The following is a 144179-nucleotide window of genomic DNA, read 5'->3' on the forward strand; positions in this document are numbered from 1 at the left end:
ATGATGAAATGTACACCAGACTCAAGCTTAGTTCATCACGACTAAAAGGCGAGCTTCGGTGGAACCAAGACACAAACTGTGATCAATGCCGAACACCGGAGACATTCGAACATGTAATCTTTCGGTGCCCCAGATTCATTACTCAGCGGTCTGACCTTGAATGTGAACTATTAAGACTAGGTCAAACTAATATTATCATAACCTCTTAACCACACTACTAGAACCCCCTACAGAAAAGGCATGTCAGATTAGGGCAGCTTTATTTGAATATGTGAAAAAAATGGGTATTTAGGCAAAATATAAACTAAATAATTAAGATTAGGCTAAAAATATACCGGCTGTGGGGGGGGGGGGGGGGGGCGGGTCGTCGGGGTGGTACTAAGACGATATCAAATGGAGGAAAAGCTAATCATGGCTATTCCGGACCCTTAAGGACCGGGGTGAATCATACCGGTTGTATGGAGATATCAAAACTATATTGACAATTTCTTTCTTGAATATTAAAAAGAAACAGTGTTTTATCCGATAGGTCTAGACCCTACAGATTCGTAACATGATTAGTTCTTCACGGTTCGGCGGTAGGAGTAAAATTTAATTCAACATTTTGAACGTAACTTGAAAAATTGAAATATGTTTTAAGTAATAATGTCACTGTATTTGTCATGCGTCGCTTTCAGATCAACATTAATTAGAAAATATATGCCGATGTTCACGAACATGTTTATGCACAGGTTTTCATGCATTTAATACCAACTTTGATAAAACATATATTCAAGAAGCTTTATAAACACTGCTTAAATTTACAAACTTTTAAGAAGTCATCGAAGCAATCAACTTTTCGTTCTATTTATCATTGATTTCAATGAATCTTTCAACAAAATACAGATTTACGTAATTTTGATAAATGCCCATTTGAGTGAATTATCTGAAAGGAAAATGTCGACAGTCTTAATATTTAAATTTTACTGATGTTGGTGAAATACATAGAGGATCTTACATAAGTGTATTTTCATACTGAATTTATTCAACGTGTTAATTAACATAATAACACGAGCATTTTATAATTAATTTTTAATAAATTTAAGGCAAGTGTTTCTTTCTCGTTCTGATAAGTAAATATGTGTTATAGAATTTCCAGCATGTCATTTTTGTATTTAATAAAATTTTCTAAACGACTCTTTGGAAAAATAGAATACAACCAAGGAAATAACGGCAGACTTGTTTTGATTGAGTCAATGTTCATGATTTCTGATTTTTTTAAAGTTTTGTCATTTCAACGGGTGGTGATTATTTTTTAGCAATTTGCACGAAAGGACATTTTTCAATGTAAACCTACTAAGCCCTTTTATCTACTCTTGGCATTACTCTTTTTATTTTGAATATTTGCTTTGTTGTGTGTAAAGTCATATGTTTTACTAAAAGTCTTATTGATGGACATGTTCATTACAGTAGCCTAGTACGGTTTGAATAAAGAAATATGAAAATAGATTACTAATGTTACCGCTAAAATTAGTATCACACATATTCTAAAAGATATCAAATATAAAATGTTATGTTTTTGTGATAATTATTCCCCGTTAGAATTAGAGGGAAATTGTTTTGACATTGTCTGTGTCCATTTCTCTGTCGTTCTACAGCTGTATAATTATACAAACGATAACAAAGTTTATAACTCAAACACAGCTATGGCTTTTGAACGACAGACAAACTGACATGGACAATGACAAAAATACTTCTTCGATTTTAATAGGTGAATAAAATATCTCCAAAACATACCATTTCTAATGCGTTTGTAACCTTTCGAATATGTGGGATAACAACTTTTAGCTGTAAAATTTAGTGATATTATTTCATATTTCCTTATTAAAACAATCCTTTCTACAAGTCCATCAGTAAAACTTTCAGTATAACTTTTAACAGTTTGAAAGCGTGACTAAACACACAACAAAACAAATATTGAAAATAAAGGTGTAATTTCGAGAATAAACAAAATTTGTAATCATATCGATTGCCAAAACGTTTTCACTACTCAATTAAATTCTAAAGTTCGTTGGTCATGAAAACCGTCGTCGTATCGGAAAGTCCCATAATAAAGCAAATATCAAATCTATACAACTAATGACTCTATGTTCGAACGCCAATACACATGTTACATTAGAGACAAGAGCATATAAATCTCAATACTGTTTAAGGAAAACAGATCGTTTGCTAATAACTTGAAAGCGTTAAACGCCCTAATATTAAATGCATTCGCTCCAGTTCTGATTCTAAGCGCCTCCTCTGCGGCACTTGTTCCTTCTCTTTGCCAAAAATACACCCAGATGGGTGTAACCCGTTAACAAATCACCTAGGTTATATAGTAATAAGACATTCTTTTCAACAACATCCGTACGATGACTTTGAAATAATCTCTGACTTTTGTAAATAAGGGCGGAATATATAGACAATATCCGCTTTCGGTTTAAACCGACCCAATTTAACAACTTTTAGAAGTTATAACGTCAAGAAATGCCATCGCTCTGCAGATCCGATCTGCATACATAAAATGTATAACCATTTGTGAGTGGAACTACATTGCTACTTTTTGAAATAAGGTCTTAAATTTGTTACAGAAAGTAAAAAATAAACTCACCCTCTTTCTTTATTTACTATTCTCGTATTCTAGTAGTTCCGGTCATTAGAGTTGCCTCGAAAGTATCACTGGCTCCTTTTTTCAACTCACCTCCATAAAGAGAGGGAGTCATTGTTTACAGGCCGTCTTGATCCCGATACCACTGTAAACTTCTTTTCTGAATTTCTCACCTCAAAAGGTAACAAATCTTTTGAAATACGTCGTAAAACGAAACCCTTACGTATTTTCAGGGCGCCGGAAGGTGTTTGATATTGGGGCCGCGAAGGGGGGTAGGTACGGGAGAACATTGGTAACATTGTCACAGCTATTTTCAGCATGCACTTTCAAAGATTCTCATTTTTAGTGAGAGTCTATCTTGTAGAAGTCTACCACAAAGTCAAAGTCTTCCAGGTATGATGAGTCATTTGTGACACATTTGAGTACCATATCTTCAAAGTGACGATAGGACTTGTAACCGGGTTGGTCAAATCGATCCTGTTTTACAGCTAAATCCAGTGCCTCATAATATTTCTGGCGGTACAGGTCTTTCTCTGTGGCGTGGAATTCGTGTGGTGCGTCCACAGTCTCGAAACGTTTTGTCATTTTACGATGCCGAGGCATTACGGGCTCACTGACATCGAAAGTGTCCAAGTTTTCATTTACACTTTCCCAGAACTAATCGTAGGCGTCATCCTTTCTCATATCACTGAGGGTTCCGAGCGTAATTTTGGATAAATGCTGACCTTCAGCTGCTGACATGTCTTTGTGCTGTAAACGTTTGTTCAAATTGTCCGTATGTCTCAGAATTTCGTACCCCATGCTAACACCAAACAGGAAGTCAAAATTAGACATATGAGACTGAACATCTAGAACACGTGCACGTGTTTTAGAGTCCCTGGCGCTCTCGTATGAGCTTTCCCATAAAGTTTGTGGCACATTGTAATTTTCAAGAACGCTTCCGAGACTAGCTGCTCTCACAGTCCAACGCATAGGACACAACACGCGAAATCCCGTCGTCTCTGGGCTTATCTCCTGTTTAATTTTCTCCAGTTTGCTGTCTCTCTTTGGCAAATATTTAATTATAATAGTATTTGACGCTTCATTTACAGTATCTAATGCGTCTCTCGTGACTTTTGAACGTTTCACTGTATTTCCAACTGCCAGGTTCAGAGCATGTCCATAGCAATGTGTATACACCGCAAACGGTTCATGGCTTGACAACTGTTGCAACTCACTTTTTGGCACCAGACATGTTACTTGCTCCTTGTAGCATTGCCCGCGACAGTTACTCAAGAAAATGTTTATATAGAGTAGCACGTCTTCAATTACATTGGTAATTTTTTGCGCGTCGATTGACTGAACCAGGTAAAGTCCAATAAAATCCTCATGCACATTCAGATCATTGTCCACATGTCTTAATTCAAGCTCAACTTATTCACGGGTTGACTGATCGGTTGCCTCATCCACAATTATAGAATAGAAACGGTTAGTCCCAATGGCATTATTTGCAGTATCTCATTTAGAATGCCACCACTAGTGAATGTGTCCGTTTCCTTTTCAAGCCATGCAAGAATAGAGTCATCCGCCTGACCGTGTAGTTTCAACAGTTGAATGAAGGTAATTTTAATGATAATCAAAATTCATTGAGACAAAGTAAATGATTTAATGACGAATGTAGAGAGCACAAAAGAAAAATATAAAGAAGCACTTTTACAATGTAATTTAGATAGAATTAAGTCTTGAAAATTAACACATTTATATGATAGAAAATTTGATTTTAAGTACTGCTGCAGAGAGTATGTCTTTACAAATGGAGGAAATGAAAAAAAGGAAACCGAAAGATTTCTGGAAAATGTTTAAAAGGAAGAATTCACCAGATGAAGGTGAAAATATAACTATTGAAGATTTTTATGCTCATTTTCTGTTGTAAGTAAGAAGCGTTACGACATTTGCACACTCTTAAGCTTGCGGTGTTTTTCTTTTGTGTTTTTCTTTTTTATTTTTTTATTTTTGTTTGCTTGTTTGTCTTTTTTCTGCGGTATGCTATTTATGCATTGCCAGATCCGTTTGTTGTCTAGTATTTTTCTACTAGTAAAGGCAAAAATTAATGGCAGTGACTAGGATTACGGTACCGATTCTAGGATAGGCTAGTATAACTGAAGTATTTAAGAGACATCAAATTATGTTAGGACATGCATAAAGGATGTTGTAAACTTACTTATTTTTTCACTTAATATAGCGATATTTCATGCCTGTCGTATTATCCTCATATTCTCATAGGGTTGTCCTCATAGGGAACATTCTTAGTCCTAGTCACTGCCAAAATTAATCAAAAAGAAAAAGTGGAAACTCCACAGGTCGCTCAACACAACAAAAATGAAAATGTTGCAGGCTCGATTTGATTGAGCCTGTTCATGGACAGTAGTAGTGGAAGTGCATGCTACCGTCCACGCCCTCTAGCCCCGGGTTAAGCAGAACTCAACTTTTACACATGTTAAAAGTTCAAAAAATTTTTTTAGAGACATCCGCAGATGTGTTCATACGGCGGTAAGTTTCGTTTGCATCTTGCCAAAGCTCATAGTGTGTATGATTAATACTTCTCCAGTCTTGAAATTTTAATGTTTAATAATTCTGCCCTGAAGTGCTTATCTGTAAACAGTCCTGCTGACAAGGCATATATAAACCGTTGAGCTATTTTTGTTTATCAAAATCATGATATACAGATTTTGTGTTTCCACGAGTGACAACTGAATTGCGGTTACATTGTCAAATTGTAACTACATTTGTATCTCTTCTTTTGAGCCTCGTATGGTATGATTAACATCTTACACGTAGTCAAAAATCCACCTGAAGAATGAACTCAACCAGTTACACAAATAAATTTCAACTGACATTAAAAGGCAAGGGGGTCCTATGGTACAGGAGGGTAATTGCCATGCCAACGCGGCCAGTGACACTTGTCTAGAACAATCTAGACTGAATAAAAGGTGACTGCAGTGCTTCTCTGGCAGGCTTAGGAGTTTCAGTGTTGTTATATTTTCTGGTCATGGAGTCCATCCAATTTATGTGTAATAGAGTTCCGCTTAAGCCAGTGCTAGGGGGCGTGAGAGATGTTGCACATTTCATTACCTCTCATGAACAGACTCATTCAAACCGAGTCTGCTATTATTCTTCTTGGCTGCATTCTTGCTTCCAAAGGATCTTTTTACAGATTTTATTAAGTATGCCTTTAAGTATGCCTTTAAGAAAAGGCAAACAGTTTGTGATTACTTAAATTTTATCTTCTTGATTTAACACATTGAAATCACTGTTTGTAATACAACACCACTGATGCTCAACATCCGGTAACACAGCTCTTCTAACACTATCAAGCGAAGAGCATTCAAGTATAAAATGAGCGACTGTTTCTGGTCCTTGTTTACATAACTGACAGGTTGGATCAATGTCATACCGGTTAAAAAAATTACGTGTTGGTTGTAGAAGATATGTACCCGTCAATAAACGCAGTTTCACTTTTATACGATCGGATTCTCTGGATGTAAATTCAAACGATAATATGGGTAACACTTTCCCTTGCTTGTATTCATCCTGGTTCAGGAATTTCAGAGTTGAGTATAACTTCAAGGAACCATCAGTTCGTTCTGACCAGTACTTATTGACAACTGCATACACCTTAGCTTTCCATGCGTACTTAGATGGAACACTGGTGACAGTTTCTTCGAGTGATCCCAGCTCGTACGTCCACAGAATACTACGTATCTCCGTAACCCAACAACTACTGTCTATAGTTTCTGCCTGTATTTGTCTTTCAAGAATTTGCTTTTCAATACTATCTTCACACTGAGTACAAATGTTATGAAGAAATGATAATGCGCGAAGATGAATTTGAGCTTGTATAGTCCTGTTGCAGCGTAAATTGCTGGGTTTGCCGTGTTATCTGGCAGCTGCAGAATTTCTTTTACAAATTCTTTGGAATATTTCAAGTTTATTCACAAGAGTTTTTGTTGGTAACAACAGTTCAAGACCATATAACAAGATTGGGGAGACATATGTAGAGTACAAATGGACCACTGTAGAAATATTCAATCCGTTATGTCCGCGATAACCACTACCGAACAGACTATATGCAGCTCTCCTAGCCTTTTTCAAGTTATCATTCTCTTTTTGGTTACCAGAAAGTGATTCAGTCCTAATTACACCCAGATGTGCTGCCCTTGACACCGTGAGAACTTCCTTCACTGTCGTTCATTACAAAGATGTCTTGTATTGGTTTTGAGCTCTTATGACTGACATTAAAATGGACAGATTTTGTTGGTTGCAATAGGTACTTCTCCATGTTTGCAAATTATGAATATATGTTCAATACGGTTTGATTCTGCGGATGAAGTTGCACACAAACAAATATCACTTGCACATGCGCTAGCCGCACATCTGATTTCGCCAATAGAAGAACCAATGTTAGCCTCCTGTATCCTGTTCAAAAGAGGATTAAAGTACAAATCGGTACTCAGTACACCACCCTGACGTACCCCTTGGTCTACACGAAACGGATTGGAAATGTTACCTCGCCACTTAATGGAGTTTACAGACACTTTGTAGAAACTGTGAATGAGTGACCAGTGACACTGAACAAAGCCAATCTGATACAAACGTCTCGCTGTTTGATGAATGGCGCGATCCGCTCCCTCAGAATTTACTCAATAACCTTTCCTATGGCAGGAAGTACAGTAATACCACGGTATTTTGATAAAATAGAAAAAGTGGAAACTCCACAGGTCACTCAACACGACAAAAACGAACCCTTATTTTTGTATATTGGCGACACAAGCCCTTGCTTCCAAATAGATGGAAACTGTCCACTCTTAAAAATGCGATTAACAGTTCTAAAAAGAAAAGCCCTGGCATCTGTACCACAGTTCATGAATAATATTTTCAGCACTTAAATCAAAAATGTCGGGAGCTTTGCCCGTGTTGAGACTATGGACTGCTTTGTCAAGCTCTTCGTGTGTTACTGGATTGATTTCACTTTCACTAGCTATGGTTGCCAGAAGTTCACATTCAGCTTGTACCTGACGGTGATATACCTCGTCGAACAGGTCGTTTTTGCTCTCCCTACCCAACATTTCAAAATGTTTTTGAAAACCATGTATAACATCTTCCTTTTTGAACCATTTGTTGTTAAGCGATAAATCAGTGATAAAAGTGATACCTTTTTTCTTTGACTTTTTACAAGATAATGAAAGGTTTTCGAGTCGTACGTTCTACACTCATTGATTTTTTGCTTAATTTCAAAGGTTTTTTTTTTGTGCAACTTCTTTCCAGTATGTTCTTCTAAACTCTCTCTTTGTTGCAATCCTTGCAATGTTAAAACCATTTCCGGGCATCACCGGGTGACCAGATTGTTTCCAATCAACATATGCTTTTTCATAATGGACACTTTGGCCTTAATTTCCGGATTCCATAGATTCAACTTGGGTTAAGTTTTCATGTTTCTCTTTTGTATACATGACGCTTTCGCATACTCACCTAGAATTTCACAGAAATTGGCAATCTCAGAATTAATATTTAATAGTACTCTCAGATTCACTTTCAGTATTTTGCAGTAATTGAATTTTCTGGCTAACTAGTTGCAAATACTCCGTCGTGTTGACTTTCTCCCAGTTAATACGTGTAGACAAAGGCAGGTCAGTCAATACTTTTTTGACGGTCTGTGATAAAAGTTCAATTTTAATCGGATGGTGATCAGAAGTATTCATTGACATATTGTTCAGGATCACTTTTGAGGAGACTCAGCATTCCACATTCACTGAAGAAAAATTAATTTCTTTCAACTCCACTGCACACATCTTCATGGTCTAGTTGGGGTCCCTGCTGTGCTAATTGCCCTCTAATCAGTTACTGTTACATAATCACTGATAAGCAGCAGATAAGATGGGACTTGTATATTGGATTTGGGGGGTACACTTATATAGTAGTGAATCTAGGCCTTTAAGAATATCATCCAGATAGCGTGATGTATTATTAAATGCAGTTATAATATCTGCTTGCGTATCTGGAGAAAGGCTCAACATTAAGTCTCTTTCATAACAATATAAAAACAAATCTGCGACAAGGGGTGCACAATTTGTTCCCATGGGAATACCAGCAACTTGTCTAAAAACTGCATTCCCAAACCTGATGTAAATGTTGTTCAATAAAAAGGAAAGGGCTTTACAAACTTCGTCACAGTTGAATACACTGAATTCGGCTCAAGTAACCTAATTTTGGAGTCAAGTTTACGCTTCCACAAAACGCCAACGCGGTATTTGTGTTGGAAGGATTGGGTCTAGGAAGTCCGTACCTTTTCCAGCAGATTTAACATTTTCGCACATCTCATCGAGTATTTGCGTTTTTACACCTGTTTCTTATCTCATCTCTTGCTAAATGCATTCAGGTTTGTGTATAAAACACTGTAATTAGGCCTGTAATTACGACACTAGTCCGTGTGTCAGCTCATATTTTGTAGCCAGCATAATTAAATATTGAACTTGTCACAACCTGATGTCCGGAAAGCAGCAGATGTTAATGGTATTTCAAGTGAACATTACAAACTAGCAAAATATGAAATAGTGCCTTCATTAACTGAAATAATTAATATGATTTTTGAAGAACTTGATCTTCCTTCTTCCTTGAAATGTGGAATATTAACACCAATACATAAAAAAGGAAAAGATAAATTTTTAACAAATAACTATAGAGGAATTGTAGTCTCTGATATCCTTGCTAAAATATTGGAATCTATTCTGAAGAAAAGATTAGGTGCTATCTTTGATAGTCTGCAAAATCCATTACAACGTGGTTTTACTGAACAGAGTTCTTCTATGAATGCAGCTTTTCTCGTTACTGAAGCATTTGAGTATCACAGGGAAGTGAACAAACCACTACTCTTTGTAACACTTGATGCTCAAAAGGCATTTGACAGAGTCAATCATGAGATTTTATTCAATAAACTTTTTCATATCGGTGTTCAAGGATCTTTCTGGTTACTCTTAAGAAATTTGTACAGACAATCAACAGTGAAAATTAAATGGGAAAGCCAGCTGTCTGAAGACTTTGAATTGAAACAAGGTACAAAACAAGGGGCCCAACTGTCCACAACACTATACAAAATATATCATAATCATTTACTCAACACGATACAAGACAGTGGATTAGGTGCATTCATTGGGAGTGTAAAAGTAGCAGCCTCTACATGTGCAGATGACACAGCATTACTGTCAAATATCAGTGCAGATTTACAGTCCATGCTCGATATTGTAGATTTTAATACAAAAAGAGAATTAGTCAAGATAAATCCTGAGAAATCAGAAATACTCGCTGTTCGTGGAAATCAGTCACCAAATGTCACACTTAACGATCAATCAGTATCTTGTGTATCAAATATTAAACATTTAGGACTAAACAGAAACAACAAGAACTTAGTAGATACAGACAAGGTGATAAATACAGCACAGGAGACAGTATATTCGCTTCTGGGCCCGGGTCTACATGCACGTCAAGGAATGTCGCCAAAAGCAACTTACAAAATATGGAGGACATAATTTATGTTACACCTAGATTTTTATATGGTATTGAAGTACAAACTTTAACAAAAAACAAATCTTCAGAAATTAGAAGCTTATCAAAGAAAAATTTATCGTCAACTACAGGGGTTACCAGATAGAACATCAAATGCTGCTGTGTACACACTGCTTGGGGGTGAACCGGTTGAACTGACTATAGGCAGGAACACATTAGCACTTTTTCTACATATAGCGAGATTACCTGAGTCTGTTGAATATAAAGTTTTGAAAAGACAACTTGCAATGTCAGATAGTAACAGATATTCATTTTCCTCAAATGTCAGAAACATTTTAGTAAAATACGGTCTACTTTCACCAGAAGAATTACTTCGTGATGTTCCAACTAAGGATAACTGGAAATCTACATTCAGAACAGCAATAAATACATACTGGGGAAGTATATGGAAAGAGGAACTTGCACTTAAGTCATCTACAAAATATCTTCAGATACAAAAGGATCCCGTCAGTAGTTGATGTAAACAATGGATTCCACCTTTTTTATGAAACTGTGTTTAATCCTCGCTCTCTGTAGCGAGTATCAGCAACCAATGGAGCTAGCCTGTTCTACCACGAATGATAAAACAGACAATTCAATTCAGCCAAATGAGAGCTTTTGGCAGTTTCAACAAAGTTTCAGTATCTTACCTGGTGACTCCTTTTTCCTATGTGAAAATGATATGACATGTGATTCCATGACCATAGTGTTTTATCATGTCAAATACACAAGAAGGCTAAAACACCAACCATTTATTTTAAGTAAACAATTCAGAATGATATTGACTGTTCTTTGTGGAGATGTGGCGTTAAACCCTGTGCCAACCAAATTCCCATGTGGTGAATGTTATAAACCAGTGGCTAAGGACCACCGAGCTGTACTTTGTGAAATATGCAATTTATGGTGACATATAAAATGTGCTAACATTACCCCGGCTAATTATATCCAGCTTGGAAAGAGCGACGAACCGTGGATATGTCGAACCTGCTCACCTTTCCAGTTTACAAATTCCTTTTTTGATTTATCAAGTTGCAACACAGCCAATGATGAACAGATATCTCTAAATTCTTCCTTTAATGCATTTGAAGAAATTCGTTCTGTGAGATACAAACATCCTAATAAATTTATAACAGCTCATTTGAATATAAACAGTTTAAGAAATAAATTCTGTGACATTCATGAATTGCTATCTGACAAACTTGTTGACTTACTTTTTATTTCAGAAACAAAACTAGATTGTACATTCCTTGATAGTTTATATCACATTGATGGTTACAGCGTCAAGATCGAGATATGCATGGTGGAGGAATAGCTGCTTTCATTAGGTCTGAGATTCCTGCCCGCCGAAGAAAAGACTCTGAAATTGATCATATTATAAACATTTGCTATGAGGTAATTTTAAATAAAACTAAATGGATTATAGCTTGTGTTTATAGACCACCAAACTTTAAAGACAATATGTTCTTTGATATCCTAGTGCCTAAAGTAGACTATATTTTATCCAAATTTGAGAATTTTATGTTAATTGGAGATTTAAACTTTGATCTTTTACAAAGTAATAAAGCAAAACCATTAATAGATTTTATGGAACTTTTTGATTTTAGCAATCTGATTACTTCTGCTACATGTTATATGAAAAATTGTACTCCATCGCTACTTGATGTTATTATCACTAACAACAAAAAACTTTGTATGAATACGTTAAATTTTGCAACTGGAATTAGTGATTGTCATAATATTGTCTGTACAGTCATCAATAACTCTACTCCTAAAAATGAAAAACAGAAAATACAATACAGAAGCTTTAGAAATTTTGATATTGACTCTTTCAACAATGACCTTTCAAGTATTATTGTATATGAGCCATCACATATACTGGAATCAAATGTTGATATAAATACCATATATAATGATTTTGAATCTAGAGTTTCTGAAGTTATTGATAAGCATGTCCCCACCAAACAGATGTATCGTAAATCAAATCAGTTACCACATATGAATAGAGAACTCAGGAAAGCTATTTATGATAAAAAATGTATTAGATCTATAATAAGTATTTGAAGTATAGAACCTCTAGAAATTGGGAAAAGTATAGGAAATGTAGGAATTTTGTAAATAAACTTAAAAGACAATCTGTTAATAAATATTTTCAAGAGAGATGTTTAGGTGGTAGCAAATCTGCTGACTTTTGGAGCACAATTAAACCATATATGTCTAAAAAATGTTTGTCTGAAAAGCCTAAAATAATCTTGAATGAAAATGAAAAAATGGTCTCAGATAATTTGGAAGTTTCAGAAATTTTTAATAATTATTTTACTACTGTGGCTGAAGATATTGGTAAGGATTATATTTTTGACCCAAAAAATCATCCAAGTCTAAACAAAATCAAAGAAAGAAAATTTAAACCGGATAGCTTTACTTTTGAGCATACCAATCATACCAAAGTTGCCAAGATTATAGACAAATTTAATAGTAAAAAAGCTACTGGTGCTGATAAAATCTCTGTGAAGCTGTTAAAATTTGGCAAAGAAGCTCTTGTTGAGCCTATCACAAACTTGGTAAATTTTTCTATTTCCACTAGTTCCTTCCCAGACAAATTAAAACAGGCCCAGGTCACTCCTTTATTTAAGAAAAATGATGCTTTACTCAAAACTAACTATAGACCAGTAAGTATTTTACCCATTCCATCAAAGATACTTGAAAAAGTTTTATCTGAACAGCTCACTGTTTATTTTGATCATATTTTTGATAATTTCCTTTGTGCTTTCAGAAAAGGATATGGTTGCCAAACAACTCTTTTAAGACTATTGGAGAATTGGAGACAGGCTCTTGATAATAACGAATACGTTGCAGCAATTTTAATGGATCTTTCAAAAGCTTTCGACTGTTTGCCCCATGATATTTTATTGTCAAAATTAACTGAATATGGATTATAAGAGCCGGCTTTAAACCTTCTTCAGTCTTACCTGTCAAATCGTAAATAGCAAATTAAAATTGGTAATAGTGTTAGTTCTTGGGCAAGTATAAGCAAAGGGGTACCGCAAGGCTCCATCCTTGGTCCCCTTCTATTTAATGTTTTTATAAATGACATCTTTTATTTTATCCATAACAGCACTCTTTATAATTATGCTGATGACAATACTCTGTCGTTCCATTCTCCAAATTTCAGTGAAGTTATTCAGGTCCTTCAAAATGAACTTACGGTAAGCACTCCTACAGATATGCTGCTCCTGTGTTGTGGAACTCTCTCCCAGATGATTTTAAATCTTGTTCTAATTTTAACCCTATCCCTAACCCTTATTCAGTCTTGGAATGGCACAGTATGTAAATGTACCTCCTGCTCTAGTGGGGTTTCATAACACAGACTCAGCATAAAGTTAAGTGCATGCTTGGCTAAATGTATTCTCAAGCTTAAGATTGCTTTTGTTCCTTTTATTTTTGCCTTTTAGATTTGCCGCTTTATATATATTTTTGTTCAAGCTTTGAGTTTCATTTTTGCCTTTGTAGTCTGCTTACTGCTATTGTGTCTACTGTAGATGTGTGCAGTGTGATTTTTGTCTTCCTGAATTGTGCTGTAGCTAAATGTTTGTTTTGTATGTAATTGAGACCTGCTTGTGTTTGTTTCTCAAATGTTGTATTTCTCCTTTAGTTCATGTTATATTCATTTTGTGTTTATTGTAATTACATCCCTTTGATAGAACTAAAATAACATGTCTGTGTACCTATTAACTGTAAAGTACCTTGTTGCTTGCAACCCTGCCTGTCTATTGAAAAACCTAATGATAGAGTTTATATGTCATGTCTGTATGCAAATTCTTAATTAAACAAAGTAATTTTTTTAACCATAATACAATCTATATTCCTATGTTATTTAATCATGTTCATTTTAATGATTATTGATTTACCCTATGAAAAAGATGCTAATCAGGTCACTTTCAAATCTGATTTGAGTGATATTCTGACTTTTTATGATATTTCTTTACTATGGCACCTTTGCCCCATATTTTTGGTCAACTTGTAACTAATTTCATCTTTTTAAGCATTTTTAAACCAAATTTGGTAAGATTAGCATGTTTCTCATAGATTTTATGTTGTAAATTATCCTTCTTACTTGTAGCTTATTTACTTTTGTTAACATACACTTGTTATATAGTCAGTTAAAAATGCTCTTCAGAGCTTACGTTATTTGTAAATGTCTTGCCGACTCAAAATAGATCTTATCTTATCTTATCTTATCTTATCTTAGTAGTCTGCACAACCCATGGAAAGTCACAAAATATAGACCACATGAAATTAGACGAGCAGAGATCAAAGCTAGACTACTTACTGGAACATACATACTACAGAGTAACACTGCTAGATTTAACCAGAATGCTGTCCCTGCAACTTGCAAATTATGCAATGAGGAGGATGAAACTAGAGAACACCTTTTGGCTCGTTGTAATTATTTTCAAAGCATTAGGAAGAATTATCTTGGAAAAATGAAAGACATTCTAAATGATGAAACCTGGTTTAAGGAAATCAGAAACAATGAAAACATCCTTATTCAGACTATTTTAGTCTGTACACATGTTTCTCTAACAGATCATTTTCACTTGCAGACGAAGCAGATATGTGACATAGAACGCTGGTCCACCGCCTCGGTAGCCTAGTGGTAGAGCGTCCGCTTCGAGTGCGGGAGGTCGTGGGTTCGATCCCCGGCCGCGTCATACCAAAGACGTAAAAAATGGTACTAGTAGCTTCCTCGCTTGGCGCTCAGCATTAAGAGGGTAGTGCTAGGACTGGTCAGCCCGGTGTCAGTATAATGTGACTGGGTGGGGTATCATATCACGTGTCTACGGCGTGATATTCCAGTGAGGCAGCACTATAAAGATGGGCATTGTGCTCACTGCTACAAGTAGACACCGTCGTTTATATGACTGAAAAACTGTTGAAAAAGACGTTAAACCCGGACACACACACACATAGAACGCTGGTCCCAGGCTTATATCCAGCATCTGATCCAGTTGAGAGGCCAGACCACCTGTAGTAGTAGAGGGCATCTAGCATATACACGCCCAAATAGTAAAATAAATGGTCCTCCAACTTAATTAATGGGCATTTATGTATCTGACCTAGTTCAAAATTGATGGCCGACATAAGGGTATAAGTGTGTATATATATTAATAATGATATTAGTTGTATAAGTTAAATAGTCAGAGATAGAGACTGTGAAATTGTATCAAATAAAAACTTATTCATTCTCGGAAAGGGAAGTGCACCGAAGAAGAACGGCGGAACCTACAAGACAACAACAACGACCTGGAAACAATGGTATAAGGGAGATAACTGTTGAGCCAAGACTATACGTTTCAGTTTCTGCAGTTATTTCACCTTCTATTTATAAAGCATGTTCTTTGTTTACATTTTCTCGCAACTGATCACGTGGTTTTGTTATGGTTGCGGCTGAGACCGCCCTCCTAAACCACGTGGTATAATTACGTCACGGACACTGTGTATCAACATTGTTTTTGTTCGCGCTGTTTGTTCACATGTTTTTGCCGTGTATTTTGTGAGCAAAGAAATATTGTCATTCGAAGGAGATTTGTCAAAGACAACCTTCACAGGTAGGATATAATTAAATGCTGCTTATTCGTACAGATCTTACATTACTAACCTTCATTGCTTTTGTTTTGTTTTCCTCCATTTTTAATCATAAATTTATCATAAATCATTAATTTAATGTATCCTTGACCTTGCAGATAAAACTGTTCAGGAAGAAATTAGTTTCCTCTGCAGTCCATCCATTGTTAGTGTGTGTGTTGAGCGCAAATAACCAATCTGCGCTATTTACCAAACGCGCAGCGCATATAACAAATTTTTGTACGTTGGTTATATGCGCAGGATAAATTTAATCTGCGCGATTTACCAAATGCGCAGCGCAAATAACAAATGTAACTTTATATATCAGAAATTTGCATTTCGTGTTTGATAAATCATGCAGTTGGTCAATTTATTAATAAGTATAGATGTCAAATGCTGAATATCTTGGTACTTAAATTATGTGTCATAAATTTGTTTCTACATCAGTAAATTCACGGCAGTCGGTCACCAGGTTTCAATACCTCCGATCTTATACAAGATGCAATAAAACCCAAACATGCGTGAAGGTGTGATTTCCTCCAGCTTGCACACGTCGTCCTCTGGTATGTTTTAGGCTATTTTTATAATTTTCTACTTCACCCGAGCACACACTTAGCAAAATATCGTTTTTATTCTATTGAAATATCTAGAAATTTCACAATAATATTCTTTTTACCAATGGGAGCATATCTCTCAACATGTCTAAGATAAAAGATGAAATAAAAAAGTCACAGAATTAAAAGAAAATTTTTACAGATCTTATCTATATTATTATTATTATTTTATAGCACAAAATCGATTGAATAAAGAGTAGGCCTAATTTTCATCAAAACGTAAACGAAATTTTATATTGTGTAGCTGCACAAGATATGTGTTCGGTGCCCTGCGCTAAATGAAAATCTGGAAATTACTCTGATAATTTTAATATCTTTTATAAATCATATTAACTTTTACTTAGATTTACAGACTAAAACTATAGTTTTTTTACAAATCTAAATGGATCTATAATGTTAAACGTACCTGTAACTTGCGTGGGAGGTCGGTCCTGCGCTAATAGCAAAGTTTGAAATTACACTGTATTTCAAATATATTTCATTCATAAAACATACTATTTATGTAACTTTTAAATGAATACTGTAAAAGAATGATTAGAAAAAGAGTGATTTCTGTCATAACGAGAACGAAATATTACATTTTTTATCCGCGCAAGATGTGTGTCTGCGCTAATAATAAATCTGGAAATTACTCTGATAACTTGAATATCTTTTATAAATCATATTAACTTTTACATTGATTTACGATTACAGACTAAAACTATAGTTTTTTTACAATTCTTAATGGATCTATAATGTTACACCTGTAACTTGCGTGGGAGGTCGGTCTTGCGCTAATAGCAAAGTTTGAAATTACACTGTATTTCAAATATATTTCATTCATAAAACATACTATTTATGTAACTTTTAAATGAATACTGTAAAAGAATGATTAGAAAAAGAGTGATTTCTGTCATAACGAGAACGAAATATTACATTTTTTATCCGCGCAAGATGTGTGTCTGCGATAATAATAAATCTGGAAATTACTCTGATAACCTGAATATCTTTTATAAATCATATTAACTTTTACTTTGATTTACGATTACAGACGAAAACTATAGTTTTTTTACAATTCTTAATGGATCTATAATGTTACACCTGTAACTTGCGTGGGAGGTCGGTTCTGCGCTAATAGCAAAGTTTGAAATTACACTGTATTTCAAATATATTTCATTCATAAAACATACTATTTATGTAACTTTCAAATGAATACTGTAAAAAAATGATTAGAAAAAGAGTGATTTCTGTCATAACGAGAACGAAATATTACATTTTTATCTGCGCAAGATGTGTGTCTGCGCTAATAATAAATCTGGAAATTACTCTGATAACTTGAATATCTTTTATAAATCATATAAACTTTTACTTTGATTTACGATTACAGACTAAAACTATAGTTTTTTACAAATCTAAATGGATTTATAATGTTACACCTTAAACTTGCGTGGGAGGTCGGTCCTGCGCTAATAGCAAAGTTTGAAATTACACTGTATTTCAAATATATTTCATTCATAAAACAACTATTTATGTAACTTTCAAATGAATACTGTAAAAAATGAATAGAAAAAGAGTGATTTCTGTCATAACGAGAACGAAATATTACATTTTTATCTGCGCAAGATGTGTGTCTGCGCTAATAATAAATCTGGAAATTACTCTGATAACTTGAATATCTTTTTATAAATCATATTAACTTTACTTTGATTTACGATTACAAACTTAAACTATAATTTTTTCTAAATGGATCTATAATATTACACCTGTAACTTGCGTGGGAGGTCGGTCCTACGCTAATAGCAAAGTTTGAAATTACACTGTATTTCAAATATATTTTATTCATAAAACATACTATTTATGTAACTTTCAAATGAATACTGTAAAAAAATGAATAGAAAAGAGTGATTTCTGTCATAACCGCGCGTGTTACAGAATTAAAATTACATTTGTCTTTGCAAAAGCTACAACTTTAGTCTGTAACCATAAAACAAAATTAAATTTAGCATGGTTTATGAAAGATATCCAAGTTATCAGGATTATTTCCAGATTTTTTATTAGCGCAGGGCCGATATCCCGCGCAGGATACAGATGTAACAAAATATTCATTTGGCATAAGCTACAATTTCAGCCTGTAATCACAAAACAATGATAAAGTTAGCATGGTTTATGAAATATATCCAAGTTATCAGGATTATTTCCAGATTTTTTATTAGCGCAGGGCAAACACATCTTGTGCAGATAACAAATGTAATATTTCGTTCTCGTTATGACGGAAATCACGCTTCTTTCTATTTTTTTTCTACTCCCAAAACATTTTTATGAAGTTACATAAATAGTATCTTTTAGAATTGAAATATGTTTGAAGTATCGGCGTCAGTTCATAATTTGCTATTAGCGCAGGAACAACATCCCGCGCAGGCTACGGATGAAACATTATATTCAGATTTTCAAAAGCTACATTTTTAGATTGTAATCGAAAAACGAAGTAAAAGTTAAAATGGTTTATAAAAGATATTCAAGTTATTGGAGTAATTTTCAGAGTTCTATTAACGCAGGACACACATCTTGCGCACCTACAAAATGTAAAATTTCTTTCACATTTTGACGAAACTTATTAGTTATTCTACCTGTCTCACTATAAAACATTAAAAAATGATATAAGTATAAAAGATCTGTAAGAATCGTCTTTTAATTCTACTTATTTTTGTTTTGTTTTTAATCTTGGCCATGTCAAGAGATACGCTCACGTTGGTAAAAAGAATTGCGCTTTTTCAATATAATGAAAAAAGCGATATGGTGAATTGTGGTAAGTGTGTGGCAATTCAGTCTTTTATGTAAGTCTGCTTTATGTTCTATATCCCGGTATAAAATGACTGCGTGTGATCGAATGAAATAAAATTACTTTAGTTATAAAAAGAATAGAGAGGACGATGTGGCTATCTGAAGGAAATCACACCTTCACGCATGTTTGAGCTTTATTGCATATTGTATCATACTGCAGATATTGAAACCTGGTGACCGACTCCCTTGAATTTACTGATGTTGAAATAAATTTATGACACATTTTTAAAACCTAGATTTGCAATATCAGTCTGTAATTGTTAAACAATGTAAAAGTTAGCATGGTTTATGGCAGTTATTCATATTATCAGAGTAATTTCCAGATTTTCTATTAGCGCAGGACACATCTTGCGCAGCAACAAACTTTCGTTCACGTTCTGGCGAAAATTACTCTTTTGTACTACAAAACATTAAAAAATATCAATACGATCTGTAAGAAATGATCAATGTATATTTGAAATATCGGTGTCATTTCAGGATTTGATATTAGCGCTGGATCGACATCCCGCACAGGCTACGGCGTTTAAAAGTTAAAAAAAAAATAAATGAAAAAACTTGTGTTATTAAATATACTTGGGATATTTTGTATCATTTTAAAGTTTTTTAACACCTATGACAAATTACTCTTAATACCGTCGTCAACAGAAATTTTTAGTCCATAAACTACCAGGGACGTGAGCATCTCATTGAAATTACCGCATAAATACGCTCATTTACTTAAAGCTGGTTTATATCAACACAATTTTTGTCACGTGACTTGCTATTGTTATGTAATTGTAATTCATGTATATGTTCACATAGGCCTATGGCCTATTGAATCTGAAATAAAATCTTCTTCTTCTTCTTCTTCTTAAAAAAAATGTTTTTCTTGTTCTTTACAAATTATGCACAGTCAATTCACACCTTTACGCGTGCCTGATCGCCGTCAGTTTTAAAATTAAACTGTTTTATCTTGGCCTACAAGTTTAACCCTCTAATGATATTCAATTTTATCGGGAGATATCATCCATATGTTAAAAGCGCAGACTCATTTACCAAACGCGCAAGACAGTTACCTTGCGCATATAAGAAATATATAAGGTTGTCCGATTTACAAATCGTTGCGCAGATAACAAATTGGTTATTTGCGCTGCGCGATTTACCAAATGCGCAGATTGGCTATATGCGCGTAACATGTGCATACATGTCATGTATGTTCTTTAGTTATAAAACAGCCCATCAAAGCATTCCTTATTTTCAGTCATCTTTACAAAATGTAGCAATTTAAACAATTTGAAAAGATTAGGACTAATTTTCTTAAACCTTGTGAAATCAACAAAATTTATGAAATGAGGAGCTGTTTGATCATTGACATCTTCTCAACTGAAGAGGGACATATTGGTACTTGTTTACAGGAAAGCATCATTACTGTTCTTTTCAAAATGACAGGCTGCACAACGGGTCAAAGACAGCCCCTATATGGGTGGACGGATTAGCTAAGCGGTTTGTGCACTGGCTTTCCAATCCAGAGGTTCGGGGTTCTATCCCCGACAGATGCCTCATGATTTTTCAGAAATGCTTTTCAGTGTTTCCCATCCAACTAGAGGCCGGTGTACTGGTCAGAAACCCAAGCAATCCTTACAAGTGTGTATTGCCGCTATACACCAAGCACGTTAAAGAACCAAGGGGTCTATTCAAAAAGAGCTAGGGTCTGGTACCTGGATTCCCTTGTATCTGAATATCTGTCTCTTCGACTAGTCTGCACCTGTCAAACACTTGTATATATACATGTAGTGTGCACTTGTATTAATAATGTAACTAAAAGCACATAATGAACACTGTTCATAAAAAAAGAGAAAGATACCTTTCAGAAGGGTGTGCCTTATAATACGTACTGTAGTACAATACAATATGGTCTGTTAGAAAGTTATTTTAACATATACATTATTAACATAGAAGATCTGTCCACCCAGGTGTATTCCCATCAGTTTGAATAACTCCAAATCTGAATTCCCTGTGGTCCGATTGATAGCCAATAGTCCACATAATTATATTGAATTCAAGCAAGACATTCTGTATTTCTAAGAAATTAAATCCAATATGGTGTAAAGAAATGTAATTACATGGGAAAAATGTTAAATCAGTAAATGATAGAATTGGATGTTAAGACACATGAAGGCATATTATATTAGAAACTAATAGAATAATTCTTCATACAATTTACAAAGTGTAGAATTTAGCAGTGATTTTTCTCCATATGAGAAAATGAAAATGGTTTGCAGAAGGTATGTTGCATTAGTTTAAATCTATGCCAAGGAACATGGTGACACAACACTTTTTCCAGTATCTTAAAATAATGCTAATTATGTTAAGAGTTTAGCAAAATCAAAATATGCTGTGTGTAATATTATATTCCTGTTTTGTAAAAATGTACATATCTCGGAATGGCTTTATCTGCCTGTTGTGTAAAATTGGACATTAGATCTTGGAATTGCTTTATCTGTTTGTCGGTCAACATTTTTGTTTCCAGGCTCAAAGTGAAAAAAGTATACTGGTTGGGAACCATTTTCCGGACACATTTTCATATTTCGGCTCCATTATTCCCTAAAAAAATATTTGATATAAATGAAGCCCACATTGCACAAACTTCAGTCCTTCCACATACGATGTAATCAGCATCGCGTTGTGACGTAAAATATGGGTTCCAGGGGCCTCAAATGGGGTCACTAAAATAAGCTATTTTTCCCGTCAGGTAAACCAGTATCCGGACAAATGTTTTGACGGTGTGTTGTTGTTAATTTGATATCAAAATAAGTAATTAAACTATTTCTACACATTTCTCTATCATTCATCTCTTCAAAATTAAACATGAAACACAACCCGACGTTCAATAGCAGCTAAGAAAGCAAACCGAGGTTGACTATAAAAAACTCGAATTTCGTCTTATACGAATTCTTGATAATTCCAATAGATAATAGAATAAAATTAGTGCAAAAATCGACAGCCTTGCATCTTACGTAACTTTTAGCGTGAAATTAAAAGTAGAACATGTTATCAGCAGACAATCATTATGTAGTTTGATTACTTCTTCCCCACTTGATACCTCGGCATGTGTGAACTACCGTATTTTGGTGTGTATAGGTCGCGGTAATGTATAGTCCGCATCTAATTTTTGCTCTGGAAATGGTCGGAAAATTTAAGTTCTAGCTTATTAGTCGCAGTTAAATTTCGGATTTTTTCCCCAGCAATATTTAATATTTACCTGCAAAAAAGTTATGGCGGTGGCCATATTGATGCCGCGGACTGAATTATTATCAGAACCTGATTGGTGGAAATCGGACAGTGTTTTTTTCGATCCCAACCGTTTCGTACCAACAGTAGTATCGGTAACAGACTACATCAAAGAAAAGCGGCTTTTTGACACTAATTGGCAGCAGACGGTTTGCGTTTACATTCTGTAATTATGCAAGTTTAAATGTGAATTGTTTGCACAGCAATTATAACACCTTTCCGCGTCATGTAATTAACCGCGTTCTTTTGATTCTAAGATTAACAAAATATCTCTTTTTTTGATTTTTATGCCCCCGAAGGGAGGCATATAGTTTTTGAACCGTCTGTCTGTCTGTCGGTCTGTCAGTCTGTCCGCATTTTTCGTGTCCGGTCCATATCTTTGTCATGGATGGATGGATTTTCAAATAACTTGGCATGAATGTGTACCACAGTAAGACGATGTGTCGTGCGCAAGACCCAGGTCCGTAGCTCAAAGGTCAAGGTCACACTTAGACATTAAAGGATAGTGCATTGATGGGCGTGTCCGGTCCATATCTTTGTCATCGATGGATGGATTTTCAAATAACTTGGCATGAATGTGTACCACAGTAAGACGACGTGTCGCACGCAAGACCCAGGTCCGTAGCTCAAAGGTCAAGGTCACACTTAGACATTTAAGGTTATTGCATTGATGGGCGTGTCCGGTCCATATCTTTGTCATCGATGGATGGATTTTCAAATAACTTGGCATGAATGTGTACCACAGTAAGACGATGTGTCGCGCGCAAGACCCAGGTCCGTACCTCAAAGGTCAAGGTCACACTTAGACATTAAGGGATAGTGCATTGATGGGCGTGTCCGGTCCATATCTTTGTCATCGATGGATGGATTTTCAAATAACTTGGCATGAATGTGTACCACAGTAAGACGACGTGTCGTGCGCAAGACCCAGGTCCGTATCTCAAAGGTCAAGGTCACACTTAGACATTAAGGGATAGTTCATTGATGGGCGTGTCCGGTCCATATCTTTACCATCGATGGATGGATTTTCAAATAACTTGCATGAATGTGTACCACAGTAAGACGACGTGTCATGCGCAAGACCCAGATCCGTAGCTCAAAGGTCAAGGTCACACTTAGATGTTAAAGGTCTTTTTTCATGATAGTGCATTGATGGGCGTGTCCGGTCCATATCTTTGTCATTCATGCATGCATTTTAAAATAACTACGCATAAATGTGTGACACAGTAAGACGACGTGTCACGCGCAAGACCCAGCTCTATAGGTCAAAGGTCCTAAACTCAAACATCGGCCATAACTATTCATTTAAAGTGCCATCGGGGGCATGTGTCATCCTATGGAGACAGCTCTTGTTTTTTCTTTTATTTAAAAATCAAAAGTAAAAAATTATCTTTTAAGTTTTTTAACACGCTAAGAATTAGTATAAACAATGTTTGGCATGGATGACGGATCTGTCCGGATTTTATCCAACCTGGAGTACATGTCAATGGCGTCCAGTAAAACGAAAGTAGAAACAAACGTAATTGAAATTGCAAAAACATCTTTTAATTAAAGTAATTCGTAATTTTAATAGTCTGTATGGGTTATTTACGATATATTTTATTGAAAGTAACCGCTATTGGTTGAAAGGCTGCCGATATTGATATTTTTTGTCCATTTTGTTCGTTCGTAACAGATGCACGTAATTTTGCGAGAGCTACGGTGAGAAAATTGGCCCGAAAAAAAATCTGCTGGCAATGTTCTGTCGTATAGGTCGCAGGAACTTTTTCAGGCAGCAAAATGGGTAGAAAAAATGCGACCTATACACACCAAAATACGGTACTGCGCATGCGCAGTGCTATCTTCATGCCCCGTTAAGACAGGAAGTTGTTTTGTAAACGCAGGTGATTGATCATCAAAAACCAAAACATTATACAGCCTTTTAAAATAGTTGTTTGTTGTAGACATGAAGAACAAACATCTAAATAATTTAGATGAAACAATTACATGAATAACAACGAAATAAAGCGGATATTACATTTGTCCGGAAACTGGTCCTGTCCGGAAAATAGTCCCAACCAGTGATACAAATGTAGCTACAACTTTCAAACATTACAGGATGACTAATCACCACAGGATCCCTATTATTTCATGGTCAGTAGGTCAAAGGTCAAGGTCATAGTAATCTTGAGACTGAAAATCTCAGTCATAAATATTACAGCTACAGCTTTCAAATTTATACAATGACTAACCCTTAGCTTGCTAAATTTCTAAAATAGACTGGCCCATCATTCAGTTTGGGCAATACCATTTATTATTTGAAGGGGTGTTCACTGAAAATTTACTGACTGAATGGCAAACAGTGCAGACCATGATCAGACTGCACGGATGTGCAGGCTGATCTTGGTCTGCACTGGTCGCAAAGGCAGAATCACTTGCCGCCAGCAGGTTAAAGGTTAAATATTGCTTGAAGAAGATCCCTGTAGATTTTGGGTCAATTCCTAAAAGGTCGAGGTATACGGACATGACTTAATTTGTGGGGTTTTTTTTTCGTTTGCAGACTCTACAATGTTTTGTGAGTCACAAAGTATATTCACTACAGCTTTCAAACTTTACATGATGACTAATAAAGCTTGAGGAAGATCTCGTTATTTTGGTGGGTCAAAGGTTAAGGTCACACTGATCTGGAGTTTTAAACTGGTTTCTGTATTGCAAGTGATAAAATACAACAGCTTTCAAAGTCACAAAGCACACTAACTACAGCTTGAAACTTTACAGAATGACAAACTACCTTTTAAGGAGGATCCAAAATGTTTTTGGGGTCAGTAGGTGAGAAGCATTGAGGGTAAAGGCCTGGAGACTGAAACTGGTGCAACCTGATTTTCTTTGTGATCTGAACATTTGGGCAGGTTGATTGATAACTCTACAAAACATTAAGTACAATTGCAGCTGTCGCCTGAATTTATTACTTATCAATTATTTGAATTGCTGACTTATCAGTTATTTGAATTGCTGTTGATAATTTTAACTTGGTAAAATAAATGTCGTTACAATTAGCTAGCCATTACGATGACTGATTATGATTACACCATTCCTGATTGCCAAGTTGCCTTTGGTAGATTGGGTAGGGTGGGAAACTTGGTAATCTAGCTTTTTACCCCACCGGCAACAACCCTTCCACCATGGCCATAGTAGCTAAACTGACAATTTGCCATTTAATTTAGTAGATGAAGGAGCAAGTACAATATAGTGATTTAAAGTCATATGATGGTCTTTGCTGTGTCCTATATTCTATATTGTGTTGCCTTGTTTTGTTGTCCCAAACCTGTGATATTAAAAGTGCTATGGGACATTAGTGTCATTGGCCTTGGGAGTTCATTCACCAGGTCAATTCTTATCAATGACTTTTAATACTTGATCAGTGGCATTGTAGTGATAAATTCCACTTTGTCATTGCCTTTGTTCTGAATGGAATGTCCCAGGAGGAAGTAAATGCCAGTGTATTGTAATCGATTTTGACCAGAACTATCTGCTTCAGATGACAACAGTTACTCTTATATAGTTGGAATAATCTTTAATAATATTTCCCATCTTCATGAAAAACATAGCCATAGACAAGAATTCAGCAGGAATGATAGTACTGAATTTTATTTGAAACTAATTATAGTGATCTAGACAATTGACATATGTTTATATTATAGTCAGGGATAGAGCTTAGGACTCCCTATCTACAGGTAGCGCGGTTTGTATTTTGTTGAGAGGAGAATTTGACAGGGCAGTCTCTGTAGTTCCTTACCAAGGCAAGAGTACTGACAGTAAGGAAGCTGCTGCTGTTGTCACAGGGTACCAGTAGTTAAGGTTTTGAGAACCATCTTTGCAGTTAGGTTAATATTTGAGTTTAAATGTTGCTAGATACATGCAAAGAGCTATAAAAATAAAAATCTACTTTAGAGAGAGAGAGTGATGACTTTTATTGCTATGGGAATGAATGAAGTTTATTATACATTTGAACATTTTGCCTAGAGGTAGATGAACTTCAGTGAACAAGTATTGACAATTTGAGGCTATAAAATGGTGAATCCAATTTGTAAACAAGAGAAACTAGGTAACTAGGTCATGTTTGGTGAGTTGTATATACTAATAAACTTTGATAATGTGGCAGTTGACCTGAATACAATCGACACTGTTTATTGTCCAATACAGGTAAATCCAATAATTGCTTTGCAATAGATCTATGGCGGATTATCTTTGAACATCCCTGGACTTACTGGACTCAACTGCCACATTATCAAAGTTTATTAGTAGCACATCAACATAACAACAGCTGTTGTACATTGTAGGTCAGGAAAGATAGAAGAGCATGGAGCTGTAATTCAGATAATTTTGAATAACTGCCATTGTTTTCCACTGATTTAATTTGATGTAGGTTGAAATATTGCCTTTGTTTCATTGATTTATTTTCTATTTTAATCAAAGTGATGTAGTAGAAGTAATGCTGATCAAGACACTCAGGCAGATCCACTGAAGAAAATATTGGGGGGTGAATGTGAAGTTTCAGATTTTGAAAAATTTTTTTTTAAATCCACTGCGTTTTATTATGCTTGTGATTGTGATGTATTATGGGATCAGTTGTGGCAGTGAGGTCATCCAGAAGAGTTGTCCACTCTCTAAACTTGAGCTGTTCTTATCCATTGTTCACCAAATTAGACGAGTCCAGAATGTTTATGGGCATATTATCATTACAAAGTTCTTTAACCTCTGCCCTGCTATATTTCTATAATGAACTTGTCCATCTTTCAATTTAGGCAGTACCACTTATTATTCAAAGGTGTGTTACTGAAAACTTACTGACTGAATAGCAAACAGTGCAGACCATGTTCAGACTGCACAGATGTGCAGGCTGATCTTGGTCTGCACTGGTCGCAAAGGCAAATTACTTGCTGCCAGTAGGCTAAAGTTTAAGCGGCCCGAGATAGTTTTAATGTTGATATTGAGAAAATTGACAGTTTTCTCAATAAGTATGTGGAGTATATTAAAAGTCAAAAAAAGTAATTTGCTGTGATGGGCATATATATAATATTGTGACTTTTTGGCACTCTTGTTGTTTCTGGCTACATCCTAGCATCATTAGTGACTGTCAGATATTTTAAGGCAGAAGTTTTTTTTTGCATATTTCTTGTACCTTTCTTGTTTCTTTGAAGTGGACTTTATGTTGAATTTAGCCAGCAGCAATAATGTTGGCATAATTACAGAAATTTTAGAAAAATTTGTTAATTGAATATACCTGTGCCTGAGAACAATGTAAAATGTTTCTGACTGGTAGCTAAACTAGGTTTGAAGTATGTCTGCCACATTCAGTGATATATGATCTGTTTTTATCATTCCTGTTCATCCATTAATTAATTGCTTCAGATTGCACCTGTCAACTGAACATGTCAGTGTCAGTAAGTTTATTAGAAGCACCTGCTTGTGTAGTTTAAACAATTGATTATGTGTACAATGTGCATAATACCTCTCCCCATAATTTGAGCGGAAACTTGCTTTGAAGGATTTTCACTTATTAAACTTGGCAAAATGTTTCCAGTAATCACAGTAATGAAATGCAGAAGGCATATTTCACAAATCGACGGTGTCGATCGAAAATCTCGAAAAATAAAAGGGTGGTTTTCAGGAGAGGCAAAAAAATAATTTTTAGTGTTTTTCCCGCCTTTTCTAAATCAAAAATAAAATACCGAATACTGAATTTTTCAGATCAATTTCTGAAAAAAGTAAACAACACAGAACATCCATATTTGCAAATGCTGATTGGTATTTGGATGCGCTACATGCATGAGTATTGAAACGTACTGATAAGACACTTGTAACTTAAGAAAATGTTGAAACTCACTATTTGGCTTTTTTTCCAATCAGCGAAATCAATCGGCACTTTCTATTGTGCTCATTATTCGGTATTTTATTTCTTCATGTTTCACCCCTTTCCAACTAGCAAACTGACCCCAGATTTGGAGAGAATGTGCGCGGGGAAAATGCTGAACATTATTTGGCAAAGAAAAAATAGGCATTTTCTTTATTTGGGATTTTCGATCAACACCGTCAATTTAATGTTGGTTCAAGGACAATCGTCAATGTCAAACTGTGAGACCAAAGGCCAGATAACTTGATGACATATCTTATTAACTCCTTAAAATTAACATTCCACAACTATAAAGTTTGCCATATTAAATGAGATTACTTGCAGAATGAAACTTCCAGTCTGGTTTGTGGCCAAGGTTGTGTGATAAAATTAAAGGTCAAACACCTGATTATGCAGGATTTCATGTCTGCATGTTCTGTATTTTTTTACCCCTTTGATTAATTTGAGCTGAACCTGTTTTGTTTTCTATAATACAGCCGTCTATATTCTGTTTGTTTTTTTGCCAGATTTTACATTTCATTTCATTACCTCTCAGCCTCTTCCATTTAAATAAAGTGCTGTTTGGAGACATTTAGGCAGTTTTTATCTCAGCTGAGTCTCACATTGTGATCTTTCAGTGTAAGTGGATGATTTGGCATCCATTTTACACAGATTTACTTAACCTTTAGCATGCTAGATAAATTGTCGTCTGCTGGAAATGTCGTCTGCTAAAATTGTAAGTTCATTCAATTTGCTCCAAAATTGGAAGAAATATTGTCAGAGTAGCAAACAGCTTGGAACCTGATCAGACGCCGATTTAATCGGCGTCTGATCTGGTTCCAAGCTGTTTGCAAAGGCTGTTAAATTCGCCTGCAGCAGGCTAAGGGTTAATCATTAATTGTATTGTTATTATTCGTAGATGGACTTTTCTCAGATTTGATCAAACAGTCGCCAGCATAATTGCATGCATAGGACGTTCATGAACTTCTTGATGTATTATACAAAACTTAGTCTGTAGCATCTTTGGATAGACCTTTTTCAAATTGTCAATTTATGGCTGCCTTAGCTTATAATAATACAAAGGAACTTTAATGACTTTACTTAACAATATATTAGACAGACATTTTGAGAAAAAAGGTTCAAACAACACCCAATCATATATAGAAAGGTTTGGTTTACATGAAAGTTAAACAGCTCATAAAACATGCAAATTACACTACATGCAGCAAACACAAAAAATTGTCAATTTACTAATAATTATATACATTGAATTCCAGAAATTCAACCACACTTTTTTTACATTTCAGAGTGCCTTTAAAATCTCAGACACCATTTTCAAAGAACTGTTACATATCTTTACTTTGATGAATTTGCAATAATGTACGTCCCTGAGTGCTGAAATTTCACATAACGAGGCAAGAACATAGTTTTCAGCAATTGTTTGCAAATGACATTCATATTTAAAGGGGGACAACTTTTTGAGAATATTTTTAAGTATCCTGTTTTACAGGACAGTACTGCAGAACATGAAATGGATAGGTAGATTGTTGGTAAAGATACATTGTTTGTTTATCAAATTTTATTGTGTTAAATGTTAGATGTGTGACTAGGGACATCATGGTGCTTTTAATGGTCTATTCTTTACTGAGGTTGAATGCTATTGTTTAATTCTGAGAAAGTTTTCTATTTGGTGCTGAGGCTGTATTTTTGTATTTCCGCTGTCTTAACATAATGAAGATTTATCTATTCTTGTCTTCCAGTAATGATATAAGCACACAAGGTTGCCTGAGGTTTGATTAACTAATCTATAATCTAAACAGAACATATGTGGGGGTTTATTGACATAATATGGAAACTAAGGTAGTGGTCTGTGATCTGGATAAATGTTGGGTTAATTTTCAGATATATGTACAAGTGCCAAAAAAGATTACAAGTTTCATGACTTCACACCATATTTTTATGGCCCCTAATTCCACCCCTCCCCTTTGCCCCACTGTAGTCAAAGATCTTTGAGGCATATAATGTTTGAACTGTCAGTCCATCTGTCTGTCAGTCTCTGATAAGACTGTCTGTCGCACATTCCTGTGTACTCAACACCTACAGTTTCCATCTAATTGAAATGTTATACTTCATCAACATGAAGTGCAGGACATTCGTTACAATATTATTAGGATCTTCATGTCTGATTACCGTATTATTTTTGGATTTACTGCCCTTGTTTTTTTACTTAAAAATTGAAAGATTACAGACATGTCAGCTAGAACATTAGGTACCCAACACCTCTTAGTTTCCATCCAACTGAAATGAAATTTGGTAAACTTCATCAGCATGAAGTGAACAGTGCATTGGGATTTCATGTCCAAGTATTATTTTTTGAGTTATGGCCTTTTTTGGACTCCTTTTTAGCTCGACTACTCGAAGAATTTTGACTGAATTATGCCCCCTTTTCGACTTAGAATATGCTTATTTTTGTATACCACCCCAAATATTTTCGAAGTCCATTGAGGTACTGCTTTCATATTTTGCATACTTGTTTACCATCATGACCCCAGTCTGTAAAAAGGAGGAGGCAACTCTATCAAATATTTCGACTGAATTATGACCCCTTTTCGACTTAGAATGTTAAAGTTTGCGTACCACCCCAAATATTTTCAAAGTCCATTGAGATGTTGCTTTCATATTTTGCATACTTGTTAACCATCATGACACCAGTCTGTAAAAAGGAGGAGGCAACTTTATCAAGCATTTTGACTGAATTATGGCCCCTTTTCAACTTAGAATATGCTTATTGTAATGTTAAAGTTTTACTCACAGCTTATATGATACTTTCAAGCACTGAGAACTTTAGTCGAGTGCACTGTCAACTGACAGCTCTTGTTTTTAAATATGGAGTGTAGTGTTATTGTAAGATCCTCTCCCAAATGTGTGCAAAATGGCAGCCCATGGCCCCATTTAGGGGAGCTGCTAGAGCTAAAAATAGAAATTCCTTGAAACAACTTATTGTTTACCGCTTCATGGATCTTCATGAACCTTCAATTCAATTCAATTCAATTTTATTCAGGTTATAAGATCATAAGAATATAATATCATATTAAAATATCATACATCACATAAACATATACGTATTCAAGATAAAAGACAATTATTCTAAGAATATGATATTAATAATTAATCATATGCAAATTTGATCTTATAGCCTGGGATGGCCCATTAAAGTAAACTTAATCACTTATTTCCAATGGGGTCCCTAAAATTATATATCCTGTAAAAACCTTGGTTTGTAGCATCATTGTAAGATCCTCTCCCGAATTTGTCCAAATGGTGGCATTTGGCTCCTTTTAGGGGCCAGTAGTTTATACTAAACACAGTAACTGTTGTTACTATTCATGATTCAGCGCATTATACATTGTATATTAAAGGTCAAGGTCATGTGGCCCGCTTGTCATTATACTTGTCATTAATATTATTTAATGTCAAGGTCTCACACGATGATAGTGGTTAACTTTGTCCAAGAAATGGACTGGTCACAGTCCTTCCCCAGTGAAAATGATCAGTGAAATTTCACTGATATTTCAATGAAATTTCAATAAAATATCAGTAAAATAGCAGTGAAAGATTTTGGCAAATTATCAGTAAAATTTTGTTAAAATTTCATTAAAATTTCGCCAAAATAACAGTAAAATTTCTGTGAAATTTCACCAAATTTCATAAATATTTTGCCAAATTCTTTCGGTGAATTTTGATGAAATTTCATTGATATTTCTGTGAAATTTCCCAAATTTCATAAATATTTTGCCAATTCTTTTGGTGAAATTTCATTGATATTTCTGTGAAATTCCACCAAATTTCATCATTATTTTGCCAAATTCTTTCGGTGAATTTTGGTAAAATTTTATTGATATTTCTGTGAAATTTCACCAAATTTCATCAGTATTTTGCCAAATTCTTTCAGGGAAATTTCAAAGACATTTTGTCAAAATTTTGCCAAAATTTGACAGAAATATCAATGAAATTTCATGTAAAGAATTTGGCGAAATTTCAAAGCAAAAAAGTTAGTAAGGTCAAGGTCAAAGTCAGGTAACCCCAAATTACTTGGGGTCATCAGTTAATTGTATTTGAATAATCTAGGAAAAAAGATCAGAAAATTATATATATATATAATTATATTATATATTAAAAGTATTTTTTTTCTATGTAAGTCATATAACAAGTGAATCTCAGGCTTGGGCCTTTTCATTCCAGAGGCATAATTTGACCAAATTAATTAGGGAACCACTAGGCAATGTTACATACCAAGAATCAAAGGCATAGGCCTTGAACTTACAGACATGAACATTTTTAAAAACAAATGCCTAGATGTAAGTCTGTGTAAAACTTGGGACCCCTGTGGTGGGTCCTCTTTTCACCCCTGGGTAATTATTTGAACAATCAAGGTAGAGGACGATATGGCAATATTACATACCAAATATCAAAGGCCTAAGTCTTGTGGTTTCAGGAAAGAAGATCTTTAAAGTCCAGGGGTTTTTCTTGCTGTTTTGGGAAGATAGGCATTAGCCTATCAGGGCTTTTTCACCCTATCTCACGGGGCCGATATTCGGCCCCATTCCCAATGCCAGATATGCTCTATTTTTCCCAATCTGGAGCAAAAAATTCCCAATCCAATGAAACATTTCCCAACTGAAATTAGTTACTTTCTGTTCTTCAATAATAATTCTTGCACAGTTACACGGTGGGGAAACCAAGAATGCAACGTCATCAAAAAGCAGCTCAAATGAGCTGGCCACACACAAATTTACGTCGATTCAGGTAAGAAAAGTCTTGTAACTTTTTTATTACTGCAGCTTTCGACTCGAGATAAAGAGCACCGTACCCGGCCTGGAGTATATTATTCTGCGGTAGTGTTCCATGTTGTACGTATAGCTTGGTTTTTGCTCGAAAACGCGAACAGTTGGCAAAGAGGGTATGAGCTGTACCACACTTTTGTTTAAGAAAGTGAGTTTTGATCGTATTTTCGTGAAATGAGGACAGATTTGACGCTCATTTAATATCAGTGACGAGCATAATAGTCAACCACCGTTTTATTTTGCTATTTACAAGGATATCTGACGATATTTTATTCAAAACAAACAACATTATTAAAATGAGAACATTCACACTCTTAATTACCATTATTGCAGTTATGCTTCTTAAAAGCTATGTCTTAGGCAGTCAAGCTATGTTGTTCAACAACCAGTGTCGTCTATACATACAATCAGCAGTTCTAACCATTTACCTCGAGTCTAGACCAGTTAAAATAGATCTGCCTAATCATATGGCAATGGCTGAGCACATGTTAGGCTAACATTAATCTCTGTGTATAGTGTGGCATAAGGACACGGTGTTCAGATTGGTTGCATCTTAGGAAAAAAAATATTTTAAGATAACAAGACAAATTTGCATAAAAGTCCTGTAAACAAAGTTTCAAAGCAAATTGTATTGTTATTTTGTTTATAACTATATCCACCCCAAAGTGCATAAAACACGGATAGTTAGTTAGTACTTTAAGTAAATATTATAACTAAGATATTTTAAATCTTATTTCAGCAAATGGAAGTCTCTTTCAAATATCAAATACAATCCAACCTTATACATAAAAGGGCATTATCACTTAAGGTGATTATGCACATTTGATAAACCAGCAGAAAGGCATACAATGTATTATCATTGCGTAGACTAAAGCCTGGATTCTGCATACGGAACCGAAATTCATTCATTGAATGGCAATCCCATGACAACAGTATTATATTTCTAAAGATAAAACGTGATATTAAAATTGTTCGAACATTAAATAGTTCTAAATAGTGTCTTTAAATCAGCTTGAAATGCGCTGATCTCTTAAAATAAAGGCAACGTCTATAGCCTAGTGGTAGAGCGTCCGCTTCGAGCGCGCGAGGTTGTGGGTTCGATCCCCGACCGCGTCATACCAAAGACGTGAAAAATGGTATCAGTAGCTTCCTTACTTGGCGCTCAGCATTAAAAGGGAAACTGACCTCTTCTCTCATACCCTCCTGGAGATTGATCCTATCAGGAATGAGGGATCGAGAGTGAATAATATAATTGTAGAACTTCCTTCACAATCGACCTAAACTGAATTCAGTATAAACTAAAATAAAGGCACACGTAAGACCGTAGCTTATATTTTCGACTGAGAAGATTCATTAAAAGCTTCATTGGGGACAATTTACTTTTGAAAAGATGATTTCCTATAGGCACATATTACAAAAAGTTACTTAAGGTCAAAACATTTTGTTAAGCAGAAAAAATCACATGACACTATCAATTTCCATTTGCCAAAAGTTGCAAGTTTATTCTATAATTTGGAAAAAATCGGAGTTTAATCGAATTTTAAATCAGTGAAGAAAAACAAATGGATCAGAACTTGTAGAACTACCTTAGGCAACATACGGGAAAGATTTTCATGTGACGCGTTCAACTTTCGTCAGTATTTATACACCTTTCAACACTCCTCACATCCTTGGTTTTCTCTCTCCGCTGTGACTGTCTTAAGTGATCCCGCAGAGCAGGTTTTCTGGCTGAAGCTTAGCCCCTAATATCGCACTTCAATCAAATGCTGATTTATTAAAATAAATTTCCCATAATTTGAAATGTACTGCAATGCTATTGGACAAAAAATAATTTCAAACATTAAATATTGTTACAACTGTATTAATAAATTTACGAGTTGCGGACACCTTTTGATAGTAGCAGATCTTAATAATTTCAAACTATTTTATCGAGCTTGAGCCATATTGTTCTTAATAGTAGTTCAGCCAGGAAAATTGTAAGGGTGTTTTTAAAAGTATAGGTTTGTGGTTTGGCAAAAGAAATTTACATATACTTTGTTATCTCGCATATGTAATTGGTGCCAAAATTATTTAAATGAAATGAGAAGATTTATTTTTCTAATTATTGGCTACCTGTTTAGTATTTACAATCATTTTGTGAACAAATTTAAGCTCCGCATACAGTATGTGACTTACCGGGTTAATAAACGACTGGAAGTAAATGTTGATTTACCAAAATTAATTTCCCAACGACATTTGTTGTTGAACAACGTAGCTTGACTGCCTAAGACATAGCTTTTAGGAAGCACAACTGCAATAATTGTAATCAAGAGTGTGGATGTTCTCCAACAAAGTCGTCAGTGTGGATGTTCTCATTAGCTCGACTATTCGAAGAATAGTCTAGCTATTCTACTCACCCTGGCGTCGGCGTCGGCGTCGGCGTCGGCGTCACACCTTGGTTAAGTTTTTGCATGCAAGTACATACAGCTATCATTTAAAGGCATATAGCTTTGAAACTTATTTATTCTTTTTCTAGGACAATTATCAACCTCACTGGGTCAAGTTCCATAACTCTAACATGTATTTTGAGCAAATTATGCCCCCTTTTGGACTTAGAAAATTTTGGTTAAAGTTTTACATGCAAGTTACTATCTCCAAAACTAATGCAGATATTGAATTGAAACTTCACATGTGTCTTTGGGGTTATAAAACTATTTGATAGCACCAAGTCCCATAACTCTGACCTTCATTTTGGCCAAATTATGCCCCCTTTTGGACTTAGAAAATTCTGGTTAAAGTTTTGCGTGCAAGTACATACAGCTATTACTAAAAGGCATATAGATTTGAAACTTATTTTTTCTTTTTCTAGATCAATTACCTACCTCACTGGGTCAAGTCCCATAACTCTGACATGTATTTTGAGCAAATTATGCCCCCTTTTGGACTTAGAAAATCCTTGTTAAAGTTTTACATGCAAGTTACTATCTCCAAAACTAATGCAGATATTGAATTGAAACTTTACATGTGTCTTCGGGGTTATAAAACTAGTTGATAGCACCAAGTCCCATAACTCTGACCTTCATTTTGGCCAAATTATGCCCCCTTTTGGACTTAGAAAATTCTGGTTAAAGTTTTGCGTGCAAGTACATACAGCTATTACTAAAAGGCATATAGATTTGAAACTTATTTTTTCTTTTTCTAGATCAATTACTTACCTCACTGGGACAAGTCCCATAACTCTGACATGTATTTTGGGCAAATTATGCCCCCTTTTGGACTTATAAAATCCTGGTTAAAGTTTTACATGCAAGTTACTATCTCCAAAACTAATATAGATATTAAATTGAAACTTCACATGTGTCTTCGGGGTTATAAAACTAGTTGATAGAATCAAGTCCCATAACTCTGACATGTATTTTGGGCAAATTATGCCCCCTTTTGGACTTAGAAAATTCTGGTTAAAGTTTTGCGTGCAAGTACATACAGCTATTACCAAAAGGCATATAGCTTTGAATCTTATTTATTCCTTTTCTAGGTCAATTACCAGCCTCACTAGGTCAAGTTCCATAACTCTTAACATGTATTTTGAACAAATTATGCCCCCTTTTGGACTTAGAAAATTCTGGTTAAAGTTTACATGCAAGTTACTATCTCCAAAACTAATGCAGATATTGAATTTAAACCTAACATGTTTCTTCGGGGTTATAAAACTAGTTGATAGCATCAAGTCCCATAACTTTGATATGTATTTTGGTCAAATTATGTCCCCTTTCGAACTTAAACTCTTTTGATATTTAACATTTTGGGTAATAATTTCCTGCTTCTGTGACAATATTTCGAATAGTCGAGCTTGGCTGTCTTACGGACAGCTCTTGTTTTAATAATGTTGTTTGTTTTGAATAAAATATCGTCAGATTTCCTTGAAAATAGCAGAATAAAACAATGATTGACTATTATGCTCGTCACTGACATTAAATGAGCGTCAAATCTGTCCTCAATTTACGAAAATACGATCAAAACTCACTTTTTTAGACAAAAGTGTGGTACAGCTCATACCCTCTTTGCCAACTGTTCGCGTTTTCGAGCAATAACCAAGCTAAACGTACAACATGGAACACTACCGCAGAATAGTATACTCCAGGCCGGGTACGGTGCTCTTTATCTCGAGTCGAAAACTGTGGTAATAAAAAAGTTACAAGACTTTTCTGACCTGAATCGACGTAAATTTGTGTGTGGTCAGCTCATTTGCGGTGGGTTTTGATGACGTTGCATTCTTGGTTTCCCCACCGTGGTTAGTTTTGTTTGCCAAGTAAATCAAACAAAATGTTGGAAAAACCTATTTGTTTCTATTTTTAGGTCTGCAACCTCGGCAAAAAATAATTACAAGATTTTGCTGAAGAAATGGATGATTTGTATGCAAAAACCTTTCAAAATGCATAAAAACACAAATATTAACTGAATAAAGTACCAAAAACATGTTGACAGGTAGTTCTTATACCATTTAAATCAATTGTCACATATTTTCGCGACCAAGCTTTTACACTCGAAAATACACGCACTTTGCCATTCTACTTTTTGCATAATTTCAGTTATAACTTTGGTGAAAACAAACTGTAAACAAAAATTTTAGCATGACAAATAAAAAGTTACTGTATTTTTAGGCAATATTGGAACACAATCCTGAAACAAAATCTCAAAATTTCACAAGGGGATACTGTCTACCAGTAAATTTTGAAACTGAAGATTTAAATTAATATAATATTAATTAAAAACTCACTTAATTTGTCAGTATATTTTCCCAAATCTGACAATTTACCGCGTTAAAAATTCCCAATATGACCAGGGGCCTTTTTCCCAAAACCCCCTGAAAAAGCCCTGCCTATACCCCCAAAATTGGGAATTTTGATGCATAAATATTCCAGATTGGGAAATATTTAGTCCCATAGGATATAGTAAGGATGTGTTTAAGCACTTTCTCATACACTTGTTTCACATTGTACAACCTCTTGAACATGCTGCCATTACAAAATTGTCCATAATTTAGTCAATGTTTGTGCAATTTTGATGATTTTTTTTTTTCAGAATGTAGATTGGGAATTTTTGCACTCATTTTGGGAAAAAACGTACTTTTTGGCTTTGGGAATATAGCCCAATATCGGCTATAAAAACGGCCGAAAAAAACACTTAAGTCTTTTTATGCCCCCGAAGGGAGGCATATAGTTTTTGAACTGTCTGTCTGTCGGTCTGTCAGTCTGTCGGTCTGTCGGTCTGTCCGCAATTTTCGTGTCCGGTCCATATCTTTGTCATCGATGGATGGATTTTCAAATAACTTGGCATGAATGTGTACCACAGTAAGACGACGTGCAGTGCGCAAGACCCAGGTCCGTAGCTCAAAGGTCAAGGTCACACTTAGACGTTAAAGGATAGTGCATTGATGGGCGTGTCCGGTCCATATCTTTGTCATCGATGGATGGATTTTCAAATAACTTGGCATGAATGTGTACCACAGTAAGACGACGTGCAGTGCGCAAGACCCAGGTCCGTAGCTCAAAGGTCAAGGTCACACTTAGACGTTAAAGGATAGTGCATTGATGGGCGTGTCCGTCCATATCTTTGTCATCGATGGATGGATTTTCAAATAACTTGGCATGAATGTGTACCACAGTAAGACGACGTGCAGTGCGCAAGACCCAGGTCCGTAGCTCAAAGGTCAAGGTCACACTTAGACGTTAAAGATCATTTTTCAAGATAGTGCATTGATGGGCATGTCCGGTCCATATCTTTGTCATTCATGCATGGATTTTAAAATAACTATGCATGAATGTGTGACACAGTAAGACGATGTGTCGCGCGCAAGACCCAGGTCCGTAGGTCAAAGGTCCTAAACTCTAACATCGGCCATAACTATTCATTCAAAGTGCCATCGGGGGCATGTGTCATCCTACGGAGACAGCTCTTGTTCTTTATAAGTCTATGTAAAACTTGGGACCCCGGGGATGGGCCTCTTCTCACTCCAGCGACATAATTTGAAAAGTCTTGGTAGTAGACCTCAAGATAATGTTGCACATGGTACCAAATATCAAAGCCCTTAGGCCCTATGGTTTTTGACAAGAAGATTTTCAAAGTTTTTCCCTATATAAGTCTCTATAAACCAAGTGACCCCAGGGCGGGGCCATATTGGACCCTAGGGGAATAATTTGAACTATCGTGGTAGAGGACCACTACATGATATGCAACATGCCAAATATAGAAGCCCTATGAACTGAGGTTTTGGACAAGAAGATTTTAAAAGTTTTTCCTTTTGGTTGCCATGACAACCAGAGTTCTCCTTGAATTTCAGTTCTTTGAATAATTTTGAAGGGGGCTACCTAAGGATCATTCCAGTGATGTTTATGTTAGTCTCACACTTGTCTTATTTTTTTCTACATTTCCCCACCCATTTGTTTACATCAATGTTTTCTAAATTTTCAGCATTGTTTTAAAAGCTTTAAACACTTATTTACTGTAGAACTATCAATTTTCAATTATTGTGCAATTTTTCTTCCACTATAACCATGTTCATGTAATGAAAATATGGTATTTTTCACAGATGGAATCAAATCTTCTATCAGTGTGACTTTGCAGACGAATATGTAATCACCAGTTATTTCCCTTGGTGCTAATATAGATTGTAACCCTGAAAAATTATCCTACCCTTATTGCATTTCAATTGGAAGAAAATATGCTTTGAATTTGCTGTCCCCTATTAATTAATAACTTGGTGGCCATTTTAGGACATTAATTTGGCACATGAGTGTACATAGTAAGGCTTTACTTCTAAATAATGATGTATATTACTTCATCAGATTTTCTCACCAAAATTTTGCTCACAAAAATTTGACAATCAAAATTTCACTGAAAAATAAATTTGGTGAGAAATGAATTGCACCAAATTTAGATGAAATTTTAGTGAAATTCCACTAAATTTTTATTATTTTGTTAAATTTCACCCGTTTCAATGAAATTTGGTGAAATTTCACTGAGATTTTGGTGACATTTTCACTGGGGTTACATGAATGCCAGTCATTGTCTCTTTTCATATTTTATGTAAATAATCCCTTCATAGTTATAACATGGTTACCTTTTCCTGCTGCCAAGTGATAATACAGTGGAGCAATCTATAAATGAAAGATCTCTGACTAGGAAATAAGAGTATATGAAAATAAATTTATTATCAGACTAGTAGCTAGTCTATCCAAGAACCATCTATATGAATTATAAGGTATTGGACCCATTAACGAGTCAACAAATTTTGTTTGATTACATGATTTTTTTCTGTTGTGATTTCTGCATTCTTGACAATTCCTATGGCAAACCACATGCTTGTAAAAGTGACATTAATGGCCAAAGAGGAGGAAATGTAATTCTTATTATGGGTTCACTACCTTATGTTGACATTTTACACAGTTATAGAGGACATTTTACACAGTTATAGAGGACATTTTACACAGTGATAGAGGACATTTTACACAGTGATAGAGGACATTGAGAGGAAACACAATGTGCAGGAACCTCTTTCCTGTTTTGGTTCAACATGGCTCTTGTTTATTTAAGTGCTCATGTACTGGCCATATTTTTTACACAAATCTTCAACGGCATGTAGACAACATTTATAAATTCAAAAATGTTTTGATTCATGGAAGGCCTAAAATTGGAGCAAATCTCAAGTTGGAAGCGTTATATATTATTTAAGAGTGTTATACAAACTTCAAACTTGTCCAGAAAACATGTGACAACATACTGTTATCTATGTCATAAACGTGACACATATGACTTGTGATATCTCTCAAAATAACAATAGCGAAAGTTTGATTACCACATGCTCCAAATCAAGGTTTAATGGAAATTTTACTTTTGATTTCCATTGTTTAACATCCTTATTCTTTTGTCCTCTTGAATGTAATCGATTTCATTGCAATAATTTTTATAAACAATGTATTGTGTGATAATGGTAATTCTATTTTATACCATTGCAAAACAGTGACGAAGTCAACACATTATGAAGTCAGAAAAGTTCAGTATTAACTATAATATATAATGTGTTGATGTTTTCATTGTAAGAGACTGCTGCATGAAATGTAGGGTTTAATCTGCTGGTCACAACTAGGAAGTTTGGGGGACCTGAGATGAAGTATTCTTGAGTTATCAGCTGGAATTTACAGCTCCTAGACTATGATATATCTTTTACATTTTTATGCTTGAATGTATTGTGAACTGAGCCAGTCTATATCCATGTCCAATAGAATTTCTCTGTGAAAATCTCTAAAATAGACTGGCTTTTTATCTCTATGAAAATTATGGATTTAGACAAAAAAGGGGGAAAATGTAGAAATATATCTATTATCAGTCTAGGGGCTAGTCTAATCATTAACCTTTGGGAAACCAGTCTCAAAGTCTAATCGTTAACCTTTGGGAAACCAGTCTCAAAATTGATAGGTTCGTCTGCCAGTCAGTGGCGTCCACCAGCATGCATACCAATTTTTTTTTTTATTAAAAAGGGCAATGTCTGCCTGAAATTGTCATGCTAATAATGTCAAAATTTATTTCACCTTAAGTCATCAAACCTCATAGGTTTGTTAGACTATCATGTGAATTTGTGCACCTGGAGTTTCACTCTGACAGAGTTATTGCCCTTGACTGAGTCAAAAATATGCATTAAAAGGCCTGAAAGTTTGTGTTGCAGGTGTCTCAAAAAGTATTTGATATATTGTCAAGAAACATTGTAAGAATGTTATTCAGCATGAGTAATAGTTTTGCTTTTTTACTTTACAAGACCTGAAACTTAGTAAAAAATATACTAAAAAGACCTAGTAAAACTTCATGTTGAAATTATCTCAAAAAGTATATGACCTGGAGTAAGTCATTAAACCTTGTGCACCTGGGATTTCACTCAAGCAGCCAAGAGTTATAAAAATTATCCTGTAATCCAAAATTTAAAAAAAACTCTGATCTAACAATCAAACAGTTCATTATGTTTATTTGAAGATGTGCCATTGTTTTGTAATTCAGACTTTAAATATTAACAATAGTTATTCTTCATTGTATTTGATTGATAACAGCAATTATAGCTGCTAATATCTCCCTTGAGGACATGACAATAATAAGTATTATATCATAGTGTTAGGTCAAACAGTGTTTGCTTTCCTTTGTTGTTATACATTAACCTACTTTCCAGTAATCTTTGTTGATGTTCACATGTGATCTATAACTTGTTGTTGACTGATGGATAAAACTGATTGATAAACCTGGTCACTCATATTTAAACAACATTTTTCAGTTGAGAGATTTATTTAAGAAAGAAAAAGACCCATTATACATAGTACTAGATCCCTATGGGAAAATGCATGTTGTTATTTTTTCTGAAATTTCGTAGTAATTTACCACCATTTTATATGACAGTTATATAGAAAGTGGTCCATTTCTTTGAATTCAATATAGTTTTTAGATTTACATTTGCATTTGATAGATTTGAGGTTTAAAACAGCGGATCACCAAGATAGGCACAGGGAGGTAATAATTTTATGGCAAAGGGAGGTAATAATTTACAAATTTTTGCATGAATTTTTTCTAAATATAGTATTCAGTGAAAATCTGAGACAGATAAAATAGAACTTAAAGTCAAATAATTCAGTAGGTAAAGTATGGGCATGCTTATGTAATTTGTACTTATGCTAAATTTATTATAACTCTATGTTTTAATCAAGTAATTGAGGTCTCTTGATCTATCACACTTTTCAGATGTGCAGGCTTGGAACCAAGAGGGTGTTTGCCAGAATGGTTAAATATCTAAGCATCTGAATGATGATGTAATAACACAAGGTTGAGGCATCAAGTCCCATAACTCTTACATGAAATTTATCAAAATTATCCCCCTTCAGTTCTTGGACTTTTAAGTTGAAGTTTTGCACCCTGGGAGTCCTTGCAGGTGTTGAATTGAAACTTTATACATGTTATTGAGCTGGATAAAACATGGTGAAAGGTGCATAATTGTATTTTGGCAAAGTTATGCCCCATTTTAGACTTTGAAAATCATGAGTTTAAGTTTTGCATGGAAATTATTATCTCCAAAACTATTTGCAGATGCTTGATTAAAACTTCACACAAATGTTGAGTGCAGTTAAACATGCATGATCACAGTACCAAGTCCTATAACTCTTGCATGAATTTGATTATATATATACCTATTCTATAGGTGGAATAGTTGAGTGTGCTGTCGTGAGACGGCTATTGTTTATTTGACAGCTATTGTTTATTTTGACATCATGGATTTTGAGATTGTCAATATTGTTAGTAGGAAAATGGTAATATGATAGCAAAATGGAGCTCTTCTGCTGCTTATCTAGGTTACTGCGTCTTGATGATTAACTATAAAATTGTTATGTATATTTATTTACTTACATATACAGGAAGGTGGCCTTCAGATATTGTATAAGAAGAAAAACAACTATTTTAGTTCATTGATCTGTACTGCATCAAGTGGAAGTCTGTTATTGAGGACATATGTAATCTGTATTCTAAACTAATATTGTTATTGCTAGAAGGAAAAAGAAGCCAGTCTGTGTTTGTTATAGTTACTTTTATCTAACCCTTATTATGCTTGACACAACTGATTCTGCCTTGGCGACCAGTGTAGGTCATGATCAGTCTGCACATCCGTGCAGTCTGATTACGATCTGCACTGTTTGTTGTAATGTTCAGTCAGTATCTTTTGGTAAGCACCCCTTTTAACAGTCCATGATACTAATCCAAACTGAAAGCTGTACAAGTTCATTATAGAAATTTAGCAGTAAGGGGTAATACCAATCTGACTAAAGTACATCTCCTATTACGCTACGCATAGGATCTGACAACGAGCTATTGATGGCCTCGTTCTGACAACCCTTCCGCTAGCCAATCAAAAGCTACCTTACAGCATTCTGTAAGCTTTATAAAGCCTTGAGTTTCGATATCAACAAGTTTTATGTCGAAAGATTTCAGATAGCCGGTTAGCTCAGTCGGTAGGGCACTTGCGCTGTAAACGAGAGGTCCCAGGTTCGAGCCCTGGATTAATTAAAACTTTTTCTTACTCTTTGACATTCGAACAAGTTGTCTGATTGGTTCAAACAAAAATAGATTTGCGAAAATAAAAATAGCAATATTGGAAATCCAAAATATACAGAAGACGAATGTGAATGTGTCGTTTTCAGATCTTCGTTTCGAAGATCAAGTACTTCAGTCAGATTTGGGGTAATACACTTTTAGAACGAGGATTGAGTGTATGATTAAAATCCTCAGGTATTGGGTTAATAAGTTTTCACTTCCTTTGAACAAACAGAGACTTATAAAAAATCATGCAATATTCATGGTACATGCAAAATATGAAAAGAACAGTACTGGTTTAGGTGAAAGTTAATTGTTCTGTTAATGTTCCACTCAACATGTCTTAAATCGTATAACAGTTGGTGAATTACATTCTCTCCACTTTGGACCAGTACCAAATAATTAGAAAACTATAGATACAACTTCTGCTGATTTGAAATTTTTATCCAAGTTAACCTCAGTTATTACATTAATTGGTTAATGTTGGTCAGGGTTGCTGCATAGAATTTTAATTGACAACATCAACATCATTTGAGCAGATTGAATTTGGATTATACTGATTTAGTGAAATGAAACTTGGACTGTACGACCTGGGGGTTCAAGGACTGTAACTAGGCATAAAAAGAAACAGGATATAGAAAGAAACTTTGTCTATGAGGCCAGGGTCATCTAGGTAAGGATTGCATAAAATAGAGGTCAAGGTAAGGATTGCATAATAGAGAGGTCAAGGTAAGGATTGCGTAAAATAGAGGTCAAGGTAAGGATTGCATTAGGGCTGGGTACCGCCTTGAAAAAAATACCGTGGTATACCACGGTTTTTTCCTAATTACCGCGGTATATACCATGGTATACCACCATATTTATCGTAAGACTTACAGCTATGGTAGTGGTCATAAAAATATTGAAAAACTCTCAGAAATACTTAATTTATCATGAGCAACAACGAAGACTAGTTACTTGACTACAATTAAAGAAAAAAATACACTGTAATATTAACTTGACTAATGGCTAGTTAGATTATTGACCCTTAGTATTTTTTACCAGCGTGTATTCATCGTAAGACGCCATATTGTCTCTAGGGAAGCACTGGGTCACATGTATATAGGTCGCGCTTGTTTGAAGTTCAATTCGTGCACCCGTTTAATAAACCAGTAACATTTACAAATAGTATAGGCTTCATCAAATCGTTTTCAAACAAAAAATAATAAATTTCGACTCAACATTTTCCATACTATTTATTTCTTTTTTAATACATGCAAATACATACCGGGATATTTTAAACTATCATCATTTAAACAAGAAGTCGGGACTCGCCGAATTTACAAGACTCAAAGTAAAAACAAGTGCGCCCGTGACGACATCCATCTATACGGAATAATCTGGATGTTTTCGAAGGTTTTGATTGGGGATCACGCGGTCGATCATACATGTTCAATTGCACCATTGGGTGGTTATTTTTGGAAACTAATAATAGTAGCATGGGAATTCCAGAGATATAAATCAGAAAATCATGCATGGTGTTAATTGCTGTTACGGAAGTCTACATAGACAATGTAAATTAAAAATAAACAGAAGTAGGGATAATGTTAATAAAATACCGGTATTCCCAGATGGTACCGCGGTATCGTACCACAGGAAGATGATACCACGGTTACTGGTATACCGGTAATACCGCGCACCTCTAGATTGCATAATAGAGAGGTCAAGGTCAGGATTACATAATAGGCCAGGGTTGATAGAGGTCAAGGTCATATTTGCATAATAGAGAGGTGAAGGTCAGGGTTGCATAATAGGCCAGGGTTGTTAGAGGTCAAGTTCAGGATTGCATAATAGGCCAGGGTTATTAAAGGTCAAGGTCAGGATTGCATAATAGAGAAGTCAAGGTCAGGATTACATAATAGGCAAGGGTTATTAGAGGTCGAGGTCAGGATTGCATAATAGACCAGGGTTATTAGAGGTCAAGCTTAGGATTGCATAATAGGTAAGAGTTAGTAATGCTGTGGTATTAATGGCAATGTTACTAAAACTAGTAATTAAACATAACTACCCTTATGACTACTTTGCCTATTTATTATTGTACCTGGCTGAGGACAGGTTGTAGAGAATTTATTTTGGAAAAGAACGAAAGAACAGTCATCATCACAGTGATGAAATTGTTCTCAAATATTGGGATATAAAGCATGAAAATTGTAGTAAGAGGTCCTGTGTACTTTATTGGTATAGCATGTATCATTCACATTATTCTTTGTTTCTTTTTCTGTAACTTGGATACAAGGTGTTATTTGTCATATGTTGCCAACAACAAAGGCCTTTGTCGGTTATGAAGGAAATTGGCAAAAGATTGTCTTTGTGTCACTTAATAGTGGTACATGCGTCATTGAGGGTAGAAATTACCATATTTAAAGTAAAATGGTATTGCATATTTTGAGGAATGGTTAACAGAAATTAAATTACCATCCTTGGTAATCATAATCTAGGCACTATCATGAAAGAGTCGGCAGGGATTTTAATTTTGTTTTGCCAATATTTAAAGTTCATTCTTTTGACCTAGATAAGGACATGTTTATGTTTACATGGTCGACTGGTGACCTGCATTAGTCAGCTGTTACTGAGGTTATGTTTATATTATCCATATGACAGTATGGTAGAGGTTAATACAGCAGCATAGATACACAGCTGTAGGTTAACTATTTTGATCATACAAGTTTAAAATCAATATATCGAATACTGAATTGAATGTTAAAGGAAGGCTTCATAACTACTTGTTTTTACTTGTAATGATATTCTCTTAGTTCTTGATATAGTATGTCTAATTTTTAATTGTTGTATATTCACAAAATTTGATCATAAAAATTCTAACCAGAGCGGTGGTTGTCCAAACAGGATAATAAAATTGGTTTGTGTAACGTAACGTAACACAACACTCGAGTCTGTACATTTTTGATGTTTATTTACACAGAAGAATATTTCGTACATAACTTTCATAATTCAGTCTTAACAAGTGTCATATTTAAAACCTAACTTAATATCTACGAGACCCATTACTAGGTCTCATGCACCTGGTCTCTTCTAGACCCTTCTGCCCCTAGACCCTTCTCTCTCTCGAGATATCTAAAACATCAGTATATAGTAATTCGCTAAGATCAGTTGATAATTTGAGGTATAAAACGTGTGGGTTTGATATAATAAACAATTACATAAATGCATCAACAATATATCAGTTTGACAGATGTGTATCTGGTGTACTGTCTGACCTAACTGATTATTTTACATTTATACATAATTTATTTTAGGTCGATTGTGAAGGAAGTTCTACAACTTATATTAATCACTCTCGACACCTCATTCCTGATGGAATCCATTGCCACAAGGGTGTGAGAGAAGAGGCCAGTTTCCCTTTTAATGCTGAGCGCCAAGCAAGGGAGCTATGCTACCATTTTTTATGTCTTTGGTATGACGCGGCCTTGAATCGAACCCACGACCTCCCGCACTCGGAGCAGACGCTCTACCACTAGGCTATCGAGGCGGTTGGATAATAAAATTGATTGAACTGTTATAGAATTACATTACATCAATTATTTGCGCTGTATATTATAACTTTCATGGCAAATAAGTGATGTTTATGTGTAAACTTTAAAACTGTTTGATCAATTTTATCATCCTGTTTGGATATTTTTGTATCTATTATAAGCACAAAAATACAAGTTCTTAACATTATTATTACCTCCCTTTTCTTTATCAGGATAGGGTTCTTATGCTAAAAGTAGTTTTTAAACAATTGCTTATTGGTACAGCAAGCTTGTTTTACAATACAAATAGCTATCAAACAGGACATTTTGATTTTTTAGACTAAAGGGAGGTAATAAAATTTTATAAATCATGCATTTTTATAGGTATCTGTAGGTAACTTAGAAATGGTCCTTTTTTTTCAAAGGTGAAAAATGTCAGAAAATGTTGCCGAACACCTTAAAACACCTTTAAAAGCTAGGGACATAAAAATATTGTATAAAAAAATTATTATTGTATTCTCAGGGATAGGAAAATGGGTGAAGGGCAAAACTTAGTAGTAATATGCTTGTATGTGTGCTATAAAGACAGCACCTGTCTTGACCACTTACACATACTTTTTTGTTTGATGGTGGTAACTATCTTTTGAAGCCTGTAGTTTATATGGCCTTTATTATTGTATGAATATTCTTTTATGGCTATTTTGAAGGTTTGGCCTCAGGACAACCTGGTTAACTGTTACCTGAATTGACAAAGTTACCCCTGGTCTTATTATTTAAAGTATAAATTTTGAAGAAGGAAAGGTATTTTTTAGGGAGTCTATATACTGTTTTGAAGTTGAGGTATTATAACATTTTATTACATGTTTTTCATGCAGTGAATTATTGCAATATTAGAGTGAAGATGTATCTGGTATCTGGAAATAACAAGGAGCTATGTTTTCAATACGCAGAATCATGTCTCCGGGTGTATGACCAAACATGTTGTTTTTTGAGGTTTTAAGTTAGGTGCAGATCATATGAAGGTCAAGGTCATCTTTATATACTATTAGGTCGGTTTGTAGGTCTTGCCACAAGGCTTGTTGAGTGTGAGTATGAACTAAGTTGGGTCATTAATGTGGGCTGTATGACCAAAAATGATGCTTAGTATGGTTTTAAGTTTGAAGGTGAAGGTCATATGAGGGTCAAGGTCATTAATATGTAGATCAGTTTGAAGGTCTTGCCACATTTTGGGATTGTTGAGTGTGAGTAATGTTGCATATATAGTACGGTTTTAAGTTTGAAGGTGAAGGTCATATGAGGGTCAAGGTCATTAATATATAGATCAGTTTGAAGGTCTTGCCACACTTTAGGATTGTTGAGTGTGAGTAATGTTGCATATATAGTACGGTTTTAAGTTTGAAGGTGAAGGTCATATGAGGGTCAAGGTCATTAATATATAGATCAGTTTGAAGGTCTTGCCACATTTTAGGATTGTTGAGTGTGAGTAATGTTGCATATATAGTACGGTTTTAAGTTTGAAGGTGAAGGTCATATGAGGGTCAAGGTCATTAATATAGATCAGTTTGAAGGTCTTGCCACATTTTAGGATTGTTGAGTGTGAGTAATGTTGCATATATAGTACGGTTTTAAGTTTGAAGGTGAAGGTCATATGAGGGTCAAGGTCATTAATATATAGATCAGTTTGAAGATCTTGCCACATTTTAGGATTGTTGAGTGTGAGTAATGTTGTATAGTACGGTTTTAAGTTTGAAAGTGAAGGTCATATGAGGGTCAAGGTCATTAATATATAGATCAGTTTGAAGATCTTGCCACATTTTAGGATTGTTGAGTGTGAGTAATGTTGCATATATAGTACGGTTTTAAGTTTGAAGGTGAAGGTCATATGAGGGTCAAGGTCATTAATATATAGATCGGTTTGAAGATCTTGCCACATTTTAGGATTGTTGAGTGTGAGTAATATTGCATATATAGTACGGTTTTAAGTTTGAAGGTGAAGGTCATATGAGGGTCAAGGTCATTAATATGTAGATCAGTTTGAAGGTCTTGCCACACTTAAGGATTGTTGAGTGTGAGTAATGTTGCATATAAAGTACGGTTTTAAGTTTGAAGGTGAAGGTCATATGAGGGTCAAGGTCATTAATATATAGATCAGTTTGAAGATCTTGCCACATTTTAGGATTGTTGAGTGTGAGTAATGTTGCATATATAGTACGGTTTTAAGTTTGAAGGTGAAGGTCATATGAGGGTCAAGGTCATTAATATATAGATCGGTTTGAAGATCTTGCCACATTTTAGGATTGTTGAGTGTGAGTAATGTTGCATATATAGTACGGTTTTAAGTTTGAAGGTGAAGGTCATATGAGGGTAAGGTCATTAATATATAGATCGGTTTGAAGATCTTGCCACATTTTAGGATTGTTGAGTGTGAGTAATGTTGCATATATAGTACGGTTTAAGTTTGAAGGTGAAGGTCATATGAGGGTCAAGGTCATTAATATATAGATCGGTTTGAAGATCTTGCCACATTTTAGGATTGTTGAGTGTGAGTAATGTTGCATATATAGTACGGTTTTAAGTTTGAAGGTGAAGGTCATATGAGGGTCAAGGTCATTAATATATAGATCGGTTTGAAGATCTTGCCACATTTTAGGATTGTTGAGTGTGAGTATGAAGTAAATCGGGTCATTAATACGGGCTGTAGGCAATCAGGTTCATACGGATGGATGGATAAATGGACAGTTCAGTCGCTGTTTTAAATGCCCGGGCACATAAAAAAATTTGTTTCTTATTCATGTAAGATCAAAATATCTTTCTCACTCATGAACACCTTATCAATGACTAGGCCTCTTGTGAAAATGTTGCATTCTTGCACTGAAACAAAGAAACATCCTCTGTGTATTACTGGGTGGACTTTTATACTATCAGTGTTTGTCTCTTTTAGCTGGCCTATATAATGTTAAAAACAAACATCATTTTGATATAGACATATACAGATTTCATTGCGCAAGATTAAACTCAGTGTTGTACGTATATAAACAGAATATATAAACTTACAAATCAAAACATTGTGACTGCGCATGTCCCTTCGGATTGTATATATAGATATAAATCGTATAGGTAAATCTTGTATATAATAAGTCTATTGAACTAGATTTTAAGCGGGATATTTTTGCACCTTTACATTGTGGTTGTTGTGGTTTATTTATTTGTTAGGACAGTTAGATTCACGGCTGTAACGTACCAAAGGTTAGTGCTCTTTCTCTTCCTTTGTTTCTTTGTTTGAGACTGAACATGCTTGCTCTTGTACTTCCATTTTTCACTTTTATTTGATTCTGTTTTATTACTTTTAATACCTGAGGACTTTTGGAATGTTAAACTGATTTAAAAAAAAAAAAAAACACACACACAAAATTTAGAACAATTGTTGAACAGTTAAGGTATTTTGTATAACAATTACCAGTAAATTATTCGATGTCACCATATGGTCGCCTTCCATAGTGGATTATATATCTCTATATTAAGGTAAAAGTCTTTTGTTAATACAATTAATACAATAAAACCGCAGCAGAACAATAGATTAAGTGCATATTTGTGTAAATATGCCATTTGCAATTCAAATAATTCTAATGGGAATCAAAACAAATATGTGAAGTCAAAATTTGCATTTCTTGATTTGACATGTGCGTATCGGCACGTTGGACAATTTATAAATTGAACTGAAAATAGAACAGATTACTACCTGACATATACCAGGGTGTGTTTATAATTGATTGATGATACATCACCTAGGTGTTGTTTTGCTATATAATTCTTAGTAATTTAAGACACAATCATGTTGTTCTGTAAACAGTGTGAAATATACAGTTGATTAGAGGTGTATGATATTTGAATTAGTAACTAAATTTCAGCAATCATGTGAAATTTGCTATTAGCCGAATGCAGGAAACGTTTTGAATGGTTAATGTAGTAACAGCTATTTGAATGACAGTTGCTTTTTTTTTATTATTATTTATAGTATTTCAACTAAATTTGATGTTCGACTGTTGGTTTGGATGTGCTAAAAGTAGTTCAGGACTCCCATTTCAATTTAGTTAATAGTTTGTAAGATTTTAGTTTTCAAGTTTCAAGTTTATTGGCATAATCAGCAAACAATATGCCTTTAGCCATTTACAAACACACAATACTATGGCAAAGACACATACACATAATATCTGTAGTAAAAATGAAATGCTTTAAGGTTTAGCAGTATATCACCAAGTCACAAAAATGTTTGGTAAAGGAACAATTAACACTTTTACCAACAACCTACATGTCACATTGTTTTGCCTTACTGTCCTGTACCATTGGATACTTAAAATATTCTCAAATGTTGTCCCCATTTATAAAAGAATGCCATTACAGAATTGCATCAAAACAAAGACATGTAACAGTTCTTTAAAAATGGCGTTAAACTATTCAGAAGTATGGACCCTTAATGCAGTCCCTTTCCAGAATTCAATACTTGTGTCAGCAAATTGATGACTTATTAATATGCTTTATATAATTATGCTGTTTAATTTTCATGTAAAACAACTCTTTCTTTCTATGATTTGGTGATGTTCGAAATTTTTTTTCCAAATTCTAGACCTTAACTCCTGACTTCATTTCAGCAAGTATGATCTTAATATATGAGCCGTGCCATGGGAAAACCAACATAGTGGGTTTGCGACCAGCATGGATCCAGACCAGCCTGCGCATCCGCGCAGTCTGGTCAGGATCCATGCTGTTCGCTAACAGTTTCTCTTATTGCAATAGGCTTTGAAAGCAAACAGCATGGATCCTGACCAGACTGCGCGGATGCGCAGGCTGGTCTGGATCCGTGCTGGTCGCAAACCCACTATGTTGATTTTCCCATGGCGCGGCTCATATTATGATGGAGTGGTTCCTTAAACTATGCTTTAAGGCATCATGTAGTAAGAGTAAGGCATTCCTATACAGTCCTAGGTAATCTGGCCTCCAAAAGGAGATGCACATATCCTGTCCCCAGAGCATTGTGCCTGCTGGTAATTTAAGAACCTAGCTGTCATTTTAACAACACCTCTGTTGGACAGTAATTAAATTTTTGATATAGGCTTTGTCATCATTAAGTCTCTGTATCACATATTTAATCTTTAGCCTGCTTGCGGCAAGAGAATCTGTCTTTGCGACCAGTGCAGATGATGATCAGCCTGCATATCATGGTCTGCCCTGTTTGTCATTCAATCAGTATCTTTTTTGGTATATTATAAACACCCCTTTTAACAGTTAATGGTACTGTCCAAATTGAAAGATGGACAAGTTCATTACAGAAATTTAGCAGAGTATTTAAAGGGTTAATTATGCCTTCATTGGCAGTACAGCCTGTAGGACAAGCAAGTATAGCTTTGACATTTCATACACCCCACATTTTGTTTCCAACTAAATTTAGCTTTTAGATATCCTTACTCAGCTGTAGACAGATAAATATGTTTCATAAATTTTATTTCATTTACCCAAGGGGATCTTAATGGCCCTGAGTTCCATACTTGGTGGCAATGTTGGTGAAATTATTTGACAAAAGTCATTATGTTTCTAATCATTCATCATTCTGTCTATGCCTGTATAATCAGCAACATAACTTTAACAGTCAAAGCACCGAGTACTGCTGGAGGTTGCTAAGGAATAAGCAAAATACTCCAATTTTCTTCCAAAATAGAAAATACAAGAAAAGCAGCAGAGCCTCAGCCTTGCAAATTACATAACCCTTACCCTGCTAAATTTCTAAAATGGACTGGTCCATCATTCAGTTTGGACAATACCATTTACTATTTGAAGGGTGTTCACTGAAAATTTACTGACTGAACAGTGAACAGTGCAGATCTTGATCAGACTGCACAGGCAAAGGCAGAATCAATCGCATCCAGCATGATAAGAAGTGATGGATACTTGAGAGAGCTGTATATTATTCTATAACAAAAGTCAAAGTGTTAAAAGTGTTATAGACTTACTTGTCAACAAATGTAAACACCGATATCAAGGTTAAACAATATCAAGAAGAGATTATGGATATATACCAAAAGGTCATACTGATATTGTATTGATATTTTAATCTGAACAGCATGTGGTTAACTTTTGGTGTTTACTAGGCTTAAAGATTAACACAATGGATCAGCTGATCATGCACTAACAGGTCGTTTTGGTGCAAACTCACCGTGGGGGTCCTTAGCTTAGTCTATATTGTATACTACACCTACCAAAAATGGCATTAAGTAACATGTAAGGTTTATGCACTGATTTTGTTGTACTAATACAGTTAAGATTGAATTTTTTTTTCAAATTGCAATAAAATTACTATTATATTTATACGTACAATGTATATATTTACTCGTCAATTTTATTTTGCAGTTGGATAGAGTCATTACACAGTGGTGTGACAAGGATTAGATTTAATTTTAATTTGTTCAAATTGTGCATATAAATCAAGCTTTTTATATGCCCATTTTGAAAAAAAATGAACATATTGTATAATGTGCATCTCTCTCTGTCTGTCTGTCTGCCCGACCTTCAGTCATTAAACATGTACGGAGCATAACTTTATAACCATTAAAGATACTGACTTTAAACTTGGCACATAGGTAGATAGCAATGAGACAAAAGGAAGAGCCCTTGCATCAGCTGTGTATGTCAAAGGTTAAGGTCTCAGATTGAGCTAAAAGTACAAAACTGTCCATCATATTTTGTGTCCGGAGCATAATGAAATTATTATAACCATGCAAGATATTGACTTCAAACTTGGCATGTAGGTAGGTGGCAATGAGACGATGTGCAGAACACATGAACTGGGTCTGTAGGTCAAAGGTCAAGGTCACAAATTGAGCTCAGAGGTCAAATCTGTCTGTCATATTTTGTGTCCGGAGCATAAGGTATTGACTTCTAACTTGGGATGTAGGTAGGTGGTGATAAGACAATGTGCAGAATGTAGTTTCTTGCCCTTAGTATCCTGTTACCACCACCTGCACACACACACACACACACACACACCACACCCTGCTCCTCCCTCCCCTACCCCACCCCATACACACACCAAAAAGAAATCTGTAAATTTTGCTTCTGTCCTCCACTAGTATCAACCCTTTCGGAATAATGTTGTCCCGCTTGGCGGAGCTCTAGTTATTCACAGTGTTTAGAACCTACAGTATGTTGTTATTCACAGTGTTTAGAACCTACAGTATGTTGTTATTCACAGTGTTTAGAACCTGCAGTACGACTGTGCGTTCATTTAGAGTTCCTGAACTAGAAAATCACTTTCTTTTTTAGACCAGATTCATTTGAACAAAACAATGTTGCAAATGTCAGTCATGGAGATTTCCTTTGAAGAACAGTTGTACCATTTAACCTGTTTCAGATATCAGCATTTGATAAATTTTCTAAGTAAAATTCAATGAAATGTATTATTTGTTGTTTAAACAGTGTTGATAATGAATACCATTTCTGTGGATTGGAGGCATTATCACTGTTTATGAGTCAGGATGAGAGAGATTTTCTAGATTTATTAGGCTTTTAAGTTACATTAATCTATTAAGGAAAACATTTATTTATGTTAAAATATAACAGATGACATTAGTGATGCCAGGAATCTGTGGTTCAGGAGGAGGCAAAAAACTGTGATAACATTCGGAAAATGAAGGATGACCTTCTTTCAGTTTAGAGAAAATACGAACTTTGATTGGCTGCATGTGCAAGCTAAACTATTATATGGCTTTTAAAATGTTTGTCTAAATAATTACATTATTTCCAGTCATGATTTCATTGTTTCCATAATTATATTTAAGTATCTGTTAGAAACAGCAGAGATCTGTCACTGCATTGTTTATTGTTACTGCATGTGTGTTAGAATAAGTTGGTTCATTGTCCTGTAACATTTGGAGCAGATGTTCCATGTCAGTTAGGTATAAATTTATAAAAATATATAAATGTCTTCTTTAATGAGAATATGTTCACTGTTTGCATGAGCTTAATGAACCCCTGTGAGATAGGAAACCAGTCATCTTCCTGTATTTGTCCCTGAACCTTGTACAAGAACCTTTCAGTTCATTGCCTAACATTTGATTCAACATGCTTTCTGTCAAGTATTTATAGGAAATGTGATTGCTCTCTTGAAAACGAATATAGGCTGTGTAACAGAGATTAATTTATGTACAGTTGTTTTGTCCTAGTATGTTCTTATTCTGCTTAAAATCTTGGTTGTTTAATTTGTCAGACTGTCATTGTCTTGAACTACATGTTGGTTTTATTCCAACAGCCCAGATAATTATCATACTTTTTCCAGAGCTTTTAGGGGGAATCTGGATAAGGATGAAGAAATATTGATTTTAAGATGTCAAGATTCAGCTGAGCAAAACAAGGTTGTAAATGAGTCATGCAGATTCCTTTCAAACAGTTTTCTGAGAAATAATGGACCAGGTTTGCATTTTGTTTCAGCTATTAGCATTAAATACATTTTCTACCAAAAATCAATGACCAGTTTGAAACATGTTTCCTGTTAAAATAGTGTTGATGATAAATACCATTCCTGGATTGGAGAGATTTTCTTGAATTATTGGGCTCTGATAACTGTGTGCATTATTCAGTTAGAAACTATTAATTTTATGCCAAGAATCTGTGGTTACATGGAAGAAATAAATTTGATAAATAGCCTAATTATAATTATATATACAGCTCAGTCTGGTTTATCTCTGGCAAAAAATAGATAGACCTGCATTGTCAAAATTCAAAATATCATTGCCTCCCTGGTGTCTTGCACACACATGTTTCAACAAATATAGGTGTTATATCACAGAACATAATTTAAAAATGTTCATCATTTCAAGAAACCAATGATCTTTGGTGGCAACCATCACTTGCTTCATTGTCCTTACATTTGGAACATGTTCCATGTCAGTTATATATTTAGAACATGTTCATATGTTAGTCAAGCATTTATAAAATATGTGGTTGTTGTTCTTTGATGAGAATAAATGTTTTTGCCTTAGAGCTATATATACCAAAGCAAAGATATAGAAAGTAGGCTGTTTTTATGCTGTTATTGTCCTTGGGCTTGTTTTTGGCTTGTTTAATTTGTTGTTACATGGCACAGACTGTCTGTGTCTTGGTTTATATAAGGTTTCTATACAACTAGAATTTCTAAAGATATAATCTTTTCTTGTGGATATATGTCTGTAACCATTTATAAAACCAGTTGAAATGTTGGCCTTCTTGTTCATTTTTCTGGGCTTTTACTAAAACTTAGCAAAGAGTACTGGCCTAACACAGTTAATACTTCAGTAGAACTTTCTGGTTGCTAATTAATTAAAACTACAGAATTACTTACTTGCCACTAATTTATCCATTTTGAGACTATATATTGATACATTATTATTGCCAGTACTTAGAATTATTCAACTACAGGTGCTATTTAATTGTTTTTATTCATCCTAATCTTTATAAAATTAATGTACATGTACTTCATAAGAAAAATACATAAAATCATATATTGCTACTTAAATTCAAGAGAACATTTTTACCATAAAAAAGAAGTTATATCATGTGGCAGGAAAAAAACATTGATTTTGCAAGCTCTGACAGCACCTGTATGTCAGGTTGTCACTGGCTATTATTGCTGATTAAGGAAGTCTGGAAATTTTCCAGAAAATTGTTATCTGGTAGATTATAGATGGAAACAGAAGAATTGAATAGGATTAGCAAGGAAATCAGGAAGATCTGTTAGTACAGCCAAATTGTCTGGCAACTGTCAGCCATTGTCAGCTAGATCTGCTGTTGATATTTAGGTCAAATGAAAAAAAGACCTAACTGAAGTATTGACCTGATTATTTTAAAACAACTAGGTCAGTATGTCACATCTTCTAAGCATAGACGAAAACAGATTGACATTTTTTGTATTTTCGGAAAGAGAATTTAGAAAACAATTAACTCGCAGTGAACGTATTGACAGGATCTGTTTCATGTGCAGTCCGTAACTCTGCTATTCATCGAGGTATTATTATACAACTTGGCAGAAATTTTCACCATAATGAGACGATGTGCTGTGTTTTTTCATACTAAATTCAAGCGTTTGTACCCATTATGGTGATACAGCAATATCATGATTATATTCAAGGTCAAAAACTCAAGGTCAGGTTAGCGACTTAGGCCCTATTAGGGCCATTATGACCTTCTTGTAGGATTTTGTCTGTTATAACCCAAATATGTTAGATTCTGAATGAAAAGTCTCTAAAGTAATTGGGCATTTCTGTTATTTCTTCTGGAAGCAAATATATTACAGACTTCATTTAACAGAATAATGAAAAACACCAATGCTGATTGTAAGAGAATGTTTTGTGGTAGATGCAATGTTGGGAAGTGACTTGATTATTATGGTATAGGAAGATAAATGGAATTGTTCCCAGAATTTGACCGAGATTTCAGACTACAGAATTCATTTGATTTGATTGTTATAGAGCTATGGTTTTATGGAAATCACATGATTGGGTATTGTTGTTTCTGGAAGATCATCTTTAGAGAAAATGATTTTAAGCATGCAGTTGATCTGGTGTTAGTTTCAGACTTTCTAATCTTTGTTGAAGTTAAAATGGAAAAAAAAAAAAGCTATATCTTAAGACACATTATTTTAAAGGCAACAGTGTTTTGTAATAAATAAATAATTCAAAACTTAAGAATTGCTAAACTTTTTTGACAGGGCAGTTTTATCAACTCTTATGAACACTGTTTGAAAGTCCAAACAATAATGATTTAAGTTGAAGCTACAATTATGAAAGTTGAACGAAAGATGTTGAAATCGCAGTTATAAAAGTTAATACCACTAAAACGAAAACACAAAATCATGTTTTTGTGGCTACTTGATTTTGTTTTGTATTTTCACCCTTTAAGACGAACTTGTGGGTTTGACTTTCATCATAATGGTTTTATGTTATTATTATGCCTTTAACTTCCGGCATCATCGTTTTAGGGGAAAAATTAAAAACAATATGTAATTGTCCAAACAGAACACCATAGTTTATAATGGTTTTAAATTTTGATAAAATTTGTCTCAATGAGCATCTTGTGGTTTGGGCAGAAAAATAAGATACATGTTGGTCCAAAGAGAAGACTGTAATTTTTATTGTCTTAAATTTTGTTGTTACCTCAGCATGTTCCTTTTTTATGCCCCGGAAGGGAGGCATATAGTTTTTGAACCGTCTGTCAGTCTGTCCGCAATTTTCGTGTCCGGTCCATATCTTTGTCATCGATGGATGGATTTTCAAATAACTTGGCATGAATGTGTACCACAGTAAGACGACATGTCGCGCGCAAGACCCAGGTCCGTAGCTCAAAGGTCAAGGTCACACCTAGACGTTAAAGGTCATTTTTCATGATAGTGCATTCGTGTCCGGTCCATATCTTTGTAATCCATGGATGGATTTTCAGATAACTTGGCATGAATGTGTACCACAGTAAGGCGATGTGTCGCGAGCAAGACCCAGGTCTGTAGCTCAAAGGTCAAGGTCACACTTAGACGTTAAAGGTCATTTTTCATGATAGTGCATTCGTGTCCGGTCCATATCTTTGTAATCCATGGATGGATTTTCAAATAACTTGGCATGAATGTGTACCACAGTAAGAGGACGTGTCGCGCGCAAGACCCAGGTCCGTAGCTCAAAGGTCAAGGTCATACTTAGACGTTAAAGGTCATATTTCATGATAGTGCATTGATGGGCATGTCCGGTCCATATCTTTGTCATTCATGCATGGATTTTAAAATTATTGGGCATGAATGTGTACCACAGTAAGACGACGTGTCAAGTGCAAAACCCAGGTCCGTAGGTCAAAGGTCCTAAACTCGAACATCAGCCATAACTTTTCATTCAAAGTGCCATCGGGGGCATGTGTCATCCTATGGAGACTGTGAGCTCTTGTTGTTTTATATATTAGAATTTTTCATTATGACATAATTGTTTAGGATATAAAGTAGGGCTGGGTACCGCCTTGAAAAAAATACCGCGGTATACCATGGTTTTTTCCTAATTACCGCGGTATATACCACGGTATACCACCATATTTATCGACTGCTATGGTAGTGGTTATAAATATTGTGAGAAACTCTCAGAAATACTTAATTTATTATGAACAACAACGAAGACTAGTTACTTGACTAGAATTAAAGAAAAAATATTAACTTGACTAATGACTAGTTAGATTAATGACCCTTAGTATTTTTTACTAGCGTGTATTCGTCGGAAGACGCCATATTGTCTCTGGGGAAGCACTGGGTCACATGTATATAGGTCGCGCTTGTTTGAAGTTCGATTCGTGCACCCATTTGATAAACCAGTAACGTTTACAAATAGTATGAAGGCTTCATCAAATCGTTTTCAAACAAAAAATAATAAATTTCGATTCAACATTTTCCATACTATTTATTTCTTTTTTAATACATGCAAATACATACCGGGATATTTTAAACTATCATCATTTAAACAAGAAGTCGGGACCCGCCGAATTTATCAGACTCAAAGTGATTGGGGATCACGCGGCCGATCATACATGTTCAATTGTACCATTGGGTGGTTATTTTTGGAAACTAATAATAGTAGCATGGGAATTCCAGAGATATAGATCGGGAAAATCATGCATGGTGTTAATTGTAGTTACGGAAGGCTACATAGACAATGTAAATTAAAAATAAACAGAATTACGTAGGGATAATGTTGATAAAATACCGGTATTCCCCAATGGTACCGCGGTATCGTACCACGGGAAGATGGTACCACGGTTACCGGTATACCGGTAATACCGCGCACCTCTAATATAAAGCTTATGGTTTCTTTTTAAAAAAGGGCTAAGCATCAGTATATTAACTATAAAGGTTACAATAATGCCATTGACTGCCGTCACATGGGATTTGGATTTATGAGTTGCTTCCCTTTGTTACTCTAACACCATTTGCATTTAGTGACTTATAAATGCATAAATAGATACTGTAAAGTAATAATAAGTATTCTTAGTACTTGTTTACCACTTGTTTACCATAAATTACGTGTTCTTAAACTAGAAATAAATAGTCTTTTAATTTATATCAATTAAAATATGACTAAACTGTAATATAAGTCTGACAGCTTCTATTATTACAAGTAAAAAAACACTCCCTGATACATCAGTTTAGAGGATGTTTAGGATGTGTCACTCAAAATAAAGTGATTTTTTAGTGACACATCAAAAACCTCATCTAAATTATGTTGCAACCATTACTGTACATCATACTTTCTGATAGGGAAATAAAATGAGCCGTGCCATGAGAAAACCAACATAGTGGGTTTGCGACCAGCATGGATCCAGACCAGCCTGCGCATCCGCGCAGTCTGGTCAGGATCCATGCTGTTCACTAACAGTTTCTCCAATTCCAGTAGGCTTTAAAAGCGAACAGCATGGAGCCTCATCTAAATTATGTTGCAAATATTACTGTACATCATACTTTCTGATAGGGAAATAAAATGAGCCGTGCCATGAGAAAACCAACATAGTGGGTTTGCGACCAGCATGGATCCAGACCAGCCTGCGCATCCGCGCAGTCTGGTCAGGATCCATGCTGTTCGCTAACAGTTTCTCCAATTCCAATAGGCTTTAAAAGCGAACAGCATGGAGCCTGACCAGACTGCGCAGATGCGCAGGCTGGTCTGGATCCATGCTGGTCGCAAACCCACTATGTTGGTTTTCTCATTGCACGGCTCAAATCATGTAATTGAGGAGCAGCTGCTGCTTTTGTATCCAAGGTAATTAGGTTAAAAATAGAAATGTTGTATAATTTACCAATTTCTTGTTCCATATTGATAAAATGTGAATTTTATGCATACTTAATGTTCTTTGTCTCTGCTTACAGATATTGATCCAGTGTTTGGTTGGTTGCTCATTAGACAAAGAGAGAAAAAACAAGTCACAACAGTGTTAGAAAATACACAAAGGAGGCGAGGGTAGCTGGCAACAGTACAGAGTTTCTACTTGCAGTCCATATAATCTACATAGACATAGATATTATACCTATAATAAACATTTATAGACAACTAGTGACTGGAAATTGCTGGGCAGGAAGAAGAAGCAGAAAATTTGTGACACTATTACCGCTGTTGATTTCTGTGTAAGGTTATTGGTTATTGGTTGGAACATTCTTTGTCTGAGTAAACTGGAGGCTTGTTTATACAGAAATCAGGCATCTGTTAGATAATAAATATTATATAGGAAATAATCGTGATATAGTAGGCTGTCAGTGCTTTGTATTTTGATATTTTGGTAACATATTATTGGAGAACTGCTTGACGTACTATTGGGGGAAAACAAGGTAGGAAGAAGTGTAGCATAGACAGTTGGATTGTTTTCATAGAATGGTTATTCGATCGTCAGGGCATATGAGCATTTATGAGGAAATTATTGCAACATTTTGCTTCAAAACATTTCTGAAACCAGTCAATTAAGTTTGAAATAGTGAAGGAAAAGATTGTTTACATAATTGTGAAACAAGGATCAAAACATTTGAAACCAGGAAGTATTAGGATAAGGCAAAGGGAAATTTAAACAATCCGATATTCTGAAATTCTATATATTATCAGGAAGTTAATAACAATGATTCTGTGAGCACGGAAGAAGTTACTTTTTATCAACTTGAAATGAATGTAGTAAAAGCTTGTGGTAATGGCTTGTCTTTGATAGAAGGTATGCTCTTGGATTGAATTAAATTCAAGAGCTCACAAAAAATACGAAAATAGGTGAGAAGATTTTATCGTTCTTGACAAAATTCTGTGATAGAGGGCTGCTGGAAGAGGAAGAAGTTGAAAGAGTCAAGATGGTTAAGACGTTTCAAGCATATTTGCCGAATAAGTGCCACAGATTGTACAGTTGCGTCCACTGCCGTGCGCATCTGGCGAATCACGATGAACTTATTTCAAAGGTAAATTTATTTTGTTTATCTTCATTAAAATTTTGCAGGTTTTAAAATTTGGAATAACGTTTATTGCATGATAAGTCACAATAACACTAAATATAAATTGTGTTCAGTTTAAGCCTTACCTAAATTTCTAAAATGAAATTGTCCATCTTCCAATTTGGACAGTGCCATTACCTGTCTAAAGAGGTTCTTACCCCTTACCCATAATACTCTTGATTAGGCTGCACAGGTGTGCAGTCTGATCATGATCTACACTGGTCGCAAAGGCAGAATCAATCCTGCCTAGCATGATAAGGGTTGAAAATATTTTGTCTGCAAAGCAAAGAAAAATTTTGAGCTCCAGATCAGTACTGATCTTAACAACAATGTTAATGTTTTTATGTAACGAACATTCTTCTTCCATAATTCTTGCCCCTGAAAAGTTAGATAAGTGTTTCAAATAATACATTCCACCTGTAGTAAATTCACTTAAAAGACTGAAGGTATTTTTTTCACCCACAAAGATTGATAGACAACTTGTTAAGGTACAAAGATTACACCATAAGTATTTGGCACAGTATCAATGCTCTGTACTGTTGTATATATTATTCAAGAATCAGATGAGAAATACAGGCCTGTAATTATAAAGAGGAAGAAAGCTTTATGTTTGATAATGAACTTTAAAGAAGGCAAAGACAAAAAAAGAAAGTTGATCGCAATAACTTAATGTAAAAATTGACACAGAAAATAACAGGTCTTTACATGAAAAGAATGATTCTTTTAAAAATGTCAAAAAGAGTACCTAGCTGTTCAACAGGTTTTAGAAACTTTTTGGAATAGTTGATGACAGAGTATACCAAGAAAAGTAAATTTTAACCCTTACCCTGCTAAATTTCTATAATGGACTGGTCAGTCATTCAATTTGGGCAATACCATTTATTATTCGAAGGGGTGTTTACTGAAAATTTACTGACTGAATAGCGAACAGTGCAGACCATGATCAGACTGCACGGATGTGCAGGCAGATCTTGGTCTGCACTGGACGCAAAGGCAGAATCACTTGCCGCCAGCAGGCTAAAAGTTAAAAGCAACTGTATGATGAAAACTGTCTTCCCTTGAGCATGTTGAGTGGAACTTGAAAAGGCTCTCCAAAGTACATTTTGCTGCACCCAGTCACCTTTTCAGCATATCACAGGGGAAATGAATTTATGAAAAGTTGTAAAGTCCAGTTGAGTACACCACAGTGAAATTGAATTTGCATAATAATTGATAATCAACAGTTCAGTCAATATTAAACAGTCTGTGGGTCCCATGGTGCTGGTATTGATTGTTCATTGGTGGGGTTCCTTAAAGATATTCTATATTTGTTCTGAGTCATCTTGGCTTATTTGTAAATTCTCTCCAATAGCTTATACAAACAGTGCAAGGAAGTGCAGTATTTAATATTGCAGTTTGATGATCAATAACAGGCCTAATTGGAGGAATAAACTTAGATAATCTTGCTTAATTGCAAGGGGTGAGAATCTATAATTTCGTTTACATAGGACACATCATAGGTGCATTTCTTTTGCCAACTATAAAACTAGATCTATAATTTATTAAGGTAATTTTCTCGTTTTGCTCTAGAATTCATGTAATTTATTAGATTTTAACTGATAAATTATTAAGTTATAACTTATTAGTAATTGTAAACAGAAAGTGAAGAGGTCTTGGTTTCATCATCCAATTTCAAACTTTCACCATGCTAAATTTCTAAAATGGACAGGTCTATCATTCAATTTGAGCAATACCATTTAATATTGTTCGAAGAGGGGTTCACTGAAAAGTTACTGACTGAATAGCGAACAGCGCAGACCATGATCAGCTTGTATACGTCCTTGCAGGCTGATCTTGGTCTGCACTGGTCGCAAAGGCAGAACAGGCTAAGGTTTACATTCTGGTCTTGAAACCTAAAATGCTGTGGTAAATGGCCAAAAGGCCTCATTCAATTTTATACAATTATCATTAATACAAATGTATGTAAATTTACTCAAATACAAAAACATTCACAGAATGAATAGCTGTACATGAAGCACCTGTCAATCAGTCCTTGTCATTAACAAATGATGTACTTTATTCATATGAAGTAAGTCAGTAGGTCGCTGATAATTGATTCAGTCAGTCATTTCCTGATGCATTTTTGCCAGGGTTAGAAGAAAGTGTTTGCCAGGGTTAGAACGAAGTGCTTGAGGAGAAAAAAAAACACTAGAGTAATTAGATTCTGTTTTTTTGTTTTGACAGTTTTTTTCTGTAAGCTCAGCCTTAATGTTCTGTTAATTTGGATAAAATGAAACAGATCTGAAACTCCCATAAAATGAAGAGGGTTTATTCACACTTGGCTTGAAATGATCTAGAGACATGGGCTTCATTGGTCAGGGTGAGGCTTGAAATTTACAAGAAAATGTGCAGTCCTGAACCTATCACGAGTCACGTAGGAAGGAGGAGCTGTTACTGATTCCATTAATATCTGATAATATTAACACAACCAAAAATTACCTAACCTATGATATAGTACTGATTCCCCACACAATTTTAACCTTTAGCCTGCTGGCGGCATGCGACCAGTGTAGACCAAGATCAGTCTGCATGTCTACCCTGTTTGCTAATCAGTCAGTAAATTTCTTCGAATAATAAATCGTACTGCCCAAATTGAATGATAGACCAGTCCATTTTAGAAATTTAGCAGGCTAAGGTTTTGTGTGAAAGTACACAGTTCAGTACAATCTTAATGAAAAGGCATGAGCAAAAATAGGAAACACATAATAAGAAAATGTTTCATAACTTGTACGCCAGTATATTTTCTATCTATTAATACCAGACTTACAGTTGAAAGCTGCAGGCATAGCAATATATCACAGACAGAAACTTTGAATATCTCTGACATAAAATTTTAAGATGATTGACTTATTTCTGCAGCTGCTGCTATGTACTGCTGCTGTTTAAATGTTCTCACACTTGCATTTATTCTTCCTGCCAGCCAGCTTCTATAATCTCATAATAGCCTATCAAAAGATAAAAAAAAAATCTGTAAGAAGTGATAAACAACAGAATCATAACAATAAGAACTGTTTTTCTTTTGTAAGAAAAAGTGGGAAGAAAGCATTTTCCTTGCTGATCATACGATTCAGTGAGATTTGGCTCGGTAAAAGAAAAATATTACAAATTTCACAGCATAGTTACGACGGTTGATCGCAATACTGCCATAACTCCTTTATTACGTCTCCCACCACACAGTGGTGTGGGAGACATATTGATTTACTCCAGTCTGTCTGTGTGTCCGTGTGTCTGTGTGTGTGTCTGTCACAAAGCTTGTCCGCACTCTTAAGTCGAAGATTTCTCATCCGATTTTCACCAAACTTGAACAAAATGTGTTTGACCATAAGACCTCGGCCAAGTTCGATAACTAGCCAAATCGGTCCATGCGTCTTGGAGTTGTGGCCCTTGAATTACCAAAAATCGGTCTTTTTTCTCTTGTCCGCACTCTAATTCGAATATTTCTCATCCAATCTTCACCAAACTTAAACAAAATGTGTTTGACCATGAGACCTCGGCCAAGTTTGATAACTAGCCAAATCGGTCCAGGCATTTTGGAGTTACGGTCCTTGAATTATCGAAAAATTGGCCTTTTTACTCATGTCCGCACACTTAATCAAACATTTCTCATCCGATCTTCACCAAACTTGAACAAAGTGTGTTTGACCATGAGACCTCGGCCAAGTTCGATAACTAGCCAAATCGGTCCAGGCATTTTGGAGTTACGGCCCTTGAATTATCGAAAAATCGGCCTTTTTAGCTCATCTGATTTTTTGAAAAAAAATGATGAGTTATTGTCATCACTTGAGCGGTTGTCGGCGTCGGCGTCGGCGTTGCCTGGTTAAGTTTTATGTTTAGGTCAGCTTTTCTCCTAAACTATCAAAGCTATTGCTTTGAAACTTGGAATACTTGTTCACCATCATAAGCTGACCCTGTATAGCAAGAAACATAACTCCATCTTGCTTTTTGCAAGATTTATGGCCCCTTTTGTACTTAGAAAATATCAGATTTCTTGGTTAAGTTTTATGTTTAGGTCAACTTTTCTCCCAAACTATCAAAATTATTGCTTTGAAACTTGGAATACTTGTTCACCATCATAAGCAGACCCTGTACATCAAGAAACATAACTCCATTTTGCTTTTTGCAAGATTTATTGCCCCTTTTGGACTTAGAAAATCAGTTTTCTTGGTTAAGTTTTATGTTTAGGTCAGCTTTTATCCTAAAACTATCAAAGCTATTGCTTTAAAAACTTGCAACACTTGTTCACCATCATAAGTTGACCCTGTACAGCAAGAAACATAACTCTGTCTGCTTTTTGCAAGATTTATGGCCCTTTTGGACTTAGAAAATATCAGATTTCTTGGTTAAGTTTTATGTTTAGGTCAACTTTTTCTCTTAAACTATCAAAGCTATTGCTTTGAAACTTGCAACACTTCTTCACCATCATAAGCTGACCCTGTACAGCAAGCAGCGTAACTCCATCCTGCTTTTTGCAATAATTATTGCCCCTTTTGGACTTAGAAAATCATTTTCTTGGTTGAGTATTATGTTTAAGTCAACTTTTCTCATAAACTATCAAAGCTATTGCTTTAAAATTTGCAACAGTTTTTCACCATCATAAGTGGACACTGAACATCAAGAAACATTACTCTATCCTGCTTTTTGCAAGAATGATGACCCTTTTTAGACTTAGAAAATCATGGGTAGGACAATATTTCTATTACACAAAAAAAATCAGATGAGCGTCAGCACCCGCAAGGCGGTGCTCTTGTTTATTCTTGTCCGCACTCTAAGTCGAACATTTTTCATCCGATCTTCACCAAACTTGAACAAAATATGTTTGACCATCAGACCTCGGCCAAGTTCGATAACTAGCCAAATCGGTCCAGGCATTTTAGAGTTACCGCCCTTGAATTACCGAAAAAATCTGTCTGTTTACTCTTGTCCGCTCTCTAAGTCGAACATTTCTCATCCGATCTTCACCAAACTTGAACAAAATGTGTTTGGCCATAAGACCTTACCCAAGTTCGATAACTAGCCAAATCCGCCCAGGCACTTTTGATTTATGGCCCTTGAATTACTGATTGGATCCACTCATCCAGACCATCTAATTGGATCCACTCGTCTAAAAGATCTAGAGAAACTAACATTTTTCATAGGGGCAGTTGTGGGAGACATGCGCTTTTCTCAAAAGCATCTCTAGTTTAATATGAGTTAGGGCAGGATTGTGCTCATGGATCTTTCTATGTCAGAGTATTGAAGAAAATTTCACTTGATATTTGCTCATAGGTCTGTGGATCCTGAGGGTAGCAAGATACTGATTAACCTTTACCCTGCTAAATTTCTAAAATGGACTGGTCCATCATTCAATTTGGGCAATACCACATATATTATTCAAAGGGGTGTTCACTGAAAATTTACTGACTGAATAGCGAACAGTGCAGACCAAGATGAGCATGGATGCATAGGCTGATCGGTCTGCACTGGTCGCAAAGGCAGAATCACTTGCCACTAGCAATAGCTAACAGTTAAGTCTTAAGTATATAATTATTATGCCACTTTATGGTTGTACAGGCTGATCGGTCTGCACTGGTCGCAAAGGCAGAATCACTTGCCACCAGCAATAGCTAACAGTTAAGTCTTAAGTATATAATTATTATGCCACTTTATGGTTGTACAGGCTGATCGGTCTGCACTGGTCGCAAAGGCAGAATCACTTGCCACCAGCAATAGCTAACAGTTAAGTCTTAAGTATATAATTATTATGCCACTTTATGGTTGTACAGGCTGATCGGTCTGCACTGGTTGCAAAGGCAGAATCACTTGCCACCAGCAATAGCTAACAGTTAAGTCTTAAGTATATAATTATTATGCCACTTTATGGTTGTACAGGCTGATCGGTCTGCACTGGTCGCAAAGGCAGAATCACTTGCCACCAGCAATAGCTAACAGTTAAGTCTTAAGTATATAATTATTATGCCACTTTATGGTTGTACAGGCTGATCGGTCTGCACTGGTCGCAAAGGCAGAATCACTTGCCACCAGCAATAGCTAACAGTTAAGTCTTAAGTATATAATTATTATGCCACTTTATGGTTGTACAGGCTGATCGGTCTGCACTGGTCGCAAAGGCAGAATCACTTGCCGCGAGCAATAGCTAACAGTTAAGTCTTAAGTATATAATTATTATGCCACTTTATGGTTGTACAGGCTGATCGGTCTGCACTGGTCGCAAAGGCAGAATCACTTGCCACCAGCAGTAGCTAACAGTTAAGTCTTAAGTATATAATTATTATGCCACTTTATGGTTGTACAGGCTGATCGGTCTGCACTGGTCGCAAAGGCAGAATCACTTGCCACCAGCAGTAGCTAACAGTTAAGTCTTAAGTATATAATTATTATGCCACTTTATGGTTGTACAGGCTGACCTTGGTCTGCTCTGGTCGCAAAGGCAGAATCACTTGCCGCGAGCAATAGCTGACAGTTAAGTCTTAAGTATATATGCAACTTTATGGTTGTACAGGCTGATCTTGGTCTGCACTGGTTGCAACAGCAGTATCACTTGCCGCTAGCAAGCTAACGGTTAAGTCTTAAGTACCGGTATATATGCAACTTTATGGTTGTCACATTAAAAGTACATTTGATAAGTGCATAAAGAGGCCAGTGCAAGTGTACAAGTTTTGTTTATGACAATTTTCCATTTTTGTTAAGTGTCATGGTCTTACATCTAGGATACTGCATTTCGAGTGTTTGGTTGGCAGACAAATAAACATTGAGCTCAGTTTTTTACTATACACCCCTTGTTTAGTGTCTCCATAATCACTTTATTGTCTATTTTAGATTAGATAGGATATCACTGGGGAGAACTGTATGTTAGATAAATATAGAATTGAAGGCACCTCTGCCAAGATCTATTTTCTGTCAGATAAATAAAATATGTATATATTATATCTGAGCATGCTATCCAGTAATTCTATGATACAGATCTACATGTTTTGGAAGCAGTTTGGTCAGCTATGACAGGCCGGGTTATTATATAGTAACAGTTGCTTGCATGCACTGGGATGCTGTATTTGGATCGAGTGGACTTATATGATCCGGCGAGAGTGGAATACCAGATTAAGCTACTGTAATGATGACCCTTTTGTTATAATATCTCGACCTTTTAAATATCACCATTAGTACAGTGGTGGTTGAACTCCATTGAACATTATAAGTGATTGGTGCTTTTCTTTCTTTTTTTCAGTCATTTCAAGGAAGCCAGGGGAGAGCCTATCTGTTCAATTCAGTGTAAGTGCCCATTTTTCTGCTCATTTCTCTTTGCTTGATGATGATGTTACACTTTTAGTCAAAAATTCAGCTTTGACTGTAGATCCATCAGTTACTTGAAGGGGACAAAAGTTGGCATTTAAACTTAAACCTGAAACCATAAGACACAGAGAGAAGTGTTTAAGGAGTGGGTTAGTTCATGCTGTAGTGTTGGATAGGGGGGACTTTGACATTGGGCCATCGAACAACCGGGCTGTTACCATTCCACCCAGCACCCATACCAGAAATACTTTCTGAAGGGGTTCTTAGGGTTGTCCTTCAGGCTATAAGGTCTACATTACTGCTTAAACACCAAGTCCCCATTTATCATTATACTGACCCCACATATTTCTGTGGAGAGTCACTTAAACAAACCCGATAATTGATTTGTTTAAAGACCACTTATTTATAGCCTAGATTGACATAAACATCTACTGGCACTCCACAGAAATATAGGGGCTCAACATATGACCCCTTTTTAACCAATGAAAACGCTAGAATCTCACAGGAGATAAAACAAATGACCTTAGAAGTTGTGACAACTAAACTAGTTTTATATTAGTACACACTTGTTTTTCAAGATCTTTCGATGAAAATATAAATGCTTGTTGTCATCATGAGATATGCTTTAAGTGTTTTTCAGCCACATTTAAGGATGTAATAGATTATTATCTAAAGTATGTGTTGTCATCTTCTATATATAAATACTGTTCACTATGTAGGGGAAATCCAGCGATGAGAAAGTTACTGGTACATGTACTTCTTTAAAGTTGGCTTTTAATACACTTGATGGGATGTATAATGGCTTTGTCATCTGATTAAGTTTCTCCCCAAATATGCTTTGTGCTATGATCCTCAAACTTGGCAGGCACATGTGATCAGCCCATTGTAATATATTTTGAGGTCAGTGACCTAGATGTAGTACAAACTTTTGAAGTGAAGCTGACAGGCCTAATCATTAACCTCAACATTACCACTTTTACTGGAAATTGACTTGATAACACTGTCATCTACTTTTGATAGAGAGTTGCTCTCTCCCTGTTGGCAACAGGTAGCTGTTTGTAGCTAGGTTAATTGCTGTAACATATGTTACTTGGGTAATGATTTGATTATGGAAGTTTTCATTATCACTTATTTTCACAGATTGGATTATATACTGTTTTGTCATAACGTCACAAAATGTTAGCATAAACTTTGTGAAAAAATGGTCAAATTTCCTCTTCAACAAAATATTGATATTTCATTAATGTGAATTTAATCATGCTTTAAGTTGTCTGAGGACTTTGGTTCTCTCTTCCACAGTAGTCAATTTTTTTTTATGACCATGGAAAATAGATTTTCTTTTTCTCCCATTTATGGTATGATATATATTACACCATTTCCTTGCCTTGCCAAATTTTCTTTCCATCCTGTTTATGATACCATATAATACCCAGTTTCTTTTTCCTGCTGTTTTTGATACCATATATTACCCCATTTCATTTCCCTTCTGTTTATGATACTATATATTACCTAATTTCCTTTCCCTCCTGTATATGATACCATATATTACCCAGTTTCCTTTCCCTCCTGTTAATTATACTATATATTACCTAATTCCTTTTCCCCTCCTATTTATGGTACAATATATTAACAAGTTTCCTTTCCCTCCTGTTTATGATACCATATATTACCTAATTTCCTTTCCCTCCTGTTTATGATACCATATATTACCCCATTTCATTTCCCTTCTGTTTATGATACTATATATTACCTAATTCCCTTTCCCTCCAGTATATGATACCATATATTACCCAGTTTCCTTTCCCTCCTGTTAATTATACTATATATTACCTAATTCCTTTTCCCCTCCTATTTATGGTACAATATATTAAAAAGTTTCCTTTCCCTCCTGTTTATGATACCATATATTACCTAATTTCCTTTCCCTCCTGTTTATGATACCATATATTACTTAATTTCTTTTCCCTCCTGTTTATGATACAATATATTACCAGTTTCCTTTCCCTCCTGTTTATGATACCATATATTACAAATTTCCATTCTCTCCTGTTTGTGATACCATATATTACCAATTTCCTTTCCCTCCTGTTTGTGATACCATATATTACCAGTTTCCTTTCCCTCCTGTTTGTGATACAATATATTACTTAATTTCCTTTCCCTCCTGTTTTTGGATACAATATATTACAAATTTCCTTTCCCTCCTGTTTGTGATACCATATATGACCTAACTTCCATTCCCTCCTATTTATTATACCATATAATACCCAGTTTCCTTTCCCTCCTATTTATGATGCCATATATTACCCAATTTCCTTTCCCTCCTGTTTGTTAAACCATATTATTACTTCAATATTATTACCCAAATTGCGCTGTTTAGACCTGCCACCAATAAGCCCTTTGGTGTGTATGTACATGTGTTCCATTTTAGAGCTGTATCTATTTTAAGAAAGGTTCACAGAATGATTACAGTCATTGTCTTCCAAACGTGATTCATGTCCTGGTGAAATTAATTGAATTCAATTCTCCTAATAAGTATGCATCTTTTCAAACATATATCCCTAATTGGAATTACTAAACAAATTTATTCTTCTGTAGATAGCAGTGGCAAAGATAAATCATGCTGCCTGTGAAGAACTTTCTGTAAAAGGAAATAGTTCATCTCAGCTGCTTTTAGCTATATATTCATTGACGTCACATACAGGTACCTACTAATGATGTTCATTTCTTAGAAAGTTAGGTTTTCTTGTAAAGAAGAAAGCATGTGTGATATTTCTGTACATTTAGGAAATGTGTAGAGCACAAGTGTAATTTAAACTCGAAAGAAAAAATGTATATATCTATAAATAAAGATAGAGATAAAGTTGTTTGATGCTTTGAACTCTTAAAATATTTGTAGGTTTCAGTTATTATGTCTCCCCCATAGGTGAGGGAGACATACTGTTTTTGCCTTCGCCCTCTGTCTATCTGTCTGTCCGTCCTTCCATCTGCATTAAGCTTGTGCGGCTTTCACAGGTCAAACTGTTGGCCGGATTTCAACGGAACTTTACAGGACTGATCAGTACCAAGCCTAGTTGTGCATATCACCGGCACGTTCTGCTTTGCTGCAAAAACTGGCCACAAGAGCTTAAAATAGAAAAATCTTGTCCGGCTTTCACAGGTCAAACTGCTGGACAGATTTTGATGAAACTTCACAGGAGTGATCAGTACCAAGCGTAGTTGTGCATATTGTCGACACATTTCGCTTTGCTGCACAAAATGGTGGCCAGAGCTAAAGGTATGTAGGGGGGAGACTAGACTGGCTCCCGTCCCTATGTTTGTTCTTATTTACATATATCAGTTTTCTTCATTAAGAGGGAAGTAACTCCAGAAGGTTGTTTCTATATTGAGATTTTTTACTGCCCCTGGCTCCGAACATAGGGACTGGTGAAAGTTGGCTACCAGTGTCTCACAAATTTGTGGGACAAATTCCCATTAATTTCTTTCAGTGCTATTACTGTGACATGTTACCTAAGGGTTTCATGTGCTAACCATCATTTAATGAGCCGCACCTAATTTACCGATTTATGGCCTGCCCTCAGCTTGTATTGGCTTATCAGACAAGGGGAATGTGCTTTTACATATTTATCAGAAGATTTATGATCTTTAGATCAAGAATTAAATAATTTTAAACTTCACTTTTAATGATGAAATGGATGAAGCTATAATTAAAAGTTTTAAAATATGAACAAATAAGACCAAACCAAGAGCATGTTGTAAAAGAATATTTAAAAGGAAATTATGTTTTATTCTGCTGACCAACTGGCAACTTTTAACTTTTGAAATTGCCCCATTTGCATTTGATTTTTTTCCATTATGACAGCACACAATGTACCATTATTGTTGAGTCACTTCATGTACCTGAAGCAACGTACATCCCTTACCAAAATTGTGTACATTGTCAGTGTAAATCCAGTTTTTTGACAGTGTTTTACCATTGTATTCCCAGTGTATTTTCAACGAATTTCCAGCTTGTTATTCTGTTATCACCATTTATCACAGTGTGTATTGAGTTTATTATCAGTGTAGTACCAGACCTGGTAACAGCATACATTAATCTGGCATTAAGCTGACAAGTAACTAAAACACACTATATGCAAAACACTATCAAATCATGCATGAATGAAATATTTTTAATTTCAGTACACTTTATTAACGCAGTATAAGACACATATGCCAATAGACAGACTGCAAAACTGGCATTTAACTGAAGAAAGTATGGTAATACACTGACAACAGAGAACAGCTGATAATAAACGACCAATACACTAGGAGTAGGAGAGATTTTGGACAAACCAATATAATGTCATTGTATTTCCAGAGTGATGTCAGATATCTGGCAATAGCTGAACGATTCTGGTAATAGTCTAAATGGCATAGGGTAATACACTGACAATACAATGGTAGTAACCAAGATATTGTCAGTTTGTTACCCTGTTTTTGTCAGTTTTATACCAGAAACTAGATACCAGTTTTTGTCAGGTAAATCTGACATCAATCTTGAAATACACTGACTTGACACTGGTTCGTCTGAATTCACTCCTATTGCTAGTGTATTGGTCATTTGTTATCAGCTGTTCTATGTTGCCAGTGTATTGCCATTAGCTCATTAATAACCCAAAAATCGCTCAATTATGTACCAGTACAAGTCTGTTTTTTTCTTGACCATGAAACAAGCACTGTCTTTCTCTTCTGTTTTCTTTCATTTCTCTACATAAAATACACTTGAACTTTTTTGATGTAAGGGTTAATTTTACCACAACAGCAAACACTTTCTGTAGTTAGAGTTTTCATATTTAACATTTAATTAAACTTAAAAATTTATAATAAAAAAGATCCTGAGTTAATGTTACCTCCAAATAATTATCCACATACAATATTTCACACTTACATTAACTAGTAAACTGTTGAATCATGAATGGGCTCAGTATCATACTCTTCTAGAAAATAACAACATCTGATCTCAAATGACCCTTATCAAATTGGTAAGGAGAACTTTTCATTACATTTGATAGTTAATTGCCTCAGAATTGATAGGGTTCTCATTAGTTAACAGTTTACAGGGTTATTCTAGGGTTATATTGGCCAACTTTCACCAGGCTGTATGGTTCAGCCATCAGATAAAATTGTGCTGTTTTACAGGCGTAAAATTTTCTTATAAAATGTTTCCAGTATTTATATAAAAATAACCATGCAGCCAGGGAGCCAGGCTAGGGGGAGACATACATTTTTGTGACAAAGACACCTTCTAGTTTTTGTTATGTTTCTGTATTCAAGACAGCTGCAAGGTGTGTAGTACACAGCCTCAATGCCATGCCATTATGACATTGTCTAGGTACAATTTGGTGTATTATATAATTGTAAAAGTCATAAGATAAAGAATCATTCAGTTAGGGGTTTATATCAAGTGCTGCAGTTCCGTGGTAGTCATTTCTTATGTCCAGCTATTTATATGCATCTTTTTCTGCTTTGAATGATATATTACGTAAATAATTTGGAACCAGCTTTCGTATAAAAGGGTCAAGTCAGCAAAAATTGCTTTGTTTGCGAAAAGTTTGCTTGTTTTCTTTATAGTAAGGAGAAAATGAGGTTATTTGGCAACATGCTGTCTATTTTGATGAAATATTGGCACAAGTTGCTATATTTATGGCACACACAAGTAGTATATTTATTCTACTGATATATTTTTGTAACTGTTATCAGTAGCTCCAAGATGCAAAAAGTAACCAGCTTCAAATGCATCAGCTTCCTGATTCAACAGATATGTCAAAGATAAAAAAACTCATATATTTAAAGGAACAAGAAGAAGAAAAACAACAAACACTTTTGAAACGGCTGTTGTGTTTTGTTCTTACTGTTTGTGATATGTATAGGTTACTGTTTGTGATATGTATAGGTTACGGTTCGGGATATGTATAGGTTACTGTTTGTGATATGTTTAGGTTAACGTTTGTGATATGTATAGGTTACAGTTCGAGATATGTATAGGTTACTGTTTATGATATATGTATAAGTTATGGTTTGAGGTAATTATGTATAGGTTACTGTTTGTGATATATATAGGTTATGGTTCAGGATATGTATAGCTTACTGTTTGTGATATGTATAGGTTATGGTTCAGGATATGTATAGGTTACTGTTTGTGATATGTGTAGGTTATGGTTCAGGATATGTATAGGTTACTGTTTGTGCATTCTCATCCATCAGAGGTTCGTCAAAATCCCGAGACGAACCTCTGATTTATTTCCAGCGTTTACTTGGTGAGCATGCGCACTCGTAATTACTATCGGGAGTGGTTTCAGCCAATCATTGTTCGCCATTATTTGGAACTCCGAATTAAAACTTCAAAAAATATGTAAACAAGATACTTGTTTACGATGGATAAAGGCTGTATTCCATGATTGCGATAAATAAAGATTTATTCCTGTAATTCGACGTTAAGAGATTTACATCAAGAAATAATAATATTCGTCGTAAATGGACATCGTATTCCCTCGATAATATGGAAAGGACGCGGTCACGCTATTCACGGACGATTTTGATTGGTTCGCTACGATTTGTCGCGAAACGACGCTGATTGGCTAAAACGTTTTACCTGTAATGTAACTAAACCATAAATATCGGCGAAATGTGCCAGAGGTTCATCCGGGGAACCAGGGTAGACCTCTGGTATGCGAGAATGCTGTTTGTGATATTTATAGGTTATGGTTCAGGATATGTATAGCTTACTGTTTGTGATATGTATAGGTTATGGTTCGGAACAGTAGATACAGCCTGTTTGCATAGCTCAATATGGAGAGTGCATGACCATCTACATGACCATCTACAGATTGTGGAGTTCAAGTTGGGAGTCCCAAGCTGAAGAGTACATTCTCCATAATGATTTGGTGGAAAAAATTGTGTATAAAGTCATTTTTCTCCACCGCCGACTCATGTGGAGAGGTTGACGCAGTACTCAGAGAACAGAATTCAGGAACCATAAGTAAAACTGCCCGTCATTATTCATAACAGAAATACTATTAAAAAATGGCACTTTACTCGAAACAAACAGCCACAATTTGCAATTGCAATCAGTTACTGTACTTTGTAATAAGCTTTGATATTTCTCTGTAAATATTTTAATGTAATTTTCCCTTTAATGGCTTTTTCTTGTTGAGGGAAAATTTATGAGGATGGTGCATGCAGGCAGTACTTTTAATCAGATAGGAAGCTGACTCTGCAGAAATTATCTAAAATTATTGCTTGTGTGAGAGTTGTGATTTGGGGCTAGGTTCATTGTAACCATTGATTTTAAGCATTGATAGATAGATTTGCTCAGAGTAAGAAAGGCATGGAAGTGATGGGATTATAGGTTAGATTAGCAAAATAAATGAAGTAATATATATAGAGAATAATAGGTTAGTGCCGTAGATGAGAAAGTTTATCTGGCGAGGTGGAGGAGGTTATCGGGTGAGCCGAAGGCGAACCTGATAATGTCCGTAGCCGAGCCAGATAAACTTTCTCCATCTTAGGCACTAACCTATTATTCTATTTATCTTGTCATTACTTCATTTTCCGATATTTGGCAATTTGTTTTACAAAAATAAGTGTGCGACAACCGTTTTAATGACGTCATATTCGTAATGACGTCACTTATATAATGACGTAATCACCGACACAGTAATGTGGTTACAATTAAAAATCGCAATAACCTCTTCGTTTTTGAATAAAAACTCATTATTTGACCACTCATTTTCTTAGTTCGGACATTTCCAAAACAGTGGTGATGGTTTCAATGCAAAATTTCTTATGACAACAATATCGATCATAAGGTCACATGATCAACTGACCGTATATCACTGGTCACGTGTCAACTGACGGTATATCAAGAAAGATATACGGCACCCTGATATCGGGTCGAAAAAACTGCAAGTGACAGGATAAATAATACTAATAATGCATGGTTAAAATCTTGTACTTAATTAAGTCCATGCAAAATTTAATTAAGCTAAAATATGAGGGAAAGATAGGCCAGTCAATTGAGAATGTCTGATCTTGGAGGAAAAGGGTCAATATGAGAATGTTCGATGTTGATTGAAAACCTACAGTATAGACTGAGGGTGCTGTATACTGTTGATGGTGCTATATAGAATTGTTTGGATCAATGTTGTACATGATGAAATAAAGAACTGGCTGTCTCAGATATTCTTGAGACTCAGTGGCTGTTAAATTCTTTTCCAAAAGAGAAATTATCATTCTGGACTGCTTCTGCATTAAAATTGTCTGAATTTCGGAACATTTTATTTGACAATATATCATGTGAAATGAATTTATTGTGTTTTATTGCATTCCCCCCTTGAATTGATTATCTCAGGGTGGTGCCCATGGTCCTCCATGGCTAAGAGATTTGCAAAAACATCTAATCACTTGCCCCTCACCACTGTATCGGGTGTAGAATTCATTGGTCATCCAGCTGGCATACTGAGGTCAATGTATGGTTCTGTCATGGTGGAACTGTGCCAGTAGGAGTATCTGGGGTTTTGAAATCCTCCACCATCCAAATCATATATGACCTATAAGCGAAGTGTGTTGATGTGATTAAACACAACAAAAACATAATAAACATCTCAAGGTGACCTACCAGTGGATGGTTATTTTTGGATACAGAGATATTTTTCTTGGCATTTCTGTATTTACTAGAGCAATATACATTGATGACAGTATTCTGCCAAGAGGTTATATCACAAGAATCAGTATTGAATATTTTGTGAGTGTGTCTGGTTGATTTGCTCATTGCATTTTGCAATATTTTGTCATAAATTTCCCTAAACAATAGCAGTGCCAGTGTAGTCATTTTAGTTAGTTGTTTCTATGATTTAAGAAAGGTCTCTGTGACTGCTGGTGTATCAAGAGTTCTTTGGTCAGGGTTCTGCAACTTTTAACAGTAGTGCAGTTAGGACACTTAGCATACCCTTGCATTACTCGATCTCTGTTTGTTTGTTTAATTTCGGTATAAGGTTGTACAAAACAGTGTTTCTGGGTTTGGTTCAAGAGTTCTCCACATGTTAGTGACAACTTCCTCACATAAATCAGTGGAGGCATTGTCTTCTAGATAGCAGTATAAAACTCTTACTTCTCTATTTATAGCTGTGACTAATAGGGTGGGGTATCTTTTTATGTTAAAACAAATATTTAATAATCTTAATTATTTCTCAAATTTCGCTGCTCACTAATCATATGGCTCAAAACCCTTAACTGCACACCACCAATACTTCACCCTTGCTCTTCTAATAAATAAAAAATAAATGGGAGCATAATTATATATACACAGTGTTAAACAGCTTTATTTACGTCTTAACTAATGTAATTTTGGTGTGTCTCCGTATCAGGTTTTCCCTTTGTTATGTAAATGGAGACGATGTTTTGGAGGGAAAATTTAACGCAAGATGATGTAAGAACGTAGTAATGTGACACATATCTTTCCATTTGATGATTTTGAAACTAAATTTAGACGGAAAACCTAAATAAACATGACATTGTAATGCAACATTAGATATGCAACGGAATGAAATTATATTACAAAATTAGAATTAAGGTTAACTTATTCAAAAGGGAAAATGTTTTGAATTTAGAATGTAGACGACTACATCAAGATAAATGTATAGAGGTATTTGTTTCAGTGTTGCAATAATAATAATTCTTTTGCTGAGTGAACACCAGACACAGTATTTTCACGAGCGGTGCACCCTGAGTGAAAATATAAAATATTGCATCCACAAGGGATGTTTTAATATAAGAGATTTCAGTCTTACATGTAAAACAAGCATGTTTTCTTTTATTCTATGTCTTTTCAGTGCAAGGTGTATAGCTTACTGTATGGAACCTCAGTCACACTTCATCCAAAATGACTATTAGTAATTTAAGTCTGAAGAGTGACCCTTGGTCAGTTCTCTGTTGGCTTACTAACTCTGAACTCCTGCATCTGCTCTCAACATTTTCCCCCCAGTATTTTAGACATAAGTGTAACTATGATACTATGCAAGATTAACATTGGTCAGTGTTGGTCAAGGCTAAGCAGCAGTTTGGATATCATACTAATACCGATAGGACATAAGTTTGTTTATCATTATTTACATTGGGTTATATTGTATATTTTCAGTGTGAACATTGGGTGTGGCCCAGCAGAGGAGAGGGTGTTGCTGACAGGGTTACATGCTGTTGCAGACATATTCTGTGAATGTTGCAAAACCACTCTTGGCTGGAAATATGTAAGTATCCATGGTAATACTTCCAATAAACCAGTGACTGTTGTGCTGAAAAGTGTGGATTAACATCCTTTGATACCTTTTACAGTACTTACAGTAAAATTTTCACGTAAATTATAGAACAGTTCTCAAGACAAGAATTAACAATTGCTGCTTATAATTAAGAAAATGCCTTCTCTTAATATGGTTTTAGCAAACTACTGCATGTAACCATATAATTGTGTAGTCATTACAGAAGACAATTTGTTTAAGACCTTAGGGATCGACATTGCTTCCATGGAAAGAAATGTTTGTACTTTTGGAGAATAATTAGCATAATAATAGTCTGCAAGTCTCTGATCCTTATTCAGTAAGATAAATAATTTAGAGTATTATGGGGGCATGTGATTCCAATTAATTATTCCCAAACAAAACATTTCTTGGATTTCTAATATTTTTGAAAGTAATTACTGCTTAGACGTGAGAGTAAATTTTCTTTATTAGAAGTAATTTGCACATGTTGGCAAAAGTGACTAGTTTTTTGTCTCCTGAGGTAATGATGGGTTATATTACTGTTCCTAATGAGCAGTAGTGTGCACATAACAAGCTGGAAGTTTCTTAGAGTTTATTGATTGTCTGTAAATGGTATGCCAAGTGTCTAGAGTTTACCATTTGTCTGTAAATGGTATGCCAAGTGTCCAGAGTTTACCGTTTGTCTGTAAATGGTATCCCAGGTGTCCAGAGTTTACTGTTTCTCTGTAAATGGTATGCCAAGTGTCCAGAGTTTACCGTTTGTCTGTAAATGGTATGCCAAGTGTCCAGAGTTTACCGTTTGTCTGTAAATGGTATCCCAGGTGTCCAGAGTTTACTGTTTCTCTGTAAATGGTATGCCAAGTGTCTAGAGTTTACTGTTTGTCTGTAAATGGTATGCCAAGTGTCTAGAGTTTACCGTTTGTCTGTAAATGGTATGCCAAGTGTCCAGAGTTTACCGTTTGTCTGTAAATGGTATGCCAAGTGTCCAGAGTTTACCGTTTATCTGTAAATGGTATGCCAAGTGTCTAAAGTTTACTGTTTGTCTGTAAATGGTATGCCAAGTGTCTAGAATTTACTGTTAGCCTGTTGATTGTTGGTGTCACTTGTACAGGGGTAGAGTAGTAGACTTCTGATCTGGAGGTCTTTGGTACAAAATCCTGATGAGAGCAGCGTGGTCTATGCAATCCTTAACTGTTGAAGGCAGGAGTACTGTTCGTAATCTATGAAGCAGTCCCAAGTTGTGAAATCTTTCTCTGAAATCACTGTAATACAAAGTGCATGTGTACTAGTTGGAAACTTGGCTTTTGGTGCTAAGAATTCATTTGAGAGAGCCTACCAGCAGGCTTACGGAAGATTAGTGGTTCTATCCCATATGCCAGCACATGCTTCAGATAATTTCCAGAGGGGCATATGGAGTCTTCCTCAACCATCAAAATGTGGATTGTGTTGATGTGAGGTTAAATCCAACCCCCCAAAACATTATATATAATTATGTATAAACATAATACTTTAATACAGTCTTGACTAATTAAAAGCACAATTGATATGGGAAGTCTTGGCTAAAAGAAAGTAAAAATTTATATAAAAAGAAGGATGTTGTATAATTTACAACACGTCACGTTAATGTATTAACATTTTCAGGTGACTCACTGAAGTCACGATTATAATTGTAGAATGGGATAAAGTATCTACTACATCCTTTAAAAATGTACAATATCACAAAAGTATAGTTATTCTCCAGTTGTTTTCTTAAGTGAATCATGACAAAAACAAATTTGATATCGTGTTAAGTTTTGAGCTCACCTGAGCACTAAAGGCTCATGGAGAATTTTGGGCTCACCTGAGCACTAAGGGCTCATGGATAGTTTTGAGCTCACCTGAGCACTAAAGGCTCATGGATAGTTTTGAGCTCACCTGTGCACTAACGGCTCATGGAGAGTTTTGAGCTCACCTGAGCGCTAAGGGCTCATGGAGAGTTTTGAGCTCACCTGGGCACAAAGGGCTCATGGATAGTTTTGAGCTCACCTGTGCACTAAAGGCTCATGGATAGTTTCGAGCTCACCTGAGCGCTAAGGGCTCGTGGATAGTATTGAGCTCACCTGAGCACTAATGGCTCGTGGAGAGTTTTGGTCTCACCTGAGCACTAAGGGCTCATGGAGAGTTTTGAGCTCATCTGAGCACAAAGGGCTCATGGAGAGTTTTGAGCTCACCTGAGCGCTAAGGGCTCATGGAGAGTTTTGAGCTCACCTGAGCACTAATGGCTCGTGGATAGTTTTGAGCTCACCTGAGCACTAACGGCTCGTGGAGAGTTTTGAGCTCACCTGAGCACTAACGGCTCGTGTAGAGTTTTGAGCTCACCTGAGCACTAATGGCTCGTGGATAGTTTTGAGCTCACCTGAGCGCTAATGGCTCATGGATAGTTTTGAGCTCACCTGAGCACAAAGGGCTCATGGAGAGTTTTGAGCTCACCTGAGCACTGAAGGCTCATGGATAGTTTTGAGCTCACCTGAGCACTAAGGGCTGATGGAGAACCTTTAGGGTCTTCCATCATTTCATCATCAGCCATCTGAAATTTGTTTTTTCATTCCCTAGCTTCCACATTTCTGAATTAATCTTTGCAAAGTCTTAAGATGAACTTTACAGGGCCATCAGTGCCCTTGCATTTTGTAAAAGAGAGTGAGTTATTGTTTCGTACCTGAGGCTTTGAAGCTTTTTTACTGCACATTTAACATTAACAAGATTTATGTTTTAGATTGTCTACTAAATAATAGATTGTCTAAGTATTTGAGATGTTTTAGATAACTTACTAGGATTATAAATCTCTTAGGACTTAAAACACTTAATCTAAAATAAAAAAAAAGACACCTAGACACTTAATGGTATTTTTATTTTGGATAACATTAACCACAATTTCATGATAGATTTTTTATTGTGTGTGTTATTGTTTTTCTCAATTTTGATATAGGAGACTTTGACTTGAAGGCAGTTCTGTAGAATTGATTGAACTTTTTGTTTTATTTGTTTACCGGAATAAGGTTCTTATTGGATACAGTAGATAATAGAATGAACTGAAAATGTGTCGGTTATCAGACAGTGGGATTGTCTGAAGCAAGAGAAGTTTCTGTTATTGTAGTCATTGTATGTCAGAAGTTTATTGAGTGTATTTAATGGGGTTATTTCTACTGTCTGGATGTTTTTGTTGACGCAGATCAGGGTATATTATTATTATGTTATATTGATTGCACTGTATAATCGTAGGTGTAGAAATTGCAAATGTCATGGTTGCTAAGTAGTTCCGTGCTGTCTGAGTCCTATATATTGCCCAAACAAACAGTCACTTGCTCAAAGCAAACTAACAATGTTAGTAAACAAATCAGGTAATAACATACTGCATATTTTTTATATTGAAAATAGATACAAATTAAAGGTAACATAAACCCATTCACAGATATAACATGAATAAACAACATAAATCTCTGTCATCATTGAATCTAGGAAAGATCCTGTATTTAAAAAGGATGTATGGTAATGATTGTGTTTTATTTTTCATGTCACTTTAGATTTTGCCGTAATTTTTGCATATCTATACTGCTTAAAGTGATATAAAGAAAACAATAAATAAAGGAAGAACAAAAAATGTTTGGACCGTGCGAAAGCATAAATTCTTCATTATAACATATGCTATGCCATAAAAAGATCACACAGGGTTTTTAATGTGAGCCTGTCATTTTCTTCTAGCAGCTAAGTCTAGTTTTTTGATTACTTTTTACTACTGGAATCATTTTCCTGGCTATAAGATCCTTTGTATCCATGGCAGCTAAGTTTTTTCAAGCAAACTACAGTTTGTTTTCCTGGCTATTGAGTTTTACTTACAGGCTATTTTGCCCTGCCTGTTGCTCTGCCTCTGAGTACCAGTGCCCTGACTACTGAGCTAAGTGTTTCTTATATTGTATTTTTTATATTTTCAGGAGCATGCATTTGAGTCTAGTCAGAAATACAAGGAGGGAAAATTTATCATTGAGTTGGCCCACATGATCAAAGATAATGGGTGGGACTAGCACAGGTTGGAGGTGGAGTCAACATAACAGTGAAGGAGGGCTTATGGGCACAAAATTGGAACTTTTTATCATTTTGCAGAAAGAGAAATTACATTTTACATATTCCAGTCACAAAACCATAGTTACAGGCCAAGATTAAGTATTTGAATGTATGTCGTTTACATGAAATATGAAAACTCCCATCCATCAGATTATCGAGGACTTACTGAAAGTTGGACTGTTGATTCCAAGCAAAGCTTTATGATAGTATTCTTCCACAGAAAGTTTCAAAAGAATTTCCATTACTATGTTAACCAGAAAAAGGTAATTCACTAAGAAGCTGACAAGACGAGACGTCTGGATATACGAGGATGAATAACTTCTGGAACCTCCCTCCCTCCTTCCTGCCATGTTTAAATACAAAATAAATAATGGATCTCTGAACTTACATTCCCACTGTTATATCAGTGATTTGGTGTCTTTCATCTGTATTCACTGTAAGAATATAGAACACATTTGTTTTCACTGAGATGAATACAAAATACTTAACTGTATTCACTGTGAGAAAATATGGAACACATGGTCGTCTACTGGAAAAATATAGGACACATCTGTATTTACTGGGAGAACACAGAATACATGTGTATTAATTTAAGAATTAATGAGTACACCACTGTAGTGTACTAAATAGATGTAGTTACATTTTAAAAATGTTTGATATTAGAAATTAATTTATGATTTCAGTACATTGTATTACATTTCATTCAAAAATTAAAAGAAACCAAACAACTGTACATGCAGTAAATATTGAAATGGGTGAAAATTTGGAAGTGCTGTATACAAAACAGTAGGTTTGGTATGAAGAACAATAAAATATAAAAACTGTGTTGTACAGAAGGAGCAGTGTTATAGATAGATTATGTTGGAGCATGACTTGAGGTGTGTTATGGAGGTTTTTGTGCTAGGGTTATAGCAAATAAGATTTACAATAGATGTGTTCAGTTGTTTAATGTCTGCTATGGAAAAATGTGCTAAATGGATAGTATAGTTAGCAGTTCAGTTAAAATTTCTGAAGCAGTGCTAAGACGCAAACAAGGTACCTGTCCAAAAAGGGAAGCTGGTGCCAGTATTAAAGAATTGGAGGTGTATATATTGGTACCCGAACTACTACAGGGTTTGTACCAGTGTGATTCGGAAGGGGTACCAGTATAAAGAGTGTACTAGTACTTAAAAGTATAGCAGAGGCACAATCAATCACATGTATTCCAAAGATAAGAAGACTAAAACATGAAAAATGACAGAAACATAGACGAAAATTCATTATTTGTAGAGTGAGGAGAAAATATACATAAAGACAGGAGTAATAGAAATGTCAAGGTCACAGGTTTTGAAAGAAGTCCAAAGGTTCTTTGGAGATTTTACAGATACGTGAGAACATGCAGATATCAGATAGTTGCTGTTAACGCATCTTGATCTGTAGCGTGGAACAATATTGTTATTAGGTATTGAGTTGGTTTTTTTGTATGAGCAAGGTAGAAATAATTTGTGTTCTATAGAATATATGAATATCAGAGTAGATGATGTAATACATATTAAGACATTAGAGAGGTTGCAATTTCAGTATACGGAAGCTCATCAGTTTGTGTAGCGATCACTCTGCAAAATGATGAGGATCTGCTAGAAATAGTCCAATAAAAATAATGGCGTTAGCTGGACGCAAATCTAAATTATTTAAACTTCAGATTCCAGTTTTTCAAGAACACTTTGAATGTTTATGGCTTAACTGTGTGAAAAGTAACAATGTTTTAATAATTTACACACCAGAAACTAATTAATAGAAATTAGATTCAAAAGAAATCACACACGCACCTGTAAAAGGATGAAATTGCAGCCTCTATTGTTAAGTGATGGAAGCATGTAATTTTGTGATTTTATCATCTATAATTGTAAAAAGAGAAGTCTTGAAATGTTAAGATATTGACAATGTTGTTAAATATCATTTTCATGGAAGAGGCTACAAATGTCTGAGAAAATCTGCGCTGGGGAATGAAAGAATATGATGTTTGTCAAAGTACAAGGTTTTGTCTATCAGCTGTTCTTGAGAATAGAAAATTAAGAGCTGGTTAAGTATTACAGTATAAGGATTACTGATATATAAATTGAAAATCTAGGGCTTAGGGTTTGTTTTATCGATAGAGTTATAACTGTTTCATACAAAGCCCACAGTCTATGTCTCACTAAAATTATATGAAAGGCTTTCAACCTAAAAAAATGTGTATTGCCGATATAATCTTAAAATATTTTATAAAATATGACTCTGTGTCCATTTCAATAACAGTCAAAAAATCATGTTACCTCTAGATGTAAAGATGTGACCAGAAGAAGAAAATTAGCATTATATTTTGTTCTTGATTTAACTTATGGTTATGCATTTTATTTCTATTTTCATCTAGTTAAATTGTTACAATAATAAAGCAGCTATTTTCTTCACTTTTGAAAACAATAATTTCCTTCACTTTTAAAAGCAATAATTTCCATATCTCTTAAACTATAATTTCCGTCTCTTTAGAACAATATTTCCTTCATTTTTGAATAGTAATTTCCTTCATTTTTGCACAGTTGACTAGTTTGATTTTTTCTGTCATGGGAAAAAGTAACAACATTTTACTACAATGTTTTATAATTATTTTCTGTTTTACTTGAATGAAAATGTACAAGTTTACATGCTAATGGTCTTGTCTTCTATTCCATCAAGTTTTATACTTAATGTAACTGCCATGCAGGTGATACTGATTTTTTAATTAGGGCATTTTGGTGAAATTCATTAATGAAAAACTCTTGTTAGCAGTTTTGATTGAATCATTTGTTTTGTGAGCAGTCCAGGGTCTATGAAGATAGTTAGTGTTTTAAACTAGGAAGTGATCAAATAGTTTATTTTAGATGGATCTGCTATATATTATTTAAATTGGATTTCCTGTAAGTAAAGTGATGTACTTTCAGATAATTTTAGTTATCAGTAAAGACAACTCATAATCTTAGTAATACACATGTGGATCATTTGTTTATGTAAACATTGTCTGTATATTGATACACTCCCATTGTACTCATGATTCTAGAGAGGTTATAAAATCTATCTTTGAGCTTGTCACTTTCTTTGGACAGGAATAGTCAAACTGTTAGTGTACATGACTATGAATAAGATCTGATGTAATGGGTCAAAGTATCTAAGCTGAGTTTTAAGAGCATTCTGGTTTGGTGTGCAATATCAGTTTTGTTTTCTTAGACTCTGTAATACTCCATAAATGAACTTAGGGTACAGCAGAAGGAAGGTGGAATGTTTGCAAAGGAGGGAGAGCAAAACATATTTAGCTGGATTTTGTGAAATGTTTAACCAAAGGGCTGAGTGGTGGTTGCTGACACCACTGCTGGTCTCTGTGGCTGAGTGGTGAAGGTTGCTGACACTGCTACTGGTCTCTGTGGCTGAGTGGTGAAGGTTGCTGACACCGCTGCTGGTCTCTGTGGCTGAGTGGTGAAGGTTGCTGACACCGCTGCTGGTTGGTTAACTCACTTGGGGTGTAAAGTTCTTTCATGTGAGGAATCCATCCAGCTGGCTTGCAGAAGGACAGGGATTTTCACCAGGTGCCTGCAAGTCCTGACATAATGCTTAGGTGGGCTCTACCATGGCAGAAAAGTAACCGTATGACCTATAACTATGTTTATGTAAAGTTAAACCAAAACAAAAACAAAACAAAAGTACACAATGAAGAGTTTAATGTCAAGATTGATAAATGGACACTGAGCATGCTTGTTCCCATGCACATTATTTCCAGACACAGTTTTGGAAGACATTACGATTGTTTTGTTTGTGCTGTTTACAATTTAGTAAATGTGTTTGTATTGAGGCCATCCTTCACTGTGTAAGATGGATTAAACTGATTGATAATGTGTTATAAAACTGTGCTGTTGTTAAGAATATTTTTTGTGCTATAATTGTTGTGATCCTAAGATTTGAAGTTTTGTAAAAGTGCTCGGAGAATGTTGATTGCCATCAATAGATTGTATTTACACACCACCTCTTAAATGATGCCAATGCTGTAGGAATGGTTGGACTTTGTCACTTTCAGATGTACTAAAATTGCTTTTGTCACACAGCTGTCTGAAATATGACCATGTTAACTGTTGGAAATACCACCTTTGCTTTTTTTAATTGACAGTTGAAAATATTACCATTGGCTTTTGTCAGCTAGCTGACCATCTGGGTTTTTTGTTTGTAGACTGTTTGAAGTAGCACCCTTTTGTTTTGTGAGCTGACTGTTGGCAATTCCACTTTTGGCTTTTGTCATCTGACAGTCAAAAATAATACCATTGGCTCTTGTCAGCTTGTCATCTAAAAGAACACCCTAGAATTTTGTCATCTTTGCCATGGAAAGAAGTGCAGACAATCTTAGAAAGGTATTTCCTCTTGAAAATTTGACCCTCTAAATGTCAGTTACTTCAAGAAAAAAAGTTTTAAGAATGGTCTAGTTGTTTTTCTGATTTCTCATGAACATGAATATTTTCAAGCCTTGGTGTTTATTTCAAGGATACTGAATATCGACAAACTTTGGTTGATATTTTCTGCTCTTTTTTTTTGTCGAATGTAAACTCAGGAACCTTTCAAAATATAAATTGTGATAAAAATATAACACTATAACAGGAAGGTGTCCTATGATTGAACATTTTTGTATGGAATTATTGTGAAGTTTTCTCGGTAGAATTGAATTATTATTGTACTTGAATTGATAAAAATTATGCTATGATGATAATGATAATAAGTTTTGTTATTGGTGTTCGCTTAATGTAAGATGTAATTGATAGTAATAGTATATGTTAGGCAATGTTTTACTATAGTACTATAGATATATCATGGACTGTGTATATCATTCGTCTGTGTTGAAGGTTTCAGTATTTTGTATGCATCTAAAAAGGATTGATTTTAATGCTAGGGTTCTAATGTAGGAATTATTAGAAAGATGGTAAAAATTGTTGGGTTCATCAGATGTCCTTTAATATGAAAAAAATGTCTGGTAAACAATGAAAAGTTTTATTAAAATCTTTTGAAATCTGTAGCAGGCATAAAATTTCTGAACATTTAGTTTGATTATTTACAAGAAAAAATAAGATTTAACTTATAAAATTCATAGTTTTGAAACAGATACAGAAAAATATAATTATGTTACAGCTTTGACTCTTTGATTAAATCATGTAACCTTGATGCGTACAAACAAAGTTTGTAATATATTGTATATCGTAAATAGGCACACCTCCTGCTTGACATCAGTTTATAACTACCTCATTTCTAGGTAATTGTAAGAGAAAAATTAAAATAGGGCATTTAAATGAGTTCTATGCAGGATTTTTTATATAAACACTCGTGTACTATATTAATAAAAATTCCCAAATATTATTTAGTAATAAAACACTCTTTATTGTTTGTAATAATATATTCATGTGAAGTGTAAAATTTGTAGAAGACATGAAAAAACATTTGTCATGCAGTAGAAACTTTTATGTTTGATGGAAATAATTCAGCTGCATTTCATGTTATTCCCTAGCAGTTAAACTATTACAAACTTAGGATTTTGAAATATTGCAGACTTTGCTGCTTATTTTAAAAAAAAAAAAAAAAAAAAAAAAAAAAAAAAAAACAGACATCTGGAGGTGTGTCTCTTTAAAATTGTCTTAACATTGATCAAGTGTTTTATTCATAATTTAAGCATCCAGTTATAACATTTTAGGTCTCTCTTCATGCTTTATTTTGCACATCATTATATTAACATCATGAAACCATTACAGTAAAAAAAAAACACTCATCTTCACCACCACATCTTCTAAGATATCTGTCATTTCAGATTTTTCTTCTCATCCTTCATGTTCAGCTTACCAAAATGTCTTTCAATTCATTTATCTTTAATATTTTGACTACTTTTTCATGACAAGAATTACTACTTTTACAAAACAAAAAAAAAAAATGCAACAAATTTGAGATATAGATATAATTATGTTTTTTTATGATTTGTGATGTTCATGTAATTGAGAGTACTGTAGTAGTAATTTTGAGGACTTGAATTCTCAGAAGGTAATTATTTACTTAACCCTTACCCTGCTAACTTTCTATAATGAACTTGTCCATCTTTCAATTCGGACAGTACCATTAACTGTTAAAAGAGGTGCTTACCAAAAAGATACTGACTGAATGGCGAACAGTGCAGACCATGATCAGACTGCACGGATGTGCAGGCTGATCTTGGTCTGCACTGGTCGCAAAGGCAGAATCACTTGCCGCCAGCAGGCTTAGGGTTAAAACGTTTAAGTTTACAGGGGGATAGTTTTGAGTAGTGTAATTTTCTCAAACATCTTGGTCTGTCTTTTCATTACTAGCTACCAACACATTCTTAAAGCATATAACATTCTATGACATATGTATTGTTGAAGAGAGTGTGATAGTTGTCTCCAACAAATTTGATAATGTATTGCCATTATATTATCATTGATGTATGAAAAAATCTCTCGGTGAAAAAAGTGCATATCGCTAATGTTTATGGTAGAAAATGTAAAGTTAGGTGTGTAATCATAGTTGGTGACTTTGATATTTTATACTAGATGTATATTTTGTTTGTTATCACGTGCATCACCTCCCAGGAAATCTTTATATACTCCTAGTTTGAGACCATTTTACACATACATTCTGTTTGTCTGAATAAAGGAGTGAAAAGGTCATTAACAAGAACACTAGGTTGTGCTTTTGCAAATTCAGTTTAAGATTAAGGTACAGACTGATTCGGCAGTCATTAATATTTTCATCTGAGGGAGAGATACTGTGCTAAGCTGATGGGAACATGTTTTTGTTGAGTTGTTAATAGATTTTGACTGATTAGATTTTATTCTTTATTGAGTTGTCAAGCCAACTTTGGCTGATTAATTTCGAGTGAAGTCTTTAAAATTTACCATTAGAAAGTTTACATGGCGAGACAGGAACCAGACAGCAGTGTTTAAACAGAAACTATCAAAAAGGAGTATAGGGTTAGTAGGGTTTCATGGGAAATGATGCACTAGTTATTGGACAATAACGATGCTGCACATTGTGTACTATGTAGTGCTCTAGGTGTAATTGGTAGTCATAGTGTTTTTAAACTAGACACATACTTTTCCTGGCAGACATGTGCTAATTTTGTGATGTTGTATGACTGTGATGATTGAAAAACTGTAACTGTTACCTTTTAAATACACATTTTGTTTTTGTTTTAAAGACCACTGTCTTGATATTCACAATTTGTTTTGGTTTAGAAAATATGCACCTGCATTATGTGTAGTAATTGAAACTTAAATTATAAAATTAGAAAAAACATTGTGAAGAATTTGATTGGTTGTTACATAGGTGAGATACTTTCAAAATTATCCAGTGAATGGGTATGTATTCTTTTTGAAAGTAAACAGCCAATCAGAAACCATGTTACTTTTAAAGTTTTCTTAGAATTGTTGTCTTAGGGTTAGAGGATAGACTGTGATACTGGTAACTGGTGGTAAATATAATAATTTTTTGTACATTTTATTGGGAGCTGATACTTGTATGGTTAAGTTTAAAAGAAATATTTTTGTATGGCTTGGGTTGAAACAAAGCATGCTTAAAGTTTATGTCCTGTCCTTAAGCTTTGAGTGATTTTTTATGGAGAATTCTTTCTTTGATAATTTCACAAATAGGGGAAAAGTTAGGTAGATGAAATGAAAAGATGGTATTTTTATCATGCCACTATATTAAATTTTCAAGTATGTTGCCTTTTTATGTGTTGCTTTAATAACAAGAAATCAAAATAATTATTTGATTGGTCTAAAACAAGTGTTTTAAATATGCTTTTCAATGAAATGTACATATATCTCTAACCCTTTGACACAATTTAGATTTAAACTTTCTATGGTTAAAATTTTAATAATTGAGAAAATGCAATAAGAAATAATGTGATATTTTTGTATGATACAGCATGATCTAGTCATTTCCAATCATTGTAACCATTCATCCACCTTGTTGTCTGGTGTACCTGGAAAATATAGTATCTGTGGCCATGTGAGATTGTTTATATGTTGTTATTTTTTCTTTTATTATAACTATATTTAGTAATTCTGTTGTCAGATCCATAGTTTCTATTGTGATAGTAGCACATTTCTTTTAAATTTTTTTTCTTTTTCCTTTTGAAAATAAATGGATATTTTTGGACAGGTGAGGTTACTTGTTATAAGTGAATTTTCCAATTGGGGATAGCTTTTTTTTCTCAACATGAAATATAACAACAAGCAGAAATGTGTTAAAATACTGGCACACCTCTGGATTACTGGATGCACCTTGGGTAGAATATGGCCCATATGACCATTTGCAGCCAACATCTTGTATCAACATGACTTACAAGTTATAATGATAACATTAGAGGTGATTCATTTTAAATGTGGACTGCAGCATCGCACCCAAGCATGCGCACTATGCACCAGCATCTTTACATGGTGAACCAGAGACCAGCCTGAATTATAATTATTTGAAAAACATTTTATGCTGTGTATGTTGTGCTGTTATATTAAATTGTATTTTCAATATGTATTGTTATTTGAAAACACTTTCTCAAATTAATTTTTTATGACTGTCATTTCATAACATACATTTTTGGTGTCATTCATTTTTTTCTTCATTGAAATGTATTTATTTTTGATTGTACAATTCATTGTGTAAGCTTTTGAGCTTTGGCTAATAAAACAGTGTAATGTCAGATGTGTTGGTATCTGTTTTAGGTAAAACCTATTCTATTTACATTGATAAAATTTCAGGAGAAAAATGGTGCTAAAATGAGTGGATACTTGATTAACCCTTAAGACACAAAGTTTATAGGGACTATATTTGTGTCGCGCATGTCAGCTGGCCAGTCTTTCAGTCCATTGTGTCCTCTCTTAAATCTATCTTAAATGCTGGGAATATTTTTATTTAGCATCAATTATCAACCTTGCGATTCATTCTCCCAAAGGATCTTCATATAGATTTTCTTGTATACTTAACAATCAAGTTGAATCAGCATATTCCAAACCATAACCGGCGAACCTGAAACGGTTGTGTTAGGAAATTGCTGGCCTCGCTTCAACACCTAAGATGCATGAGATTTCGAGATTTCAATATCTGTGGAAAGTGTCGACAAAAATATTGCTAGAGCTATCATATAATGAAACCTTCGGTTCTGATGAAATATCACCAAAACACTTAAAGAGCTACACAACAAAATTTCAACAATCTCCACGAAAATCCCTAGAAACAGGTATTGGGGCCGTCTTATCAATATCGTAACTTTACGAGGTTTTTAGCTCGACTATTCGAAGAATAAGTAGAGCTATTCTACTCACCACGGCGTCGGCGTCACGCCCTGGTTAAGTTTTTCGTACCAGTCCACATTTTGACAAAGTCTTTTGAGATAAAGCTTTGAAACTTTCAACACTTGTTTACCATCACCATGTCCAGTTATAGGCAAGAGTACATAACTCTGTCAAGCATTTTGACTGAATTATGGCCCCTTTTGACTTGGAAATCTTGGTTAAGTTTTTCGTACCAGTTCATATTTTGACAAAGTCTTTTGAGATAAAACTTTGAAACTTTCAACACTTGTTTGCCATCACCATGTCCAGTTGTAGGCAAGAGTACATAACTCCATCAAGCATTTTGGTTGAATTATTGCCCCTTTTTGACTTAGAATTCTTGGTTAAGTTTTTCGTACCAGTCTACATTTTGACAAAGTCTTTTGAGATAAAGCTTTGAAACTTTCAACACTTGTTTACCATCACCAGGTCCAGTTGTAGGCAAGAGTACATAACTCCATCAAGAATTTTGGCTGAATTATGGCCCCTTCTGACTTAGAAATCTTAGTTAAGTTTTTCGTACCAGTTTATATTTTGTGTAAAGTGTTTGACAAATGGCTTTGGAACTTTAATATCTTGTTCAGTATTATAGTCTCTATCAATAGGCAAGAGTACATAACTCTGTCATCTTTTTTGGCTGAATTATGGCCCTTTTTGAACTTCGAAATTGGTTCTGTTTTGGTATATGTCCATGTTTTGTCAAGACTATAAAATTATTTTGACATATGGCTTTTAAACTTTAAACTTTTGTTTATCATTATGATTTCCATCTGTAGGCAAGAGTACATAACTCTGACAACTATTTTGGCTGAATTATGGCCCTTTTTTCGACTTCGAAATTTTTGTCAAAACTATTTGAACTGTGGCTTTGAAACTTTTAACACTAGTATATCAACATGATTTCCATCTGTAGGCAAGTGTACATAACTCTGTCAACTATTTTGACTGAATTATGACCCTTTTTGGACTTGGAAATTAGTTAAATTTTTCATACAAGTCCATATTTTGCCTAACATATAACTTAATAACATATTTGCCATCATGGTCACACATTGCCATTTAGTGCCATTTAGTGCAAGACTAATCGAATTCCACAAATACAGGAACATTTTTTGCTGAATCCATTTTTTTCTTTTGTCTGAAAATCTATGGAAATATTTTGACCCCATTCTTCAATCAATTCTTCAAATAGTCGAGCGCGCTGTCATCCGACAGCTCTTGTTATGTAGAAACTTACGATATCGTAGCTACGATAATCTTCATAAGACACCTGTCAGACTTACGAGAACGTTGCGAGCGACTGACTTACGAGAAAGATACGAGAAATATTCTCGTAAGTATCTTGATAAGACGGGCCCATTGTTTCCTCGTATTGGAAAAGGGTAGTCGTCACTCCCATTTATACGAAGTTTCCAAAGTCCAAGACCAGTGCTAATCTGTCACTTGTATTGCTTCCAAACACACAGAGCACATTTTAGTTACATTATGATAATAATGACCTGCTTAGCTGTTACAGCAATGAATTTCTAACTAAATATAGCTGCGAATCTCAACTTATCAGCTTCACACAAGCAGGCCTCCTAGCAGGCCTGAACAAAAATAAATGTTTTTATAAAGGCTCCAATCTATGGAAATAAAGGCCTTTTAGTGTAAAATATTAAAAAATAAAGAGTAAATAAAGGCTATTTTTGTCGGAATTCTCGTTGAAAACACATAATATATATAGGTATTTACTACATGTATGTGGTCTGGTGAACACAACAGCATTCTGAAAAACTCAAGATGAAAGATACACAAGCAGTATCCTAATAACAACACTTAAAAGGTGTGGGGGGGGGGGGGGAAGAAATACAGTAGTATAACCATTATTTGCTTTAAACTGACACGGCAAGCAATCTGAACAAAAATATAGGTTCTGAGTGAAAATTACAGGCTATTTGGCCGTTTTAAAGGTTTTTTCAGAAGATTTAAAGGTTTTAAAGGTTTGCTCTGAAATTAAAGGTTTTTAAAGGTTTTAAAGGTTTCACCAGGAGGCCTGCACAAGAGATCGTTGACAACCCTGAATGTGGTAAACAAACATGCTACTGTTTGGGACTTTTTTGAAGCTGTGTTTGTGGTGCGCTGTGCTTCCGAGAAATCTACCCTTACGATTATCTTTCGACAAGGATGATCACAATAAACTAATGTACATACTTGATCTTTCTTTAAGGACTACACTCAAACTCTACCTGTTCTATTCGGCTTCCTCTTATACATGAGTGATCTTCCCGACTCCATAAAGGCAAAGCAAGACTGTAAACAAATGATACTATTGTATATCTGACAGTCAAATCTTCACCAGGCGCACAATCCTTACAAACTGATCTGCATACCCTTTAACAGTGGGATTAACACTGGTCCATGGAATATTATAAAGAAAAGAAAACTCTCCTCCGCTGTCTCAGTAGAAATGTTAACAGTTAAGACAATGAATATGGCAATTAAAGTAACAGATTATAATACTTAAGCCCGTCTAAAACTGGAATATTGATTAACTATTTTGGCATTCCTAGAAAAAGTCACTGGCATGCGAAATTTAAATGATTAACAGGTCGGCAGCACGCTATATCTGTAACAAGTACGACTACACAAGCAGTTTCTCACATGATAAATACCAAACCCTAAAACAACGTCGTCAACATATTTTACAACATCAGAGATAACCTAGTCAATGGAGAGCACCATCACCTCAAACTACAAGGAACCTCAACTACTCAATTGAACATTCACGCACACAATATAACTCAAACTCATTTTTCTAAGAATAATCCAGCTATTGAATACCCTCCAAATAAAATCTGGAAAGTACATCCCTCGGAAGTGAAAATTGCAGACTCGGTTTGATTGAGTCTGTTCATGAGCAGTAATGGAAAATGCAACACTGCCCACGCCCTGTAGCACCGGCTTAAGCAGTATTCAATTAAGCCATGTACAGTCTAGCCCAAACCGTGGTCTATTTACTGACTAACTGGCTACTGTATCCCTTCTTTATTAAAGGTATTTCTTTTGTTATTAAACAATAGCACTGTACTTTCATTCTTTTCACCTTGCACTTCTTTTTCACTGTTTTACACATATCACATGACTTACTCCTCGAAATGTAATCGAAGTATTTTAAGTCTTTAAAGATGTACACAGGGTTTCATTTTAAATGTACGGAAACTGCAGCATCTGATGTTAAATTGCTTTCAATTGACATCTCTGAAATGCTTCTGTCATTTCCAAACACATGTTCATTGGGTGACACTCTGCTGTCGAAAAAACATGGCCTACAGATGTAATGCTCACCTTTCCTTAAATGTTTTTTTTTTTTTTGTTTTTTTGTGAAAAATCTTCCTGTCAGAAACTGGTGGTCTGATATATTGAAATATTTTAAACTCAAAATGAACATTGAATGATGCGTACATTGTAGTTTAAACAGAAGTTAAGTTTTATGGCTTATATTCAAATGGGAGTGATTATTCAGGAATATGCCTATACAGTAATAACTCTTTTTCAACAATGTCCGAAATCAGGAACAATTTGGAATCAGTTCAAGCTTAGTGTGATACCAAATATATTCGTATTCAGTTCTATTTATGGAACGACATGAACATCTTTCTAATTCCGTTTTCAGGCGTACAGTATCTATGTTTAGAAGTGTTGAAGCCAATGTCGTCAATAACAAGCATCTTGTTGCATGATTCATGTCTTACTGATCGTCAAGATAACTTAATTACTAACGTACGTCCATACTCGGCAATTCAAAATACATTTATAGGTCTATAGATAGCATTGGCAATGATAAAACATATGCCCCCTTTTAAGAATGCTCTAGAAAAGGAAATGTTTTATCTCTGTTTTTTGTTATAATTAGTGACGTCAGACCAGTATTTTGAAAACAGCCTGGAACTGCTTCTTGGCTTTTATACGTTTGAATGCATTAAAGGAGAAAATAAACCTATATAATAAAAACAGAGAAGGATCAATTTGTTTTATGCACTGATGGCTTAAAATAGTTCGAGTTTAATCTTTTTTATAGAGCACAATTATTTATAACCCAGCAAAGTTGATAATGTCACCGCAAAAACATAAACAACCTAATAAGCAAGGCCAAATCACATGTAAAAAACGCAGCCACCCATACTGCCTTCCACACGCAAACCTGTACTTTTAATAACAGTTGATTAATTAATCCAAGACCATATACTTAATATCTCATTCTTCTACAGAAAAGGTCAGTATTTGACACGTAATTACATTTCCATACATTCTTGCATGTAATTTGATTTTTTTTTCTGCCATTACGAGACATGGCCTTCCATGCTGAAATTTGGTACAGAGAAATCATAATAAATAAAATTGTGCCAACCGTTCGAACCTCTAAACTTGGTGGCTTGATTTTAACTCTAAGGAAGCAACAACATTATAAGATTTTGTTGTCTTTCATAAATTTCATACTTCGTATGCTGCCATTGAAGACCCATTTAACATTTAACCCATAAAACAACGTGGAGTCATCTAATGGCTTGATAACAGGGATAGGTTAGCAAAATGTTTTGATTACGAAATGCTAATACACTACTATAGATTTGTTTCCATAAGTTTCCATTATAAGGAATATCTCTGACAATAAATGACAATTAAAATGTTATTCTTTTAATAAGACATCATGTCAGACATAAAATAATGGTAATTTCACATAGGCTTTAACAAATTCTCTTCAAACAACAAAACTATCGCCTTTGCTCAATGACATAAAGAGGTCAAAAGCCCACTGACAACGTTTATTCCAAAGTGACAATTAAAAAGACCTGCATTCAGCATTACACTTGCAGAATATTCCAGATTTCACTGAAAGCATTGTGTTGCTTGAATTTTATTCTTGTAAACATGTCCCTCTATCCAATCAGCTTATGTCTCATTGACTCTTACGGGTTTCCCTAGGCCGCGTTTCAATAAAAACATATGACCGAATGTAGTAAAGTAGAAAAATGTGGTTATTTAGCACTCTGCTTTCCATTTGATAAAACCTTAGCAGAAGTTGCTATATTTATGCATTTACAAGTATGCATTACTTGATGCTAGAACTATGCAGCACCGTTTTAATGCTACTTTATTGTGTCAAAGATAAAACTTGCATTACAAATGCAAAACTTTCAAACTATTAATAAAATGCTCTTAATACTTTAACAGTGATTTAATTGTTGAAAGTCTTAACTTTCTATACGTTGCTGACGAAATTCGACAAAAATTAGAGACGTGATGGTTAAAGGTAAAGTCAGTAAGATGAAAATGATTAAATTCCATTATTTTACTTTTAAATATTTTTAAAGAAATGATTTGACATATATTATTCATGAATAAATTGCTAGATAAAAATCATTGCATCTTTTACAATGTGTACAAATAATGACAGGACACGCTGTTCACTTCGAAAGTATTATTCATGGTACAATTTTAACTAAAATTGCCAAATACACGAATCCTACGGCTTTTTTCCACTTTCAAGATTTGACAAAAAGTACTACAGTGCTCCCCCTCTACCAAAACACCCTTTGGGAGACGGAAAATTTGTTTGTTATTCGGAGGGAGTTGTTGTAGAGAGGTAAAATAAAGAACAATTAGCATATTTTAGCGTCAGTAGTAAGTGTTGTTGCAAGGATGGAATTGTTGTTCAGAGGGCCGCTGTAGAGAGGGAGCACTGACAATGACTTCTTGATACAACCTTAAAGTTTGAATTGTCATAAAGTATTCCACATGAAACAAAAACAAATACCGAAAACAAAACAGGTCAGGTGTTCCTTTAAAGGATTATTGGTCGGATCTTGGTTATATATTTGTTTGAAACCTTTATGGCTGGTCATTTACCCATATCCGCGGAGCACTTGTTCAATGGTAGATATTGACTAGATGGCTTTTTAATTTTTTAAATTTGTTTATTTTCTAATTTGCTTGCCAAACCCATGAAGATAGTTCTTTTTAACGTAAGAATAAACTTAAATTTAAGAAGCTTATTTTGCCTTAGGAATGGGAGCTTGTAAAAATTTTGCCTTGAAAAATATATAATTAGCAGCAATTCAATAAATATATAAGGTCTATAGGTTACAACAAAAGCGAATGTTTTTTCCTCTATGTTTGTGGCTTTTGTGAAATTATAACTATACGACTAAGTTCGACCAAATAATAATAACGCATTTGCAAGTTCAATCAGTTACATTACTTTAAACTCTGATATATTTCTCTGGAAATATTTCACTTTACTTTCACATTAATGGTTTAATTGTACTAAGTCTGTATTCAGAACCTATGTTTTGTTCGCAGAAGATGACTTATATTTGTATAATTATGCCCATTTTCTTCGATAATCAGAGCCAAGAAAGACCCAGTCAGAATGTATAAGAAAAATAATTTAAAAAAAAACTAGAAAAAAGATTCTAGTCAGAATTAAATCAGACTAGTACTTGGTGTGCTGGAGTGTGCGCAGCTAACAGCCAGAATTTTAATGACATATGAAGCTGATTAAAGAAGCTCCTATGCAGAAAATCATCCTTTACATTGTTTATGTAAAAGATTTCAAAATTTTGTAAAAATGAAATAATTCTGTATTTCGTGAGAGCTTTGAATTCAAGAAAATAATGCTGCTGATAATGTTACATTAGACTTAATAAGTCTGTTGAGATCAAGTAATTTGTAATAATTTTTATTTCTTTCTTCATAATGACATTGATAATTTCTAAGAAAACCCCTTTCTCTCTAGGCTCATCTCAACGTTAGAGTCAGAGATAAGAGATTTTTTTTTCTTTCAAAATGTCCTATTTGAGAGGACTTAATGGCAGAGATATTTATGTTATAGGACTCTAACGACTGATGCCCGTCTAATGTTACATGTATATGAAATAATAGGGGGATTAACATTTCAACTTGTCAGATAAGTTAGCCAGAAGTTAGAAATTCTAGGTCGATCAATATAAAACTATCTGATTTGTTAGAAAAGAGTGCGCCATTGACCTTGGATCAATAAAAAAAAAAACTGTCAAGCACATTTTCTTAATTCGTTACTTCTTTTCCACAAGGAAAATATCAGGTGTTAGAGCAGCTGCTATATTTCAGAAAATGTATTCTACTTGTTAATATAAATCAGCTTAATGGTATGAGAAACACAAAACTAATTTATCGTGTCTTATTGCAATGCTGTCTAGTATCGTATTGACATTTCAAGGTGACCTACCACTTCTTGTGATATTTTTGGTTTCAATGCTTTTCTTATATATTAGAACAATAGTCTGATGACAGTTTTCTGGCCAGCAGGTTAAAATACACAGAACTGTATTTGCCTCGCTGTCATTATTTTGTCAGGCTTGCCGATTTATTGACTCATTTCTTTATAGGTTATCTGTATAATTTGGTGATATATTGACTTACCGTTCCAATATAGTTCCATTATAAGTACACTGCAAGCATTTTACTGTCACTTAAAAAGAGAGGTATATATAGGACGTATAAAAAGTTTTATGGTAAGCGTTTCCAGCTTTTAGTACGAAACTAAACGAGTCACAATAATTATGTTTGGTTTCTGTTCAATTTCGGCGTATGCCGTTTTGCATCGGGTATCTTACTAGTGCTTCTGGAGTCTGTACCAGTATTGACTTGTTCTGCACAGTTAGTAAGTAAGTAAGTAAGTAAGTAAGTAAGTAACGACTTTATTTATAGTGGATAACATATTTGGGAGAGCCAGTTTACAATATGGTCCACAATTAAATGACCACTTCCACACATGAATCAGAGAATCAGCATTCTGTCAAATCGTCACGAAGAACACACCCTCCTCTTGGGAATCGAACTCTCTATTTATAGGTTTTGCTCTATTTACTCAGTTTACCGGACCGGATTACCAGAATAAAGAAGTTCGTTGTAGACTTCGGATCCAAATGCTGAAAGAGAATAGTGCAACTCATCATAATACTTATTTCATCTTTCGAGACATATATATATATATATATATATATATATATATATATATATATATATATATATATATATATATATATATATATATATATATATATATAATAGTGATTAATGAACCTATACCAGACATACCATATAAAGAGAGCTACGTGCCGTGTTTATCTTGATCGAAAGTGGCAATTAATAAGAATTTTCAGACGGGTTCCAGCAAAATCATTATTTCTATAGTCATTTATGGACTTCAGTGAGCGTTTTAGCAAGACCCGTATACAGCAAAGCCTTTATATAAACACCCGATGATGCTTGGGAACACCTAAGTGTGATCGATATGGTCTTTATTCACAGTTTAAATGAAAAGAAAATATTTGGCATGGCAATCAGGCTTGTAGTCTACAGAGCCAGCTGAAATCTGTTCGAATGTGATCTTGAGAAAAAAAAAATAAGGGGCATTCTGTTGTATCACTATTTACATTTTTGTAAATTATAGAATTTCATTTTTGTTCGGCATACACTTTGACGGATATAATATGTTCCTGACAAGAATTGGGCAGAAAATTACATTAAGCATTCTTTGTAAACACTCTCTGCGGGAAGATACTTTAAATAGCCAGAGAATAAATCGTCTCACAAGTTTAAACCAAACATGTTGTATACTGTACGCATCCGAACCTTCTTGATTCGTTCATGGAACACTCAAAAATAAAACGAAACCATGAAATAAGCTTGAACAAACGATAACAAGAAGTGAAACTATTTTGCAATATGAGTCCAAACTGAGTAGTTTATGCAGTTGACGGTTGACGGAATGAAAGATGAACATGGTTATGTTCATTAGATAATTTACAACCACAATGAAAATGTTTTATGGTCTTTATCATTACTCCCAGGAGAAGGAAGAAAAGAACTCGGTCAGTTAATGTCTGGCTGCTTAACCATTGCTAGCTGTATGAGTAATTGGTTTGTTTTTCTATCAAGGTTGTTGGTGTAATTAAATAGACAGGATAACAATTTTGTTAATTTACGTAAAAGGAAAATAATGAGTTTCAGCCCTTCTGTAAATCTTGACTATCGGTTGTTACTGAACTTCATTTTGCCTATACTTTCGTAAAGTTATTAGTGACTAGCGGGATGGGGCTGGGTGTGGAGGGGGAGGTGTTGAAACATTGCTAGTGTAGGTACAACGCTTTATTTATTTCTACAGTTAAGTGATTATTTTAGGAACCGTATGATGGCTACTGCATACTCGTCCACATTAACACACGGTCTTTATGTCGTACTAAACATTTTACAGTTTTAGATTGTCTGCCATATAACGGATTGTCTAAATATTTTTTGTGTTTTAGATTATAAATCTCTCAACATGATCTACAATATTTGTCTAAAACGAAAAATGCATACAGAGATTTAATGGTAAATTCGGTTTAGATAACATTTACTGCCATTTCATGATATACTTCATGTTATATTTGTAATTGGCTTACCCGATTTTGATAAAGCAGACTTTGCTTAGCAGGCAATTTAGCAGAATTGATTGTACATCTTATTCAAGGTCCTTTTATAGGATACATTAGATGATAGTACTGAAAATTGGCCATTTATCAGACAATAGGAAGAGAAACTTCGATTATCGTCTACAGTATATGAGTGTGTTAAATGCGGTAATTAATACCTATCTTTGGTACAGATAGAGCGTATCAATCATTTTATATTGGATATGGTACAGAATTGTAAATAATTGCAAATGTCATATTTTGTAAGTGTAGTGACAGTAAAATTTGAGTACTCTTTATTGCCCTTACAAGCACACGTAAACAAATAAATTGATACAAACTGAAAATCGTATTTGTTTATTCCTTGGAAAGGAATTATGATAAGAGTAATGGTTAGGCCGCTAGGCCAACATCTTCAGCAACATATAAAAGTCGCATTTACAAATTATGGCATAAATAACAGTTTAAATCTCTACTGTCATGAAGTCTATTAAATATCCTATATAGAAAGTTTCATTTTATTAGTAAACATACTATATTCTGTTCCCCTATTGATCAAGTCTTAGTTCCTGGGTACATCTTCGTATTTGTCGGCTTCCTTGTATTGTTTTTATCCCCCTTTATAAAGACAACAAGTCTATGTGTTCCGAATTCTATGTCTTGTTTCCCCGACTACCAAGTTTCAGGCTACTTGACTTTGAGGTAATACGGTGGGTGGGGTGGGTAACATTTCAAATTGTCATATTAGTAAACCGGAAGTAAGAAATGATAGGGCGGTCAATATAACATTATCTGATTTGTTAGAAAAGGTAGTGACCGAGAATATCATTGTTTGGATCAATAAAAGCTGCCAAGCACATTCTCTTAACTGGTTACTTTCTTTCTCACAAGGGAAATATCAGGTTTTAGGGCAGCTGCTAAACTTTACAAAATATATTTTATTTATTGATATAAATCAGCTACTGAAATGTGAAACACAAACTAATCTATCGTGTCTTATTGCAATGTTGTCTGGTATAATATTGACATCTCAAGATGACCTACTACTGCTTGATATATTTTGGATTCAGAGCTCATTTTCTTGGTAGTTTACTGAGTGAAGCATTGTATATACTAGAGTAATAATAATCTGTTGACAGTTTTCTATCCAAGAGGATATATATCACAGAATCTGTATTTGCTTCACTGCCATTATTAGTACCCACCCATTTCGGGGACTATAGGGTTACGTTATTTCCGTCCGTCATTCCGTTCGTCCTTCCGACCATCCGCAGTTTTTTATTTCCTTACGGGATTTTAATAATGCTTGACACAAAATATTTCCCAATAATGACACGACATGTCATGATCAACACACTGATTCCTAGCTGAATGGTCAAGGTCACACTTGGAGGTCAAAGGCAATAGGTTTTTTCTTGTCCGGTCTGGAACTTATCATCCATCAAGTGATTTTCATACTACTTGCCACAAATGTTCCCCCATAATAAAACAATGTATCATGCACAACTTTCAGGGGCCTCCGTGGCCGAGTGGTTAAGGTCGCTGACTTCAAGTCACTTGCCCCTCATCGATGTGGGTTTGAGCCTCACTCGGGGCGTTGAATTCTCCATGTGATGAAGCCATCTAGCTGGCTTACGGAAGGTCGGTGGTTCTACCCAGGTGCCCGCTCGTGATGAAATAATGCACGGAGGGGCACCTGGGGTCTTCCTCCACCATTAAAGCTGGAAAGTCGCCGTATGACCTATCATGTGTCGGTGCGACGTTAAATAAAAAAAGCACAACTTTCAAACCCCTAGCTTTAAGGTATTAGATCACTAATAGTAATGTTTACAAAATGGCCTTTGCTTGGTATATTCTGAAAGGTAACCGTGTTTTGCACTATTTTGCAAATTTTAAACAACTTTTACCGTGCCGTTTTTTATAAATTTTGTATAACTTATGGTATCTCCTCAAGCTCAAGTAGAGACAAATTTCAAAGTGATAGCCACTATCCAAAACGTTTGCAGAGAACTCATTTTACCATTAATTGTAATAAAAGAAACATCAAACTATTGGTAAACAATTATAAAACACAAAATAAAAATGTCAGTGTCATTTTTTTCTATGGTGCCTCAAGTAAACGGATTTAATGAGACAGAATTCATACTTCAACACTGAAAAAAATAAGGTCGAATGCTGTTTTTCTGTTTTGAATTTTGCTTACTCCATTTAAAAATAACCTTAGGACAGACGTAAAACCTACCTAATTTTTTTCCACAATATATAATCTAAGAGTGAAAGCAAAATAGAGAACTTTCACCGCGTGTAACTCAATATTTTTAAAGATGTGTAACTCCACCCCTTCTGTTTAAGTAGTAAAATTCTCATTGAACACCAAGAAATCACTTATAAGATTCATCCTTTCCCATGTTTGTACAAGAAATCAATAATAAGTCTTGAAAGAAGTAAAAACTTACTAGAAAAAAGGAAAATAAGGGAAAAAATTGGTCCCAGTAGGGCATGAACCTACGCCCCTCTAAGAATTGCTGTAAAAGTAGGTTTACGGTAGGAATTGAATACTCTTCAAAAAGGAGGTTCTCTATTAGTGATCTAATACCTTAAGGTCAAGCTCTGACATGGAGATCAAAGGTTAACATGGTATTAACAGGGCCTGTTTCGTGTCCTGTCCAGCACAGTGGCATCAATAAAGAGATTAATTATTATTTAACAGAAGTATTCCCAATAATCAGACGACATGTCATGCACAACCCAAGACTCCTAGCAGAAAATTCAAGGTCACAGCTGTAGGTCTAAAGTCAAAATTGATTTTTTCCTGTCAGGTGTGCGAATATTTGAGGTCGCTTTTTTGACCTGTCTTTAACATTTTCGTCCTTGCATGGACAGTTACACAACTTTGTGTAAATATTTAAGATAACACGCCCATGTTATATGGGCCCATTAAAAATGATGGTGTATTTTATTCAGAATTACTTCCCTTTAATATAATCAAGTGTTTCATTACATTTCTTTTCGTATTTTCTGAGCAATTTAAATAATATATAGATATTAATAGATGTTGTAAGCAATTAACAACTGTAATTTTTTATATAACAAAGATTGTGATTTATAACATATTGTATTTATACCACAATACTGTATAAACATCATTGACATGTCAAAAATATCAGATCACTACGTTACACTGCAGTTTAGATCACCTTCTAATTAAGGACTTTGTATTGCATTTATTCACTTGTTGGTTGGTTGAAGCATATTTTATAGGATATGTCTATGATTTGGTGATATACTGACTTACCATTGTAAAAAAGGTTATCTGCTCGAAATATTGATAGTTCTATTTGACAGCGTTTGCCACTTTAAACATCAGTTCTGGTTTGTTTTGTTTTTTTCTGTTGGGGTGGGGGGTTCGATTTTGGTTTAACGCCCACTTGAAACAGTATTACGGTCAGTTAAGTAACAAGTGCTTCCGGAGTCTGTTTCAGTTTTGACTTCTGTACAAATTAATGACAACTTCCAAACATTATTCAGAGAATCAGAAGTAAATGAGTAGTGACTTCCTATACATAACGAATCGTCTGTTAAGTCGTCACGAAGAATTCACCCTCCCCAAGGGGACCGAAATCTTTACATTCATAGTCTTTTGTACTATCTACTCAGCTTACCGGGCTAGATTACCTGAATAAACAAGTTCTCTGCAAACATTGGGCGTATGATTCGAATTCCGAAAAATATTGCCAGTCCATTGTGATTAATGAACATATAACAGAAATTCCATATAAAGAGAACTGCTTGCACGTTAATCAGGTACGAAAGTGACAATTAATAAGAACTGCCAGACAGCTCCAAGCAAAATCATTATTTCTATAGTAATTTATGGAGTTCAGTGAGCGTTTTTGCGAGACACGATTAGGTGAAGCCTGCTTATAATCTTCCGAAACCTAAATGTTGTCTATATGTACAGTTGGTTTTTAATCACAGATTAAATAAACACAAAGTATTCAACATGGCAATCAAGCTTGTAGTCTTTAGAGCCCGCTAAAATCTGTTCGAATGTGATCTTGAGCACAGATCTGACTGTATGTATGAATGAGAAAAAATGTAAGGACCATGTTTACAACTTCTGTAAAGTATAGGATTTCATCTTTTGCCTGATATACAACGTTCCTGGCAAGGAGAGGGCAGAAAATGTCATGAAGCATTCTTTACGCACCCAGTCGATAGGAGGACGTCCAGTTTCACAGATATATATAAAATAATGAAAGGATATACATGTCACAACTGGTTAGCAACATGAGAATCAATTGTCTCAAAGGTCTGAACAAAGCACTCTGCACTGAAGGCATCAAAATATTTTTGCAATTGGACTAGAATCTCCGACATTCTTAAAACTAAAAGTAAAACAATAAAATAATTTGGAACAAAGAATACAAAGACTAAAAGTAAATCAATGAACTCATATTTAGAAGTGAAATTATTTTTCCAGTATGAGTACCAACTGAGTAGTCCCTTAACTCATACTTAAAAAATCATTTATTTTATTCCCCGTTCTCAAAAGAGTACATACTACAGTGGTTAGAGATTGTTACCAATATAGATTTTGAATAATGTTAGACAAAAAGAATCAATTAGAAAACGTTTTCTTCATCCCGTCGGGACAACCTGTTCAACGAAGAGATTGACGAGTCCCTTAGCTGTTGTCTCAAAACCATTTTCACCAGATGATAACCACGGCAATGAACATGCTTAATGGTCTTTGTCATTTCTTTCAGGAAAAGGAAGAAAATAAATCGGTCATCTAATGTATGGCAGCTTAACGGTTGCTCGCTGCATGAGTTATTGGTTTGTTTTTCTGTCAAGGTTGTTGGTGTAATTAAATAGACAGGAGAAGAATCTTGCTTACATATTTAAAAGGAAAACAATGAGTCGTAAGAATTTTCCTCAGCCCTTCTTTGTTGTTGGCCATACATCATATTGCCCATACGTTCGTCACTTTTTTATGTGAAGAGGGGTGCTTGGGCGGTTTCATGTGTATGTGTGTTTTATCGAGGTGGGGGTGGAGGTTGGGAGCTGCTGTGAAAATATTGCTGGTATAGGTACGTTGCTTTACTTATTTCAGCAAATAACTGATAATTTGAGGAACATTAAGATGGCTTACGCTGTCCATGCCCCCTAATAGTACTACACTAACTCACGGTCTTTATGCCGTACTGCACATCCGTCCACACTAACTCAGGTCTTTATGCCGTACCACACACTTTACATTAACAAGATTTATGTTATAGATTGTCTGCTATAATATGGATTATCTAAGTATTTAATGTATTTTAGATAATTAACCAAGATTATAAATATCTCAGGAGGAATTACAATATAAGTCTAAAACAAAACGAAAAAAAAGATACAAATAGAGATTAAATGGTAAATTCATTTTAGATACCATTTACTGCAATTTCATGATATATTTTATGTTATGGACTATGCTATTTCGACAATGCAAAATTCCTATGTAAAACTGAGATTGTCGTAACAACGCGAGAAATGCACGGGGATCAAAAAGAAACTAATAATTATAAAAAAATGTATCTCCGAATAAATTATAAAGTATCAATGACACTCAAAAACATGTCCCAACAGTGCACTAGAAGAAAATGCATAAAAATTTTCGGGGTAAGTATTTGGTACCGTAAGTCTCTCATATATATACAATATATATATTCTTCAATCAAGGATATGTCAGTGTAAATGAGCTGAGCGTTAGTTTTCTAAGAAAACGCCGTTAAACTATGTTACACGAATCACACGTGCACCGCTCTTTTACAAAAATATGTCCGCCATGTTTTCTTCAGTGAACGAAATAAAAGGAGTATTTTACCTTAGATTTCCTTATTGCAGAGTACGATTGACTTTCTAATCTAAATAAAACATCACTTTTTTATAACATCCACTGTCCGATCTTTCTGATCACTTAACGATTACTCACAATTACAAAATAAAACCAACGTGTCATCAAAACTATCACTTTACACGGCTTCATGGACATCACGGCCACTAACATTAAATTTGTAATCATGCGCCAACCAAACAAATGATGAAAGATCGGTACTTTTTCAAAGATATGTTTTATTTCCTGTAATTTTCTGATATTCTAACCTTTAAACAACCGAATTGTCTGCACAGAAATAACGAAACATTTATACAATATCGCTTTTAGTTTAAATTTTGGATCTATCTTTTTCCAGCCCAACAACAGACATGTATATGTCACAAACCCGGCCTGTCCTCGAAATCAGTGTCAAAGGTTACTAGAACATACATTCAATAAATGAACAACCGCTTACTATGTTCTTGTAAGTCCTGTAAGATGAAACGGCTCGTGTTTATACATTCATATATATTCCGTATCGGGAACATTGACAATCACAAGTCGATCCTTACCGCGAACATGAAAACAGTTACTTTTATGCATTTGTTTACATTACAAAAGTAACTATTCACATATACGTTCAAGAACGTAAATTTCGTGCTTTCCGACCCACATGGTGTGTAAACTTTTGTATTTAAAAGTATGGTGTATTCGGCAAACCATTTGTAATTTCCGACGTGGTAAATGTCATTGAGAGTATCAGTTATGTTTACGAAAAGATTTTAATTGAATATTTATGTTTTATACTTGCAAAAGAAAAACTTGATGGTCATGGTCGCTGGCTTCGAATTCCTCGCCCATCACCGACGTGGGATCAAAAACCCACTTGAGGTGTGAAACTTTTTACGTAAGGAAGACATCCAACTGAGGTTAGTGCCTCGATCTAGGTACAGTCTGAGCCTCAAAAATATCTGGAGGGACCCTGGAGCCTTTCCCCACCAACAAAACCTGGGAAAAGTTCATTGTGTCGTTTCGGTGTTACTCTCAATCAAACAAAATAAACATTTTTCCCCGTTTTTGTTTGTTTGTTTTATATAATGAATATGCAGAAAGGGTTGGTTTGTTTCAGTGTAACGTCAAAATATAATATTACAATTATATATCAACAGTGAACGCCACATGCATTATTTTTCACGAGGGGTTAATGCTTTAATCTTACAGGTAAAACAAACATATTCCTATTGTATAAAGGGTAAAGGTAAATATATATGTATATGTGTGTGTACTTGTGGAATTAAATGTTAAGTGTAAAAGATTCAAAGATTCAAACTTTATTTCTTGTAACGTATACATGAAGTATCTTGTTACAAACAGATGTAGTAACAAATTCAACGTGACACATTCAAATAACACGCACGCGTACGCACGCACGCGCACACACAGTATATATTCACAATGCAAATCATCCATGCTAAATAATACGTACGATATGTTTGCTTTCTCACTGTCTAACATGTTCGAAATGATTTATTCGATTTTTATCATAGAGTTCTAGTTTATTTTTCACCTTAAATTAAAGCAAACATCAAAAAAAATTAAAGCAATATCATTGTAAACAAACTCTGAAGTTTAGTAGGTTGTAGCATTCTCTAGGTCAATGGTATTTTTATTACCTTCTGTAGTCAGTCATTATCTATTGTAAAAAACTCTTTTTAACCAAAGTGGAAAAATTCAGGTACTTGAAAATGCAGCTTTCTAAAGTTAGAATTTTCGATGTCATTTGTCAGACATACCTTGTAAATAAATAATATTATTACAAAATTAATACTGCTATTTCTTTTGTTGCACTTCGCGGACTTATGATAAAGTTATTTATGTGCATCTGTTCACAACGAAGCACTGACCCTGAGACTATGTATGGGAAAATATAAGAGTGAACTAAGTGTTGACTGAGAAAGGGCAATATTTATTTTGCCGAACAATACCTTAACAAATATATATTTTCACATATCTGGGCGAAAAATACCGCTTAACAAATATATATTTTCACATATCTGGGCGAAAAATACCGCCTTTGCAAAACAATACTTTAAAAAATATATATTTTTTCACATGTCTGGGCGGAAAATACCGCCGAAAAATTCCTTAACAAATTTATATTTTCACATATCTGGGCGAAACATACCGTCCTTAACAAATAGATATGTTCTCATATCTGAATGGAGTTACAGTCCAATACCATAACAAATATATATATTCACATATTAGGGCGGATATAACCGCCGAAAGCATATCAAGAAATGTAGATGAATTTGCATATTAAGAGAAATCTTTCAAAATTAGAAAATTGTCACTTGAAAGAGGAGGTGGAATGGGATGTGGTGATAAGATAAAAATAAAAATTAGCCAAAATAAAATTAAAGAAAGAAGCGTGCTATTCACTCTTGAATGCTGACGAAGAAGGAAGATGCCGTTTCACGATTGGTTCCAACGGTATAAAAGGAATTCATTGATTGGCTTTTACCGTAGTATATAAATTAACATATTTCAGAATAGGACCGATTTGCTCCAAATGTACAACAATGACATAAATAATTTTATCTACCTATATATATATTTATCTGAGCAGTACATTTCCTGTAAATGACCACTACGTAAGCGCTCAGGCCCCTCTCGCACACCATACCTATAGTTCGGACTTCTTTAATGTGTAAAGGCATGTGCACAAAAATGACAAATTTTGCCAACACCTGGTAAATTGTAATGTGTGTTTTAGAAAAGTAATAACGGAAATAGAAAAATAGCTCTCAGCTCATTTACACGGATAGTTTAGCTTTATTATGTATGTTATAGTTTTTCGCAGTTATGCACGATGACATAGAATACTTACCCCGAAAATTGTGACACGAACATACTGATAACTTTTCCCACTTTTCTTTTTAAATTAAAGTAAGAGCTCAGCACTTCATGGTTTTGATGTATTGTCACATTGGAATAACGTTTGTTTTACAGTAACTTCGAAATTCATCAGAAATACTATCATGTACCCCACCCACCTAATTCATAATTTCAAAATAACATAGGCCTTATATATATTTCATGTTCTGTTGGCTTACCCGATTTTGATAAAGCAGACTTTGCCTAGAAGGCAATTTAGTAGAATTACGTGTACATTTAATTCAACAATAGATGATAGAATGAACTGAAAATTGGCCAATTATCAGACACTGGAAAGAGAAACTGCAGTTATTGTCTGCAGTACATGACAGTAGTTATGGAGTGTGTTTAATGTGGTAATTATTATCAAGATTGTATCATTGGCACAGATAGGGTGTACATTATTTTATATTGATTATGATACAGAATAGTAAAGTAAAAGTTGAGTCCACAATCACACGCGCTCACAAGACTAAACAAATTAATTGATGCATACTAAAAGGAAAAATTGTCTTTCCTTGGAAAAGAATTATGACAAAACATATCTTTTACAAGGAATATCATGAATAAACAGTATAAATCTCTATCACCACGAAGTCTATGATATATCCTGTATAGAAATGCTGTTTCTGTTTAGTAGGAAAACATTTCTTAGGTCATTTATGTTCTTATGCATGTCTATGCCACTGGCACCAGATCAGAAATAAAATGCCTCCGTACGTGTTACACCCTACCCCTAGGTATTCTATAAGAACCATGGTCATGAACGGGAAAATATACTAACCCATTTCAATCGCGTATTTCATACCTAAAACACGCAGGTCAGTAAATGTGTATTACTGATATTAAACAAGCGATAATTTATCTTCAATCGTGCACCAGTCACCTTGTCTCAATATTCCATATTGCAGAGATGCTCCGTATATTTTATGCTTTAGTCAACGTTACAGAAAAAACTTGCGTGAACTTCCCTAATGAACATCCGGTCTAGAGGTCACGACAGTGTGCACATGTTAAGCGAAATGTAAACAAACAGAAACAGAATGCAATATATTCACAGTTTTACGATAAGACTCGAAATGATGAATGAAATTCATCTTGTATATAGTTTTGAATTTGAAATCATACATAGTTATACATCTATTCTGTTTATTTAATTCATTTTGCACATTTATGCTGCATATAAACATTTTAGCGTACACGTGTAGTAAAATGACGACTGACATACATTTTCACATCAGCCAATCAGAGTGTGTCTATAATCTAGAACGGAACTTCACCAGGGAAGTTCAAGCAAGTTTTTTGTGTACCTGTGAAAAAACTGTAAACTACACGTTCTTTTTCTAAGATAAGAACTATTGAAGAAATGTGACCGGTACACAACGGAAGATAAATTACCACTTGCTTAATATCAATAGTACACATTTACTGAACTGCGTGTTTTAGATATGAAATACGCGATTGAAATGGGTAAGTATATTTTCCCGTTCACGACCATGGTTCTTATAGAATACCTAGGGGTAGGGTATAACATGTACAGAGGCATTTCTTTCTGATCTGGCGCCAGTGGTCTATGCCGCTTCAAGATCGTTTGTTTCCAGTGTTCCTCAGCCTCTAAGTTTTGCTTCTCTCTCCTAAAACTATGTCATTGATTTCCTGTATGCTACATTATTTTTCCCTGGTTATCAAATCTTAATTCCAGCTTACTGCCTCATAATCGTCTGCTTCTATGTATTTTGTTTTCCTTTTTCAAAGACACCAAGTCTCTCTTTTGTTTCTGCATACTATGTCTTCTTTCACTAGCTACGAAATCTGCTATTCAGTTTCAGGCATCATGGTTTTATTCCCTCTGGTTCGAAGTATTGTTTCCACTTCCCTCAAATAAGTCTTTCTTTCCGTGCATACGTATGTCATTGTTTCTTGCCATTAGATCTTGTTCCCTGGCTTTGTCATTACACCACGAGAAGATCTTGTTTCTCTTTTCATTTACTCTTATCCTTTTTTGGACTGGATCACAAAATTATACAAAAGCCATATAAATCTCGGTACATTTCTCATTCAACATGTGTTCTGCCTTCTTTTGATTTTGCGTCTAACTGCAAAAGGCCACGTGAAGAAGTCAGCTGCTCCTAAGTATATGAGAACATTTGTATTTTTGGTCTATAAAGACGTCTAGAGATGTTATAAAAATAATATGAAATCACGTTGGATTATGAATACTTATAATTTATCTGCCCTTTATACTTATTTACATCGCAATCTCATAAAAGACAAACTTTAATTGAAAAAAAAAACATTTGCAGGAGGAAGTCTAATAGCTTGGCAGGTAATAACAAGCTTTTTACTTACAGTGAATTTAACTAAAAAAACCTGTGGACCTGTGAATAGGTATGTGAAGCGGATTCTGCTAGATTACACATGTATGTATACTTAAAAAAGCAAATAGCTCAGATTTAGAAGCGTCATTTTTTTGATTTGCATTTAACTGTTGCCAGTGGTAATTCTGAAGCAAAACTATATGATAAAAGAGACGATTGACAATCCACTATCTGGACTGCGATAACCTACGGACACTATATATAACTACTTACTTGTTATGCAAGAGCAACATTTTAGTTATAGAAATCTTTATATTAAAAAAGCTGTCACAGCCTGGTTACTGCCACCTGAAACTAAAGCTGTCATTAAATCTAATCACTGATCCATCGACCATTTAAAGAAAATTTTCAAATATTTCAAACACTTTAAAACAAAACCTGGCCTTACTTGCCCCGTATACAATTAGCATGTTAAATTTATTTTATTTCCAGTCATTCTGCAGTCACCAAAACATCTCAGTCCATGTTTGCGACATGTGCATCTTTTCATGTAACACTTGCTTTAAAACTGAACCTAATTAAAAGTCGTTAGGAAGATGCAGGTAATTGTCAATTTTAAACCAGTAAAACAAACTATGAAAACAGTAGATAGTGAAAATTTATCTTAATTCAAACCTCAGAATAATGGTTTTCTAATGTTATCACTCTCTTAATAAATCATTTGAATGTCTTGAATGATTTTCTCAGAAACTCCAACTATCTCCCTTTTACGTTATATATTGTTTGAGCATTTTTGCAGTCTTTCAGACTGATTTTCCAATAATAAAAAGGAAGGTAACCTTCTTGTATTGTTAAAAACAAATATCGTTAAGAGTTAGGTCCATGTTTCGGAGAAAAAAGTTTGAACATCACCAAATCATAGAACGAAACCATTGTTTTACATGAAAATGAAACAGAATATAAAACATGTATTATTCTACAAAACTATTGTCATTTTTCTCATATATGTATTGAAGTCCGGAAAAGGACTGCATGAAGGGGCCACACTTCTGGACAGTTCAGCGCCTTTAAAACCTCATCATTTTAAAAAAGCTGTTACATGTCTTCGTTTTAATGCATTTGCAACAATGTACCAGTGTTTAAAAATAACATATTTAGGTAAAACATCGTTTTTGACAATTGTTTACACATATATTTCTTTACAAATGGCATTCTTTTTTAAAGGGGGACAACTCCTTTAGAATATTTTCAGTATCCAATTTTATGGGTTTGAACAGTAAAACTTGTATTGGACAGAAAAGTTGTTTGTCAAGATGTTGATCGTTTACTAATAATTTCTGTTGTTTTGTGATATACTGCTAAACCTTAATTCGCCATAAAGTTTTCTTCAAAGTGCAAAACTGAGCAATTCGTTGATAGTGATCTTTCAAAGTTTATCATTTTCCTATCCGTTCTACTGCACACAGCAAAACTGACACCTCTGAAGCCGCAACACCGAAGTTCACAATATTTCGCAGAAACCTTCATCGAATTACCTTCTGCTGACGGCGAACATGACCGCAAGTGGTAGTGGGTTACTTTTCCCTCTATGGTTTAAGTGAAAACTGCTTACCGGATATTAAAATAATCTCTCAAACAAAATGTTCATTGAATGATTTATTTGGGTTATACAGTAATAACCCCCTTCTTTTCTTATTTGTCAACAAATTACAAGTTCAATAACAACTTTATCACACGTGAAAATAATAAATATATAGATGGGTATTCAGTTTGGTGATGCCAAAAATAACATCAAGAATAATTTCTCGTTCTTTCCTGTTTATGGAACGGTATGATACTCACGTTGGAGTTGTGTACTCTTATTGGTATCCTTGTACTATTTTTATTACAAGGCTTGCAGCCTCTATGTTTGGAATTGGTCGTAAATTTATAGAGTAATCAATGTCATCCAGTCTTAGCAACACGTGCTCCTTTTGAAGAATGTTCTATAAAAGGAAACGGTTTATCTCCAATTTTTGTCTTGTACACTGACGTCAGTCGTAGTTATCTTGAAAGAAGCTGACTGCTTCTTCGTTACTGTTACTAAAACAATTAGTTTTTTGTATGCTTTTCTGTATCAAACGGAAAGAAAATGTGACGTTTTTGCAAAGAAATTGAAGAGCATTAATGATTTACATTAGAAAGAAGCAATGGCAAAGGCCCAACAGAAAAAATCCACATTTAAAGATTGCTGACACCCACAGTACACTACACATGAATATGGGTAGTCCAACATTATTAACTTTACAAATTAGCATTAATACCTCATTGTCCACAGTCTTAAATTTGGTACATCTTGATTTTACTTCTTTATATGCCAGTGTTGTTCTACTTTTAAGCTATGCAAATATGTTTTTATTGCCTTGCATCAAAATCATCCTTCATATGCTATTTTGGATGACACATCTAAATGATGTGGAGTCATCTAATGACTTGATAGCTGGGACAAGTCCAAAAATGCTTTGTTTACAAAAGGTTTAAATCGGTTCCTCAAAGAAAATAAGGTTATCAGGCAAAATGATGTCTGTTTTGAAAAAATATTGGCACAATATTCTAAATTTTATTGAACATACAAGTAGTATGTGTATTCTACAGACATATTTATGTAACTGTTATCAGCAGCTGTGAGATGCAAGAAGTATCCAACAGCTTGATAATGCTACTGATATGTCAAAGATAAAATACTAGTAAACATGCAATTCAATCGGTTGCTATACTTAAGGATCAAATGTATTTCTCTGTAAAGATTTCAGAGCACTATTTTACTTTTATCGCTTTTCTTCTTGAGAGGCATTCAGCCAGTACTTTCATGAAAAAGGAGCTTATTAAGGAACCTGAATTGGCCGAATACCTTTTATTGCTTATATACTAGGTTTTGAGGAGTCATACAAAGGCACTGGATTTTGCAGCTTTTGTTTATCATAGAGGCAAAATATTTCGCTAAAGTTGTGATTAAACTCTTGCTTTTTATATTTTTGTTAATAAAGATACAGTTATAAGATGTATAGATGAGGGCAGAGTAAAATTATATTATTATGTATTTTAACTGGAAGTAAGGAAAGTAAGGGTAACTGTACCTTATCCAGATGAAAAGTGTTCAAAAATATTTGTAAGCAAATGAAGGCAATAGAATAATTATTACCTCTTATTTCAATAATACATTTTGCAATAGATAAGTTGCTGCCGATAGCCATGTATACGCAGGGAGGAATGCACGAGAGATAACATTCATATTGTTTAATAAGTTAAATGGAAGTAAGAAAAAGTGTCTATATAACATGTGAGGTATTGACCGAGATTATCATCACTCGGGTCAATAAAACCTGACAATCACATTTTCTTGAGTGGTTATTTCTTTTTTCGCAAGGGAAATATCAGGTTTCAGACCAAATGCTGTATTTCGGAAAATATATTTCAGTTGTTAATATAAATGAACCAACAGCATATGAAACACAGGACAACTACAGTTTGTCCCATTGCAATTCTGCTTGAATGACTGTCCAATATTGACTTATCAAGGTGACCTAGTACTTCCAACGATATTTTCAGGCGGTTTACTGAGCGAATAGATGTATTTATCAGAGCAAAAGTCTGTCGGCGTTGTTTGATGACAGTTTTCTTGCCAGCAGGTTATACCACAGTCTCACTGTCAATATTTTGCCAGGCTTGTTGATTGATTGGCTCATTTCTTTGTAGCTTATGCGCATGATTTCGCAATATATTGACCTTTTCTTTGGTTACATGAATTTCTGTTGTAAATGAAAACGGAAGCGCCTTTGTCACTTTTAAAGAAAGCTATCTTTAGGACATAAATAGTTTCCTGGGGAGTGTTTGCAACTTTTAACATCAATTCTAGTACGACGCTAACCGTTTCTTCCTTTTTGTATGCTTTTGTAATAATCTTCTTGTGCAAAAGTAATTAGCGCTTCTGTACCAGAACAGACATGTTATGCATATTAACCCGACATTAATCAGATAAGGAATAATTACTTACAGATACTCCAGACACATAGCCTGTGGCAAATCGTCACCAAGGGATCAAACTCGAGACTTTTCCAGTTTTTTAAACGAATGTTTGCAAGTTATAAAACTTTTTAGGTTTAAGCAAATAATTGTGAAATCAACAGTTTGCCCAAATGTTCATCAGATAATTTACAGTGGCTATAAATTTGTTTAATGGTCTTTGTCATTACTTTCAGGAAGGAGAAGGAGAGAAATTTGACAGCAAACTGTCTGACAGCGTAACAACTGCTTTTTGTATTAGAAAGTGCCTTGATGTTGGGTTAATTAAATAGTAGAAAGTATTTGCTTGAACTCGTATTTTTGAGAGGAAAATGTGAATTGTAGTAATAATGAGGTTTGGTCTGTCCTGAGTACCTCTGTAAATCTTAATTCTTGGTTGTGTTTTAATTTCAACTTGTCAACCTATTTGTCAGAGTTTTGAGGGATGTTGAAAGATGGTAAGGATGCACTTGCTTATTTCAATAGTTTCCAATAATTTTTCATAAGATGAACATTACAATGAGTTATACTGTCTCTAATCCTATACTATCGTCCCCACACTAGACCAAAGTCTTTACGTGATGTTTGATAGGTATACACTAAAATGTGTCATATAATGTTTCTGACATTTAAGTTTATTATTAAGTTCACATCTGTAGTTGTGCAGTTGCATAATATATCTATTACTTTATTTACGTCTCTATCAATAAAAACATATGTATACCTTACGTAAACCGAGAGAAAATATAGCGACGCAAAATTGTGTAACAACACACCTAGTTATTTGACACATACCTTTCCATTCAATTGTTTTGAAAGTAAATTTAGAAACGAAACATAAACGTTGAAACTAAATTTAGAATCAAAACATAAACAAACATGACATTGAAACATTATGCATTAGAATAAATTAAAACACTATTTAGGTTAAGTAATTCAGGTTCACAGGAAATGAGTAGGGAAGATACCTTTAATTGTATTTTGAATATTGTATTTTGAATTTTGATGTAAACAATACATCAAAACAAATTTAAAACAGTCACGTACTTATAAAATCGTTCCTTATTAATATAATGAATATTCGAAATGAAGCGTGCCTCCGATGTTAATGATCACTTCAAATTAGTGATCTTAAAGCAAATGTTTGTGGCAGTTTTCTAAGAAGTCCAAATATTTTGTCTCCAGTTATAGATTTCGAGGAAAGTCCACATTAAGAAATCGGAAGACTGTAGACGCTTTATATAAACATCATGAATACACTTTTAAAAATCGTTCGTTACTTGTTACAGTAAAAAATAATACTCAAAATGAAGCATGCCCCTATGAATCTATAAACCTCAAATCGATCATATATAAAAAGCAAATGTCTTGGAGGAATCACATGTCTTAGACGTCTAAACAGGTTGTCTCTGTTTAGCGATTTCGAGGAAAAGAGGTTTAAAGTAATATTTGGCCCATCTTAAGAAATAAGAAAATGGTAGCAGCTTTATATAGACATCATGAATTCATTCATAAAATCATAATGAATACTCGAAATGAAGCGTGCCTCTATTGTTAACTATCATGCAAATCTATAACCTTCAAACTGGTCATTTTATAAATAGCAAAATTTTGTATAGTTTGTAGGAAGTACTTTTCTTAGAAGTCAAAATGTTTCATATTCGAGGAAACCAAGGTTTAAGTTTCAAGTTATATTTGGTCCATTATAAGAAACTGGGAGACTGTAGACGCTTTACGTAAACATAATGAATAATTCAAAATGTCAGATTAAGTTTTTGCTGGTAGTTTTGTTTACTTGTTTACTTTATTATTTCACATCTCAAATTTTGTAAAAACTTCGTTCACTATCATTGGCTATTTTATATAATTACATATCCCTATTGTTGCTCATTTAAATAATAAAGAAAAGTGGACTAGCTCAATATACATATAATTAGAAACCATGATCATCTGTTAACTAAATTGTACATATATAATTGGCTGATGAGGATACAAACCATTCTAGATATTAGCAATTTTGAAATGGAATATCAAATATGACAAAAGATAGACGGAATATATATATCAAAATGTTCAAATGGAACTTAGAGAACTATAACGGTAAGGCGCGACGATTTAGTAAGAAATGTGTATCGATGGTAATATTTTCAGTTTCTTCATAAACGATGGCGTTTGTGCAATAGTGTTTTTTATATAATCATATTTTATTGGTTCAAATTTCAATACAAATACAGAAATGGTAAGCTTAACTTAACAAATTAATAAAAGTATGATTAATTCAACACACATAAAAGCAAAAGGGTTGGGCCACAAGTTTTGCCAACATTAGAAGGTTGACCCGTCCCATATGAAATATATTCTTATTCAGTGTCATGTTTCTAGATGCATACTCATCAACTGATACATTTCACAGTAAATTGTGCATACCTATAACCGTGGTTACTCTAAAAAGTCTTTTCACTTTAAAGCACGACTGCTTTAAATAATAATCTGTATTTTTAGGACTCTCGAGTAAAATATTGTCATTGGTGCTTCAAACAAGAATTCTACGTTGAAAATGCATCTTTAAAACTTACACCAATAGCTACCAAACTTAAAGAACCTGTTTTACACATAATTACCATTTAAACTGCAACAATAAAACCCCTCCCCACTCTCCTTCCCCCAACCCCGACTAACGCTGTGTGTCCGACATTTTGCTTAAGATATATATTTCTGTGATTTCAGGAAGGCATCCAGCTGACTTACGTACGTTCATGCACTGTTACTAATGTAATTTCTGCAATGAGTTTGTTTTATAAGCAGATGTATAGAAGATTTTTATTTACGAAAACTACAAGATTTCATCATTTTTTTTTCTGTCATTTTATTTTCTCAAATGGCCCATGCTTCGCTCAAACAGATTTTTCAAAATTTTCAGGGGTATGTCCCTAACACCATAGAACATGTGTGCCAACATATTGAATTTTGCTAAGTTAACAATAACACCACTTTCATTATTTATATCTCATTTTATATTTTTCTTTGTTTTAATGCATCAGGCATTATGCAATAACAAATTCAATACTTTGAAGATAGGAGGCAGTTGAGAAGAAGTAATGTTTTACATGAATTAGGTACTTTTATCGATAAACGTGTAACAGAATGAACTGAAAATTGGCCAAATATCAGACAGTGCAATGGGATTGAAACTTCAGGGTACATTGAGTTTACAGCGGTTATGATAGGTGCATATTGGTTAAATACGTATGTTCTATTGAACACGGTACATTGCCATTGTTAGGTGCTTAATGTAGTAATGCTATGCGTCCTTCCTCGACTGCGAAGAAAAGGTCATTTACGTCTTTGTGAAATCCAATAAAAGTGATGACAACATTATATATTATATGCCCTATTAATAGAATAATATGATATAATACGAAAAGCAGCATAACTAAAACCTCGGACGCGAAACCCCCGACAATAAGCGACTGTCCATCTGATGTTAATATGGTAACCAAATTTGTACTGGATGGACGATGAAGTTATAATGTAATTGTGAAGCCCAAAAAGGTTATACTTGGAGACAAACTTGGAGTCTGTGTTACACAGGGTACACAAGAGACTTATTCAGTCTACAGCTTGGAAGCTAGGACGGTTTCTACTAGCCTTGATGTAATTATGACAAAATTTGATCAATTATTTTATATTCAATGAAACATGAACTTCATATTTCGATCTATCCAGATCGTTCAGCGCGACTTTTATGTTGTGTTATTGGTACTGATTAGTTTTTCATCTTGAACATATCGGCTTTCGTGTTCCAGTACTCCCGCTTTTGTACCTTTGGGTATTGTATAATCACCTCCTGGATATGGTGCATGCTTTTTAATTTTGTCGTTTGGCAGTTGATACCCTTTCTAAATCCCATTTTGTTTAGTTCTGCCCATTGTTTTCTCGTTTAGGGCAAGTCCACTATTTTAACTGAGGACCATACGCCGCTTTTCATGGAATTATACACTAACGTATCATAGACGGTTCCATGTGCACCACCGTATGAACACATCTGCAGATGTTTCTAAATTTAAATAGTTTTTGTACTTGTACATGTGTAAATGTTGAATTCTGCTCTACACGTGTCTAGAGGGCGTGGACGGTAGCATGCATGTCCACCTCCATCCATCAATAGGCTCAGTTAAACCGAACCTGCATCATTTTCATTTTTGTCGTGTTGAGCGACCTGTGGAGGAGTTTCCAGTTTTTCTATTTTTACTGGGAATTTTATCTTGATTGAAATTTGAGACTGATGGCTGTTTAAGAACTTCGTTGGTCTCCTGCTCAATAATAAGTCATTTGTTTCAATGATTACGTTTTTTTTCAACTTGAGTCATATTTCATTTCAATTTACATAATGTATACTAAAGTTTGAATAGGGTATATGATACTTATCCTGGCAACAGTTTTAACGAGAAGATTATGTGAAAATAAATCAGATTTACTTTGTGACATTTTTTAATATACATTGTACTAGTAATACCTTTTACTTCCTAAACACACGACCCTACTACTTACCCCCATAAAAAATGTTCTTAGCAATAATGTTTATGTCACCAGAATACATTATCCTCAATGCGGGCTGTTTGACCACGCACAAACCTCGGTCTATAAACATTGTCTTCAAACGACAACTCTGATTGGGACAGACACAGCTAAAAATAGAAAAAAATGTAAATGACATCTCCTGCAAAACCTCTAGTTCCGTGTTGATATAATTTCACAGATATTTTCCTTGGGCGAATATTTACCGTCATAAAACCATGGTCGCGAGATGTGGTGACCACTTTTTCTCTCTATGTATGTAGTGAAAACCTTATAATTTTCTTGTAAGAAACTGCTGGTCCGATTTCAATACAATTTCACATACAATTTGAGTGAGCCTATACCAAGATTTTTTAAATTATTCTGATTAGTAAGTGAGAAGATCGTTTTCTTTATATGTATATATCAGTAACTCGTCGAAACCGCTGGTGCAATGTTGCAATAAGATGACAGAAATGTCTCACCGATTATTTCTAAAAACATGGATGCTACTGCTGATTTTGAAAAAAAGCTAAATTAAATGAACAGGTATCATCGTTTTTTCTTTTACCATGGAGACCATAGCTAAATATGAAAAAAGGTATATCAAACTAACAGGTCTTATTTTCATTTTGAAATTATTTCAAACAAATGCTTCTTGGGTAGCCCTTGGATGATTTTAATCGTTAAAGTCATGGCCTCAGGAGGACGTGATAATCTTTTCCAAGGTGTATGTACTGAAAACTTTCAAAACCTTGTCAGAAAATACCTCTCCAATTTCAAAAATATTTTAAAGAAATGTTTCCGGGTGACTAATCGTTCAAGCTGCCTTTATTTTGTAAAAACAAAAGATTCTTAGATGAGTCTACGAAAATTCACCTTGAAACCAAAACCCTTCTCCACTTCCTGACTTTATTAATATTGTTCCATCTGTGCGATTATATGTTTAGAATACTCAGAAAGCATTTAAAGTCACTGTCTTTTAGACTTAGCATCGTGTTGCCTGAGTCATACCCTGATGAACGGAATGCATGTCATTATGAATGTCAATGCACGCTTATTTACAAAAGTACAACCGAGGTACCAAATATAAAACATAATTATACTATCACTGAAAAATGTTCTATAAAAGGAAATGTGCATCACTGTGTAACGCTTTATTCATTTGAATTGTTGACGTCTGGGGACTTTTTCATGTCTTGCAAAATTAGATTTTCAGTAACATTGCATAATAGATAAGATACTGTGAAATTTATTGTAATCGATATAGTGAACATCATTCTGTAATTTATACTTTGAAGGAGAAAGCAATATAGCTATAGATATATAAGAGACAGGGTTGTTTTGTGCTAAACGCTCTTAAAGTATTAATAGTTTCTACGAATTTTAGCACCTTTCTATTCCCTTTCTATTCTCTCATGACAGCTGGAGTGTGTATTGTACAAAGCCTCAATGCCGAGGCATTCTGGCATTTTCCAGGAAAGTTATACTATTTACTGACTAGAAAACTGTATCAAAGCAAACAGTATATATAAATAAATGTTTGGTTCAGGGTTTACAGGATTTATTTGTTTCAGTTTAAGATCGAAACAATGTTCAGTAAGTGAACATCTAATTCAATATATTCACAAGTGACGTAACAGCAACTTAAATATATAAGAGCTTGTGTTCACAGGTGTAATACTAGTATAGTTTGATCAAACAAATTTTGTTTCATTTCATGTCTTTTCAACGGTCGTAACCAAAGTTGTGAGCATTGTTTTATTCCATACAAGCAACAATATATTTGATATTTTCTGCTGCATTTTTAATTTAAGCATTTAAGTCATCCAGAATAAAGCATTTAAAGTTTGTCATGGGTTGTTGTTTTCCTGGCCGTTTTAAAGAAGGGTTAAATGGCTGCACTTTAGGAAAACCTATTGCAATAATGTAATTGTTTAATTCATTCCGAGAGAGATCCATTTAGATAACACCATTTTAGTTAGATAAACGTTATTTCTAATGTCTAATAGTGTTGTCTGACCAGGCTTTATTGTATTGTATGACTGTCTATGTCAATCACTTATCAAAAAGAACCACAGTTCCTCTTTTTGTGTTATCCTTGGTATGAGTGCGTTTGATATGGTTCTTTATCTAAATCTGTTTATTTGTGTGTTTTTGTTTAAAAACAATCATCATGCTTCATGACAAAATTGAATTTATTGTTTTTATTGTTCTTTTTTACCTAATATCTGTGATATACCATGTAAGAATGCACATATGCCGAAATTAATTATTATTACATGTATTATATTTTATTCTATACCTATTTTATCTATCCAATCGCGAACGTTCATTTGCAACACGTAACCGTACAATACATTTCGGTATTTGGATGCACGTGGGTACAAAAATCCTGTATTTTCTGTATTTGGACGCACGCGCGTACAAAAAAATCCTGTATTTTCTGTATTTGGACGGTTCAACAGTCCCATCTTAAACATACGATAAAGCCCGAAACGCGTGAAAATAATCCGAATGTAAATCGGATGAAGTAGGCGCTCTATGTACAGAGTTTGATTATGCGTCTTGAAATCTGGATTTAATTTGAATTATATTTTGTTTACAACACACACAAACGATTCAAGGGATAACAATGCTATCTGATTTAGATATTAAAACGTTCGTTAATAATCAAAAACTTAAAAATACAGTAAAAAGGATCATCAGATGTTGGAATATTTGAAAAGTCGCTAAAAGAAGCCGTTCCGGACGAAACCTAGAACTTGGTATCAGCCCTGACTGTCTGAATAGCTACCTCAGCAGATTTTATTTAACGGTTAAGAAACAAAATGGAGAAGATTATGAATGGCAGCGGACGGGCGGTCAGCATCCAAAACATGTCTGCTCTATAATTCAGTTTTCGTCGGATCTTCACCAAAGTTGCTGTCAATGTTTGTGGGCATTACATCTCGGCCAATATCGTTAACCAGCCAAATTGTACCAGACACTCTTTGATTATAGTCCTTGAATTACTAGAAAAACGGGGAATTTAGCCTTGTCCGCTCATTTAAGTCGAGCAGTTTTCATCCGATCTTCACCAAACTTGCTGACAATGTTTGCGGGCATAATATCTCAGCCAAGTATTATTACCACCCAAATCGCCAAATGGCTGTTGTAGGGAGGTTGCACCATATACTTTTTTAATGATGATACGCAGAAAAAACAACATTCAATGAATTACGTATATTACGTATGAAGTGAAATAAATATAGAATAAAAAGGTTATTTTAGGTCTAACATTGGTCTGTATAATATATATTTGCACTCATACCAAGCTGGGAAAAGCTAGAAAAAGCAGGAATACAATATTCAGTGAAACATTTTTAATTTAAACTATTATTATAGTAAGATAAAATAGATATAGAATAAAAAGGTTATTTAACATTGTACTGCACAATACGAGATATATTTGGACTCGTACACAGCTGAGAAAACCATATTGAACTCGCCTAGCGGCTCGTCCAACTCGTACCCAGCTGAGAAAACCATATTGAACTCGCCTAGCGGCTCGTCCAATATGGTTTTCTCAGCTGGGTACTCGTCCAAATATATCTCCGTATTGTACAGAACAATGTTAAATAACCTAATAGTATCATGATACTTTAATATCCTACAATTTTATGCATGCATCTTTCTTTTTCTGCTGTGGATAACACATTGAGTCAGCTAAATCATGTGGTGTTTGGTGTTAAGACAAAGCGTGCAACATGCCGTTTATTTTGATATCTATATTTATGGCACACACAATTAACGTGTTCATTCTGTAGATATATTTCTGTAACTGTTATTATAAGCTTTGAAGATGTAAGAGGTTTCCAGTTTCAGTTGCATCAGCCTAATGATAATTCAGATATATCAAAGATAACAATGCTCATAAATATTATAAGGAAAGGATAAGCTTAAAACTGCTTTTTTTTTGTTTGAGTGTTCCATAGCTTTATGTCAAACTTAAGCAATATTGTCTAGTTAAACAACTGAAGCTGTGTAACAGATGAGGGAATATATCAAGTGGGAATGAATTCATTTACCTCATTTTACATAGATAAAAGAAAGATTTAGGATGATAAATTTCACCAGACTAAAACTTGATATACTTGTTTGTTTACAGCGCAAATCAATTTCGATCTGCCCGTTCTAAATATTATAAACATATCCACGCATCCCGCTTTTAATATATGCTGTATTTTGCACTAACTAAACTGTTTTCAGTGTATAAAAAATACGAATTTTAAAAGAGAAAATTGATTGAATTTGATGCTGTCTGGCAATGCGGTTTAGATGAAGTGGCAGTCAGATGAAGTCAGCATTATTGATGACCATGTATTGATGCCAATGATTTTGTGAAATTCATGCCCTAAATTGTTATGTATAATAAGGCAGTAGTAGAACAGAAATTTTAAAGTGTGATCAAATGTAAGCAGTAACAAAAACGCTGTGAAAAGTGTTTCGTTGCTTTGATATCATTAAATATTGGGAATTAAATCTGTTGTTTCATTTTCTTTAAAACAATAAATATGCTATCTTAATGTACGTATCCAGTTAATGGTTTTGTTCTTGTAGAATGCATGTATTTGTCAGCCAGCGCAGTCTCAATTTTATCATCTCTTATATTGTTTATGCACTAGGTTTCTAGAGTGCGTAGAATCAGGTTATATACCAATAAAAGAAATTGTTCTTTGTTTTATATAAAATTCAGCTACATCAGATCAATTTTAATACAGTTTCTAGATTTCACTCCGTCGTAGACCTGTTTTCCACAAGATATCCAAGATATCCATATATTTGTTCAGGAAAAACGAAAAGAAAAAGGGGTGTTGAATAGTATGCAGTGAACTGCAAGTCAGCTGAAGTCAGGTATCCTCATCTTGCCGCATTTCAGAAAGCGGTCCGCAGAATAAACTCGAAAACATTCGAATATAAGCATGAAAATCATTTTATTTTATGTAAAATATATTCCACGAGTGTGAAATAATGTCCATTTAACCCCCGGCTTACGCACAAATGCGCTAAAAATGAAACAAAATACGATCCACAAATTAGGGACCAAGAAAGCACATTTTTGACCGAATTATTACTATATAAAACATCACTAGTTTATGCAGTTTTGATTATTTACGGGTATATGTAATTTTGCAATAGATAATTATGCTAATACTACAAGTGAAAGCATAGCAAAAGTTCCTTCTAGGGCACATCTATATCAATATGTAATGGTCATCTTGTAAAATTTTGGTTGCAATGTCTGTTTTAAATATTGGTCATCAGTGTGTGGAACCCCATGATTGGACGCATTGACAAGACCACTCTACCTTATTGACATATATTGGCTTTATTTTTTTAACACATAATGTAGTGATTTGATGCCCTAACAGTCACAATAAATTTAGATGTCATTGATCAAGTAATTCATGGCTATAATTTAGTAGTATCTGCCCTGATTCTCGTGAGTTTGACATCTCGGCATTCGATGCGCACAATGAGAGGGTCGCAATGGGGTTTGTTTTCACATATTGATCAAGCATTTGAAGGTTACGACGTACGTTAACCTTTGTGACAAGTAAGATGTTTGGCATGTTTCAACAACGCCACTCTTCCATCATCGGGTTTAGTAATTTGAAAACCGCGTAGCGTTCAGCAAGAGAGTTGCCGTCACGGAGTTTGATTGCCCAGCTTGTAATGACAACAGTTTTCGAGGTCAGTTGCTCAGTCAAGTGTGACTTACCAATTCTAAGGAGGAACAATTACAGTTGATAGTGCGGAGAAATAAAATTGTATATATTGACTGGGTGTAAGGAATGGTCAGCCAATATAAGACTTTTTGACGGAAAGGTACCATATGGACGTGGATTATTTGCTTTCAGTCACTAATGTCATGACTTAAAAACTGTAAGTCACTTTTGGCTGTCTAGAATTATATACCGGTATCTCATATATCCTGTGATATATTTAGAGCTTATTTTCTTGGCAGTTTGTAGAATGAATTACTGTGTCTATTAGAGCGATTATCTACTGACGTTGTCTGGCCAACAGTTTATATCACAGAGTCTAGTTACGGTATCGCTGTCAATATTCTGTCAAGGTTGGTCATTGATTGGTTTATTTCGTAATAGATTATGCGTAGGTTTGGCAATATAATGACTTATTTTTCCTTAAATGCCGATGTAGTTGTTTCGTGCAAGTTTTTAACACTTGATAAAGGTCTCTCTGACTACCAAGATATCGAGAGGAATTATTAATAAAGCAATCATACATGTATTGTCAACTTTTGTAATTTTGTAAAAGTAGTGCTGTTATGAAACGAATCTAACTTTACTGTTGTGTTGCTGTTTGTTTGATTCTTCTTTAAGTCTGCTGAATAACAGTATTTCACTTCTGTAATTGTGTTCCTGGATCCTGTACCGCACATTGTACTGATTTTTTATCCTTTAGTAACTAAAAATTTCCATACATGAATCAGAAGCGGAGGATAAATGGCTGACTTAGTCACTTTCGTGTCAGATCAAAACGGATAACTTTCGCCTGACCCGGTGATCGATCTCGTGACCGCTAGAGTCATAGTCTTGTGTTCTACCTACAGAGCTTATGAAGTGTGCAACATAATATTATGTCTGGTCTACTTACCAGAACAGACATATGATCCATTTACTGAAAGAACATCTAAAATATCGCCATATTTGATCCATTTACTGAAAGAACATCAAACATATCGCCATATTTGGTCCATTTACTGAAAGATCATCTAACATATCGCCGTATTTGATTCATTTACTGAAAGAACATCTAACATATCGCCATATTTAATTCAACATTTTATATGAAAGTATTACTGATGGAAAACTGCTTGCCACATTAATCAGACACAATCAATATTTCTTTAGTTATTTGAGGCAATATCCACTCTTACCTTGTCATATTTGTTTTTGGAGAGCATACTGAAACAAGATTTGATTTTTAAAACTATATTTTATTGCTTATATCTACATGCAAGTAGATACATAAAATTACAACAATACAAAAGCAAATGGGTTGGACAACAAGTTCTATCAACATTACATTAAGCCCTTCCTTCTCAAGAATCATAAACACATAAGGAAAACATAAAAGTATGTTATGATATGAACAGCAATTTACAAGGTTTTGTGTGGTATAGAATACCAGACTTGTTGGACAAATTAACGTTTTGCCTTGATATATTAGGTTCATACTAAGAAGTTGGCAGGTTAATTGTCATGTAGCTTCCATTATTGCTTTTTAAGTAGTATTTTAAGACAGTATTTCTAGCTAAATAGGAAAAAGAAAATATTGGTAAAACCCGAAGTATGATACTTGCGTATTAAAAGCACAAAAGTGGGCAAATACCTCGTCTTAGTAGTGAAGCTACTGAACTTTGAACTCAAGCAAGTAGTTGCTGAGAAAATTTACGTACAAGGTATGCGCATCTCCTTTTAGCACTGAAGCATCCTATGAAGTTTCCCTGAGTGTCAGCTAAAGGTTTTTGAAGTTATGCTGAATTCCAGCGAGTGGTAGCTGACAAGAATTGCAGGACGGATGGACACACGGACGAACGGACGGAGCGGCAACTATATGCTTTCCCGATCGGGTAGCAAGAAAAGTGATAGCTCTTTGCATAACCCTTTGCTAGCTCATGAACGCAACTGGTCAGCAGCCTGAGAATCAGTATTGTTAAACTGAAAAGTTTGCATACATTTTTTTGCAAAAGTTAAAAACTTTTATTTCTAAAATCTTTGTGGTTAATTTTGGATTGATTATTTGAAGAGAATCTGTTCATTTTTAAAAAAAAACAAAGCAACATATCTCTTAAGCTGGAATAAAATATTTCATATTCTAAAACAAGACGAAAAAGAAGGTAATATATTTCATTAATAGAGCTGAAAGTATTGTACAGTATAAATAGCAATTTGATATAAACTTACAACGCGTTCACATTGATCCAGTTTAAAGGCCCTGTTGTTTTCGTAGTGAATTGATGTAACGATTAGATATAAGCAGGCAAAAACAATTAGTGCAATACTTTGTTCACCCCATGAGAAATCTTGATGGAAGCGAAATAAATCAAGAAAAAGATTAATGAGCCCCTGGGCTGATGTCTCATAACATTAAATTTCACCACTCAACAAATTTTCGTTGTTTTCGGTTTTAAGAGGTTTTGCATTTTCAAAACGATCTATTATACAGAAAAGAAGCCCATATGTCGAGTAAATGAAAGCTATATCAGTTAGCGATCATTATATTATCTCCAGTGGTTATGAACTTGCTTTTATAGGCTTTGTCAATTTCAACAGCAACAGGAAAAAATGGTTAGTGAATGCTCATATTGTTTTTATCTGCCAAGATTGTTGGATTATCTAAATAGACGGCAGTACAATATTGCTTGACTAAAGAAGACGACTTGCATTAAATAATATTCCTAAAAAGGAGGTACCGAAGTATTTGCTGTCTAAAATATAATTTTTACATAAGGTCTGTCTTAGCCCCCATAATGTACTTAAAGGAAGTATCGAAGTATTTGCTGTCTACAATATAATTTTTACATGAGGTCGGCCTTAGCAACCCCCTCCCCACCCATGTGTGAATAATAGACTCTTGGTTGCTTTAATGTACTTCATCTAATCTGTTTGATGCACCAAGCGTATTTCTCAAGTTTCTCTGTGGGGGACAAACATTAATCAAATTTGAAAAGTGCAGAGTTTATTAAAAAAAAAAAGTAGCTTAAGTTACATCACATTTATTTACGTATCTGCAATGTAAATTGGGTTGTCAGTTTATCACGTTTTCTTTTGTAAAGTAAACAGAGAAGATCTTTTGGACAAGATGATGTCAGAATTCAGTGATGTGACACATAATGATACTGTAACATGTTATATCCATAACTAAATTTATGATTATACTAATTAGTATTCAAGTTCAATGATTAAGTTTACAAGACTGAGCTGGTACAGAGACAGTCACAAACATGGTTTATTATCAGTCATAAGCTGAATTGTAGACTCATATTTGAGCCGTGCCATGAGAAAACCAACATAGTGGGTTTGCGACCAGCATGGATCCAGACCAGCCTGCGCATCCGCGCAGTCTGGTCAGGATCCATGCTGTTCGCTTTCAAAGCCTATTGCAGTTAGAGAAACTGTTAGCGAACAGCAAGGATCCTGACCAGACTGCGCGGATGCGCAGGCTGGTCTGGATCCATGCTGGTCGCAAACCCACTATGTTGGTTTTCCCATGGCACGGCTCATTTATTTTGTTACTTTTTTCAATTTATAAATGCGAATGAATATTCGCTAACACTTTCGTTCTAACCTTAGGTCGGTCATTCAATAAAAGGCCATTATTTCTGGTAGTTTGAACAAAATACTCATTTGAAAAGGCCAACACTTTATCTCTTTGATATTGTCAGCTTCAAACACTTTTGTGCTTTCCGTAAAGTTGGTACCTTAACAAAGGAAACACATTTTTTCCATTGTAGTGCCTATGCAAGTGAAAATGCATCTTCCTCTTTAGCTACTGCTCATAAACGGTAATTTTATTCTTTCCAGTTGATGCATGTTATAAACACCACTTCTATTTTATAATGTCAACTGGTCAAATGTTCCTCTGTGATTTTGTGTAAGATTAATTTAAATGCAATTATTGCATCTAATGGTATACTTTAGGTTTGCGCTATATTGCATATTATTGGTGTGAACATAGAGTGTATTATAACATCAATTGTAAAACTTTGTTTTTTAATCGGAAGGAGGCTCCTTGGCAGTATGGAATAGACTTTGATAACTTGCAGATTCTGTGAGGACCTGGCGGTTGAAATCTTGCATCCCTACCAGACTGTTGTTTGTGTCTAAAAAAAATACCGTCTTTCTCCAAAATATAAGATGTGAAGTGAAAAAGGTCGTTACAAATCTTAAATTTCGTTCTTGTGTCTTAATCAAAAGATGTAAACAAATCTATCTATAAACAAATGACAAGACTTAAAGTATTGAAAATGTGCTTTTTGTCATGTTTCGAAGTGTGTGTGCATACTTCAATACCTGTTACAATAGTAAAGTGTGCAAACATATATTGCTTATTAGAATTCTAATGTGAAAACATCATCAATAATTATTTTAATTAAAACACGACAGCGTTGATTTTACGCCGACAAATCATTCAGCGTAAGCATAAGAATGCTACCATATTTTATCTTTTACTTTATACAAAAAAAAACATACATTACAGAATCAAGATGTTATAGCAAGAAAGTGTTAAATGTTATTCACAAATTCTTAATTGATTATTATGTGAAAAATGTCTACGCATTCCTAAGTTATCCCGCTGGAAATGTTACCTCATCGCTGTTTTTATAATTATTAACATGCTGTCATGTTTACGTCACCTTGTCAATTTTTTTCTATACCATGAATGCACCAAGAATTAGCGTTTTCATATTTCATATATGTTTTATACATACAATCATATAAGAATCACGATAATATACTAGTTGGCAAAACAATGTTTTGATATATTTAAATACACAGAATCGACTACATCTTTGTGAAATTATTCTGCCGACATATAAACTCTTAATTGTATTTAAATACGTTTACACATGATTCTTCAATGGGCATTGATAAAATAACAAATTCATGTTGTATCTTCTTTTTTTTGCAATCGTTAACATAGCACTCATAACTCAAAAATTACTTTAGGAGAATAATTAGCGTTTTTGTATGGAAATTCACTGCAAGACTGTGTTACGTGATCAGCAAAATTAATGATTTATAGTACATGTGCTGGCATGTGATTTCAATAATCTTCCCACATAGAATATTTTTGTATTTCTCATACTTCGATAAATAAAATATAACTGCGTCTTTAATATGCGAAATAATCTTTTACAAATCGGGAAACATGACTAGGTTATGCTTTGGTCTCCTGATGTAAAGAGATAATTAAAACAAACTATTATTATCAATATGCAATTGCACAGGAAGTATTGTCAAAGAAGAGCTCGATGTCATAGAAACTATGTTTACATTTCGTGTTAAAGACACTGATTCTGGTATGCCAGGTATGGGGCCTATGGGAATGATAAGGTCTGCGTATTGGTGGTAATGGCCATACACAAGACTGGACCATGATAACTTGCTTCGTTATCATAATAGCTTGTATAGCACTGTGCAGTACTAAATACAGGTGTATTCTCACCTCATAGCAAATCTTCTCACCTTTTAGCGAGTTAGAAAGCTGATTGAATAAGGCTAATGAAGTGATAAGACACAACATGTTTTTTTCATATTTTTAATATCAAGTTTTAACAATTAATTCATCATTGCTGTTTTTTATAAATATAAAAATGCATTCAGCACATAGCTTTTGAAATAATAAATATGTGTATTTTGAACCATGATATCTCTTTATTGCTGATTTTATATACATAAAAGAATGATCGTTATTAGACAACACAAGGGGATTATGCTTCTAATATATAAAATCCTCTGTCATATTCATTTTATCTAATAAAAATGCAATGAACGCTTATTTCTAATAAAATCCAGCAATTATCTTTTTTTCTGTTTTATTTTGTTACTTTAATAAAAAATCATAATGCAAAACAGGAATCTTGTATATGGGGATTAAAAGTCTGTATTGGGGGGGGGGGGGTGTCACTATATATAGGAAATTGTTACATTTGTCTTTAAGTCATCAACATTGAAACAGTTAATAGCACATTAGTCGAGTTTATAACATTGAACATTGCATGCAATTGAAAATTGGTAAATTTATTAATACTAACATTTTAGCGAAGTAAGAGGAACGCTAACGCTCTAGTATAAGAGGCACAAAGTCAGATATTGTGTGTAAGTAGAGTTTTGAGATTTTCGTTACTGGCCACAAAGTGAACCTCCCTGGATAATACATACAAGTTTACTAACCTTTAGCCTGCTGGTGGCAAGCAATTCTGCCTTTGCGACCAGTGCAAACCAAGATCAGCCTGCACGTCCGTGCAGACAAATCATGGTCTGCACTGTTCGCTATTCAGTCAGTGAATGTTCAGTGAACACCCCTTCGAATGATAAATGGTATTGCCCAAATTGAATGATGGACCAGTCCATTTAGAAAATTAGCGAGCTAAGGGCTAAATGAGTGTTTTATTTGTTAGGTTTGTCTTTTTAAAAGCTATTACAACCACAACTACGGAAGGATTTCATCGTCAGAACATTCAAAGAAATATAACACAAACTTTAAAGAAGTTCTTAAACTTGATATATATAAGGGTGTAGTTTATAAACTGCGGAAAATAAAACGTATCAAATATTTGTAAAATCTCTTAATGAGGTACAATGCCATGATTACGTGTTTGGTGATTGTCCCTTGTACAGTTTATCGCTACATTTTCCTATTTGATGATGCGATAACTATAGAGGATAAAATGACCTTAGCCACAGAGGCCCCCTCTAAGGTATTAAAGCATGGCAGGTGTATAGGTTTGTTAAAGACTTTCAAATGAAGGTTATTTTAGTAGATTTAAAGTTTACAAGATATATATTTGTAGATTAACAACTTCATTGCGGATTGTCTGTTTTTGTACGTTTTAAGATAATATATAGGATTATATTATGTCCCTCGAGAGGAGCTGTAAATTAAGTTTAGATGACATTCACCGCAATTCTAGGTTATATTTAAGAATATTCTTATTCATCGTGACTTCGAGCTATATAAATGCAGTCGTCTGTGGATTCAGATCATAAAGAATTAATCAGACGGGATTGCCGAGGGATATAAGCTAATCTGACCAAACCAGTATTTATTCAAGCAAATCACTAATATGAATTTTCATTCATTCTAACCGCTTATCAAGACCTATAAAGTAACTATGTCAGAGAAAAAATTGCCACGTTTGTTGACCGGGCTCTTTTTCCACCAGCCATTACATGCGTTGACGATATGTCGTAGATGTGTCGCAAACAGGAATTAGGTTAAAAATCACTGTATCTCCAGCCTTCTTCTGTCTAATAGTAAAATGCTTTTCGATCGTTTATAAATTCATGCTTTATTTGGGTCGTTCACTCAAAATCCAATATCACATCAACTGAGGACTAGTTTCCTGCGGTAACCACTACAATTGTCAACAAGGAATAACTGTGGTTCCTTTGCAACTGCAGTCATTGTCTTCAGTGTATGTTAGAAGTTATCGGATGTACTTTATGGTAATTATTTCTGTTTGGATGATATCATTGATGCATATGGGTGTATAATCATATTCTATTGATTATGGTCCAGCATGGTGTAAATTTGAAGAAGAAGAAAATGATTTGCAGAGTGACTGGATGCAATATCAGGCGTGATAAAAAGCTAACTTCATAATAATAACATTATGGGAACTTAATGGGAAAGGTTACCAGAACATGACTACTTTCTTCTTGGAAGCGACTAGTATGAAGCTTGCCGATATATATTTTGCTTATATTTCATAATGGGAGTTTTCTGTGTAAATTATAATCACAGACTGGATAAAGTTTTTGTCATAATTTCAGTTAATATTGATATTTTACAAGAACTGGTCACGCGACGAAACATTAACATTTCGCTAACATGAAATGTAATTAAAATTTAGAATGATCATTCCCTGCCAATGGTCGTAATTATCTTAAATAGTGTGCAGGTACATAATTGTTATCAGGTTTACAGAGGATATTCGACCTAGAAAATTGTGTGCAAGTAATCAGATTAGCTTCCTAGAAATGAAACAGGATGGTAACTACTAATCTATTAATTCAAATATCGATAATTCCGTGTAAACAACCACCCCTTCCTACATAAAGACCTCAACCATATGGCTGTTTGGTAAGAATTCTACAATTTTATTAATATAAATTGGATTTGTAGTATATTTTCACAACAAATCTCGACCAATAGTGTTTTTAACAACTCCATCTCAAATGAAAAGAATCTGACAACATAAAATGTATTCCCAGTTTATTGATGCCAGACGGGTATCAAAAATAAATTTCCTTTCCATTTTTAGTGAATGAAATCGTAACAAAGTGGGAAATGTTTATGTAAGAACTAACAGATAGTCAACATATTATGTTGGTATCCATGCACTTGTTCCATTTATAAGCTCACAGTGTCGCAGTATCACAGTATGTTTGGAAATGTTCACAGATTAATAATTGTTGCGTGATTCATATCCTGGTGAATGTAATTCATGTTCTGGTGAATGACAAGATAAACTTAATTACAAAAGTACATCCATAATTGAAAACGCAGAAAAAATGTATTATGTCTATAGATAACTGTGGCGCTGATAAAACATATGCTGCATTGTTAAAAATTATCTGTTTCTATTTTTAGTCACTGACGTCAGATATCCCGGTAACTTCATTATTAAGAATGATGAGTTTTATTAAACGAAAAGTATGATACATATAGACAGGAGTTATGATTTCCGTGTAAAAGAAGACATTTATACACCTATAAATAAAGAGATATGTTTCGTTAATTATACCCATACAAAGTGTTAATTGTTATCCCCTTACATTCAAACCATATAGAGTTTATATTATAAAAATCATAAATTCTATCCTCTTCTAACTTCTAGGAAAGTTATCACTGGAGAAATTGTTAAAAAGACGCAACACCAGAAGTCATATAAGACTTTCAAGCTATAAGTTTACATTATTGCTTTATTTAATATCTAAGTGATAGGCTCTCTTACCTGTATGCAGCTGCCATTGTCTGCTGTGGATGACAGATTTTAATGCGGTAGAGTCAGCAGAGTGGCCTAATAGGGACGTCGGCAAAATGGTTTGTTTCTTAAGAGTTTGCATATTTTTAAGGTAAGGAGAAACCGAGATTATTTGGCAGCACGTGCTCTGATTTGATGAAATATTGGCACAAATTTCTGAATTTATGGCTCACACAAGTAGCATGTGTATCCTTCAGAAATATTTATGATTACTGTTATCATAGTCTGTGAGATGCAAAAAAACAACAACTCAGTTTTAGATGCAGCAGCTTTACATGCCACAGATAAGTAAAAGAAAAATAATCGTAAACATTGTGGGAGAGGAAATGTTTTTAATAATGTATTTGAACTTTATGTTATAGGTTTGTTAGAATAATTTTTACCTGATTATAGATTTTACACGACGCACTTCATACATGCTTGTTACATATTTACTAGAAGTAATTTTAAATCGATTATTTTCTACCATGATAAAAGCAATTAGCCTATGAATAAATATAATAAACCTACTTTGCCGAAGACATGAAAGGAATAGAAAAATTGATTTATTACATTTGTCGAAAGGTTGCTTTAAAAGTGGTCAATCGCATTTAAGCAACATTATATAACATTTTCACTTCTACAGATTTATTTTAGGAACAACGAAATACATTACATAGAGTTAGATTCCAGTTTGAAATGTATATTTTGTTATTTTAAACATTTTGTAATTGCCTCAAATTTAATATGAAAACGTTTTAAAAGCGGAGTAATTCTTTTGATTTCAATATTTTTTTCTACTTTTGCATTCCTGTTTGATTAATAATGTGATATTGAAACAATCTGCACTAAAAAGCCAGTTTTAAAACTGCATGTAGCTGCGATGTTCATCTGTTTCCAACCTGTCTTGGTTGTGTAATAAAGATAGGAAATAATAATTTCACAAACTATGGTTTCTAATTGATATATAGCAGCAATTCAGGACAAATAGTTTCTTAAGTCATGGAGTCCTGGAGTCATTATTATCCCCCTTTAGTATGTCTTTCTGTGGAAACCAAGATAGGAAATAGACTATATAGTAAACTAATGACAGACATTTGAAAATAATTACATTTTCATCGTAAAGGGAGATAACTAAAACTTTTATAAATGATATTTGATATGAATTGGACATACTTGCATTAAATATATCTCTAACAGAGCATAATGTTATTTTAATGAATTTAACCATATTGCAACACTGTACCAAATATGCACATTGGCAATCAGAAAATGACATCACATACTGTCGAAATATATACTCAAAATTAACTCGCAATATGGTTCGTCAAAAACTGTCTGAACCGTTGCAAAACCGTAAAGTATAAACAATGCTTAAAAGTATAGTTGCCTAGTTACAAATATTTCCTTAAAAGTTTATGCACACCTGAGCACAAAGTATGCAATGTGAGCTTTTGTCGTCAACAATTTAACTTACTTAAAAATTAATATTCAAGATGTTATAAGTTTGTCAACCTTGATGATACTTGGTCAGAATATTTGCCAAAAGGAAATCGCGAAAGAGCTTGAAACTCAGATTTCTGAAGTCAAAAATAGATCGCCGGGTCAGACCATAGTAAGACCTAGCTATTACGCTGAAGGCCATTTTTCTTCAGGTTTGATCATCATGAAATTATGTCAGAATATGTTGTCTTCTTAAAAACTAGGTGAAATTGGAAACTTTGGTTACAACTTCGTCAGATGAACGTCATTGGGTCTTTATGACCCTTTTGTTTTTTAATATACTAGGAAAATGATGCCGGGATGTAAAATACTATTATTTTACCAAATGAGCACCTCTGTCCATTTAAAAATATGGAAATGGATGTTGATGTTGATTTTGCAAACCTATTTGCAAAGCTATACTTATACCATCAAACTCAATCTTAATGACAATGTTGCATTTGCAATTTAAATCAAGTAATAGTTTTGAAGGTTAGATGCTGTAAAGATTGTATTAATGACATTTTCTTGTTAGGCCGGTGCATGCAGCCTCTAGCCAGTACTTAAATAAGAAAGAAAGCTTATTATGAAACCTGACAATGCAGACATGATTTTAGTTTATCATCCCTTCTACTGAGTATGTACTAGGATTAGGGAGTTGGTTAAAAGGCACAATTAATTTTATCATAAATAGACTTTCCACAGAATAATTAAATTTCGTTACAGAGAAACAGTTTCAATACTGAAGCAGAGAAAATTGTTAAAATAGTCGTACTATCTAAGATTCCGAAGAGAAATACGACAAAATGACTGAATGTCGTCCACGACACTTTAGCAATCATAAATGTAGTACAGTTAACCTTGGCACATGCGCTGACATATACTTCCGGATGTAAACAATGTCATGATGTTGAGCCGTTAGAAACCTAGACGGAGAAGGATATGTGTAAACATAGATAATACTTCGAAAAAACACACATACAAATTATGACTACTGCTTTTAAGTCCGGTGATTTTTTCTGACGTATTGGGAAAATATTCTACTTTCAATTTTACGTTAAAAGTTAGCTTTTACATGGTAACAAAATGAAATTTAAATGTAACAGTTGGTATCTGTATAGTCTTAAACCGTATATAAATGATATAAATGCTTGCAACTCAATGGGATGTCACTTTAAAAGAACAGCTTTAGATATTCATATAAAAATTGCATTAAGGCTTCATGGTGAGCGTTAATTTAGATGGATGATTTGATGTCCAACGTCCGTCGTCAGTATTTTTACGTATACATCTTCTCTTTGTAATTACCTGTTGTCAGAATTACACAAACCCAGTAGCATAATGGCATGGAGCTTTATCAAATTTGGTGAAATGGTTCCGCTTGATTAAATCAGGAGTCTGCCTGAACTACACTTCTTCTACTGACTCGTTTGATAGATCTTCACGAACTTGGTCCGTATGGAACATGTTAAAATTGTTTCCACTGGTACCGGTTATTTGTATTTTTCGACTACCAGAGCAAAAATTAAAAACTATTTAATGCTTTTTCCTTAAACAGCTTGGTTAATCTCCTTGGATTGACAATTCTCAAAGTTGTTAGCTCACTTGAACAAAATGCTCAAGTTAAGCTATAAGTACAGACTGATTGTCCGTCGTCAGTCGTCTACATTTTTACTTTCAACCGTTACACTAGACTTGTTTTCAAATCCTATGTATATTTTGCTCATATATTGTTCATTTGTATGTATTCGTGTATGTAAGCGTTGTATTAAAAATAGATACTGTTTAAACCAACACTAGAAGTCACAATTTTGACCCAGTCTTGAAGAAACTTCATGAGAACTGCTGATCCTACTACATAACGCAGGAGTTTAATAATAGGTCATCTTGCATTGGAATCTAAGTCACTAGATCAAATCGTGCAACATATATTTATACACTCAGAGAACTTATTGTCTATTTGATCTAATTGAAACTTGATCATTATATTTTTCTTGGTAATATCTGTGTCAGGTTTAAAACTGAGTCATCTTGGATGGAAAGATAGGCTACTAAATCGGATCATGGAAGAACATTTTTAACGATCCAAAAGCCACATAATTTACCTGATTCACATGGAACTTGGTCTTAATATGTTTGTTAGCGACATAGGATCATCATAGTCCTCTTGTGTAAATGTTGTTAAGACAATTCGTTCTGGTTAAGTGTTATTGAGCTAAAATGTAACAATCACCATGAAAGGATCATATTATTCACTAACAAGCGAATTTTTCTTACACCTTTGACACAAAAAAGGAAAGGTGACACATTGACCGAGAGTGTCCGTTGGATCAATGCTGTAATGAAATAAAAGCTGCCAGGCACAACTGTTCAGTGGTTATTTCATTTCCACAATGAAATATCAGGTTTCAAGACAGCTGCTTCATGTAAGAAAATACATATGTTGTTATGTGTGTCACACACGATTTTATTTTGTTTGTCTTAATGGAATACTTAGTAGTTAAATCGTAAACCAACTAAACGATGATCCGTGGTAAACCGGACGATAAGCCACAAGAAGGTCTTGTATATTTTCATTCAGAGATGATCATTAAAATATTACGACAAAACATTACGCTTGATTTCAGTTAATCGGGTAGTAATGAACTGGACCCAGTTTTTACGAAAGACCCGTGGTGACATTTCAACTCATTATTCACGATTTCTGCTCTGATTTCACGATTTCCACTTCATGAATTCACGATTTCACGATTTCCATTCATGAATTCACGATTCACGAATTCACGATTTCACGAAAAAACTTCACGATTTCTTGATTTCAAGATTCATGATTTCACGATTTCTTGATTTCACGATTTCCACTTCATGAATTCACGATTTCACGATTTCTGCTTCCTGAATTCACGATTTCCACTTCTTGAATTCACGATTTCACGATTCACTTCATGAATTCACGATTTCCACTTTACGATTTCACGATTTCACTTCACGAATTCATGATTTCCACTTCACGATTCACGATTCACGATTTCAACTTCAGAATTCACGATTTCCACTTCACGAATTCACGATTTCCACTTCACGAATTCACGATTTCACGATTTCCACTTCACGAATTCACGATTTATACTTCACGAATTCACGATTTCACGATTTCAACTTCACGAATTCATGATTTCCACTTCACGAATTCACGATTTCACGATTTCCACTTCATGAATTCATGATTTCACGATTTCCACTTCACGAATTCACGATTTCACGATTTCCACTTCACGAATTCACGATTTCCACTTCACGAATTCACGATTTCACGATTTCAACTTCACGAATTCACGATTTCCTCTTCGCGAATTCACGATTTCACGATTTCAACTTCATGAATTCACGATTTTCACTTCACGAATTCACGATTTCAACTTCATGAATTCACAATTTCACGATTTCCACTTCACGAATTCACGATTTCACGATTTCCACTTCATGAATTCACGATTTCCACTTCCGGAATTCACGATTTCACGATTTCAACTTCATGAATTCACGATTTCACCATCGTGAAATCGTGAATTCGTGAAGTGGAAATCGAGAATTCGTGAAGTGGAAATCGTGAATTCATGAAGTGGAAATCGTGAAATCATGAAGCTGAAATCGTGAAATAATGAAGTTGAAATGTCACCACGGGTCTTTCGTAAGTTTTGCTTAGTCACTTAATGTGCATGATTTTTTCAGTGTCAAAGGTTTGAAAACTTTCTACTTATTACAGAAAAGAATCAAATAGTTGCAAAATTAAACCGGAGACGAAATGAACGATGTTACCGTAACGGTTAATCCTCATTAGATGAATAATGATGATGTTGGACTTGTTTTTATGTTCTTTTTTTCATTACTTAAATGGAAGATATCGGTCAGTTAATGTCTGGCAGATAAAGCTCCTGGAAGGCTATTCTTTTATGTTCTATCAAGGTTGAGTTATGTAATGCAAAGTTAATAAGGATATTTGATTGTATTGATTCTGTATTATGAATTGTTATATTTTCTGTGATCCGTCTTTTGTATTTCATCTTGTCCATTTAGACATGATGTCTCATTTTTACGACTATCATATATAGTCTATTAATGATTCTATTAGAACGAAAGGATAACATAATCGTTGTGTTGCACTCCCGTAGCTGCACATCCCACAAACCAACCCGTCTCCACACTTTAGGTTCAAGGCAAACATATGACAATATTCATGCAGTTGTGGGGTCATATATGATCAAATTTACGTATTGGTGTAACACTGAATTGAGTTTTCGTTTGTTATGTAAATGGAGAAGATATACTTAAGGCAAAATATAAATCAAGATCTTATCACCGGATCATCTTTTAAACTGAATCAATAAATGAAATTATAAAAACTAATCAGACATTGTAATGCGATATTATAACATTATAATACTTATTAGTTATTCGCAGGAATTGGGCGGCAAAATGTTTTGAATTTCAACATGAAGCTTTTATAATACAGCCGTTATGCTATTTTTGAAACTTATTAATATTAATGAATTCCTGAATTTGTTAATGAATATGCAAAATGCATAACATCAAGCCTATTTTAAGCTGAAATCGGTCAGCACATATATAGCAAATATTTATGACATTATGGAGAAAAACTTTTCGTAGAAGGCTTGAAATTGACATTTCGGTGGAATATTGCTCGGGGTTTTCTGTCTTCTGTTGTTGCCGTTGGTATCAGCTTGCATTGTATTATAGTGGTACCTTTTACAGTGTGAACATAGAGGGTAAGGCATTG

At 34.5% G+C, this 144179-nt stretch overlaps 1 protein-coding gene across 2 annotated transcripts; it reads left to right on the forward strand.

The window, feature by feature from the left end:
• Positions 1-15663: 15663 nt before the first annotated feature.
• On the forward strand, positions 15664-93309 carry LOC123533594 (protein yippee-like 1). 2 transcript variants are annotated; one of them, XM_045315300.2, is made up of 5 exons: positions 15664-15813; positions 61765-62826; positions 70121-70164; positions 80363-80471; positions 84449-93309. In XM_045315300.2, the coding sequence occupies exons 2-5, from the start codon at positions 62722-62724 to the stop codon at positions 84536-84538; spliced, it is 348 nt and encodes a 115-aa protein (XP_045171235.1). In that variant the 5' UTR covers positions 15664-15813; positions 61765-62721; the 3' UTR covers positions 84539-93309. The 2 variants fall into 2 exon arrangements, with proteins under 2 accessions (XP_045171235.1, XP_045171236.1); XM_045315301.2 differs by lacking the exon at positions 15664-15813 and adding an exon at positions 50950-51101.
• Positions 93310-144179: the final 50870 nt, after the last annotated feature.

This window comes from Mercenaria mercenaria, chromosome 12 (assembly GCF_021730395.1).
Source record: "Mercenaria mercenaria strain notata chromosome 12, MADL_Memer_1, whole genome shotgun sequence".
NCBI lineage: Eukaryota > Metazoa > Mollusca > Bivalvia > Venerida > Veneridae > Mercenaria > Mercenaria mercenaria.

Excerpts from the sequence above, each read along its gene's own strand:
- LOC123533594 (XM_045315300.2), top strand. The coding sequence starts at position 62,722 with ATGGTTAAGACGTTTCAAGCATATTTGCCGAATAAGTGCCACAGATTG. Across the intron at positions 70,165-80,362 it reads GCCTATCTGTTCAATTCAGT|TGTGAACATTGGGTGTGGCC; the intron begins GTAAGTGCCCAT and ends GTATATTTTCAG. Across the intron at positions 80,472-84,448 it reads CCACTCTTGGCTGGAAATAT|GAGCATGCATTTGAGTCTAG; the intron begins GTAAGTATCCAT and ends TTATATTTTCAG.